The following is a 144,179-nucleotide window of genomic DNA, read 5'->3' as shown; positions in this document are numbered from 1 at the left end:
AGCGATCAACCGCTCCGCTCCATTTTATAGGTCTTCTGGTTCCTTGCCATCAGTGTCCTTCTCATTGCACTCAGCTGCTGTGTGGTCGGTTTGAATTCCCCGCCTATCTATCCCGCTGTCACAGTCCCATGATGTCATTGGCTTGTTTCAGGGGTGTTCTCATTGCCACCGAGGTGTTGGCTGTGCGATGTCTTGTCTGCCCACATTTCGCCTTCCCGAACCCCACTAATTCCATCACTCCCACTGTGCATCATTGTCCTAATCGCATCCTTGACGCTCAACACATACATTACAATCCTTAGGAGGAAATGATATAATTAAAATTCTGCTCCTTGATTTACTTTACACATGGAGGGAAAAGATCATCTTCTAAGTAATGGCTCCACTATTAGAGTTACCACTTACCTAGAATTTTAGGGGTCATCATCCATGACACTGTTTTTCTTCCATTTGCACAGATACAATAGGAATCCTCCTCCTTCTCCATAGAAGATGCCTCAAAGTCAGCAGAAGGAGTCAGAGATATTCTGACCTGTCCATTTGGAAAAAATAATAATTCAATGGGAAAGCTATACATCCCCACCGCAGTGCCGAGAAAAGCTCATAATCATCATTTCCCATGAGGCCCCTGTGAGCCTTTCAAAAGGCCCTGAAATCATTGTGTCTTCAGCAACATTGGAGATCCCATGGGGAGCTTGCACAATGGTCATACTATGAGTAGATGAATGTTCTTCTCCCCCAATTTTGCTTTTATGTATTTGTTAAGTTTTTAACATCTGTGATAGTGTTTGAATATTTGTTTGTTTGTTTATTGGATTTTTATGCCACCATCTCCCCTATACACATACACATACATACATACATATATGAATAAATGAATGAATGAGATAATGTACAGCATGTTCAAAACTCTTATTCTAGTACTTGAGGTAGGAATCCAACAAGCTTCTCTTTGCTATTCTTGGTAAAATGGGCAATTAAAGAACTCAAAAATGGGGATCAACCCCATTCTGGCTAATGGTAAAGTCAACCTTTAAGAGCCTTGATAGTACAGTGGTCTAAAGCACCCTGTTATTAACCAGCTGCCTGCAATTACTGCAGGTTCGAATCTCACCAAGGCTCAAGGTTGACTCAGCCTTCCATCCTTTCTAAGGTAGGTAAATTGAGGACCCAGTTGTGGGGGCAATAAGCTGACTTTGTATAAATATACAAAAGTATGAAGGCTATTGCTTAGCGCATTGTAAACCGCTCTGAGTCTGCGGAGAAGGGCGGCATATAAATCAAATTTAAAAAAACAAACAAACCACAATCTTCTGGGTACAACCTACACTCCCTCTGTAAGTTCTAGTTCATTTCCCCATATACACTCATTACTGTCATGGCTGTAATTTTCCATAGAAAAGTATCTGCTAGAGTAGTGTTTTCAAACTCAGCAACTTTAAATTGAGTGGACTTCAATTTGCTGGCTGGGGAATTCTGGAAGTTGAAGTTCAAACATCATAAAATCATCAAGCTTGAACTAATGTATTAAAGGAAAAGAAGTATTGAAAGCCAGTTCTCTGGCAAAAATCAGAGTGAGAGAAATACACAGCCATTTGTCCAGAATGATCTAGGTTCCTGCTAGAAGAGGGAGGTTGAACTGGAAGACCTCCAAGGTCTCTTCCAACTCTGTTATTCTGAGTTGGAGCAAATAGACTTGGGCAGAGAAAGAGGACCAAGCAATTTCAAGAATACAAAGGGAAGGTCCCACAGCAGCCATTAAAAGTTCCTTACCCGGATGCAGTAAGTCAGGTAGGAGAAGACGGTAGCCTTGAGTGGGAAGGCTTCTCCTCGCACCACGGAGTAAGGCAAGGTGAGTTCAATGAAGAAGGGCTGGAAGGCCTTCAGAAAAGCGGGCTGGGCCAGGCCAAAGCCTGTGTCTGCTGAAAGGCAGAAAGCTCCGGCTTTCCATTTGGTGATAGTGTCCGGGATGGTCACAGGAAGAGCAATCTCTTTGGGTTCTTCAGATACATCACTCTTTCTACTAGAACGATGGACTTGAGAATGGCTGTTTCCTTGAGAACCACTGAAGGACACAAGAGAATAGAAAGTGAAGGAAGCAATCCACCACAGGTAGTCCTCGATTTACAACCATTTGTTTATTGACCATTCCACATTACAACAGCAGTGAAAAAAGTGGCTTATGTCCATTTTTCACGCTTGCGGTCAAAATTTGGACACTTCGCAATTGGCTCATATTTATGACGTGGTGTCCCAGGGTCATGCGATCCCCTTTCATGACCTTCAGACAAGCACTATCAACAGGGACGCCAGATTCACTTAACAACCATGTCACTAACTAACAAGTTGTAAAATGGGGCAAAATTCACTTAACTGCCTTGCTTAGCAACAGAAATGTTGGGCTCACATTTATGACTGTTACAGGGTCCCAGGATCACATAATCACCTTCTGACAAGCAAAGTCAATGGGGAAGCCAGATTCACTTAACAACTGTGTTACTAATTTAACAACTGCAGAGACCCACTTAACAACATATATTTTGGGCTCAATTGTGGTCATACGTTGAGGACTACTTGTATTTTTTTAAAAAAAAATCAGTATTACAATCAAGATATCAGCTGCTTGTCTTCACTGTCTTTGAAGCTTGCTAGCAACTGCCATAACCAAGGAGAAGAGGGCGTCTGGGAAAGGAAGTTGTTATGACTCTGACCCCCGAGCCTGTCCTAACAGAGGGAGAGGACTCAGAAGGTGAAGAAGAGGATTTGGCAAGGCCTCCCTCTTCAGGATCCTCCTCTCTGGCAATGTCTCAGGTTTCCTCCGAAGGCCAAGAGATATGCCAGAAGCGAGGCACTTCGGAGCAGCCACAGATAGAGAGCGAGGGGGATGAGTGTTGGCTGGATCCCAGACAGCGTCAGAAGGATAAGCGCGCGCAGCAGAGAAAGAGGCATGGGCGGGCCAGAGATTGAGCTGAGTCACTGGACCACACCCCACAAGGGATAAAAGGGGGTGTGTCGGCTATTCAGGCCTTGTGACGAACAAATTGAAAAGCTCGGAAGTCATATCGTGTTTCTAGAACCCTGTTAGAATCTCTTTTTGGATTTCTTCGGACTGGACTTTGACAATTCTTTGCTTTGAGGAATTAATTTGATATATCAGACTGAGGAGAAAAAACCTCCCTTAGTGAGTAAAATCTCTTGGCAAGCAGTTCATGGTTCACTGCCAAGACTGTTATCTTAAAGGAATTCCTGACTGTTTGATTCATTAACTCCTGGCTGTCTGTTTGTGTGTGTGCATGCGACGGGGACAGAACAGAAGTGTACTGAAGGTGTGAAAGGATGCTATGGGAAATTGGGGAGTATGGACACTAACAGAGGTGCCATCTGTTAGCCATCTGCTGAGGCATCTGCTGAGCTTCAAGGACGCCAAACCTGGGAAAGGAATTTATACTGGCACCTGAAACACCGAGTTCCCAAAACATCGGAACAGAGCCTGATTGGGAATTGCTTTCAATATACAATTTTCGCACAATTTTTCTGTAGAGCTTGCCTCATCCATTCTGCCCTCAGCATCTCTAATAAAAATACCTTTTCTCTACAACCTATGGAGTCAAGAGTCTTTCTTTCCTAGGGAGTAGCTGGGGCCAGACTGACACAGGATGAATAGCCATGCCTGGAAGCTCCCCTAGGTTGGAGAAATTGGTCTCCAGGGGAATCTCTTAAACTGTCTCATCCACTTACTTTAAAATAACCAGGTCCCATATCCACGTTTCAGGAAAGAAGCGCCGAGGTGTCCTTTTAGGGGCAGCTTCAACCTGAGGAGTGGGAAGCCGTGGAAGAGCACTACCAACACCAAAAGCCACTCCAGGGGCTGCCATACCGCCAACTCCCGGGGGGGGAGCGAAACCCTGACCACCAATACCTGGAGGCCCTCCAGGCATTAATGCACCTCCAGGCCTGAATTCCATCACTGTAACACAGAAAGAAAGCCATTTGATGAGTTGTAGTCAAAGGATACTAGTCCCTCCCCTCTCAGGTCCAGTTTTGGTCTTTGACTGCATAAATTCATGGCGGATGACTGGAGGCTTCCAGACAATTGGACAACGAGGGAACGATGTCCTAATTTCACCCCTGGAAGCCTCAACCTTTCCACTTTCTTTGTTTCATGGAACTCTGCACCAGAGTTCAAACCACCTGGGATGTTTACATCACTTGGGGAATCTCCCTGTAAGCTCCACCCTCCTTGTGATGGTTACTATCAACCCCTCAATTAAAACAGTGTTGTTAGATGTCTAAGTATATTGACTCATGTTGTATGGCTGTGGTGTTATTATTATCCTTTTCATATTTTCTACTGCCCGTTCTTATTGGCATCGTATTGTGATTATTATGTAAATGAAGATTCAATCATCCAGGCCAAAAGTATGTAAAAAAGGTCAAATCATGGAAACTAGACCAAAATATATTAAACGGAGAGATTTCATTACTCATCCAAATAACTCCTGTCAAAATGAAAATTTTTGATTAGGCATAGAGTCAGAGAGTCATTGGATTGTACTAACTCTTGCAGGGGTTTCTCCCAAAAATAAAAGGCAATATGTAAATGAAGACTCAATCATCCGGAGCAAAAGTATGTAAAAAATCATGTCAAATGGACCAAAGTCCTACTCAATTACTCTTTGACTCTATGCCTAAACCAAAAGTTTCCTTGTGACAGAAGGAGTTAAACTTGGATGAGTAATGAAACATCTCAGTTTAGTAAACTTCGGTCCAGTTGCCATGATTTAACCTTTTTACCTATTATGATTATTATTACTCTGTTGCTTTGCATGTTCATTGAGAGCTTTTATACCGGAGACAAATTCCTTGTGTGTCTAGTCATACTTGGTCAAATGAACTATTCTGTTCTGTTCTACTCCATTCCATTCTAATTCCATTCCATTCTAATTAATATCAACCTCTCAATTCCTCCCCTCACTTAACCTCAGCATCTAATGTGATGCGATTCGGGGTGTGGGGGGAGGAACTCAGTTTCTGACAAGATGGTGGCTCCAATTGGGTGATCAAAGTCACACCTCTTGATATTGGCAGACATAAAAAAGGGACAGACTTCACACATGCAGGTCTGCTTGCCATCTTGACTTTAAAAAAAATGTTTCCTCAAATATCTTTTTACTGAGGGGTTTTTTCTTAACACTAACCCTGTGAATTATATTTTGCTTAGCGGTGGGCTTTTTTAGCCTATTGATGCTTCAATGGGAGGAGAATCTATTGCTTTATATTTATTCATGATTTTGGTTTCTGCCGCTGCCCTCTGATACATGTCTCTGTACAAGTCAGGATTTGGGTCCTCAACAAGTCAGGAATAGCAATAGCACTTAGATTTATATACCGCTTCACAGTGCTTTACAGCCATCTCTAAGCGGTTTACAGAGTCAACATATTGCCCCCAACAATCTGGGTCCTCATTTTTACCGACCTCAGAAGGATGGAAGGCTGAGTCAACCTTGAACTGGTCAGAATCGAATTGCTGGAAGTCAGCAGAATTAGCCTGCAATACTGCATTCTAACCATTGCGCCACCATGGCTCTTCTCAATTGCTTAAGAGAGTTCAGGACAAAGGTTTGGGGACATCAAGAGAAAGTAAGTGGCATTGTCCATGTGGTGACATCATTTGTAACAATGACATGGTGCAGATAATGTGGATTCTAGGGTACAGAAAAATGAAACAACAGAGCTGGAAGGGACCTTGGAGGTCTTCTACCTGCTGCTGAAGCAGAAGATCCTACCTATACCATTTCAGACACGTGGTTGGCCAATCTCTTCTTTAAAATCTCCAGTGATGGAGAACCCACAACTTCTGAAGGCAAGCAGTTCCACTGGTTAATTGTGCTAACTGTTGGGAAAGAGCTCCTCATTTCTAGGTTGGTCCTCTCCTTGATTAGTTTTCATCCATTTTTTTTTTTAATTTGATTTATATGCCGTCCTTCTCCGGAGACTCAGGGCGTCTTACAATGCGCTAAGCAATATTGATTCTTGTCCTGCCCTCAAATGCTTTAGAGAATAGGTTGACCTCCCCCTTCTTCTCTATGGCAGCCCCTCAAATATTGGAAGACAGCTATCATGTTAACCCTAGTCCTTCTTTTCATTAGACTAGACATGGCCAATTCCTGCAACAAAGGAACACTCCCTCTCAGCCCTCTCAGTGGAACAGAGGCATTTGGGATCAAATCTCAACTATCGGGGTCTCCATCCATGAAAGAGTTCCAGCATCAATCCTGGAAGTAGCTCAATTGTAAAAGATCCCTTTCCTTATCACTTTCTCCCCATTCCAGGTCTTACCGGGGATGAATCCTCCAGAGCAGAAACGCGGGTTACGTAGCTTGGTGTTGGTAAAAATGCTCAAGCCGAAGTCCTACCAGATAAAGCAAAGAGCCATTGAGGAACAGTCCTTTCTGCTCATGAAAAATGATGATCAATGTTTATTTTCAGTACATTCTAATATACCCAACCATAAGGAATATATTATTGGCCAAACTTTCTACAGTATTTTTTTTTTTTCATAATGCTGCATCCAGTGGTGGGATTCAACTAATTTAATAACCGGTTCTTCCTAATGACTGGGTGGGCATGGCTGAGGGGAGTCATGTGACTGAGTGGGCATGGCCAACTTGATGTCACTCACGGCAAGGTGGGGTGGCATAGGTGGGGCGGCATAGGTGGGCCGAAGCAGCAGTGGCGATAGCCAGATCCTTAGACTTACCTTTGTGCAGCAATAGCAATGGTGATTCTCTGATGCCTCATCTCTTGCTGGGTCTCGCTGCCCGACAATCAGGGTTTTTAAAAGGTTTTTGCAGCAGGAAACGGAGGGCAGCTACTTCTGGCCTTTGTTGGTGCAGCTGCGCACAACTCTGGCCTACTGCCGCCTCCTCTTTGCTGCTCCAAATTGCCTGCAGCTGTTGCCTCTTTGCCAGCACAAACAGTCTGCAGCCGCTGCCTGTTTGCTGACGTGAACAGCCTTCCGCTACTACTGCCTTGGTTCAGCCCGGCAAAGAGGCGGTGGCAACGGTTTGGGCTGGCAAAGCGGTGGCAGCAGAGCATTTGTGCAGGCAAAGAGGCTGTGGCGGTTTGGGTCAGTAAAGAGGTGGGGGCGGCAGGCTGTTCGCACTGGCAAAGTGACGGCAGTGGCAGGCCGTTTGTGTTGGCAAAGAGGTGGCAGCTGGCCAGTCACATCAACAAAGAGGCAAAGGAAGGCTTACCAGACAGGCAGGTAGGTAGCTGGGCCACGTGGGAGGCAGCGGAGAATGGCGAAGGATGGCTTGGCAGGGAACTGGGCCACGTGGGAGGCCGGGGCGAAGGCACGCAAGTGGGCTGGGCTGCAGTGGCCACGTGGTTGAGGCAAGCGAGTTAGCAACTGATGGAGCCAGAGAGCAGCAGTTGCTATGCCGTGGCCAAGGCGGGCAAGGTGAGATAAGTAGTGACTGGGAGGGGAGGGGAAGAGTGGGGCGATTAGCTGGTTCTCCAAACTGCACAAAAATTTAGCAACCAGTTTGCCCGAACCAGTCCGAAGCGGCTGAATCCCACCTGTGGCTGCATCCTCTGTACATATTGCTGCTCATTTGGGTGGCACTTAAAGGAACAGACAAGGAACAGATGGAAATTGGCATCTGTTAGCCATCTATAGCCAGAAAGCCAATACTTTGATGGGTCTGTAGCAGAGAAGCAGTGGGAGAGAAGTCTTCGCATACAGATGTCAAATTCGATTGTGTCACATGATGTCTCGGCAAGTATCACGATGTTTATTTATTTATTTATTCAATTTATATGCTGCCCCTCTCCGAAGACCCAGGTTTTTCCCTTTGTGGAGCTGGGGTATGACGCATCCAATCTGCGGGCCGCCAGTTTGACAGACCTGTTTTAGCTGGTGGCAGCTCTTGGCTGATAGCAATAGCAATAGCACTTAGAGTTATATACCGCTTCACAGTGCTTTACAGCTCTCACTGAGAGGTTTACAGAGTCAGCCTATTTTCCCCAACAATCTGGGTCCTCATTTTACGGCTCTCGGAAGGATGGAATGCTGAGTCAACCTTGAGCTGCTCAGAATCAAACTCCTGGAGTAAACAGTGAGTTAGCCTGCAGTACTGCATTCTAACCACTGTGCCACTACAACTCTTAACTCTTGGTGCAGTGATCCATTTAACAACTGTAGCAAGAAAAGTAATAAAATGGGGCAAAACTCACTTAACAAATGTCTCACTTAGCAATAGAATTTTGGGCCTCAATTATGGACATAAACTGAGGACCACTTATAAGGTCAGATTAAATCCCAGGGCAGCTGATTAGAAATGACAAACCATTGAGAAAATAAGGAAAGTATATCACGAATGAAGGCGAATATACGTGTCCCAGGATAATGTTGCAGGATCCAATCTGATTTTGTCTTCCGAGCTTTCGGACTCATTCTGGAGCCCATCTTCAGGGAACCTCTCTACCAGAATGTATGCTAGTTTCCTGAGGATGGGCTCCAGCACGAGACCGAGAGTTCGGAAGATGAAACCTCTGGTCCTGGTGACCAACCCAGTTTGGATCCTGCAAGGAAACTATCTATATGGATCTGCCCAGGAAGATACCAGAAGTCTACTTCAGCTCAGCAGAGAACCTACTAGGCATTTCTCCTTATCTAATGAGAGCATCTCCCATGTGGGGAATCATAGCTTTGATGCTTACCCTGAATATGTTGTAAGAATCCCCATCTCCAGGGAAAAAATTTGGTGGGATGCCAATGTTTTCAGCCCTGAATGGTTGTTCTGCAGGACAGGGATGAAGATTGGTTTCATCCAAAAAGAGGTCATCGGAGAAGAGGTAAATCTTCTTGGGAAGGAAGTTGTAAACCTAAAACCAGAAAGGCTGCAACTGAGGATGGAGATTTGGGCTAGACTAGAGGAACTTGCTGCCCATTAAGCTATTAGCCAATGAAACAGACTGTGCATAGCAATAGCAGTTAGTAATGGCACTTAGACTTATAGTATGCATCTATGTTTGTGTTCTGTCCCCGTCTCCACACACACACAAACACAGTCAGCCGAGGGTTAAGAAAGCACTTGGCACGCACACAGGTTGTTATCTAAAACTTGGCAGCTATACGAGCATCGACTGCCAAGGGCTTTACTTCATCAGATAAACAGAAAATACATACAAATTGCAAATAGTCCAGTTCCAAACAAGAAACCTTTCGGCAGCTTTAAGCGTTGTTCAAGTGACTAGCCAGAGTTAGTTTTTGTCCGTCACAGAGTCTTAAATGGCCACCACACTCTCTTATATAGTTTCTGGGGTGTGGTCCAGTGACTCAGCCTAATCCCTGGCACGCCTCCTCAACTGCTGCAACCGTTTATCATGCCTTCGTTGGCGTGGATCCAGGAATGACAGATCGCCTCCATCGCTCTCATCGGAGACACCTGGCTCCTCTTCCTCGGCCGGCACTTGAGGCAGAGCCAGAGGGGAGGCGCCTGGAGAGGGAGGCCTGGCCGACTCCTCTTCTTAATGTTCGGAGCCTTCTTCCTCCGATGAGATAGGCTTGGAGGGCGGGACCACAACAGTTTGATGGAGAACCAGAATTTGGCTTCTTGGTCTGTGTCCTTCCCCAGTACTGTACCCTGGCTCTGGGACTCTTTGTCAACTTCAAAGGGAGATTTTGCTGATTGCAGCCATTGCCACTTTTCAGCTCCCATAGAGTCAGTGGGGAGGATGTCAGTTCCACACAGCAACAAGAAATCGTCGCATGGGAACAAAGGTCATCTAACCAGATGTTCTATTAAGACTTGGACAGTTTTCATGATCTGCATTTATTGGGAGGGAGGGAAATTCTATTCTTTAATTATGTGAAAACTGTGGGAACTAGTTAGAGTTGGTTTTGCTTCATTCTGTGCAGACACGATGTACTCAATAAAGTTTAGTGTAAAGAGATTGGATCGTCTCAAGCTTGCTTGCTTGGTTGGGTTTTTCAATCGGAACCTTGACACTCTGAGACGGGGACTGACTCAAAGTTCCTCAGGAATTCTACTCCTAATCCATTACTTTCACCAGTATAACACACTATTCACATTATGGCAAAATCTCTGAGCTGTGATATTGGGCTATCCTCGGTCTACATGCTTTGTCCTTCTATTTTTCCTACATTTTCTTCCCCTAAAATTAATTTATGAACAATTTTCCTTGCTTCTCCTTCCCTGCAGTCCTCTCCTAGCAATTTAGTAGTGACCGCTATCTTCTGGTGTAAATTGTAAATAAACGGCTGCAAGTGATCATATTTGAAATACATCTCTATGGACAGTAAATTTGGGATGAATCCAGCAGGAGCCCAAATGAAATGCAGTTGGAACTCACCTTCTCAGGGGAGAGCTCGGCTTCAGGTTTCAAGAGAAAGACACTCTGGTCAACGGCATGGATGGCACAGAGGGAACCGGGGGAAGCTGAAAGATGGAGTTGGGCTTTCTGGCCAGGCAGACCTTCTTGATCAGAGAACCACAGTTTGGCCTGTAAACATAAACTGGGTCTTTGAAAAAGCCACTTCCTCTTGATGTGGAATGAATGGAAGGAGAAATTAATGGAATGAAATCATCCTTGTTGTTATGCATACTGTAACCTTGAATTGTCCTCTGTGACTAACCTCAAGCCACAGTTGAGGCTCAATGGAACTATTGGCCAACTCCCCAAAAATAGGCTTAAGTTTAGCCGATGTTTAACACAACTTTACCTTGTTGGAGAAGCACTTTTCTACAGTGAAGTCTCTCGAGTCAGCAACGAGTTCTCCACTGGGCAAAATGGTATAGAGGAGCAAGCGGGTCTTGGGAGCAGTGTCAACATCCACCAAGAGATTCAAAAGGAAGTCCCCGTTGGCTTTTAAAGGATGAAATTCCCAGGTGGAAGAAAGAGAAAGAGAGATCAAAAGAGACATATAAATTTCATCAGACAGACAGACAGACAGTCAGTCATATATGATGACAGATATAGACAGAGATGGATGGATGAATAGAGAGAGAGGGATGGATGGATGGATGGATGGATGGAATTAGGTTCAGTTGGAATACATCAAACTTCACCAGGGTGACCACAACAGGCTGGGAAATGTGAGTCAAAAATGGATTGTTGAAGAATCATAAGCTGAAGGACTTCAGCTGCTGTCTTCTTTTCAGTTGTGAGGGCTTGCCTTCTCCACAATAAATTTTAGGTTTGTGGTGGCAATGATTAAGTCGGTGGTCCCACTTGTTTCAGGGATCCATGAAGCAGCAGGTGAATCTCCCTCCAGTAACATCTCCCACTGCACAGGAGAGCAACGGACATAAAACAGGCCCCATGGCACATGCCATGGAGTCCTTCAACCCTTTGCCATCCTAAAAACCTCAAATGCTGCCTCAAACCCATGAGTCAGTGCTGTTAGTAGTGCCTCCCCATGGCTCTCCAGGGTTTCTGGAGACTCTGGGTTAAACTTGGGACCTTTTGTGTACCAGGTGATTGGGAACTGAATCCCATTCTCTATCCTTCATTCTTCCACCTTGCATGTTTTGGTTATCCTTGAAAACAAAGTTACGTCCAGCATGCCAGCCTGCTGACTATAAGAGACTGAGCCCCTAATCCTCTCTGTGGGTCTCCGAGAAGGGTCTGTCCCAGAGGAAATGAAGAATAGGCATCTGGGCAGCCTTCTACCGTAGTTGCAAAGAGACATCCCTGTGATGCCCAGCAAAAAACTCAAGATGAAGGAAGCGGCTGCAGAGATTTGGGAGAAATGGCCTACTGCTTGAGACCATCCCTTTCCTCTGCCCAATGGCAGGGCTGGCTGTGTGTGCCCACCTTCCATGCCCTGCCAGTGTGAAATGGGATACAGTGAACCCAGCTGTGAGTGGGAAAAGGAAGAGAGGTTTTTCAGATGTACAAGGGGCACCCAGCATTCAGCAAGAGAGAACTGGAGCCCCATAGATGGAGTCACCCCAGGAATGTCTGGGAAGCTTTTTGCCAAGCAGGAGGGGGGAGTGTAATTTGGAGGGCGAACATTTACCTTTTCCCTGTTCCACTGGCTGCCGGTGTGTCCCTGTTTGTATGATGTCCCCCTTAGCTTTGATCTGCATGGAAAGAAGAAATTCCTGCTAGATATGCTAGGGCTTGGAGAAATTGATTGATTGATAACTCTAAGCACTGGCTGTCATGCTAGATATATGGACCCCTAGAATTGCAGAGCTGCAATTGCCTAGTTTAACCTTTTGAGAAGTGTGTAAGATTAAAGGTGCCTGATGGCTCAGCAGACTGATAGCATTGTGATTAACACCAGCTGTCTGCAATTAAAGTAAGTTCGAATCTCACCAGGCTCAAGGTTGACTCAGCCTCCCATCCTTTCTAAGGTAGGTAAAATTGAGGACCCAGTTTGTGGGGGCAATAAGCTGACTTTGTATAAATATACAAAAGTATGAAGGCTATTGCTTAACGCATTGTAAGCCGCCCTGAGTCTCCGGAGAAGGGTGGCATATAAATCAAATTTAAAAAAAAAAAATTAAAAAAAACAACAACAACAGAATAATAATTCACCTATGGGGTTGATCAGGAATCTGGTGAATTTGATGATTGCCTGAAGGGAACATATGTTGAGATGGCAAGGCTAAAATTCAGGCCTATGCAGGCCTTCGAGGCCATGGAAAATCCCAAAGGAAATGACTAACCTGTGGATTAGCATGTGACCAAAACTACAGAAGGTGTGCTTGATTATTTTTATAATTTGTATATTTCTATACCTTATCTGTTGTGTGCCAGTTTCCTCTTATGTAACCAAGCAAAAGCAAAGAAATGTATAAATATCTGCCTCACATTGTGTTCGGGATTCTCCACTTTTAGGGAGCACCCATCTTTATTCAGATGAATAAACGTGTTTGGCTTATCAAGACAAATCCGGACTCAGTCTTTTATTTTTTCACCGAGTCACATCTGAAACCCTGCATAACAACGGAATCGCAGTACTTTAGTTAGCAGCTGCAAGATGTGGCTTGAGCAATTGTTCTGAAGTATGCAACTCGAGGCAGCGCCAAAGGAATTGAGGAGCTGAAATGTCACATCTAGTTGTATAATTGAACACAAGTTCTCCACTTCTAGGAAAAGGACTCCGTCTTAGAAAAACCAACGCCCTGAAAATTTCCATTGTTATCCACCAGATGCTGCCACAGCATTACAGATACTTCATTATGTTTCTGCAAGATAAACTATAAGCAGGGAGTTTCCAGATTACATGTAGTCCTCAATTTACGGACAATTTCTGTGTCTAAGTAAAATAGTTGTGAAGTGAGTTTTCCCCATTTTATGACCATTCTTGCCAGAGTTATTAAGTGAATCACCGAGGTTGTTAGTAACATGGTTGTTAAGTGAACATGGCTTCCCCATTGACTTTGCATGTAAGAAGTTCACAACAGTGATTTCCTGCCCCCAGGACACTGCAACCGTCATAAATATGAATTGGTTACAAGGATCTGAATTTTAATCACATGAACGTAGGGCTGCTGCAATGGTCAGAAGAGAAATGGTAATGGCACTTTTTTCAGTGTAAATATAACTTCAAATGGTCACTAAAGAAATGGTTGTAAGTCAAGTTCTGCCTGTACAATATATATAAATTGGTTAGCAAATGAATCCATTTTTTGGAATGAAATAATTCAAAAATTATCCAAACCTTAGGCCAGGGGTCTCCAATCCCAGGGCCCCAGCCCACTACTGGGCTTTGGACTATTCAGAACAGGGCCACAGAAGTGGCAGGCAAGAAATGCTTGTGCGTATCCACACTTCCACGAACAATGTGCAAACATGTACATGTATGTTCCTACTGTGTGAGCAGTGAGAGCCCATGCCTGCCACTGGTGTAAATGGAATTGCATGCACACTTGCCCACCGTTCACACGGAACCAGCTCCCCTACCCCCTCCCACCAGTCCACATAGCTGGAAAGGTTGGGGAACTCTGCCTTAGCATGTTAAGACACACACACACACATATTAATCATGATTAGTATTTTCTGTGAATACAGGTTTTGAATCTCTGGGCCTTTCCTAAGTAGAAATGCATCCATGCCATCCTTGAGTTTTCCAAAAACTAACTTGATATGAATCTGCTCTTCCCAGTAGGGATCCCCCTCCTTTCTCTGTGGCCTCGGTTTCAGCTCATTGCAATCACCTTCCAAAATCATTGAAAACCTAATAGATGTTACACTTCTTGAGCACAAATACAGTACTTTTAAGGAAACCTTGGACAGTGGCAGAAGAATAAGAGAAAACATTACTTGGACATAGTTTAACTGGGATAATCACAAGTTGGAAGAAAACACAAAAGTGTAGCTTTGGATCTCACTGCTGACTTTTGCTATAGTGGTTAAAAATATCAGCCCAGAAACTTGAAGGCCGTGAGTTCTAGTCTGGCATGAAGCCAACCGGGAGAGTGTGGGTCAGTCCCTATTCTAGGAAGAAGATAGGGACAAACCTCTTCTGAAAATGTTACCAAGAAACCTGTAGGGAATTGTCCAAGTAGCCACTAGGAGCCAAGATGAACTTACACCAAAAAAGAAAAAAAAAAGCCCAATTAGGAGGTTTGCTTTCCCAGATACACTCACCCTAACAAGGGTACAACTAAGGATGATTTAAGCGGGACTCACTCAAGGATCATGGGTAAACAAAGGCAGCCCTTGGGGCAGAGTGAAAAAGGGAAATTGCCTCAATATATTTATGTTGTGGTTCAGTGCACATTGGAGAAAGGCTGTTTAACAGAGCCAAGCAAACATGCCTTGTGAATGCAGCCATCACCTGAGGACTCACCATGTAATAGAAGACAATCTCGTCCTGGTTCTCATCACCTCGGTTAAGGATATAACGCACCCGAACCGGCTCACGGTGGCCACAACTTAATGTCTCTGACACAGGCTCGATATGTAGATAACTTTGGCTTGGAGAATAAAGCACGTGTGCCGTGTGAAATGCGTCAATGTGACGGGGTGTAACCCAGTGGATGCTACCACACCAAGATAAAACTTGATACGTAGCCTGAGAGGAAAAACACAGATTTAGAGGAATTAGGTGAGAGACTGGCTGAGAACATTTCATTGGCAAGGGCAAGAGAGATGGGCAGTTCAAAAATGTGACAGATCAATAGATGATAGATGTTAGATATAGATATACAGTAGATATTCAGTAGATATGGATAGATGGATGGATGGATGAGAGAGAGAGGAAAGAGAGAGAGAGATGATATATAGATACCCTGTTTCCCCCAAAATAAGACATCCCTTGATAATAAGCCCAATCGGGCTTCTGAGTGCATGGCAATAAGGCCAAGTGCTTATTTCAGGGTTAAAAAAAAAATAAGACAGGGTCTTATTTTCAGGGAAACATGATATATACTGGGGGTGTCAAACTCAAAGCCCAGGGGCCAGATTCGGCCCGTGGGGTGCTTATATCTGGGAGCCCGTTTTCGCTGGCAGAGTGCTCAGGTTACCACAGGTGCCCCTGACACGAGTGACGTTGAGCTGGCCATGCCCACCCTGGCCACGTTTACCCCGGCTCGCCAAGTTCAAACACAACCCTGATGCAGCCCTCAGTGAAATTGAGTTTGACACCCCTGATATATACAGTGGTGGAATTCACTAGTTTGGGCGAGCCGGTTGTTAAATTACCCACCCCCGTCTATCAAAGTGGATCCTGGGTGCTGCGTTGCAATGAAGAAATGAGAACGGAGCGGCTCGCACGAGGGAAGCAGAAGGCCGCTTTCCCTCCTTCTTCTCCCTGCTCCTCCTTCCCTCGTGCCAGCCGCTCCATTTCCCATTTCTCCATTGCAGTACAGTGCCCAGGATCCGCTTCGATAGCGGGGTGGTGGTGGTAATTTAACAACCTGTTCACCCAGAGTCAGGTTGGCTGTCGTAGGAGGCTCGTCCCGCATGTGCGGCAGAGCTGGAGGACGTGGATGGCAAGTGAGATGAAAAGGGGGCTGTGAAGAATCAACTGCAAAAGTCGTGGCACACAGCAAAATGTTCTGTGGGAAAGGGGGGAGGGTTGGCTTATAAAGCGCCCAGCCCAGGCTTAATGGAAAACTATCAACCATGGACCATACAGGTAGTCCTCGGCTTACAACCACAATTGAACCCAAAATTTCCATTGCAAAGGTAGTTAGTTTCATGCCACAGTTGTTATGTGAATCACTGTCGTTGTTAAGTTAGTAACACCTTCGTTAAGTGAATCTGGCTTCCTCATTGACTTTGCCTGTCAGAAGTTTGCCAAAGAGATCACATGACCCCGGGATACTGCAACCGCCAGAAGTACAAGCCAGTTGCCACGCGTCTGAATTTTGATCACAAAACCTTGGAGATGCTGCAACGGTCTCACTTTTTTCAATGCCGTTGTAACTTTGAACAGTCACTAAATTAATGGTTGTAAGTTGAGGACTACCTGTATATGGGCCATAAGGCTTAAAACTTCTCCTTTGCACAAATCTACAACCAGGTTCCCCTGCATATCCATCTCCTTTTGCCTGTTTTCACTCTTCCTGCCCACATTTTTCTGCTTGGATGGGGGGATTGGATTAGTTGACCTACAACCGTGATGGCGAACCTATGGCACGCGTGCCACAGGTGGCACGCAGAGCCATATTGGTGGGCATGCAAGTGTTGCCCAAACTCAGCTCCAGCATGCACACGTGCTCTGGCCAGCTTATTTTTGGGCCTTCTGGGCTCACTGGAAGTTGGCAAACAGGCTGTTTCCAGCCTCTGGAGGGCCTCCGGTGAGGTGGGAAGGCTGTTTTCGTCCTCCCCAGGCTCCTAGAAAGCCTCTGGAGCCTGGGGAGGGCAAAAAAAAGGCCTACCGTGCCCACCATGCTGTCACATGCCAAAAGTGGGGAGGGAGCATGGGGGGATCGTGCACACATGCATGGGGGGGTAGGGTGCCTAGAATTATGGGTGTGGGCATGTGCGCGCATGACTACCCCGCACTCCCCCAGCTTTTGGCACATGATGGCAAAAAGGTTAGCCATCACTGACCTACAAGGTCCCTTCCAACTCTGTTAATCTGTTAAATTTTCCCAGTTTCCTATCCCAACGCTTGCAAATTTCCCCCCCCCAACCACCTGTGCGTTTACCTCCCTACCCCCACCCTACTTAACCAGTGTAGGACTCAAAATCCAGTTTTTGGGGAGGGAAGATCACATACATCTCTTTTATCCAAAATCTAGAAGTGAGCAGGGTCAGTTGTTCTGTTCTATATATGGACAGAAGATCACAAAGAAATCTTCAGGCCTGTGGGCTAGACTGGGAAGTTAAAAATCCATTTGGGATTAAAGCCACAGGGGACCTTTCCTACCCTGGAAATTACAAGGTCGTGCCTCTGCAGGGATCTCAATGGTTGTGATGACCTGCTGCAAGGCACGGAGGCAACACAGTCAGCTGATAGTTCAAATGGCCCCTTTATTGCTCCAATTTTCCCCCAAACATTTCTGGCAAGTCCCAGAGCACAGTGATCACACACACACACACACATACCTCCAGCAGCCTCTGGCTGCAAGTAGTCCAGCACAACACTGTGAATACAACGGCTGCAAAGCAAGAAATCCAGCAGGGCAAGGAAATAAGTCAATGAGTCCAGGAAGCAAAGGCAATTAATCCAGGAAGCAAGAAATAAAGGAAGGAGTCCAGGAAAAATTCAAACGTCAGCAATGGCACACAACACTTCATGAATTCAGTGTTTGTTCCTGACAAATGCCCCTCCCCACAGCATCTCCTTAAGTCTCAGTCACCAGGTGTGCTTTGTGAAGAGGGGCAGGGCACTCTGCTCCTGAGTCGTTGGGTCAGCCTGCACTGTTCCTGCCTTCTCTCCACTCTCCATGCTCGAGGATCAGGAGAGGGTGGACCTTGCTCATCGCCTGAGCTGTTCACTGCTTAGCCTCTCTTGGTCATCCTGCCCCTTTTCCTCCCTGCCTAAAGCCGTCCCAATCCAGAAACGTCCTGGCCTAACTCAGCCTGCTCCTCCCCATATTCCTCCAAAGCCAATGAAGTTGATCCAGTTCTGGTTCATCTTCCTCCAGATTCAGGCTCCAACGGGGTCATGACATTGGTGACTTTTGAAAGGATAATATACATGATATTTTTGGAGTTAAACAACAGAATGAGCAAGATGGGAACTCACCTTAAAGGAGAAAAAAAAGACAGCGACAATGAGCAAAGAGAGACAGAAAAAAAAGAGGGAAAAAAGTGGGGAAGCCCTAAGTAATTACCACTGCTGATGAGCTTTTGTCTGTGTGTGTGTGTGTGTGTGTGTGAGTATAGAGAATGTGTATGTCATAAAATACAGCCATCACAAATCCAGGAGACTAACCATAAGAGGCAAAATTCCGTGTGTGGAATCAGTGGTTTCTATGGAAAATTGAGCTCTTCCCTCAGCATCCGTCACTTGATTGAGCTCCTGCTGTCTTGACATTATCAAAACCCGCACTGTTTCATTGTGGATCGGCACCTCGTTGCTGTCTACCAGCTTCACCTGCATACGAAAAACCGCCACATTGACCCAACTGGTTGCGGCCAAATATTTCAGGATTTACCAATGCAATTTCTATTCTGCCTGTCTTCCAGGGACGCCAAGCTTCCCCATCAAGCCATCCTAATTTATTCCCCATCGCTACAACTCTTGTGAAAAAGGGGAGACTAGCAAGAGGAACTTGAGCCTGGGAGTAGGTTTTGGGACTGCGGCTGAGAAAGAAAAGGGACAAGCAAGGAGCCACTGGGAGATGGCGTTACAGGTTGGTTTGATAAACGGACTCTTTGTTACGGAAAAAGGGCTTTGGGAGCTTCAAAGCAGAGCGTCCAGAGGGGATGATAGCAATAGCAAAAGCACTTCTATACTGCCCCATAATGCTTTACATACCCTCTGGACAGTTTACAATGTTTGCCCACAACAATCTGGGTCCTCAGCTGCAGGCTAACTCACTGCTCACTACCAGCAGTTCGATGTCCTGAGCAGCTCGACGTTGACTGAGCCTTCCAGCCTTCCGAGGTTGGTAAAATGAGGACCCAGATGGTTGGGGGCAATAGGCCGTCCCTGTGTACCGCTTAGAGAGGGCTGTACAGCACTGTGAAGCGGTATATAAGTCTAAGTGCTATTGCTATTGCACTGAGGCATGATTGGGACTTTATGGTGGCTGCCATCTTGACTTTTTGGGGCTACCACCATCATTCCCATGGATACCCCTGCTTAATAATCCTGCTAATGAATAAAGGCTGAAAGGTTCCTATTGTAGACTCGTTTGCTTGCTTGCTTTCTCCTTCCCTCCTCCCTCTCCCTCTCCCCCACCTCTCTCTATCTATATCCTCCCTCCCTTCTTTCCTCCCGCACTCCCTCCTTTGTCTTAAATGGTATAAGATGATCTGCTTGAGCAAGGGATTGAAGTAGAACAGCGCCACCTCCCCCCCCCCAAATCTTTTGGGCAACAGGGACTGGTTCCAAGGAGAGAGGTTTTTCTGTGGACCAGAAGGGGCATGGTTTCACATGGTTCTGCATCCCATGGATGTGACTTCCCTGTTTCTGGCATGCCATGGCCCGGTACCGGTCCATGAACCAGAGGAAGGGGACCCCTGAACTACAAGACATCCAAGGTCCCTTCCAAGTCTGTTGTTATGTATTCCTTAATGCTTTTACACTGCTTTTGATCGTTCTAGCTCAGAGCAGCTGGCCAGCAGCTGTTAGGGTGAAGAAATGGCATTGGAGCAGACTGGAGGGGCCAGCTGGGCTGATACGGCTTAAATCCAGTTTTGCAAAGAAATCTTACCTTCACGACATAGGGCATGCCGGGTTTATAGTAACGGTCTGGGTTTTCAAAGGTAATTTTGCTCAACGTGGACGTGATCTCAATGGATTCTGTGCTATTCAGCTCCACTCCTGTTGAAGAGAAGTGTCATTTGCAAAAGGCTGTTTCATTCCCTTCCTCTCCAATTTCCCAGAAACTCCTTGTCTCTGGAGTGCCAAGAAGCCTGATTCTTTTGACGGACATGTGGATTTCTGCTTTGGACAAGGGGTTGGAATAGACAATCCCAGGGTCCCCCCATGTGCAGATTTCTCTGACGTGTCTATGAAGATTCTCAGTCATCCAAGTCATGGTTGTCCCAAAGGTGCTTTTTCAAGGGGCAACTGGACTTTCTGGTTTTTCTTGGAAGACGTTTCGCTTCTCAATTCAAGAAACTCCTTCAAAGAACTGAAGAAGCTTCTGGATGAGAAGTGAAACGTCTTCAAAGAAAAACAAGAAAGTCCAGTTGCCTCTTGAAAAAACACCTTTGGGATTTCTCTGACATACTAATTCCCTTTGTTGGTTTGAATTTGGCACTCAGTAGCCCTTTAAAGGTTTCCTCCTGTCCAGTCATGAGTGGCTCAAAGGGGTAATGCGCATCTCCAGTTCTCAGCCTAGGGAATCTGTTGTCTGAGAGACACTTCCATCATCATGTGGTCAGCACAAAAGTATGGAACGCAGTAACCTTTCCCATTGAAAAGATATCTATTTTTCTACCTACATTTGCATGCTTTCAAACTGCTAGGTTGGCAGGAGCTGGGGCAAGGACGGGAGCTCACCCAATCCTGCAATGCTCAGGACTCGAACCTGAGCTGTCAGCTTCTCAGCTGATAAGGCCAGTCTTAACCAGGGGTGGATTCTACTTATCTTTACTACCGGTTCACAACGGGGGCACGCTCTTGCACTTCTGCGCATGCGCAGAAGCATTCTGATGATGCTGGGCGGACCCTCTGGCCAGTTTTACTACTGGTTCTATAGAACTGGTGCGAACTGGGGGCAACCCACCACTGATCTTAACCACTGACCCACCACTCTCTTTATGAAATATCGAATTTGATTAGTATGTTTCAGAGTGCTTGGAACCAGCTGATTTCCCCCCCCTCAAAAAAAATCTCATCACTTCACTGTCTGTGAAATGGGTGTTGTTGGAGAGAATAGTTTTCTCATATATAACTCAGATGCCAGACTTAGACAGGGGGTGTTTTTTTCTATCAAGGTTGACTCAGCCTTCCATCCTTCCGAGGTGGGTACAATGAGGACCCAGATTGTTGGGGGCTGACTCTGTAAACCACTTAGAGAGCACTGTAATAGCAATAGTCCTTAGACCTATATATCGCTTCACAGTGCTTTACAGCCCTCTCTAAGTGGTTTACACAGTCAACCTATTGCCCCCAACAATCCGGGTCCTCATTTTACCCACCTCGGAAGGATGGAAGGCTGAGTCAACTTTGAGCCTGGTGAGATTCGAACTGTCAAATTGCAGGCAGCCAGCACTCAGCAGAAGTAGCCTGCAGTACTGCATTCTAACCACTACACCACCAAGCACTGTGAAATGGTATAAGTGCTGTTACTATTGCTTTTCTCCCAAACCTTCCTTGTAGGAAATGGAAGCTTTAGCTCTGGTTCTGAGCCATCCTGTCAGCCCGTTGGTCCTCTTCTGTTTCATGAAGGTTACCTGTCCCTTCCTCTGTGATTTTGCCTTCTACGGCGATGGCCATTGAAAAACCGAGCCACATCAGGTTGAGCTCTTCCGTGTTCACCACCTTGGAGAAACAGCCGTCTCCATCTGCCTGCATGCCACAACAACCAAGAAACAGCAGCCTGTGATCCCTTTGCAAATAACCTCTTGCGTTCCTTGTTTTTCAACCTGATGCCTTGTATGTGTCTCTTTTTCCAGTGCTGCTGTAACTTCACACCCTCACCAAATGAACTGTTGTAAATTGAGGGCTATCTGTACTGAGCTCAACCTCCTTCTGAATTGATTGATTGGTTTTGATTGATTAATTTTACCAGAATCGGGTCACTAATAAAGGAAAATTAAGTCCTGAATATTAATTGGCTCCAGTTTCCAAGATACAGCTTCAGGTCAAAATTGAATCAAAACAATTCAAAATTGCGAGGGGGATGTGGAATTATGCTCCGTACCGTCTCTGCAAAATATGATATCGCAATGAGAATAGTGCCATCCCAATCGTTACAAATGTATTATTTTTATTGAAACCAGTAACTTTCCATTCATTTATTGGTTTTTCGTGTGACATTTTTTATGCTTTTTGCATGAAAAACTGACAAGCGCTAACATCAGATTAAAGAACAAGGTTCCATCTTTATTCAGTATCTAAACTGGGCTTTTTAGCTTTTCTCTTGTGAACTGCAGTGGGATCATCCCTGGGGAGATTCCAGCAGTAATCGGAAAGCATGGACGGACTCCGTTTCCCTCGGTATCTTTTCTCCATGCCTGCGATATCCTGGTGGAATCTCTCCCCATGCTCCTCACTCACTGCCCCACAGTACAAAGGGAAATAGTCTAAATGCGAGTGTAAGAAGTGAATTTTCAGTGACATGTTTGCACCAGGAGCTTTATAGGACCCAAGCAACGTGGTTTTCATAGCCGTCTGCCTTGCTGTTCTCAAAGTGAAGGTAAATTGATACACTGCCAGGTGGTACCATTTTCATTGTTCTACCATACTTTGTTGAGAAGTTACGAGGTGTCATGAATGATCATGAGACACCTCCATCCCTTGTAGGTAAATATTCTCGGCTGCACATAAATCTTCATTGTGAAACATCTTGAGAACTTTAGCTACCCAGCACCTTTATCACCTATTTTCTCGTTCATCTAATCAAAATATGTAAGAATTAACACATTTTATCTCGGAGGTTGATAATTTCCCAAAATTTGTAGACCGGTGTAAATTGATTATGTGCCTTCAAGCCAATTTTGCTAACTCCAACTTGTTCTTTCAGGTCTCTCAGCGGTGCCCCCATCGCTGTAACTGAGACCCTCCACCTTCCTGCTGGACTTCCACTTCTTCTCTTTCCTTACACCTTTCCCAACATTAGAGCATCTTTATTTCTTTTTCATTAGACCTTCTGAATGCTTTTCTGAATTTTCTCCCATTGCCTCAGTCATTCTCACCTTGATATAGAAGTCCTTGACTTATAACCACAATTGGGACTGAAATTTCCATCTCTAAGCAAGTTGGTTGTTAAATGAGTTGGGAAGGAGCCTTGGGGCTCTCTGAACTTGGTTGTTTTCTTTCAGACGTTTTGTTACCCAACTTGGTAACATCATCAATGCTAGTAAGGGAGTGGGGTTTGCTCTCAGTTTATATTCTAGTGCAGGGGTCCTCAAACTACGGCCAGCGGGCCAGATACAGCCCACCAGCACAATATATCTGTCCCACTCAGTGGTTGGATTAAGCCCCGTTCCGCCCATCGCCTCCCACCCACTCCTTGCATGGCTGGCTTTTCCCGCCACTCTCATCACCCCTCCTACAGCTGTCGGCCTAATATATACCTTGCAGAATGCAGCCGTACTTCTCTGTACTTTTGCTCACCGCTGCCCACGCACTTCTGCTCACCACTGCTTGCAAAAATAAGGCCGAAAGATATAGGTCGGCGGGTGGATGGGGGAGGGCAACCTGGCAGAGGGGTGATACCTGCAGCCAATGGACTGACGCACGCGGGGAGAGAGGGGAGTGCATGGGAGATGGCGGAATTAGAGCCTTCCTGGGTGTTTGCAGAACCTGCCCTGCCTAAGTGGGGAGGGAGGAGAGTGTGTGCTCAGAGCCCTTCCTAGGTGTTTGCAGAAACCACCCTGCCTAAGTAGCGGTGGCTTGCTCTCACCTCCTACTTTACCTGCAGAGCCTGCATGCCGCCTGTGTTGTGATGCCCAGCCTCCCAGCTGGTCTTGGGCTCTCCACCGACCAGGTCATTGTCGGCGCCCAGCTCATCTGTCTCCAGACGTCAGATTGTTGTGGTGCCCCACCTCCCCACCACCAGTTCAGGGGTTCCTCCCCACCCCATCAGAGAGAGAGAGAGAGAGAGAGAGAGAGAGAGAGAGAGTTAGACAGAGAGAAAGAGAGAGAGAGAGTAATAGACAGAGAGAGAGAGAAAGAGACTTGTTGATTGTAAGCTCCTTGGAGCTGAGAAGAATTGGCAAAACTTGAGTTTACGGAGTTTTAAGGAGCCTGAAGCTGCTGTTGTAATGAAGTTAGGCAAGTGGCAAGACTGCTAAATTGGCCACACTCTCCCAGTCACATGACCGCATAGCCACGCCTATCTGCCCATGCCCCCAGTCACGTGACCACCTAAACACACCTACTCAGCTGATCCGGCCCCCCCAACAGTCTGAGGGACCGTGACTTGGCCCCCTGTTTAAAAAGTTTGTGGGCCCCTGTTCTAGTGGCTTGTCTGTCAGTGCTGGTGGGAGTGGTCTTGTTGGTTCTTTGGTTGGGCTCTTTACTATTAGTTTCTTTGTAAGGTCTTTGATCGGGGTATTGTTTATTTCTTCATTGTTCGTCTGATGTTAATTTTGGAGTTAATCTATGCTCATCTGGGTGGTTCAATTAACAGCAAGTTTTGAACTTGTGACTATGGGAATATTGTGACAATCGTAAGTGCAAAGACTGGTCATAAATCACTCTTTTCATCACCGTCATATTTTTGAATGATTGCCAAACAAATGGTTGTAAGTGAAGGACTATCTCTGTTTACCTCTTCGCTCCCAGTTTAGAGCTACACGACCTATCTTCAAACAATATTGGCCCATAGCAACCTTCAGCCAGAAATGGAGATCTCTTCTACTTGAAGAGATGTTCCTTTTAGCCAAATGGTGTTTGTGTTAATATTGTTGAGTGGTTCAAACCAAGTATGAAAAAAAATATTATTTCAGAAGAAATAGTAAACAGGGGTAAGAGAAGAAGAAGCTGCACAAAGAGATAACAAGAGAAGAATTACAGAATGCCGCAGAAGTGCACGGAGTTACTCTAAAGTGGGAGAAGCTGTGGATGAGTAGAAACGCAGATCAGAAAATGCTTGATGTAAACCATGAGGACGAGAGAAAGATACTGTGTGGTATGTATATAGAGCAAAAGGTTTTGCAAAGCATATAATCAAAGAGAACGTGGAATGGTTAAGATGAAAAGAAAAAGGGGAAATGCAGCAATTGGATATGTTGGTGGAATTGGGAATGTTTAAGGAAAAGAAAGACTAGGGCAGTGATGGCTAACCTTTTTGCCGTTGCGTGCCAAAAGCGGGGGGAGAGCGGGGGGATCGTGTGCGTGTGTGCCCACACCCATAATTCAATGCCCTGCCCTCCCACGGATGTGTGCATGCTCCCCCCGTGCTCCCCCTGCTTTTGGCACACGATGGCATAGTGGGCCCATTTTTCACTCTCCCCAGGCTCCAGAGGCTTTCTAGGAGCCTGGGGAGGGCAAAAATGGCTTTCTTCAACACCCCTCCGGAGGCCCTCCGGAGGCCGGAAACAGCCCATTTCCCAAATTCTGGTGGGCCCGGAAGGCCCGAAAATCAGCTGGCCGGTGGGCACATGTGTGCTGGAGCTGAGCTAGGGCAACGCTCGTGTGCCCTCAGATATGGCTCCACGTGCCACCTGTGGCACCCGTGCCATAGGTTCGCCATCATGGGACCAGGGGGTGACATGATAGCAGCCTTCCAATATCTCAGGGGCTACCACAAAGAAGAGGGAGTCAAGCTATTCTCCAAAGCCCCTGAGGGCAGGACAGGAAACAATGGATGGAAATTAATCAAGGAGAGAAGCAACTTAGAACTAAGGAGACATTTCCTGACAGTTAGAACAACTAATCAATGGAACAACTTGCCTCCAGAAGTTGTGGGTGCTCCAACACTGGAAGTTTGTAAGAAGAGATTGGGCAACCATTTGTCTGAAATGGTATAGGTCAGGGGTGACAAACGGGATTTCTTCGTGGGCCGGAACAGCATAGTAGTTCTCCTCCATGGGCCGGAGGTAGGGGGGGACGGGACTGATGCCTCCTGCAGCACCCTACCAGCCAAAACAGGATGCGGGGGGTCTGCGCACGGCCTCCCTGACATTGTTTTCATCTTCCATGCCCTCCTGTGCTGGCCAAAAACGGGCTGTGTTGCCCCTTTTCGGTCCGGTTTCAGCCTGGTTTCGGCCAGCAGAATGCTGCAGGAGGGCATGGAGGGTAAAAACGAGGTGCGGGAGGGTCACACGTGGCCTGTTTTAGCCGCCAGAGGCACCAGAGGCCAGTCCTTTGATATTTCCAGGCCAGCCCCGCGGGCTGGATTTAAGCAGGCCTTGAGTTCGACACCCCTGTTATAGGTTTTCCTGCCTAAGCAGAGGATTGAACTAGAAGACCTCCAAGGTCCCTTCCAACTCTGTCCTGTCCTGTCCTGTCCTGTCCTGTCCTGTCCTGTCCTGTCCTGTCCTGTCCTGTCCTATCCTATCCTATCCTATCCTATCCTATCCTATCCTATCCTATCCTATTCTTTAAATGCAGAGCAATTTAATTGAAAGAAACACATTTGAAAATGAGGGAAGAATGATGTCTCTTTTTGCTAACTTTTCCCATACAGTTTCAATAGAGTGAGCATTATTTTCAATTGTCTGAACCATTTTCAATTGTCTCAACAATCAGTTGTCTGTATGATCACCCTCCCTACTGTTTGTCAGAATGATTCAAGAAAATATAATCCCCATTTAAAAGAAAAAAAAAACAGCAAAAAATTAGGTTTAAAATAGGTCTACAAAGATATCCCAGCTCTGGAAACTTGCTGGCCCTTACCTTGCCTTCAAATTCTTTACACATACTTTTACCACTATTACACTGGAAAGGCAGTCGTTCGGGATGCCGGCAGAAGCTCAGTTTCACCAGGCCAGGCACAGGTTTCCCATAGGTGTACCTGGAATCAGAACCCACCAATGGGAACAAAAACACAAATAGCGAGGTGGTTGCATAGAGAAAGAAGATCAATCTGAGTTAGTCACTTGGGTTAGTCCCTCTCTCCCTCTCCTTCCCCTCTCTCTCTCTCCAGAATGCATAGTATTTATATGGTGCCCAGTTATGTGTGGCTTTTTGTTGCTAATTGGGGTATTGATAGACAGATATTAAGTCATTGGTTGTTGTTTAGAAACAACAATTAATAATAATTATGTTACCCTAACATGGTCGATGGAATTAACAATCTAGTTGAAAGACATTACAGAAGATACTATATGGAATACAAATTTAAAGTCATTTGAGGGTTTTATTTATATATGGAAATATCTTTTAGTGATATGGGCAGAAGAATAAGGATATTAAATATATTATGTATGGTAGACCTGTAGGATAGTGAGTGAAATAAAATTGATATGGTACAAGGTGATAGGTAATGTTACTGATTGCTTAGTTCAGGAAAAGGGATGTTATGTTTCGATATTAATATACTTAAAAGATTTGAGTTAAGAGATATACGTTTGGGGCGTGGATCGGGACTCGTTACGCACGGTCACTCATGCCCTCGTCACCTCCCGCCTGGACTATTGTAATGCTCTCTACATGGGGCTCCCTTTGAGGAGCACCCGGAGGCTCCAACTGGCGCAGAGTGTGGCCGCGCGGGTGGTAATGGGAGCGACATGGCGCTCCCATGTAACACCTCTCCTGCGCGAGCTGCACTGGCTCCCGGTGGTCTTCCGGGTGCGCTTCAAGGTTTTGGTTACCACCTTTAAAGCGCTCCATGGCTTAGGGCCTGGTTATTTACGGGACCGCCTACTACCACCAATAGCCTCCCACCGGACAGTACGCTCTCATAGAGAGGGACTCCTCCGGGTGCCGTCAGCCAAACAGTGTCGACTGGCGGCCCCTAGGGGGAGAGCCTTCTCTGTGGGGGCACCTACCATCTGGAATGAGCTCCCCCCGGAGATACGGAGGATCCCGGATCTGCGCTCCTTCCGCCGTGCTGTGAAGACCTTTTTATTCCATCAAGCGGGCTTGGCCTGATCTCTTCCCTTTTTAAATATGTAAATTTTAATCTGTTTTTAAATTATTGGGGTATTTTAATTTGTCTGGGCCAAAAAGTTTAATTTGATTTTATCGGGTTTTTAAATTTTGTGTATTTATGTATTTTATTGTTGGCTGTTCACCGCCCTGAGTCCTTCGGGAGTAGGGCGGTATACAAATCAAATAAATAAAATAAAATAAAAAATAAAATAAATGAGTAGAATAAATGCCAAATTAGGATTTATTATATAGTTTCATAGCCGAATGTTGTTTGAAACGTATAGTATGCGGGGGACATAATAATAATGTTAGAAAGAAATGTTTAGCACATAGGGGGTGGTGTAAAAGGGTGGTAAAGTATTATATAATGTGATATTAATTTGGATTTCATCTTGCAGAAGCCATGGGGGGAGGGGAGGGGGAGGGGGGGTTAGGGAATGGGGGGGAAAGGGGGAAAAATTTGTATTTGAAAAACTTTTTCAATAAAAAATAATAATAATAATTAATTAATTATAATTAATTAATTAATTAATTAATTAATTAAGGGAAATAATAACCAAAGACTTAATAGCCAGGGAAACAACAACCAAAAACTTAATAGCCAGATGTCAATATCCACAATTAACAACAAAGAGCCACACAGAACTAGGCACTACATAAATACTATGCATAGAACAGCCCGTTGCACACATTCTGCAGAGAAGTAGTTCCCTGAGGATGGAGCAGCACAACTTCGAAACTCGGAAGACTGAACCTCTGGTTCCGATGACCAACTCAGATTGGATCCTGCAACATTATCCTGGGACACATATATTTGGCTATTTTTTAAAAAATATTATTTTAATTTATATGGCTCATATATATCTAAGTTTGGTTTTCTTTCTTTCATAATTAGTTATCATTTTTTTTTAATTAGGTCAGTTTATCATTGATTTTATATTACCGTATTTTTCAGAGTATAAGACGCACTTTTTCCCTCCTAAAAGAGTCTGAAAATTTGGGTGGGTCTTATACTGTGAATGTAACCTCGCCCACCTGCTGGCCCCCACCCAGCGGCCTCTGCACATCCTCTTCCTGGCTGCAGAGATTGCCACCGAGAATGGCTTGTGTTTTGGGCTCCGCACATCACATTTTCAGCCTCTAAACGCTCTGTTTGAGAGCCCTTCAAGGCTGTGGGGATTGCCAAAGCACATCACCGCCCGAAAATGCAACACGTTTAGAGGCTGAAAACGCGCACGGTGCCCAAAATGGCTACCCGGAACAGCTGCTGCCTTCTCTCACCCCTTTCGTGCTTTGCCTGCTTTAGTCACTGGGGCTCCCTCTGACGATCAGCTGTGCTTTTGAAGCTGTTTTTAGCCCCAATCAGCCGCAACCTCAAAACCAGTGAGTGAACTAATGTGCCGAAGCTGACCAGGCTAAGGACATTAACCAGATGAATACCTGGTAGGCAGAATTTTTTTCCCCCTATTTTCCTCCCCAAAAACTAAGGTGCATCTTATATTCCAGGGCGTCTTATACTCCGAAAAATATGGGTATATTGTATATGTTATTTTTGCCATTTATCCATCATCTCAGACCAGTATGACTCTGGGCCATTTCCCGATACTTTTAAAGAGCAAATCTTGCAGCCAGGATTTTTTTTTCTTTCTGCTTGTTTCTGCTCTATTTGTTTAAACAACCCTTGTTCACCCAGCCTTTCATAATAACAGCCTGATGGGACTAGATTGCCTTAAAGGGAACTCTGCTTATTACTGTTATACTTCCTCTCTCACCAGCTTCATTAATATTTATCTATTAGGTTTATTACCTCCAGAGCCTCCAGGTATATTTATTTCTATCTATGGGTTATTGTACCTTGTTATTTCTTATGAAATATGTTTTTATCATGTTGCTCCGATTTCCTTCAGAAGGAAGTAAATTATTACCATCATCATCACTATTATGATGATATTACCAAGAAGTGAGCAAAACCCAAACAGGAGCAGATTTTCCATCCTCCCTTTCTTCTGCTGTTGTGGCCCGTCGGCTGCCAGCAGAGCTAGCAGCAGAGTCAGACGAGGAGGAGGCTGTTGTGGCCCGTCGGCTGCCAGCAGAGCTAGCAGCAGAGTCAGACGAGGAGGAGGCTATTGTGGCCCGTCGGCTGCCAGCAGAGCTAGCAGCAGAGTCAGACGAGGAGGAGGCTCTTGTGGCCCGTCGGCTGCCAGCAGAGCTAGCAGCAGAGTCAGACGAGGAGGAGGCTGTTGTGGCCCGTCGGCTGCCAGCAGAGCTAGCAGCAGAGTCAGACGAGGAGGAGGCTGTTGTGGCCCGTCGGCTGCCAGCAGAGCTAGCAGCAGAGTCAGACGAGGAGGAGGTTGAGGGAGAGACTGGGCTAGCTTCGGAGCCTTTGGAAGCCTCTGATAAGGAAATGGCATCAGAGGCAGAGCCAGGGCCTTCCGTCATCCCCTAGGTGGAGAGGCAGCTGTCTTACACGATGAGTAAGGGAAGAAAGGAGAGGAGAGCAAAGAAAGCAATATGCCGGAAAAAGCTGACAACACTAGCCAGTCCTTCCCTGGCTGGGAAATAAATAGGAAGGCTTTGGGAGTGACCGGTCGTCACAGACAACTGTTCGTTTTCTAGTATACAACAAGCAATTCGGATTCCTTGGCCAGAGCCAGCTTTGTTGGGACTAATTCCGTTTGTTTTTTGTTACTGTTCCTGCCCTGTTTTGGAAAGGGGTTTGTTTTACTCATGAGTAAGCAGCCTATCATTACTTGCGAAGGCTGGGTCAGAACACACCAGGAAACTCCTGCACCTTCTGCTCACAATGGGAAAGGGAGAATAGATGAGCATCACGTACCTGCCACACACACTGACTTCTATTTCCTTAGTCACAACCTGGATGAGCTTCGGGGCCTTCACCAAAACCTCAAATTTGGGCAGAACTAGAAAGAGGAAAGGGAAGAAAAGAAAGTCATGAAAATATTAACTTCCTGACCCAGAGACTCCCTATTCACCTGTGATCTGTATGTAATTAGCTGGTAAATCATTATCTCTAATCTCAGAAAATGGGTTAATTTTGCTGGGTAACCAGATCAGTGTTAAATCTGTTGGAGAAAGTGAGCCTTACAATTAAACCAGGGGTGGGTTCTAAATTTTTTTAATAAGAGGTTCTGTGGGCGTGACTTATTTTGTGGGCGTGGCTTGATGGTCATGTGACAATTCTTTAGGATTTAGCAGAGGTACTGGTCTACCAGGCTTTTAACTGCTTCCAGAGCTGTACCGGTCTACTTATTTGTTTTTGGAGGCACCGGCTTACCCATTTATTGTTGGAGGCACCGGTCTACTCATTTGTTTTTGGAGGCACTGGTCTACCCATTTATTTTTGCAGGCACCAGTCTACTCATTTGCTTTTGGAGGCACCGGTCTACCACCAAACTGCCTTTTACCACTGATCAGCTATAGGGCGGCCCTTTGAAGTCCTGCGGCAAGAGTTTAAACAGTTTTTTTCCTTCTAGCCGATCAGCTGGGACTCAGGAGGCAGCAATAGATTGAGAGTGGGGCCAAATAAAAGGTAAGAATAATGCGGGGGGGGGGGGCAGAACCGGTTCGGTGACATCATATCGTCACCGCTACCGGCTCGGTGGAACCGGGCCGAACTGGGAGGAACCCACCACTGAATTAAACAAAATAAACAGAATTATAAGGTCTGCTAAATCCCTCATTGGCCTGCTAAATCCCTCATTGCCAAATATTTATTCATTTATTCATTCATCCATTCATTCTCTCCCTCCTCCTTTCTTTAATTCCTCCTTCCTTTCTTCCTTCCCTCCATTCTTCCTTTCTTTCTTCTCCCTCCTTCCTTCCTTCCTCCCCGAATTTTTCGGACTATAAGAGGCACCTAGCTTTTGGGGAGGAAAACAAGAAAAAAAAAATCTGCCTCTGCCTCCCAGCATCCATCCGATATTCATCTGGCTCGTTCACCACTGCCTGTTCGCCGCCGCCGGCTGTTCCCCACGGCCCATTTGCTGTCCATTCTGCGGCAGCGCCTCTTCAACGCAGCCTGTTCGCCACCGGCCATTCGCCACCAATTCCTCCATGGCCCGTTGTCCACCACTGCCCATTCTAGAACAGCTGATCGGCACTGCACCACCACCCACCGCTGCAATATTTACTGTATAAAATGCACAGACATTTCCACCCACTTGGCGGGGGGTGGTGGTGGTAATGCATCTTATACTCCGAAAATATGGTACTTACTTCCATTTCCATCCTGCTTTTTTCATCATTAAAAATAATCCTAAATATAAATGTTCTAGGAGGAATGTTTTTTAAACCTACCAGCTCAACATGAAGAGGCATTTAAATCTTCAGTGTGCAGATTAAGCTGCTACAACTTCATTGGGACAAATAAACCTTAATTCAACAAGACAGAATAGGAAAGAAGGAAGGAAGGAAGGTTGGTTGGTTGGTTAAAGGGACAGAAGAGGGAGGGAGGAAGGAAGGAAAGAGGAGGGAGAAAGGAAGCAGGAAGGGAGGGGGAAGAAAGAAAAGAAGGGCAAACTGGATCTCCTTACCATATTCTTCCACATCAAAGCTGTCTTCTGCAACTTTTGTGGAGTCTTTCTCTACCACCACTTTGTAGGTGCCCAAGAGGGGATCGGAAGACAGAGAATAGGAAAGCTGGATTATGCCCAATGGAACCTCCACATCTCTCCACTGGAACACCCGGTTCTTTTGGGGATCCTGGAAAGAACAAGATAGCAAGTTCCGAAGTTTGTCCATAAACCAGAATTGTTCTAGAATGAGTGGTTCATGACCCAGACAAAGTAGCCCTACAATCCCATTCTCTGAGTGCTATTCGCAGTATATTTGGATATGACAGCCTTCCAGAGGCCCACATATATTTTGGGCTTAAACTCTCAGGATCTGCACCCAGCAAGGACAATTGCTGTGCTGGCTGGAAATTCAGAGAGTTGTACTCCCTAATTTTCTGAAGGTTTCAATTTGGAGATGGTGGCTGTAGGTTTTAGAGTCGTGGTGGCGCAGTGGTTAGAATACAGTCCTGCAGGCTACTTCTGCTGACTGCTAGCTGACTGCAATTTGGCAGTTTGAACCTCACCAGGCTCAAGGTTGACTTAGCCTTACATCCTTCTGAGGTCGGTAAAATGAGGACCCAGATCGTTGGGAGCAATATGCTGACTGTAACCCGCTTAGAGAGGCCGGTAAAGCACTGTGAAGCGGTATATAAATCTAAGTGCTATTGCTTTTAGCAAGAAGGCTCTACCATTAGACAAAGGAATGTTCGAGCTCAGATTGTACAAGCTGAAGGAGGCTGGGACATAGTTCCTTGAACACTTAACTTTAGAGCAACTAATTTAAGAAAGAAAGGAGTGAAACAAAACAAGCCTCTCGGCTGGTTGCCAGATAGCACTGCCTTACTCCAGAGAACCACTAGATGGAAGGAATGTGTTCACTGAGTGGCTCACCATTCTGATGCCATCTAGTGGACACCTTGAAGAATTGCAGCCCAGAAATAGCACTAAACTTATGAACTACTTTATGCAGGAAGTTGATTCATGTCTTTAATTGATTTCTTGATCGATGCTACTGTTTCTGTGATCAAATGCAAGGAAAGGGCTCTCATTCAGCCCCATTCCTAGTAAAGAAGATAAGAATGGACCTGTCAAAGACAAAATATCCCTCATATCCCAACAGAATTAAGTTTGCTACTTTAAGGGACTCTGTAAAATAGCCCCATTCTTAACAAAGTGAAACGGGACTTGATATTAGCTACTTTAAAAATCTCTCTCTCTCGCCACCAAGAGATCTCCTTGTGTCATTTTCTGGACAACGATCTGGAAATGGTTGCTCATTCTGATTTCCCAAGAGCCTGTAGCCCTCATATTTCCTGGTGGCCTCCCATCCAGAGAACAATGAGGTCCAATCAGCCATGGAGCTGGCACTGCTATGATCTTTCAGCACGTACCTGGATGTACACAAATGGAAACTGTGGAGACAAAAAAACAAAACAAAACACAGGAATATCAGAGACACCAAGAAGCGAACATGAGGATAGAGAAAAAGAGTAAATAGATAAAAAAAGGGATATGGGAGATTCTTTTATACTGCATTATCATTTTGATATGTATTTATTTGATCTTGCCTTACCTCAAGGAACTACTCTTAGAATTCCGACACACACACCCATAACAACCACCCTGTGAGGTTGGTTGGCTGGCAATGCCTAGCCACAAGATCACCCAGCCCGTTTTCATGATTAAGAGTAGATTTAAGCTTAGCACTAATCCAAAATCTGCAATTACTTCATCAGTCTTCACTAGTTTTCATCCAGGGGTATCTCCACACACACACTGAGTTCAATGTTATATGTGAGGAGGGAGGGCTCCATACAATTCCCCTGGAGGGGAATTGACCCAGAGGAGAGCATGAATTGAATGTTTTCGCACGGAGATGCCACCATCTCTGTCTGTCTTAGTACCCCTCAAAATTTACCTTCTTCTTCGTGGGACGGAAATCTTTATCCATGGAGACAATGCGAAACTGAACTGCAAAAGACAAGAGGGAGAATATGTGGGGAAAGTAGCCACTGAATGTACAAATATTAAAATATAGAAGGGATCTTGGAGATCATTTACTGCAGTCCAGTGTTTTCTCGTACTTGACAATTTGAAGACGTGTGGACTTCAGCTCCCAGAATTCCCTGGCCAGCCATGGGATCTTTCCAGAAGATTCCGTGCTCGCTGTGGAATTCTGGGAATTGAAGTCTACACGTATTCAAGTTGCTACAGTTGAAAAACATTAGTCCGACCCCTGCCCAGGGCAGTAATAAACTGCTGCAGCATTCCTAGTAGGTGGCCATCCAGCTTTTGTTTAAATCCTTCCGCCAATCCTTCCTCCTGAGTAGTCAAGGCCATCCAGCTCCATTAAGACATTTTTTTTCTGATGTCCAATCATAATGCACTTTTCTGACATTTAGACCATTGTTTCATGTCTCCTAGAAATTGCTCAATTCCCCCAAAATTGAGCAGCTAAGACATACATGATGACTGCCGTCAGACCTCCATATAATCGTCTCTGCTCCAAGGTGAAGAGCATACCCACTATCTCCAATCATTTATCATAGATATTTTTATCCTCCTTCCCTTTGGTTGCCCTTCTCTGGAGACACTCTGGTTTGTCTCTTTTCCTTGATGAACTGCAGGGTCCAGCCAACCAGAGAAGAACAAGGAGGATTCCTGACCCTGAAGAAGTCAAGTGGTTATGCCTATCCTGGCTCTATTCCACTCAGTAGATAGTGTTGGAAAATGATTATGGGTTCCTCTCCAGGTTACGTATAAGTAGTCCTCGACTTACGACCACAACAGCCCAAAATTTACATTGTTCAGTGAGACATTTGTTAAATGAGTTTTGCCTCATTTTATGACTTTTCTCTCCTCAGTGAACTGCTGCAGTTGACAAGTTAGTAACTTGGTTCTTAAATGAATCTGGCTTTGAATTTGCTCATCAGAAAGTCCCAAAAAGTGATCACATGACTCTGGGACAGTGCAACTGTCAGAAATATGAGTCAGTTGCCAAGTGTCTAAATTATGATAATAGGATTATGGGAAGGCTGCAAAGGTTGTAATTGTGAAAAATGGTCATAAGTCACTTTTTTCAGTGCTGTTGAAAAAAGTTGCTTACACTGATCCTTCTGACCATCATAGACTCTTTATGATCACACGATCCAAATTTGGACACTTGGGAACTTGCATGAATTTACAATAGTTACAAGCAGTGGTGGGATTCAGCCGGTTCGCACCTGTTCAGGAGAACCAGTTCTTAACTAGAGTTCTGTGAACCTGCTGAATAATCAAGGCTGCCTGTCCACCTACCCAACGATTCCAGTAGCTCACACACACCTCAGACCTTCCTGCTCATTTGTAATTAATCAAAGGAAGGGGGGGCGCGCGGAAAGAAGAAATAACCACATAGCCATTTCCTCAGCAGAAAAATTCTAGGCCCTTTAAAACTCAGGCGGGGAAAATAAAATGCAAGAGAGGTTTTTTTCCCCCTTCTCTCTCCTTTCAGTTAATAGCGCTCGGCAGACAGCCAAGAACCATTTAACAGGCAAATACTTACTTGTGATAAGAAAACTGCAGGAATGCAGCCAGTACAGCCCCAAAAATTAAAATAGATACTTGACAGGATTAGCCCAGGGATGTTAATGTTAATACTGAGCAGGAGTTTCTTGTCAAGAGTTTTTATGTCTTTTTAAATATACATTCTAATTAGCAGAATTGATTTTATTAATGTGAAATAGGGTTGCAATGGTGTTTCTATGTTTCAACTTCTGAAGGCAAGCTATTCCACTGGTTGATGGGTGTCACCCTTAGGAAATCTCTCCTTAGTCCTAGGTTGCTTCTCTCTTTGGTTAGTTTCCATCCATTGTGTCTGTCTGTCTGTCTATCTCTATCTTATATATATGTGTGTGTGGGGTGTGTGTGTGTAAAATTCAGTATCTACATGAACAGTGTGTTGTCTGGGTACAGTTAATTTTGAGAATAATAAGTAATGATAACAATAAGATTCATAGCACTGATAATAATCACATAATATTTGCCTATCCATACTAATTAACTTTCATTGTATAATTAATGATTCTCTTAAACTTTTAAATTTCTAACTTCTGTTTCTGTTAGCTAACCATTGGTAAAACGAATCCCATGTTAAAAAATATTCTGTTTCTTCCTTTTCCTTTTTAAGTGTTAATCTATCCATCTCTGCGCATTCTGATATTTTTTTATTACGCTTTTATCTGTAGGGCTCTCTTCATTTTCCCACTGTTGTGCAAAAACAACTCTCGCTGCTGTTTATACATGTAAAATTAAATATGTATTCCTTTTATTGTACTTTTCTGGTAAGATACCCAACAAGAATATTTTTTTAGATCTATATGTTGCTTTACCATTTTTTTCTAACCATGTATGTATTTTTGCCCAGTATTTTTTTTTTTTTTTTGCCTTTGGACATGTCGACCACATATACAAAATATACAAAAGTATGAAGGCTATTGCTTAACGCATTGTAAGCCACCCTGAGTCTCCGGAGAAGGGCGGCATATAAATCAAATTAAAATATATATATATGATAGTACGAACCCGGTATCTGATTCCATTTCCAACATTTGGCGGACATGTTTTTAAACAACTTTGCCATTCTTGTTGGTGGTAAATGCCATCTATAAAACATTTTATATAAATTTTCCTTATATGCAGTTGACATTGTTAATTTATAGTTTCTATCCCACAGTTTCTGCCATTTATCTACCATTTATCTATAGTAAGTTTGGCCCATACTATCATTGTTTCTTTTACTTGTTCTTCTTCCATTTTGATGCTCAATAAATAGTGTAGTGACCACACACACAAAAGTTGAGGATGTATGTGGTCATTTTATTGTCTTACATAGTGACATTATATAGTTTGTTACTTTCAAGTTACAGTGTACTTGGCAGCATCTCATTGGCTACAGAATCTTCCAGGTAACTAGAGTCTTTGGTTAACCATTACTGCTTAGCTTAAGCACTTATAATGTTATTTAGGGTTAACACACATCCCACTTCCTTTCCTCCTGTTCCTCTTGTTTATAGAGTTAGGGTCTTAATGCCATTTCCTGGCGCCTACATGTGAGTAACCTTCCTTATCTGAGGTTTGCCATCCAAGATAAGGAAACAGTCCTACACATAGCAGACTACAGGCTCCTACAGAATAGCTCAATAAATTACATTTTTTAAATTAATTTTTCATCTGTCCCTGCTAGTATCTGATCTAGTTCTATTGGTTCTTTATAGAAACCATACATTTTTACATCTTTCTCATATCTTGATCGTATTTGCATGTGCGGCCGCTATGCTAAGTCAACCCCTTAATTTTTCAATTCATGTTTAGTTTTAAGTTAGCAAAAAGAGACATCGTTCTTCCCTCATTTTCAAATGTGTTTCTTTCAATTAAATTGCTCTGCATTTAAAGAATAGAATAGAATAGAATAGAATAGAATAGAATAGAATAGAATAGAATAGAATAGAATAGAATAGAATAGAATAGAAGTTGGAAGCGACCTTGGAGGTCTTCTAGCCCAATCCACTGCTTAGGCAGGAAAACCTATACCAGTGATGGCGAATCTTTTAGACACCGAGTGCCCAAACTGCACGTGTGCATGTGCGCACATGCAAGTGAACATGCACACGCATGAGCAATATGCGAACATGCATGCACGGACATACTCGTGCACATGCGCAGCAGAGACCTGAAGGCCAGCTGGCCAGCAGGAGGCGGGGCATTCCAACACTGGCAGTGTGGCAAGAGGTAAGACCTTTTTCTTTTGTGAGTTTCTGTTTCGTCGTTTGCAGGGAAACAGAAGCTCACGAAAGAAACCTGCAGAAAGCTGAACTGGGGCAACGGCAGACGTGTCAACAGAGAGGGTTCTGCATACCACTTCTGGCATGCATGCCATATGTTCGCCAGCATGGACCTATACCGTTTCAGACAAATGGTTGTCCAATCTCTTCTTAAGAACTTCGAGTGTGGGAGCACCCACAACTTCTGGAGGCAAGTTGTTCCACCAATTAATTGTTTTAACTGTCAGGAAATTTCTCTTTAGTTCTAGGTTGCTTCTCTCCTTGATTGGTTCCATCCATTGTTTCTTGTTGTGACGTTTGGTGCTTTGGAAAATAGATCGACCCCCTCATTTTTGCAGGAGCCCTTCAAATGTCCTGACAGTTAGAACAATTAATCAGTGGAACAATTTGCCTCCAGAAGTTGTGGATGCTCCAACACTGGAATTTTTAAAGAAGAGATTGGATAACCATTTTTCTGAAGTGGTGTAGGGTTTCCTGCCTAATCAGGGGGCTGGACTAGAAGACCTCTAAGATCCCTTCCAACTATTGTTATTGTATTGTATTGCGTTGCGTTGCGTTGCGTTGCGTTGCGTTGCATTCTATTCTATTCTATTCTATTCTATTCTATTCTATTCTATTCTATTCTATTCTATTCTATTCTATTCTAAATACTGGAACAGTGCTATTTTATTGTGCTATTTTATTCTGAGTTGGACTAAGGAGAAATTTCAAGTTGGCCATGCCCACCCAGTCACATGACCACTCAGCCACACCTACTCAGCTGGTCATTAGAGTAGAGAACAGGTTGTTAAATTATTTGAATCCCACCATGGTTACAAGCATCCGGGAATCATGTGATCACCATTTGCAATCTTACTAGCCGGCTTCCGAAAACGGGATCAACAGAGGAAGCCAGATTCGCTTCACAACTGCACAAATCACTTCACAAATGCAGTGATTTGCTTAACAACCAAGGGAAGAAAGGTCGTAAAAGCTGGTGCGACTCGCTTAACAATTGTCTGGCTGAGAAATGTAAAATTTAAATTTGTAAAATAAAACCTGTAAAAATTGCAATGATAAGGGCTTGAAAGGGTTAGAAAAGCAAGAATTTCAGGAGCAGGTTTCCCACTGGAGTCGCCCTTTACCTTGCTGTCCCGCTCTGTAGATTGGTTTGTCTGTCTGGATGAAAAGCAGATTCTTTGGTTTCTCAATCAGCACTTTTTTGCGGCTCCAGAAATTCTGAGTCAACCCATTTGCTCTCATCACGAGAACGGCTTCCGATGGGGGCGAAATGTTGCTCCACCTGGGAATCTGCAGGAATGAAAAGAGACAAAATCAAATGGTTTGAGCAATATCGTTATCATTATGTTCTATTGCTTGTGTTAGCATTATGTTGAATTCCAGTATGACATGGTCGCTCTCACCCAGTTCTTGCAATTTCAACTCCCTCTATCCAGAGGTAGGATTCAGCTGGTTCGGATTGGTTTGGGTGAACCGGTTTTTAAATTTTTGTGCAGTTTGGAAAACTGGCTAATCGCACCACTGGCTGGCCCACCCCTCCCCTCCCCTCCCAGTCACTCCTTATCTCACCTTGCCTGCCTAGGCCGCTCACCTAGAGTCATGCCCATGGCATAGCTGCTGCTGCTCTCTGGTTCCCTCACTTGCCTCGGCCTCACGGCCCAGCTGATCTTTGCCTGGTGAGTCTTCCTTTACTTCTTGCCCACTTACCTCCCACATGGCTCCCATGGCCCAGCCTGCTTGCCTGCCTTCCCTGCTGCCTCCCATGTGGCGCCTGCGGCCCTGCCTGCTTTCCCCACCTTCCCTGCGGACCTACCCACTAATAATATTTCATAACTGGAAATAGTTCTTGAAATCCACGCTATTTGTTAATAAATCCTTATTAATTTTGTTAAGCGATGTGTTCATTGGACAATAGGGGGTTATAAAAATTGACTTTACATCCATGGTGCTCCCATATCTACAAAATGTATGAAAAGAAAAATCTGTTTTTTGTTAAACTGTTAAGTAACTATAAACAGGCAGGTGCAAAAGTTATCCTCAGGGGAAGACGAAGAATATTTCACAGGTTTTATATCTATGCCGTAGAAGGTACATGAGTCAGAAAATATGCTTGCAGAATGGCTGGAAATGGGGTAGCACTTTATGTAAATACAGATAGTCCTTAACTTACAACCATTTGCTTAGCAACTGTTCAAAGTTACAATGGTGCTGAAAAAAGTGATTTAAGATTGGTCTTCGCACTTATGACCATTGCAGAATCCCTGCAGTTGTGTGCTCAAAATGCAGGCACTTGGCAACCAGCATGTATTTATGATGGTTGCAATGTCCTGGGATCAAATGATTGCCATTTATGACCTCTTCAACTGGCTTCCAACAAGCAAAGTTAGTGTAGGAAACTGGATTCACTTAGGTCATAAAATTGGGTACAACTCATTTAATGACTGCTTCATTTAGCAACAGAAGTTCTAATCCTAATTGTGGTTGTAAATTGAGGACTACCTGTATAGCTTTAATAAATTATAGTAACAGAATATGGTTGGTACAACTAAAGAAAGATTTGTAGATCTTTGATACCTGACTCATGGAGGTAGATTAGGTTAGTTTAAATCAGATTTAAACCCAAGTGATTGGAATCAGAGTTTCTCAAGCAATTCCATTTTGCATAAAATTTTTGAAGGTGAGGTGAGCGCAGGGGTGAAATGCTCCCAGTTCGGACCGGATCACCTGATCCGGTAGCGATGGAGACGGGTGGTTCGGAGAACCGGTAGCAAAAATCCCTGCCCCCCCCCATTCCCAGCTGAGCCGCACAATCATCAGAGGCTTTTTTTTTACTTTTAAAAGCATTTTTTCTACAACCTCTTCGGCCAAAAAATGCTTTTAAAAGTAAAAAAAAAAGCCTCTGATGATCACGTGGCTCAGCTGGGATCGTCAAAGGCTTTTAAAAGAAAAAAAACCCTTTTTTTTCTTTTAAATGCCTCTGATGATCCCAGCTGAGTTGCCTGATCGGCAGAGGCTTTTTTAAAAGCCTCTGCCGATCAGACAACTCAGCTGGGATCATCAGGGCCTTTTGAAAGCATTTTTTTTACAACCTCTTCATTGAAGACGTAGAAAAAATGGTTTTAAAAGTTAAAAAAAAAAATTGGCCACGCCCACCCAGTCACATTACCCCACCACCACCAAGCCACGCCCGCAGAACTGGTAGTAACAAATTTTAGATTTCACCACTGGGTGAGCGGCTGGACGAGGCGAGGGGCTGCACAAGGCGAGGCCCCTTCGATGTGAGTGATGTTGAGTTGGCCACGCCCACCCACTCACATGACCACTCACCCACGCCTACTCGGCCGGTCATTAGGGCAGAGAAACAGTTTAATTATTTGAATCCCACCACTGCATCTATCACTCATTCTCTGTTTGTGAGAATTAAATCCAGTATGGCTGTCCCTCTAGTTCCCTCCTCTACTTTTTGGATGAAAAAGTCCCCAGCTTAGGTTGGTCAGGAACCTATTTGATTTCTCATTTGATGCAGAATTATTCTTCCGGTTGATGTCAGGATAATTGAAGTCCCCCATTACTATTGCAGTGGGTGTCCTACATATATTCTGGTGATCTGCTGATATTCTGCCTTAGTTATGTGTCCTTCTTTCCATTTTTTGTACTTGTCCTTTTTGTCTTTCAATTTGTCAGAGAGATCTTTGTTCAGCCATGCTGGATTCTTCTTGGGTTTCTTGTTTTTCTTTTTCAATGGTATTGTATTGATCTGGGCTTTTATGACCATATTTTTCAGAGTTTTCTAAGCTTCTTGAGTTGTTTTCCCCTTTAGGATTTTCATCCAAGGAATCTTTCCCAAGTTCTCTCTGAGTTTGTTAAAATCAGCTCTTTTAAAATCTAAGATTCTGGTATCATTATGTTCTATTGCTTGTGTTTGCGTTTTGTTGAATTCTAGTATGACATGGTCACTTTCACCCAAGGTTCTTGCAGTTTCAACTCCCCCTATCACTTCTTGTTTGTTTGTGAGAAATAAATCCAGTATGGCTATCCCTCTAGTTCCCTCTTCTACATTTTGGACGAAAAACTTGTCAGCTTTAGGTTGGTCAGCAACTTATTCAATTTCTCACTTGGTGCAGAGTTAGTCTTCCAGTTGACGTTGGAAGACTGACGTCGGAAGATTAATTGAAACCCCCCATTTCTATTGTAGTGGGTGTCCTACATATACTTGTTAATTGGTTAGCCAAAAAGGCCTCTATCTTTTCTGCTTGATTGGGTGCCCCGTAGGATATATCTAGGGCAATATCATTCTTTTTTTTTTTCTTATATATTGACCCATATGCATTCTGGCAAGTTTCCGTCTTTGGTTTCATGCATTTCTGTAGCAATAAAGTGGTCTTTTATATTGCCTCTAGAAGTTGTGAATGCTCCAACACTGGAAGTTTTTAAGAAGAGATTGGATAACTATTTGTCTGAAATGGTATAGGCCGGGTTTTCTGTCCAAGCAGAGAGCTAAACTAGAAGACCTCCAAGGTCCTTCTCAACTCTCTTATTCTATTCTAAATTTTAAAAAGTGACCCAAATGGAGAGCATAATCAAGCAAGATTGATTCGAGAGTTAGCACTGTACTCTGGCAGCTGCATTTTCTAGAATGACAAATGTTTCTAGAATAGAGGTACAGGTAGTTCTCGATTTACAACAGTTCATTTATTAACCATTCAAAGGTACAACAGCACTGGAAAAGTGATTTACGGTCGTTTTTTCACATTATGACCATTGCAGCATCCCCATGATCATGTGATCAAAATTCAGACGCTTGGCAACCAAATCCTATTTATGACGGTTGCGGTCTCCCAGAATCCTGTGATCCCCTCTTGCGACCCTTGGGCAAGCAAAGTCACTGGGAAGCCAGGTTCATTTAACAACCGTGTTACTAACTTAACAACTGCACTGATTCACTTAAAGACTATGGCAAGAAAGGTTATAACATGGGGCAAAACTCACTTAAGAACTGTCTTGCTTAGCAATGAAAATTTTGGGCACAATTGTAGTCTTAATGTTGAGGATTATCTGTATAAACATATAGGTATAAAGAAAATGTTTTCTCTCTTTAAGAAATATACAAGCAAATTCACATCAAGTTCTGCATTATAGATAGCAAGGCTTGAATCTGTGACCTTGGACTTAAAAAGCCAATGACCTTTTCCTGCTCTGCAGTTGTGTCTTCATTCATCTCTTTCCAGTGACACATTGACCCCCGTAGCAACATCTGGACCGTAACTTAAATTTGCCAAATTCATTTTCCTCGCATCAAGACATTGTGAAGGGGAAAGGAGTATTTCCAGGGCAATACTGAAGGAGAACTGACAACAATTTTCAAGAGCCCACCTCCCCACTTTCCATTGCTGAAGCATCTAGGTTAGCCCAAATGCATTTTTTTAGAATAGGGTTTAGGAAATTTCTTGCACTGAAAGCTGGTACTGGTTAAGCAATCATGTCTTTAAAAGAGAAATAACCAAGCTGTGCTTCTTCCAAGCTGGATTTTTTAAAAAAATAGTTATTGATTCATGCAAATCAGGATTGTGATATTGTGCAATTAAATGGTCCTGAATTTAACTGTCTGACAATGTAGGTTAGAATCAGGAGTGAAATCCAGCAGGTTCTGACAGGTTCTGGAGAACCGGCAGCGGAAATTTTGAGCAGTTCGGAGAACCAGTAGCGGAAATTTTGAGTAGTTCGGAGAACCGGCAAATACCACTTCTGGCTGGCCCCAGAGTGGGGTGGGAATGGAGATTTTGCAATATCCTTCCTCTGGAGTGAGATGGGAATGGAGATTTTGTAGTATCCTTCACCTGGAGTGGGGTGGGAATGGAGATTTTGCAGTATCCTTCCCCTGCCACGCCCACCAAGCCACGCCCACAGAATCAGTAATAATAATAATAATAATAATAATTTTATTTCTATACCGCCCTTCTCCCGAAGGACTCAGGGCGGTGTACAGCCTATTTAAAAACACAAGACAAAACAACAGTTAAAAATTAAAATGATTAAATAGATTTGGCTCAATTAAAAACCCCAGAAATTTAAAATACCCCAATTTAAAATTATTATGTTGATAGGCCAGCCTGGCGGAACAACAGGGTCTTCAGTGCGCAGCGAAACACCCGGAGGTCGGAGATCTTACATATTTCCGGGGGCAGTTCATTTCACAGGGCTGGGGCTCCCACAGAGAAGGCCCTCCCCCTGGGTGTCACCAGCCGACATAACTTGGCCGATGGCACCCTGAGGAGACCCTCTCTGTGGGAGCGAACTGGCCAGTGGGAGGCTATTGGTGGCAGAAGACGGTCTCGAAGGTACCCGGGTCCTATGCCATGAGTAGTAAAAGAAATTGGATTTCACCACTGGTTAGAATTAGAAAGCTTGCAAAAGAGAGGGGGGAGGGGGGAGAGAGGGGGGGAAAGAGGGAGGGAGGGAGAAAAGAGGGGGTGAGAGACTGACTGACTTACCTGGAAAGGAACACATTGAAATCCATCTTTCTCTTTTATCGTCACTTGATTCAGGATCAAATTCTGAGACCCGGATTCCAGAAAGATGGTCAAGGTGAGTGTTTCTTCCAGATGGTTCATCTGGATGCAGAAGTTCTCTGAGGTCTCCATGTGAATCGTGCTGGGCACCAACACCACATATTGCCTTGAAAAGAGAGGCAAGGGCTCTGATTAAGAAATACGCAGAGCAAATACGGGAGGGTTTCCTAAGATTTAAGCCTGTGTTGGTGGAGATATATAACTGTCATCTCTCTAAAGCAGTGTCAAAAGGTTGAATCATGGCAACTGGACCAATCTTTGTTAATCAGAAGCGTTTCGTTGCTCATCCAAGCAACTTCATCAGTCAGAGCAAATTAGTTAGGAAGAGTCAAAGAGTCATTGGAATGTACGAACTTTTGCCACACCAACTTCAGCAGTTTCTCCCCAAAATGAGTTGCAATCTGGGGAGAATCCCCTGACAAGAGGTGTGGCAAGAGTTGGTACGCTCTGACTCTCTGCCTAACTAATTTTGCTCTGACTGATGAAGTTGCTTGGATGAGCAACGAAATATGTTGGATTAACAAAGATTGGTTCAGTTGCCACGATTCAACTTTTTGACATCTTTGGCCAGGGAGAATGAGTCTTCATCGACACATATTTCTAATGCAACCTTAGCATCTTTAAGGTGTGTGGATTTCAGCTCCCAGAATTCCCCAGCCAGCTGATCTGTCCCCGTACCCACACACACACAAACACAGCCAGCCGAGAGTTAAGGAAACACTTTGGAACGCACCCAGGTCTTATCTCCCACTTGGCAGCGATAGACACACCGTCTGCCAAATGCCTTTATTTTCACAAACAGAAAGATAAGGTACTTAACGTGCAAAAAGTCCAAGCAGAAATAATATTTTTCTCCGCAGTTCCGAACGAGGCTTTAGTGACTATCCAAGGTTTACTTTTGTTCGTCACAAGGATCACTGACCACTACCCTCTATTATATAGTCTCTGGGGTGTGGTCCAGTGACTCAGTTCTAATCCCTAGTACGCCTCCTAAACTGCTGCAAACGTTTATCACGCCTTCGGAGGCGTGCGTCCAGGAATGATGTTTCTTCGTCACTCTGATCCGAGCCAGCTGTCTCCCTACTGATCTCCTCTCCCTCGGCCGGCACCTGAGACAATGCCAGAGGGGAGGGGCCTGGAGAGGGAGGCCTGGCTGACTCCTCTTCCTCATGCTCGGAGCTTTCTTCCTCCGATGGGACAGGCTCAGAGGGCGGGGCCACAACACCAGCATGCTAGCTAGGGAACCACAGAATAACAGTTGGAAGGGACCTCGTAGTCCAAGCCCCTGCTCAAGCAGGAGACCATACACCATTTCTGACAGATGGCTGTCCAGTCTCTTCTTCAAAGCTTCCAGGGATGAAGCTCCCACAACTTCTGAAGGCAAAAGCTGTTCCATTGGTTGATGGTTCTCACTGTCAGAAAGTTTCTCCTTATTTCTAGATTGAATCTCTCCTCAGTCAGTTTCCATCCATTATTCCTTGTCTGACCTTTAAGTGCTTTCCAAAATAGATTGACCCCCTCCTCTCTGACAGCCCCTCAAATATTGGAAGACTACAATCATGTCTCCCTTGGTCCAGTGGTGAAATGTAAAATTTGTTACTACCGGTTCTGTGGGCGTGGGGGTGTATGGTATTGTGGGGGGGGGGTAATGTGACTGGGTGGGCATGGCCAACTTTTATTTTTAACTTTTCAAAGCATTTTTTCTACAACCTCTTCAGCTGAAGAGGTTGCAGAAAAAAATGCTTTGAAAAGCCTCATGATCAGGCAACTCAGCTGGGATCTCAGAAGTTTTTAAAAGCATTTTTTTTTTTTGTACAACCTCTTCGGCCAAAATTCATTCTCTACGATGAATTTAATTTTGTTAGGGCCCAGTGTTCAAGTCTGTCGACATCCATCTGGATTCTGAGCCTATCTAGGGCATGGGTCCTCAAACTACGGCCTGCAGGCTGGATACAGCCCGTTGAAGCCATTAATCTGGCCCGTGTGGGGCCACAAGGCTGCCCTGCCCACATCACCCCACCCACTCACTGGCCCCCACCCTTCAGCCGAGCACAGGATTTAGCTTTGCAAGTCCTGCGGGCTGGAACTGGAAGGTAAGGCCAACGTTTTTGGCCGGCAAAGTGCTACTAGAGGCAGGGGAAGCCAAAAATGGGCCATGTGGAGGTCCCGGGAGGCCTCTGTATGCCCTGCTTTTGGCCGGCAGAGTGCTACTGGAGGCAGGGGAGGCCAAAAATGGCCCTGTTTTTGACCAGCAGAGTGCTTCTGGTGGCGGGGGAGGCCAAAAATGGGAATGTGTGGAGTCCCCGGCAGACCTCCACATGCCCCGTTTTTGGCTGGCAGGTACTACTGGAGGTGGGGGAGGCCAAAAATGGGGTGCATGGAGGCCCAAGGAGGTCTCTGCATGCCCCAGTTTTGGCTGGCAGAGTGCTACTATAGGCAGGGGACGTTGCTTCCCTCCCCCCCCCCCCACTGCCACGGCTTGTCTGCCCATACTCCCACTCAGTGCTCAGCAGTTCCAAAGGAGGACAGCCGTCTCCGCCCCTGGAGAGAAAGATAGACAGGGCTGGCTGGCCAGCAGATCAGTGCCGCTAAGCAGCCTTGGGGCTTCCTCGGCAGATCCACTCTGAGCAATGCCTGCCAGATGCGTGGAGCCCTTGCCTGAGCCTGTTGCGCATGTTCGGCATGTGCAGAGGGAGCTCCAGGGCAGCCAGCAAGATTCTGATCTGTCCCCGTCTACACACACACACAAACACAGCCAGCTGAGGGTTAAAGTACTTGGCACGCACACAGGTCGTTATCTCAAACTTGGCAACAATATAAGCACCGTCTGCCAAGAGCTTTACTGCAACAGATAACATAACATTACATACGCATTGCAAATAGTCCAGCAAAACAATATCCCTTCGGCAGCTTCAGACGTTGTTCAAGTGACTAGCCAAAGTTAGTTTTTGTTCGTCACGGAGTTTTACCAGCCACCACCCTCTCTTATATAGTCTCTGGGGTGTGGTCCAGTGACTCAGTTCTAATCCCTGGCACGCCTCCTTAACTGCTGCAACCATTTATCATGCCTTCATTGGCATGCATCCAGGAATGACGGCTCTCCTTCCTCGCTCTCATCGGAGACACCTGGCTCCTGGCTAATCTCCTCTCCCTCGGCCGGCACCTGAGACAGTGCCAGAGGGGAGGGGCCTGGAGAGGGAGGCCTGGCTGACTCCTCTCCCTCATGTTCGGAGCCTTCTTCCTCCGATGAGATAGGCTCAGAGGGCGGGGCCACAACAGATTCCAAAAGCGGATTGAGATTGCCACGATGCGAATAGAATGGAATGGAAATAGGAGAGAATGGGATGGGAATAGGAATAGGAATAGGATGGGATGGAATAGCAATAGCAATAGCAATAGCAATAGGATGGAGTGGGAATGGGAATAGGATGGAATGGAAATAGAAAGGAATGGAATGGAATGGAATTCAAAGTGGTATCCCACGGCACTGCCAGGATTGAAGAAGATGCCCCAGGATCCAGTCTCATCTCTGTACCCATCAAGCATTCTGTTATGTCCTTATAAGGACATCCGCCCTGATTGGCTGCCAGCCATCGGGCGGGAGATTTGAATCCCTGTCAAGGGGCGGTGCGTCTGCCAGGAGCGAATATAAGGAGAGCTCCGGCAGCGCGCCAGCAGTCTTGACTCGTTACTTTGTAATGAATAAAAGTTGCTTTATGTATCGAGCTGGTCCAGTCTTCCTTTCCCTGCGCCGGATCTAACACTGGCGACGAAGGACTAGAGAGAAGAACCTTCACAAGACTCTTGGCACGATCGCCCACCGAACAAAATCACCACACCACAGCGATCTTCCAGAATGGCCACCCCGCAAGCCCCGATGACCGCGCTGAACCCGTTCGACCCATCCCGGGAGAAGTGGAGGTCATACATGGTCCGATTCCGGCAGTTCCTGCGAGGCAATGGATACCAGAACCTCGATGAGGAGAGAAAAAGAGCCCTCTTCCTGGCTCATTGCGGATCGGACGTTCTGGAGATGGCGATTGACCTCGTGGCACCCAGGGACATCGAGGAGATGTCCTGGAACGACCTGCAGGAAGTCCTACAGGAGCACTATGCACCTACAGGCACCCCCATCGCAAACAGGTTCACCTTCCAGCAAAGAAACCAGCGGGAAGGTGAATCCATCAAGGAATTCGTGGCAGCGCTTCGCCAAATCGCTGCCAACTGCGAGTTCGACAATGTGGACAATGCCATCCGGGACCGCATTGTGTTTGGAATGCGAGATGTGGGGCTGCAGAAGAAGTTCCTCAGCCGGAAGAAGATTCCGCTCAAAGATGTCCTCGACGAGGCAACGGCGGCTGAAACGTCTGAGCAAGCAGCCGCCGCGATGGTAAAAGCAAGGGGGATCCATAAGATCCACAAGTCGGGCCCGACCTCATCAGACGAGGCAACTACTCAATCCGAGTCTGATGAGGAAATGGCCGTCCACAAGGTGTCCCGCCCTCCCAGGCGGGAAAACCCACAGCATGGCGACCGGGGAGAGCGATGCGGCAGCTGCAGAGGCGACCACCCCAGGGCAAACTGCAGATGGAGGGACGCGACCTGCCGCCGATGCCTGAAGAGGGGCCACATCGCAGAGGCCTGCAGAGCCACAGATCCAGCCCCGGAACCACCCAGACCACGATTCAGGGAAAATCGCAAAGATAACCAGAGGACATCCAAACGGTCCTCAAACCAGTCCCGGCGCGGGGAGGAGGAATATCCCCGCAACAGGACGGTGCACCAGACCACCACCATTGCTCACACAAGCGACGAGGGAACCACCAAGTTCCACGTGACGCTGCTAGCAGAGGGGTCTCCGTGCAAGATGGAGGTAGACTCCGGATCCGCCTACTCCATCATGGACTGGCAGCACCTACAGCAGCTGAACCCGGCATACAAAAGGACCCAGCTGAAAACCCCGAAGGCGAGACTTGTGGACTTCAACGGGAACCCCATTGAAATCCTAGGCAGAGCCACAATCCGGGTGAAGTACAACGACTTCAACGGAAAACTACCCATCACCATCGTGCAGCACAGCCGACCGAACCTGTTGGGTGTGGAGTGGTTCAAGCCGCTGGGACTTTCACTTCAGGGCATCCACGAGATCCGCAGGGACGAACTCGACTCCATCATCGAAGAGTTCAAAGAAGTCTTCGATGGTAAGCTGGGGAAATTTGTGGGGAGGCCAATCTCCTTTAATCTGGACAAGGGAATCACCCCAATCAGGCTCAAGCCCCGCCGAGTTCCATTTGCCCTGCGGCCTAAAGTAGATGAGCAGCTGGATAAGCTGATCGCCCAGGGCGTCCTGGAACCGATCGATCATGCCTCATGGGAGACCCCCATTGTGACCCCACTGAAGCATGATGGGTCTGTGCGCATCTGTGCTGACTACCGTTGTACCATCAACAAGGCGTTGGCACAGAGCGCATACCCAGTCCCAGTGGTGCAACATCTGCTGCATTCCCTGGGATCTGGATCAATTTTCGCGAAACTGGACCTGGCCCAGGCTTACCAGCAACTGCCAGTGGATGACAAAACGGCGGAGGCTCAAACAATTGTCACGCACAGAGGGGCATTTAAATGCAACCGCCTCCAGTTTGGAGTCAGCGCTGCCCCTGGCATCTTCCAATCCATGATGGAACGCCTTCTCCAAGGCGTTCCAGGGGTGGTGCCTTACTTCGATGATGTGCTCATCTCCGGTGACTCAAGAACCCAACTCCTTGAAAGGCTCAGGCTTGTCCTGCAGCGGTTCAAGGCCAAGGGTTTGAGGGTCAGGCGGGACAAGTGCATCATAGGAGTACAGGAAGTCGAGTTCCTGGGCTTCCTCATTGATAGCACAGGCATCCACCCCACCAAATCAAAAGTGGAAGCAATCCATGAAGCTCCAAGCCCAAAAAACAAAACGGAGCTTCAGGCTTTCCTTGGGTTGCTCAACTTTTACGCCATTTTTTTAAAACAGAAAGCCACAGTTGCTGAGCCACTCCACCGCCTGCTGGGAAAATCGGCTTCCTGGAAGTGGGGCCAGGAAGAGGAAGCGGCATTCCGGGCCATCAAAGGACTATTGACGTCCAAAAGCGTACTCATTCAGTACAGCGAGACGCTTCCCATCAGACTGACCTGCGACGCGTCGCCTTACGGGGTGGGGGCAGTCCTCAGCCACGAACTGCCCAATGGCTCGGAAGCCCCAATCGCGTACTTCTCAAAGACTATGTCCGGCGCAGAACGGAACTATAGCCAGCTGGACAAAGAAGCCCTGGCCATCGTGGCTGGAGTGAAGCGCTTCCACGAATACCTCTACGGAAGAAGCTTCACCATAGTCACAGACCACAAGCCTCTCCTGGGACTCCTCGCAGGCGACCAACCAACCCCGACCTTCATGTCCCCGAGAATGACGAGATGGGCAATCTTCCTAGCGGGCTACTCCTATAGGCTCGTGCACCAGCCAGGCACAGCCATAGGAAACGCCGACGCCCTCAGCAGATGCCCGTCGAAGAAGCCGGTCGAAGACCCAGCCCCCACACTCCACCTACTGCACATTGATGACGACGCCAGCTGCCCGGTGTCATCCGCAGATGTGGCCGTCCACACCCAAAAGGACCCCACACTCCGCACAGTGAAATCCTGGATCCTCAGAGGGTGGCCGTCGGGAAAGCCAGAGGAAAGATTCAGCCCGTTCGCCAGGAAACAGGAGGAGCTGTCCACCATGAAGGGCTGTCTGCTATGGGGAGACAGGGTGCTGATTCCAAGCACTCTGCAACGGCGAACGTTGGAGACCTTGCACAAGGGGCACCCGGGCATCGTCCGCATGAAGGCACTGGCACGGAGTTATGTCTGGTGGCCCTCCATGGACAAAGACATTGAACAATGGGTCTCCAGATGTGACCCGTGCCAAGAAGTTCGCCCAGCGCCGCCGCAATCCGAGGTCGCGAAGTGGGAGACCCCCGGCAACCCCTGGTCGAGGGTCCACATTGACTTCGCGGGTCCGATGCAGGGGCGACACCTCCTCATCGTGGTAGATGCCTTCTCCAAATGGCTCGAGGTGGTGCCCATGGCATCTACCACAACGGACGCGACGATCCGAGCCCTGCGCCGTCTCTTCGCCACTCATGGTCTACCGGATGTGCTGGTCTCAGACAACGGCCCCCAGCTCACATCCTTGGCCATGGAATCCTTCCTGGCGGGACTGGGCATCCGCCACGCCCTGTCCGCCCCTTACAGGCCGGCCGGAAACGGACAAGCGGAACGCATGGTCCGACTGACCAAAGAGGCCCTCACCAAGATGGGCCCGGGGGACTGGCAAGAGCGCATAGACAATTTCCTCCTCACCCAGCACATCACGCCACACGCCACCACCCACAAGAGCCCGGCCGAACTGTTGATGGGCAGAAGGTTGAGGTCACCCTTGGACCGGCTGCACCCCCAATACAGCCCGGAAGTGACCGCAACCGCCAGCCGCCCGCTTCGCGCCTTCAGCAACGGAGATTCAATTTTCGCGCTGAACTTCAGCGGCTCTCCTAAGTGGCTGAAGGGGAAGATTGCCAGCACAACCGGCCCCAAATCATACATCGTCGAGTTGGAAGATGGACAGTTCGCGAGACGTCACATCGACCAACTCCGAAAAAGGTGGGGGGGAGCGCATGAAAACCAGCCTGACGAGGGAGGCCTACAACACCCCGATGAGGTAGACCTCCAACACCCCAGCGAGGTAGGCCTACCACACCCAGACCCGGTAGGCCTACAACAACCCGGCGAGGTAGGCCTACGACACCCCGACGAGGTAGGCCTACCACACCCCTGCGAGGCAGAGCAGCACCACCCCGTCAAGGTCGGCCCAGCCCACTACCAGATGCTGTCACGCCGGCAGCCCAGCGAGGTAGACCGGGGCCAACCGCACGGAGGATGGCAACAACAACCCAGCCAGGTGGGCACCGGGCACAGCAAGGCCAGGGACCACCAACCCAGCCCGCAGGTAGACCGGGACCTGCCCAGAGGAGGAGCAACGCACCCCACCAGTGACAGCAGCCCATGCCAGCCCAGCCAGGGAGACTGCAGTTCAAGGCGAGTAGACCGGGACCCAGCCAAGACGGGCAACCCACGACCCACGGGCGAGGGTGGCACACTACTCACCGACGTGGGGGACCCCCGCCCATCACAAGAGACAGCCAAGAAACGACACCCCGACCAGGATGGCCCCAGGCACCAACCAACGGTAGACCAGGGACTAGGGGGAAGGGGAAGTCGACAACAACCCGGCCAGGGAGACCTGCACCACCCCGGCAGGGGAGACCTCCGCCGCCCCGCGGAGGTAGCACCGCAACAACACCCCGACCAGGTCGACCACCGCCAGCCAGACAAGGTAGACCGACGCCAGCCCAACCGAGGGGACCAACGCCACCCCTGCGAGGTCGGACGGCACAACAACAACAACGAGAGCCAGCACCACCCGAACCGAGCGGAACCGCCACCCGAGCGGCAGCAAGCCGGACCGAGACCGAACCACAGCGCCCGGGAGACCAGGGAAGAGCAAGAAATGGACTTACCGAGACTCAGACGCTCTTCCCGGGTCGGAACCAAGCAGCCGAGGCGAGGCGAGAGATCCACAGGACAGGAGGAAGACCACCAGGACCAGCGATCCAAGGTCTGCGGTCCGGCCGGAGGCGCTGGGGGTGGCCCCGCTCACTCGACAGCCGAACCGAGCCCGGTTCCGGAGAGGGAACCAGGAGACGAAAGAGCCCCGTCCTTCCAGGCCGGAGACGGAGGAGAAGTGAGACTGCGCAGGTCAGCTAGGGTGCCGAGGCGTCCGGCGTACCTGCGCGACTACGTAACGTTTGTGAATGAGATTGACATTTCGGACTAAGGGGGGAGGAGTGTTATGTCCTTATAAGGACATCCGCCCTGATTGGCTGCCAGCCATCGGGCGGGAGATTTGAATCCCTGTCAAGGGGCGGTGCGTCTGCCAGGAGCGAATATAAGGAGAGCTCCGGCAGCGCGCCAGCAGTCTTGACTCGTTACTTTGTAATGAATAAAAGTTGCTTTATGTATCGAGCTGGTCCAGTCTTCCTTTCCCTGCGCCGGATCTAACACATTCCATGTCCTGGTTTCTCTTCCCCACCCCCATTTGCTTTTCAACTTTAGTTGTACTTGAATTTTTAATTTCTCCAGAGGGGCTCAAATAGTGGAAAGGAGAGAGAGAGAGAGAGAGAGAGAGAGAGAGAGAGACTCCTCCTAGGGGCTGAGAAGAATTTCTGCAAAACTGAGTTTTCTGAAGCGGACCACTAGACTCCTAAACAACTTTAAAACGATCTAGTAAAATGAAATCAACCAAAAGAGCAACATGCAAACAAAAGCAAATAAAACATCCCCAGGAGCAAAACAAAGTAAAGCTTAATTTGTGTGTACTATTTAATGGAGTGTTTAATTGGCCACGCCCACCCAGTCACATGATCACCTAGCCACACCCACCCAGCCGGTTCGGCCCTTCAATAGTCTGAGGGACTGAATTGCCGCCTGTTTAAAAAGTTTGAGGACCCCTGATCTAGGATGTTAGTTATTTCGGCCAGCTTAGTATTATCTGCAAATTTGATAACTTCTATTCTTCTATTCTCTCATCTAAGTCATTTATGAAGATATTGAAGAGTACTGGCCCCAAGATGGAACCTTGTGTTACCCCACTGCTTACGTCCCTCCATGTAGACATAGTACCAGTAAGGGCTACATATAGCATGCTGTATACAGAGAGAGTAATGTGTACATGTGTGTTATGTATGTATATGAGAAAATATATATTTTCTTTTGAGAGCAGGCAACAGAATTTCATTTTTAATGTGGGCCAGTGTGCTCACAAACATGAGTGTGTGTGGGTGTGGGTGTGTGTGTGTGTGTGTGTGTGTGTACCTGTGTTTCCCTGAAAATAAGACTGGGTCATATATTAATTTTTGCTCCGAAAGAGACATGAGGGCTTATTTTCTGATTAGGGCATTTTATTTATTTATTTATTTATTATATTTCTATACCGCCTTTCTCCCGTAGGACTCAAGGCGGTGTACAACCAAGAAAAATATAGACATACAAACATCATAAAACTGCTAATTAAAATTATTACTTAGTTTGGCCAATTAAATAAAACCCAGAATTAGATAACATTTTAAAAATCATTCCATTCCAACACATTCCAACCACACTAAGAAGATCACAAGACAATCCAAGAACCTGGGAGAAGTCACACATTGAAAAAAATTAAACAACTACAAGCCAATGACTTTCAAATGGACAAGTGATATAATTCAATCTCATCTCATCACAAGATCAAAGCATAAACATTCTCTTCCCCAAAAGATATACAAATTAAATATTAGCCAGCATTGTAATGAAGCCAAGGGCCAGATTTGGTATGTGCCAATTGGAGCTAAGTATTGTTAGCCTTGAAAAATGATCAGGATAGATGACAGCACCTTTAAATTCCTGACCGGGATCTTTTCTGTCATTAGGAACGAATGGATTTAGTTTTCAGGAAGGGATATTCCAACTGGAAACTGTATCTTAAAATTTGAATTCTTGCCCTGAGCCAAGGAATAGACTGGATGTTCTCAAGGGTTTCTTTCTTCTCAGTACTTGTAAAATGGAAAGATGCACCTGTTTGTCTGCCAATGAGCAATTTGTGTGGTCTTTACACAAGTCCAGACTATATTCATATTAATTAATTTGTGCTCCTAGGAAACTCTTCAAAGGGAGGGAGGGAGAGAAGGAAGGAAGGATCAATAGATGGGGTACACAAATGAAACTACTATCTTTAAAATAAGCACTAAATATATGTTGCAGAAATGATCTTTCCATTTTCAGGAAAGGACTGTGGTCTTGTCTAGCATTATTTTATGTTATTTTTACTTATTTATTTTTCACACTTCTGAACCACCCATCTCCCTCAAAGAGTATATCCTGTACATTATGCTCCAAAGTCGCATTGCATTCTATGGGGTCCTTTCTCAGTTAAATAAATAAGGTGACTATCCCTCCACCTCCTAATGTCACCTCAGTGTCCAAAGGCAAAATGAAAACTAATCAAGATGCAATTGGACTTTCTGGTTTTTCTTTGAAAAAAAAGTTCTGCCTCCCCTCACCCCTCGGCACCATCCCACCAACTAGGAGCCTTGGTAGTACAGTGGTCTAAAGCACCTTGTTATTAACACCAGCTGCCTGCAATTACTGCAGGTTCGAATCTCACCAGGCTCAAGGTTGACTCAGCCTTCCATCCTTTCTAAGGTAGGTAAATTGAGGACCCAGTTTGTGGGGGCAATAAGCTGACTTTGTATAAATATACAAAAGTATGAAGGCTATTGCTTAACGCATTGTAAGCCGCCCTGAGTCTCCAGAGAAGGGCGGTATATAAATCAAATTTTAAAAAAAAACTATCTCTGGGAAACTTAAGGAGGTTTCCTTTTGAAAATCCTGGACTGAGAGATGCTTACTTTAAAGATAAAACAGAGGAGTTTAAAGGCTAAATCTTTCCCAGCCAAAGAAGACAGGAAGGGAAGTAGCCTGAAGAAATCAACTTACAGTTTGGGGGCAGGAGCAGCTCCACTGGTCCTGAGAAGAACAGAGAGGAGAAGGAGAAGGAAGAGGTTTTTTCCATGTTGCCAGCTTTCCCCCATAATATTGAAGAGAGAGGCTGGCTGCGAAGCTGAGCTGAAAAGTATGAGCTGTTCCCTCCTCAGCTCTGGTTGTGGACTGCCTCTCTGCAAACAGTCCGCGCAGAAGAGGTAAAACCTCCTGGGGACAGTTCTGATTTCCGAGCCCAACAGTGGGTCCTTGCCAATGTTCAAGGCCAAAAGAGGACACTGAGGTGGAGACTGAAACAACACAACTTTATTCTGCACAGAACAAGGATCTGGGGAGATTTCCTTTGAAGCCTGTGTAACCTAGTGGTTTACAGCTGGATTTTTTTTATACCTTCAAACCCCAAAACTCAAAAACCAGAATGTCACAGTGACATGTGTCGCTATGTTTTACTCTTACATACAGTTACAAAAGATGACATACAAGCTTTCCACCAGCTTTCCTAATACAGTATAACTATCATTTCAGCCAATGCTTTTGTGAGCTTTATTAAACTTTGTCTCAAGATAAGAGACACAGAAATAAAGACCGTAGAAAACCGGGAGAGGTAAAAGTAGGAAAGTGAGAAAAAAAGTGGGAGATAAAGAGACAAAGAAGAAAAAAAGCAGACTTCCAACTTTTTTGGTGCAGTAAGATTCAGGTAGTCCTTGACTTACAACAGTTCATTTAGTAGAATAGAATAACAGATTTGGAAGGGACCTTGGAGGTCTTCTAGTCCAACTCCCTGCTCAGGCAGGAAACCTGATACCATTTCAGATAAATGGTCATGCAATCTCGTGGGGGTGGGGGCATCATGTGTATGTATGTGTTATGTATGTGTATGAGAAAATATATAGTACTTTCTTTTGAGAGCAGGCACCAGAATTTCATTTTTAATGTGGGCCAGTGTGCTCACAAACATGATTGGTATATGTGTGTGTGTGAGAGAGAGAGGGGGGGGGGAGAGAGAGGGAGGGAGGGAGAGAGAGAGAGAGAGAGAGAGAGAGAGAGACTGACTTTGTTCCTTGTGTAATGGCTAAGTGGAAAGAGGCTGTGAAGCAGGGGATATGAAAGTTTCCCAAATTCTTTGCCTATTTTGACTTGCATTCCTGTATTGTCTCCCACAGTGCTGCTTTTGTTAGACTGGATTATTTTTCCTCCCTTTCACGTGAAAACAATGAAGGAATTAAGCAGTTTATCTTTTGCCCATCATCATCTTGCCATCTTCTCCCATTAGTGAATCTATCATTTTCTTGATTTTCTTTTTATGTTTTAAAAGACTACATGAAACTTGTTATCCTTCCTAAGATCTTTCTTAGTTTGTTGAAGTAGCTGTTTTAAAAGTCTAAAAGATTAGTTTGACTTTGTTCAGTTACCTACATCATTATGATGAATTCCAGTACGACTTGGGTCACTCTCTCCCAAAGTTCCTGCCTCTTCAACCCCCTCTATCATTTCATCTCTGTTAATAAGAATTATAGAGCTGATCCACTAATTCCCTCCTCTACCTTTTGGATGATAAAAGTTGTCAGCCAGGCACGTCAGGAACCGATTCAATCTCCCACTCATGGCAGAGTTTGTTTCCCAGTTGAAGTCAGGATAGCTAAAGTCCCCCATTACTGCCCTGGTGTTTCCTGCACACCTCAACTAACTGATTAGCAAAAAGTTCATCTATTGCCTCTGCTTGGTTGAGTGGTCTGTAGTTTGCACCTATAGCCATGACATTTCTTTTTCCCTCAATATTCACCCAAATACTTCGAAGGCTTTCATCCCTGACATCATGTATTTCTATGTAGCTGTAGTAATTCTTTACATACATACATACATGCATACATACATACATACATAATTTCTGTGCAGCTATACAGGTAGTCCTCAACTTACCACAACTGAGCCCCAAATTTCTGTTGTTATGAGACATTTGTTGAGTGACATTTGCCCCATTTTACAACATTTCTTACCATTGTTGTTAAATGAATCGTTGCAGTGGATAATTTAGTAACAAGGTTGTTAAGTGAATCTTACTTCCCTATTGATTTTGCTTGTCAGAAGGTTGCAAAAGATGATCACATGACCTTGGGACACAGCAACGGTCATAAATATGAACCGGTTTCCAAGCATCTAAATTTTTTTTTTGTTTTTTATTAATTAGATTTATATGCCGCCCTTCTCCGAAGACTCAGGGCGGCTTACAATGTGCTCAGCAATAGCCTTCATCCTTTTGTATATTTATACAAAGTCAGCTTATTGCCCCCACAACTGGGTCCTCAATTTACCTACCTTAGAAAGGATGGAAGGCTGAGTCAACCTTGAGCCTTGGCGAGATTCGAACCCTGCAGTAATTGCAGGCAGCTGGTCTTAATAACCAGCTTAATAACAGGGTGCCTTAAACCCCTGTACTACCAAGGCTCTAAATTTTGATCACATGATCTTGGGGATGCTACAAAGGTCATAGCTGTGGAAAATGTTCATAAGTCACTTTTTTCAGTGCGGCTGTAACTTTGAAGAGTCACTAAATGAACTATTGTAAGTCAAGAACTACCTGTAGTAATTTTTTACAAACATATTGTGTTTCCCCGAAAATAAGAAACTGTCTTATATTTTTTTTTGAACCCCGAAATAAGCGCTTGGCCTCATTTTCGGGGAGGTCTTATTATCTTAGGGCGCGTGGAGGAAACCAGAGGAAATGGCAGGGACCGGCTGAGCATGCATTTAAATATTTTCGTGGAGGGCTTATTTTCGGGGGGGGCTTATTTTAGTGCATGCATTCAAAAGCCAGATTCAGCTTATTATCAGGGGATGTCTTATTTTAGGGGAAACAGGGTACATCTTTACATACTATGTATACATATAACTATTGTTACTCTTGTTGGATCCGTTTCTATTAAATAAATTATATCCTTTTAGTAATATAACCGTGGGCTCCATCTCACCAAGTTTCAGTGATAATAGCAATGTTCATCCTCAGGTCTATTAAGTTTGTGGAGGGGGAAGGATTAAAATTGACTTGCAGTTCCAGTAAAATAGGTGATCATCCTGTCAACACAACCAGGGAAGCCTGCCAGTTAGGGGGGAAAACCAACAGATTTTGGTTGGCTTTGCACTCTAGCCAAGGAAACTGTGGCTCTTGTGAAAGACAGGAAGGCTTTGGGGTGTAATTGTTTGGTTGATTAGATGAACACAGTTGGAAGGGACTTTGTAGGTCATCTAGTACAACCCCACCCCACCCAAGCAGGAGACCTTACACCATTTCTGACAAATGGCAGTCTAAACTCTTCTTGAAAGCCTCCAGTGATGAAGCTCCCACAACTTCTGAAGGCAAGCTGTTCCACTGGTTGATTGTTCTCAGTATCCGAAAATTTCTCCTTATTTCTAGGTTTATTGGTTCGATTTATTTATTGGTTTGATTTATATGCCGCCCTTCTCCGGAGACTCAGGGCGGCTTACAATGCGTTAAGCAATAGCCTTCATACTTTTGTATATACCTGCTTAATAGGCTTTCGGCCCCCCCTAAGACATGTTCTTTTTTATACAAAGTCAGCTTATTGCCCCCACAATCCAGGTCCTCATTTTACCTACCTCGAAAGGATGGAAGGCTGAGTCAACCTTGAGCCTGGTAAGATTCGAACTTGCAGTAATTGCAGGCAGCTGGTGCTAGTTAACAGCACTTTAGTCTGCTGCGCCACCAAGGCTCTTCTTAAATCTCTCCTTATTTAGTTTCCATCCATTATTCCTTGTCTGGCCTACAGGTGCTTTGGAAAATAGCTTGACCCCCTTCCTCTCTTTGGCAGCCCCTCAAATATTGGAACACTGCTATCATGTCTTTCCTGGACCTTCTCTTCACTAGCAATGCCCAGTTCCTGTAATCATTCTTTGTATGTTTTAGTCTCCAGTCCCCTAATCATCCTGGTTGCTCTTCTCTGTACTTTTTCTAGACATCTCAACATCTTTTTTATAGTATGGAAAACTGGATGCAGTACTCTAGGTGTGGTCTTACTAAGGCTTTATACAATGGTATTGATACCTCACTTGATCTTGATTGTATCCTTCTGCTAATGCAAATTGGGATTGCATTGGCTTTTTTGGCTGTTGCTGTACACTGCTGGCTCATATTTAGCTGGTTGTCCACTAAGACTCCAAGATCCCTCTCACAGTCACTGCTATTAAACCTAGTTTCACTCAATCTATATGTGTACTTTTGGTTTTCTTGCCTAAATGTAGGACTTTACTTTTCTCTACATTGAATTTCATTTTGTTAGATAGGGCCGTGTTCAAGTCTAGATCCTGGAAAATTAAAGGAGCTGGCCAACGTTACTTTAGCCTGGCCCAGCCCACCACATCCCAGTGGACATGCGCACTTGCAAAAACAAAGTATCAGGCCTAAGTAGTTTGGCCCGGTCTACCTCATCCCAGCAGGTGCACATGCAAAAATGAAGCATCGGGTGAGGCTGAGCACTGTGGCGAGAGGCCCGGTGAAGAGGCTATGCGTCCGCAGGCTAGGCAAAGAGTTAGGCGGCCTGAGGCCAACAAGCTGAAGCTGTTGCCGGGCAGACTTGTTCAGCCCTGCCCAGCCACTATGCCTAGCCTGCACACACACAATCTCTTCACTGGGTCTCTCACCTCAGTGCTCAGCCTCGTGTCTTTGCTGTCCGGCCTGGTCTCTGTGCTGTCCAGCATCACCTCTTCACCTGGCCTCGTCAGGTGGCACCAGCAGCAGTCTTGAGGTAAGTGGATGCCCCCTTGGGGAAGCAGGCCTGGGCTGGGCTGAGGGATCCCGATGCTCGACGGCTGGACTGGATGCTTGGCCACTGCTGCCCAGGGCTCTGGAGTGAAAGTACAAAGTGGGAGACCTTGAGCCTTCCTTCCAGTTTGTACTTTTACGCCAGAGCCCTGGGCAGCGAAGGCAATGGTGGGATTCAGCTAGCTTGCATCCGCTCGGGAGAACCAGTAACTAACTTTTTGTGCAGTTTGGTGAGCCAGCTGAAACTCACCATGCCCAGCCCCTCCTTGTCTCGTGTGCGCACGAGTGGCTAATTTGTGGCTCGGACAGTCCTCCCCAAGGTAAAACTCCACCTTGTCCCCTCCACAATTCCTCTCCCTCCTTGCTCGCCCCCGTCTTCCCAATATTGTAAGGCGCCTGAGGGGTCAGCTCTGAGATGAAGATTCAACTGAGCAACTCCAGATTGAATTCTTGGCAAGTCGTGAGGTCAGGGAGGAGGGATGTTGGTGGTAGTCGCGGTGTCGTGGTTTTAGGGAAGCAATACAAGCAGCCAGGTAGGCACCACCTCCTCCGACAGCAGTGTTACCTCCCCCCCAAATACACACACACACACACCCTGTATCTGAGAGTCTGAATGATCCATTCCAGTTTAGGAGGGAAAGCGAACGTGACCTCAGAGAAGTAGCCCTGTGCTCCTCGACGTCGTCCCTAAACTCCAGCCGCAGAGCTTGTGATGCAGGGCTGGGAGGAATTGCTGACGCGGGAAAAGAACACGGGCGCGTGGGCTTCCCGCCTTTTCCTCCCTGCTTCCTCCGAGGGACAGGGTTCTCCCCGGTTTCTCTCCCCTCAGCCAGCGCTCACCCGACCCCGCCGTCGCCCTTGGGGGCACCCACACCGCAGTAATGCCAGAGCGTGCCTCTGCAGGGAGCCCTCCTGAATCCCAAGTGGCTGCCTGCTTCAGGTTGCCGCATGGTTGTTAATCAAAGCTCCTCCGGGCTTTTGGGCGCCTTCGTTTTCCCCACCCTCCACCCCAATGGCTTCAGCCTGAGGAGGAAGCGCTCGTTCCTCCCTCCCCCCACTCCGCCTCCCAACGGCTTCTGCCTGAGGAGAAAGCACTCCAGTGTTTCGGGCGCGCTAGTTTCTCAACGCCCCCCCTCCCCCCAACGGCTTCTGCCTGAGAAGAAACGCTCGTTCCCCCCCCCCAACGGCTTCTGCCTGAGAAGGAAGCGCTCGCTTCTCCCCCCCCCCCAACGGCTTCTGCCTGAGGAGGAAGCTCTCGTTTCTTTCCCCCCCCACCCCAACGGCTTCTGCCTGAGGAAGCGCATGTTTCTCCCCCCCCCCCCCCGCTTCTGCCTGAGGAGGAAGCACTCCAGTGTTTCGGGCGCGCTCGTTTCTTAACGCCCCCCCACCCCCCAACGGCTTCTGCCTGAGAAGAAACGCTCGTTCTCCCCCGTCCCCAACGGCTTCTGCCTGTGGAGGAAGCGCTCGTTCTCCCCCGTCCCCAACGACTTCTCCCTGAGGAGGAAGCGCTCGTTTCTTTCCCCCCACCCCCAACGGCTTCTGCCTGAGGAAGCGCATGTTTCTCCCCCCCCCTCCCCACGCTTCTGCCTGAGGAGGAAGCGCTCCAGTGTTTCGGGCGCGCTCGTTTCTCAACGCCCCCCCCAACGGCTTCTGCCTGAGAAGAAACGCTCGTTTCTCTGCCTGAGGAGGAAACGCTCGTTCTCCCCCATCCCCAACGGCTTCTGCCTGAGGAGGAAGCTCTCGTTTCTTCCCCCCCCCCAACGGCTTCTGCCTGAGAAGAAACGCTCGTTTCTCTGCCTGAGGAGGAAGCGCTCGTTTCTTCCCCCCCCAACGGCTTCTGCCTGAGGAGGAAGCGCTCGTTTCTTTCCCCCCCCCAACGGCTTCTGCCTGAGGAAGCGCTCGTTTCTTCCCCCCCAACGGCTTCTGCCTGTGGAGGAAGCGCTTGTTCTCCCCCGTCCCCAACGGCTTCTGCCTGAGGAGGAAGCGCTCGTTTCTTTCCCCCCCACCCCCAACGGCTTCTGCCTGAGGAAGCGCATGTTTCTCCCCCCCCCCCACGCTTCTGCCTGAGGAGGAAGCGCTCCAGTGTTTCGGGCACGCTCGTTTCTCAACGCCCCCCCCCAACGGCTTCTGCCTGAGAAGAAACGCTCGTTTCTCTGCCTGAGGAGGAAGCGCTCGTTCCCCCCCCCCCCCAACGGCTTCTGCCTGAGGAGGAAGCGCTCGTTTCTTTCCCCCCACCCCCAACGGCTTCTGGCTGAGGAAGCGCATGTTTCTCCCCCCCCCCCTCCCCACGCTTCTGCCTGAGGAGGAAGCGCTCCAGTGTTTCGGGCACGCTCGTTTCTCAACGCCCCCCCCCCAACGGCTTCTGCCTGAGAAGAAACGCTCGTTTCTCTGCCTGAGGAGGAAGCGCTCGTTCCCCCCCCCCAACGGCTTCTGCCTGAGGAGGAAGCGCTCGTTTCTTTCCCCCCACCCCCAACGGCTTCTGGCTGAGGAAGCGCATGTTTCTCCCCCCCCCCTCCCCACGCTTCTGCCTGAGGAGGAAGCGCTCCAGTGTTTCGGGCGCGCTCGTTTCTCAACGCCCCCCCCAACGGCTTCTGCCTGAGGAGGAAGCGCTCGTTTCTTCCCCCCCCCCACGCTTCTGCCTAAGGAGGAAGCGCTCGTTTCTCCCCCCCCCCCAACGGCTTCTGCCTGAGGAAGCGCTCGTTTCTTTCCCACCCCCCCAACGGCTTCTGCCTGAGGAAGCGCTCGTTTCTTTCCCACCCCCCCAACGGCTTCTCCCTGAGGAGGAAGCGCTCGTTTCTTTCCCCCCACCCCCAACGGCTTCTGCCTGAGGAAGCGCATGTTTCTCCCCCCCCCTCCCCACGCTTCTGCCTGAGGAGGAAGCGCTCCAGTGTTTCGGGCGCGCTCGTTTCTCAACGCCCCCCCCCAACGGCTTCTGCCTGAGAAGAAACGCTCGTTTCTCTGCCTGAGGAGGAAACGCTCGTTCTCCCCCATCCCCAACGGCTTCTGCCTGAGGAGGAAGCTCTCGTTTCTTCCCCCCCCCCCAACGGCTTCTGCCTGAGGAAGCGCATGTTTCTCCCCCCCCCCCACGCTTCTGCCTGAGGAGGAAGCACTCCAGTGTTTCGGGCGCGCTCGTTTCTCAACGCCCCCCCACCCCCCAACGGCGTCTGCCTGAGAAGAAACGCTCGTTCTCCCCCGTCCCCAACGGCTTCTGCCTGTGGAGGAAGCGCTTGTTCTCCCCCGTCCCCAACGGCTTCTGCCTGAGGAGGAAGCGCTCGTTTCTTTCCCCCCCACCCCCAACGGCTTCTGCCTGAGGAAGCGCATGTTTCCCCCCCCCCCCCCACGCTTCTGCCTGAGGAGGAAGCGCTCCAGTGTTTCGGGCACGCTCGTTTCTCAACGCCCCCCCCCCCCAACGGCTTCTGCCTGAGAAGAAACGCTCGTTTCTCTGCCTGAGGAGGAAGCGCTCGTTCCCCCCCCCCAACGGCTTCTGCCTGAGGAGGAAGCGCTCGTTTCTTTCCCCCCACCCCCAACGGCTTCTGGCTGAGGAAGCGCATGTTTCTCCCCCCCCCTCCCCACGCTTCTGCCTGAGGAGGAAGCGCTCCAGTGTTTCGGGCGCGCTCGTTTCTCAACGCCCCCCCCAACGGCTTCTGCCTGAGAAGAAACGCTCGTTTCTCTGCCTGAGGAGGAAGCGCTCGTTTCTTCCCCCCCCAACGGCTTCTGCCTGAGGAGGAAGCGCTCGTTTCTTTCCCCCCCCCAACGGCTTCTGCCTGAGGAAGCGCTCGTTTCTTCCCCCCCAACAGCTTCTGCCTGTGGAGGAAGCGCTTGTTCTCCCCCGTCCCCAACGGCTTCTGCCTGAGGAGGAAGCGCTCGTTTCTTTCCCCCCCACCCCCAACGGCTTCTGCCTGAGGAAGCGCATGTTTCTCCCCCCCCCCCACGCTTCTGCCTGAGGAGGAAGCGCTCCAGTGTTTCGGGCACGCTCGTTTCTCAACGCCCCCCCCCAACGGCTTCTGCCTGAGAAGAAACGCTCGTTTCTCTGCCTGAGGAGGAAGCGCTCGTTCCCCCCCCCCCAACGGCTTCTGCCTGAGGAGGAAGCGCTCGTTTCTTTCCCCCCACCCCCAACGGCTTCTGGCTGAGGAAGCGCATGTTTCTCCCCCCCCCTTCCCCACGCTTCTGCCTGAGGAGGAAGCGCTCCAGTGTTTCGGGCGCGCTCGTTTCTCAACGCCCCCCCCAACGGCTTCTGCCTGAGAAGAAACGCTCGTTTCTCTGCCTGAGGAGGAAGCGCTCGTTTCTTCCCCCCCCAACGGCTTCTGCCTGAGGAGGAAGCGCTCGTTTCTTTCCCCCCCCCCAACGGCTTCTGCCTGAGGAAGCGCTCGTTTCTTCCCCCCCAACGGCTTCTGCCTGAGGAGGAAGCGCTCGTTTCTTCCCCCCCCCCCAACGGCTTCTGCCTGAGGAAGCGCTCGTTTCTTTCCCACCCCCCCAACGGCTTCTGCCTGAGGAGGAAGCGCTCGTTTCTTCCCCCCCCCACGCTTCTGCCTAAGGAGGAAGCGCTCGTTTCTCCCCCCCCCCCAACGGCTTCTGCCTGAGGAAGCGCTCGTTTCTTTCCCACCCCCCCAACGGCTTCTGCCTGAGGAAGCGCTCGTTTCTTTCCCACCCCCCCAACGGCTTCTGCCTAAGGAGGAAGCGCTCGTTTCTCCCCCCCCCCCCAACGGCTTCTGCCTGAGGAGGAAGCGCTCGTTTCTCCCCCCCCCCAACGGCTTCTGCCTGAGGAGGAAGCGCTCGTTTCTCCCTCACCCACCCACCCCAATGGCGTCAGCCTGAGGATTGTAGCGTGGCGAGAGCGGCGCAAACTGGTCCCATTCCCGTCTCTGCCGTGTGGGTGATAATTTGCTGCTTCCTATGCCTCCGAGTCGCTCACCCCTTAGGCTTTGCTGTACTTGCGAAGAAGAGGAAGACTTGTGTCATGTAACGGCGGCCACGGGAAGAGGCTCTCCTGCAGTGCCAGCCGTCAAAATACCGTTCCCTCCTTCCCTCGGGAGGTTAGGTGACCGAGCGGCCGGGAAGCGAGGTTAAAATGCCAGGTATCTCCAGATATTTTGCTGATAACTTTTTTTATTATAAATATTTTATTGTACATTTTCTTTATAATACATCACATTTCCAATTTTGCAAGGACAGTGTGGTAGCTGTATCTGGTCTTGACTATAACCAATATTCTCTTAATCATAAATTTATAGTCTCTTTTAAATGCATAGTGTTGTACGTCATAGTTATAAGCATTATTTTCATAATTGTATCATATATCTCTATATATATCTCTCTTTTCCCCTACTTCCTTCCCCTTCCTTCTCCCTTTTCCTCTTCTCGCCCCTCTCCTCTCTCCTCCACGTCCTTTTCCTTCCCTCTCTCCTACTCATCTCCTCTCATCCATTTCCCTCTCTCCTTTCCCCTCTCTACTTCCCTCTTCCATCTCCTTTCTTCTCTTCCCTCGACTTTTCTCCTCTCCTCTGCCCCACTCCACTTCCCTCTCTCCCTTCATCTCTCCACTTCCCTTCCCTTTCAACTTTTTCTTTTCCTTATTATATATGAATTTACATTTCCCTACAAGGTACAACGTATTTTCCAGGTACCGTCTCTTTTAAGTATAACTACATTTGCTTGAAATTTCATTAGAAGACACAGCCACGGGAAGGGGCTCTCCTCCTGCAGGGCCAGCGATCCCTGTCCCCCTCAGGAGGCTAAGCGAGCTGGGAGGTGAGGTTAAAATGCCAGGTATCTGCAGATATTTTGCTGATAAATTGATTCACATACAGAGACCCTCCCTGTTCATTTTGTAACTTTAGCGTTTCCCAACCTTGGCAAATTTAAGCTGTGTTGATTTCAACTCCCAGAATCTCCCAGCCAGCATCGTAGGGAGAATTCTGGGGGTTGAAGTCCACATAATTTAAAAGTAGTCAAGCTTGAGAAAAACTGCTTAAGAAATGATCAGCTCTAGCTGTCTCTCTGGATTGGGGCTAACAAGCCATCTCAGTTTACTCACATGACCACTCATGGTTCAGCAATTCAATTCTGACTGGCTCAAGGTTGGCTCAGCCTTCTATCCTTCCAAGGTCGGTAAAATGAGGACCCAGATTGTTGGGGGTAATATATTGACTCTCTAAAACCGCTTAGAGAGGGCTGTAAAGCACTGTGAAGTGGTGTATAAGTGGTATTGCTATCCCTTGTACGTTGCCTCCAAAGGCTTCTCTGAGTTTAGTTGTGAATCATCCATGTATTCCTTGGAAATGGGAGTGGAAAGTGATGCGTGACATAAATCCTATGCCAGCTTCTATTATGTTGGTTATGAAAAATCTCCAAATCTTTTACAGAGAGGTGTCTGTCCCCCAAATCTCCAGTTTTTATTGTTTTTTAATCAAAGAAGGCAGGTTTATGTGTAACAGGTCTGCAGGTGCAAGCCCTGAAAAAATAAATTTTCCCCAAGTTCTTTGGCTGACACACAAGTGCTGTTGGGAAACTGCCAGCTGGGGTTAGTCTTATTGATTTCAGCTGGCTTTAAAAAAAAAAAACCCAAAGTCCATCCTGCTCAATTGCTCCATCAGTGCATATGCAGAAAAAAACCCCATCACGAAGCAGAGGGAATGGAGCACAGGAGCCAAATAGGTTAAGGATCTTTGCTTGCCATGACATGAAATACAGCAGGTAACCTGGACAAACACCTTGATCTAGATAAAAAGGTGATCACTGATTAGGGCAAAACCAGATCTAACTAATTCCCACACAAACCCACATAAAGTATAGGATTCTCCCTCCCCACCATTAGTGCAGATCATATGGTCCAATTGAGTCTCATTGTATTGTTATGAGAAAAAGTCTTTGGCTTTGGCAAACACCTGCTGAAGTGCTCTTGGCTCTCACGCTCCTCTTCTTGATATCTGGAGCCTACATTCCATCTCCCCCTTCCTTCCCCCCTGGTTCATTGGCAAGCCAAGAAGCAATAATGGTTGCAACAGCAAAAGCGTGCTTCGAATCTTGACACCAACCCTTACAGTGGTATCTATTACTGGGGGGAACGGGGGAAGCCAGTAACAAAGTGCACTGCACTGTCCTAATGCCTATCCTGTAAATTAGAGTCATGTGTCAGAGAAAGAAACTTAGGAAGGACCCACCTTGATGGATCAAATGGTTAAAAAGTGACGACAGGAGATTTATACCTTAAGAATTGCCAGGTTTCATTTATTTATTTTTTTAATTTGATTTTATATGCCGCCCTTCTCCGGAGACTCAGGGCGTCTTACAATGCGTTAAGCAATAGCCTTCATACTTTTGTATATTTATACAAAATCAGCTTATTGCCCCCACAATCTGGGTCCTCAATTTACCTACCTTAGAAAGGATGGAAGGCTGAGTCAACCTTGAGCCTGGCAAGATTCGAACTTACAGTAATTGCAGGCAGCTGATGTTAATAACAGTGCTTTAGTCTGCTGCGCCACCAGGGCTATATTATTAATATAGCCTTACAATAAAGTCAAATAACAGACTCATAGCAGATGCTATCATCTTTCTCCTCAGACCTGCTCTTCTTTGGGTTAAGCATGTCAGAATAACAAAAGAACAGAGTTGGAAGGGACCTTGTAGGTCATCTAGACCAACTCCCTGCTCAAGGAGACCCTATACCATTTCTGACAAGTGGCTGGTCAGTCTCTTTTTGAAAGCCTCCAGTGATGAAGCACCCACAACTTCTGAAGGCAAGCTGTTCCACTGGTTGATTGTTCTCACTGTCAGATAATTTCTGTACTTTGGAAAATGGGTTTACCCCCTCCTCTCTGTGACAACACCTCAAATACTGGAACACTGCTATCATGTCAACCCGGTCCTTCTCTTCACTAGACTAGCCATCCCCAATTCCTGCAACCATTCTTTGTATGTTTTAGCCTCCAGACCCCTAATCACCTTGGCTGCTCTTCTCTGCACTCTTTCTAGAGTCTCAACATCCTTTTTATAGAGTTGTGACCAAAACTGAATGCAGTATTCTAGGTGAGATGTAGCTCATCTAGTTGTATTGCCTGTCCAGTTTAATTGGATGGGTTGACACTTCTTGTTCCTTAAATTATGGACAACATTTTTTTACTATCATATACACAGCAAAAAATTGCAGCATACTAAGTGGAAAAAAAGCTGCCCAGCATTTGTAAGATATAGAAGTATTTGAGATACCCAGTTGAACATAAAACTACATTTTTATTTATACCTAAGAAAATATCTCCCTGTGCCCCACCCTACCCCACCCCAAAATTAAAAAGACAAAGTGTTCAGCACTAGAGCATGCCATTTGGATTGCTGCCAGGACTGGTGGAAACACACACTTGATTCTCATTTGGGAAATAATGAATAGATTCATTATTTCTCATAGCTCAGCTATGAGAAAAAAAATAAAGGCACTACCTTGATCCTGAAAACAATTGTTTATTTATTTATTCCATTCATTCAGTTTCTATAGCCATCCATTTCAGTCAATGATTCTGGGTGGCTTACAGTTCAAAAAAATGTGTTAAAATCAAAATATTAAAACATTTTAGTATTGCGCATTTAATGTTTGCATATAAAATCCTGTTCTTCCCTAGTTTCCAGGAGATTCATTCTTTCTGATCATGTCCTATTCCAGAAAACATGGCCTGTATCCTTATGCTTTATAGACTTCCTTGATATCATCTGTCATGGAAGAAAAGTTAGAAAGAAAGTAAGAAAGGTTGGTAAAAAACGAAGTTTGGGCATGAGGCAGAACGTCCAAATGAAATAACTCCCTCCTCATTTTGTCCACACACAAACCAAATGGACAAATTGTTATCCTGAAAGAAGCCAGAGAAGTAACTATAGGTGGTCCGCGACATACGACCACAATTGAGCCCAAAGTTTCTGTTGTTAAGTGAGTTTTACGACCTTTCTTGCCAACAGTTGTTACGTAAATCACTGCAGTTTTTAAGCTACTAAAGTGTACCTGTGTATCTGCAGTTGTTAAGCTTGTAAAGTGAATCTGGCTTCCCCAGTGATTTTGCTCATCAGAAATCGCAAAAGGTGATCAGGTGACCCCAGGACACTGCAACCGTCATAAATATGAGCCAGTTGCCAAGTGTCCATGGTCATAAGGGTGAAAACGATTGTAAGTCTCTGTTTTCCATGCAGTTGTAACTTTGAACAGTCACCAAACGAATGGTTTTGGACTCAATTATGGTCATAAATTGAGGAGTACATGTACCTAAAACACATTTGAGCCAATGGCAACTCATGCTTTACCTGAACTGCAGGGGGCAGTGTACTCAGCTGTTGCAAATTCATCTGGAACACAAAAAAAGAAAGTTTGTTAGGGCTGAGGTCTCTCCTAGACTTTGATCTCCATCATATGGTTCATGATACGGACTTTGCTCCAGGAGTACAAAGGGGTTGTCCTCTAATTTTACATGCAGTTTCAAATGTTGTGTAAGAGGTAATTTTATCTGTCTTGTTAAAAATCCTGAACTCCCCCCAAAAATCTGATGGATTTTTCCCACCAAGCACTGCTTTAAGTCAACAGTTCCCAACCTTTGCAGTGGGGGAGAGGGGAACTGGGCCACGTAAGCAGTGGTGTGGCATGCACATGCACACACGTAGCTCAACTGTGCCAGTCCGCCAGTCATGCAGGTTGAGTGCACGCATGTCAACCTGCTGCTCACACAACCACAGTTCTGAATAGGCCATGGCCTGGTACTGGGCCACGGCCAGGTGGGTGGGGAACCCTGCTGTAAGGGCCAAACATATGTCTACTTTCGGCAAAGCTGAAAGCCGTTAATTTTGCTCCTTTTGAGCCCTAAATCTCCCAATGCAAAAGGAAGAAAAAATGCCAAGCAACCGCACGTTGAAAAATAATTAATTAAACAAGCTGATTGGAACTACCTTCTTACCAGTTTCATAGTAATCATAGATTTTCACCAAGGCAGGCTGCAGGCCCTGGACGGGTGTCTCCTGCTCCACTGTAAAGGAGAAAGTCTGGATTGTGTTGCGTACCTGCAGAGAAAAGTTGACTATGAGATTACAAACAAGACGGAGAGCTTCTGCAGGCAACACATTGTAGAGCCCTTTTTGTTCTCTGAGCTTGGTTGTTTCCGTTATACCCAGGGGTGGGTTCTACTTACCTTTACTACCGGTTCACAATGGGAGTGCGCATGTGGCGCGCGCACTTCTGCGCGTGCACAGATCATCCATGATGATGTCTGGGTCAGTGGAGCCTCCCACCGGTTTTACTATCGGTTCACAAGAAAGGGCTGAACTGGGGGCAACCCACCACTGGTTATACCTGACTCAGTATCATCTTCAGTGCTAGTGATATGGAATTTGTTTATACCCAGTAGCTTGCCCTGCCTGTGTTGGAGGGGAGGGTTCTCCTTGATAGTTTTTTACTTGATTGCTTTCTGCTTGATTGTTTGTCTGGAATTAGTCTCTGCTTATCTAGGTGTAGGCTACTGGAGAGTATGTCTTCTGATCATTTTGTTTCCTTCTTAGCTTTTTATTGTCTTTTCTGAATGGTGTGTAAATGTGTTTGATTTCTGTGTCTGTTGAAGGCTGATTTGTCTGAATGCTAAACTTCCAGGAATCCCGTAGTGCTTTTGGATTTAGCTTGGTCTGAGCTACATATGGTAGCTTGTCATGAGCTACATACATCTTTAGAACCTTGAACTACATATATTCCCTTTTATTGGAGAGAGATGAGAGAGATGCCGTTTGTTCACATAAAACAAGGTTTGTCAAGCTTACTGGCTGAGAAATTCTGGGGTTTGAAGTCCATATATCTTGAAGTCACCAAAGTTGACAAACACTGACAGGAAAATATACCTGCCCCAGAGTGTACGTCTTTGTGTAGAGAGAAGCTGTCATTGACCAGAAGTAGAGGAGTGGCACATTGTGTCAACCACTTGGGGAAAAAAAACAGCCCATAATAAGCTTGTGACTCCTTGCTTCCAAGAAAGATAAGGACAAGGAGAAAGGAAGGGGTCCTGCCCTGGATTTTTTTAATTTTTTTAATTTTTTTTCTATAATGTTTTAACCTACAATTGTTGCAATGGATTTTATCCCCTTGAGTGAATGATCTTGTCCCCTATTTGGGCTCCGCTCCTTACTCACCTCATCCAAATATAGCAGGACATGATTGATGTTCACTTCAGTCCTCTTGATCTGACCTTTCTTTTCCAGCTTCAGGGGTGAAAACATTTGAAAAATGGAAAGAGCTTTAGTAACATTCATAGTCATACTGTTGAACTAGGTGGCCATAGAAACAGAGTTAGAAGTGATCTTGTAAGTCACCAAGTTAACCTCCCACTCAGTAAAGAATCCACCACGAAGTTATGGCTAACTTTGGATTGTATGGAAAGCTGCAATATTTCATGTCATGAGAAAGAAAGGCAACTGCTATTTTCATTGGAAAAAATATCAATAGTCAACAAATCTGTTTTAGCATTCTTAATTCCCATTTCCTATTACAGGTAGTTCTCAATTTACAACCAGTTACTTAGCAACCATTCAAGGTTATGACAGACTTCCCCATGGTCACTCCACCTGGTTGCCTTCCTCCTATTGTCATGTGATCACATTTTAGGTGCTTGTCAACCACCTGCCTTTCTGCCTCTTTGAAGCATCCCACAGTCATGTGACCACGATTTATAATGGTTTTTACCAGAAACCAGCATTTACTTCCAATTTCCACCAAAAAAAACCCAAATTGCAGACAATAATGCACTGAATGCTCATCAGAAAAAAGGTTGTTAAAAGATACATATTCATACATATATACCCACATATATGTAAAAGGGGAGAATTTACTGCTTTTTCTTTCCTTTTTTTTCAGTGCCCAAGTAGGGTAGATCCTACATGTTAAATGTTAAATTTATTTGATCACTTTTTTCTCCTTTTTTTATACACTATTCTGTTATTAGTGTTTAATGTGTGCTTTTGTTTTGTTTGCTTTTCTGTTTTGTATTTTATCTTTTTATGATAAAACAATAAATAATATATATATATAAAAGAAAGAAAAATGGTTGTAAAATTAGGCACAGTCAAATGTTGACCCGTTTAGTGATCAGCACAACTTGCGACCATAATTCCAAGGTTGATCACAGTCATAAGTCGAGAATTACCTGCATCAAGAACTACAGCACTGAAAGTTTAGTGGAAAAGGGAACCTGGAAAAAATACCTTTTTTACACTGGATCTCACTGGGATGTATCCGGACAGCATCTTAATGTGGACAATTGCCATATTGGAAACCAGACGTTGGCCAGTGTAACTGAGAAACCAAGAAAGGAGAGAAAACATGTGACTCTTTTTAGAGCAAGAAATAGACAGGTTGAGGCGAAATGCTGCATGCGGGTTCATAAAAGCTTGGTTGTGCCCTCAGGGTCTCCATCCAGTGTTGCCATTAAATGGAACTTCTGGAATGTGGAACTATGGCCTTTCGGAAAGCTGGGGAGGTGAGTAGCAGCCTTTGGACCCTCGGACATGGTCCTGGAGGAGAAGGGTCTGTATCTGTTCAAGGAAACAAGGCTCAGCACCGATCCAAGAAAGAGATTACCTGACATTCATGGCAATGTCAAAAGTGACGTGAGTTTTATTTCCTATGCAAGTCTCCGGAACGGTGTGCACATCCAGCCTAAATGGTGCCTCTTCTTGCCTCAGAGGGACATTGTATTTCAAGGTGGTCTGGAATGGAAAGGCCATCATTTGGGGATGTTCAACACTTCAGTGACAGAAGAATTTAGAGGTTTAAAACAAGTGGGATACATAAAAGAGCAACAAACAGTTGGGGGAAAAGTCATGGAACTTTGTTGTGGTACATGGTAACTGCAGCAAGATTATTGTATGCGCAAAGATGGAAAGATTCAGCATCCCCCATAATAGAGAAATGGTTGGTGAAGAGGATGGAATTCACTGAGATGGCCAAATTGACTTATCTGATCAGAGAAAAGACAAATACCTATGTTTATTGCTGACTGGAAACCCCTTATGGACTTTTTATTTATTTTATTATTTATTTGTAAAGGTAAAGATAAAGGTTTCCCCTTTCCAGTTGTGTTCAACTCTAGGGTGTGGTGCTCATCTCAGTTTCTTAGCCAAGGGTATCAGCATTGTCCAAAGACATTTCCATGGTCATGTGGCCAGCATGATTATACCCCAAAACACATAGAACACTTCCCACTGAAATGGTACCTATTTATCTACTTGCATTTGCATACTTTCGAACTGCTAGGTGGGCAGGAACTGAGGCAAGAACGGGAAATCATCCCGTCATGCAACACTCAGTTCTTGAACCTGGGCTGTCAGCTTTTGAGCTGACAAGCTCAACATCTTTAACCACTGAGCCATCGTGTCCCTTTAATTGTATCCCACACTTTATTATTTTACAAATGAAATAGAAAATTGAACATAATCTATGGTTTTGATGATTAGACATGATAGATTATAAAAAGAAGAGAGTTTTGTTGTAACCCTGGAGTAAGAGGTGTATTTATGGTTTTACTTATAACTGCTGTAAAGTTCAAAAGCTACTTCTATTTTTCTTTTACTTCCGTATTTCTTACAGTTTTAGCTTTCTCTTTGATTTCTTTTCTTATTTTTCTTACTTTGTATTAGATTGTATAAATTATGTATTTTAAAAAATATTTCTGTAGCTCCCCATTTTACACTCTACCCAGCCCCCAACCAACAATTAAAACATCAATAATAAAACAATAAAATACATATACCATTAAAACCATAAACATTACAAATCTAGCACCAAAGCTAAATTTCCAGTCAATCATTAATCCTTTTGTCCACATCATCCTATCCCAATATCCGGGGGGGGGGGGGAAGCCAGGTCTTCAGTACTTTTCAGAAGGCTAGTAGTGCTCCTGGTTCCTGTAGTCTGCAATTTTTCTCTGGAAATCCATTTCCACACCATGATTAGAATAGAATAGAATAACAGAGTTGGAAGGAGGAGCCTGGATAGCTCAGCAGACTAATGCATTGTAATTAACATCCAGCTGTCTGCAATTACTGTAAGTTCGAATCTCACCAGGCTCAAGGATGACTCAGCCTTCCATCCTTACCTTCTAAGGTAGGTAAATTGAGGACCCAGTTTGTGGGGGCAATAAGCTGACTTTGTATAAATATACAAAAGTATGAAGGCTATTGCTTAACGCATTGTAAGCCGCCCTGAGTCTCCAGAGAAGGGCAGCATATAAATCAAATTAAAAATAAAAATAAAAAAATTAAAAAGGGACCTTGGAGGTCTTCTAGTCCAACCTCCTGCCCAAGCAGGAAACCCTACACCATTTCAGACAAATGGTTATCCAACATCTTCTTAAAAATGTCCAGTGTTGGCGCATTTACAACTTCTGCAGGCAAGTTGTTTCACTTATTAATTGTTCTAACCGTCAGGAAATTTCTCCTTAGTTCTAAATTGCTTCTCTCCTTGATTAGTTTCCACCCATTGCTTCTTGTTCTACCCTCAGGTGTTTTGAAGAATAGTTTGACTCCCTCTTCTTTGTGGCAGCCCCTGAGATATTGGAACACTGCTAACATGTCTCCCTTAGTTCTTCTCTTCATTAAACTAGACATACCCAGTTCCTGCAACCGTTCTTCATGTTTTAGCCTCCAGTCCCCTCATCATCTTTGTTGCTCTTCTCTGCACTCTTTCTAGAGTCTCAACATGTTTTTTTACATCGTGGTGACCAAAACTGAATTCAATATTCCAAGTGCGGCCTTACCAAGGCATTATAAAGTGGTATTAACACTTCCTGTGATCTTGATTCTATCCCTCTGTTTATGCAGCCCAGAACTGTGTTGGCTTTTTTGGCAGCTGCAGCACACTGCTGGCTCATATCTAAATGGTTGTCCACTAGGACTCCAAGATCCCTCTCACTGTGACTACTATTGAGCGAGGTATCACATATACGGTACCTGTGCATTTTGTTTTTCTTCCCTAAATGTAGAACCTCGCTTTTTTCACTGTTGAATTTCATTTTGTTAGATAGCGCCCGATGTTCAAGTCTGTCAAGATCCTTCTGTATCTATTCTGGAGTGTTGGCTATTCCTGCCAGCTTGGTGTCATCTGCAAATTTGATGAGTTCCCCATCTATTCCCTCGTCCAAGTCATTGATGAAGATGTTGAAGAGCACTGGGCCTAAAACAGAGCCCTGGTGTACTCCACTGCATACTTCCTTCCATGTAGATGCAGTTCCATTGAGGACTACACGTTGAGTGCGGTTGGTCAGCCAGTTACGAATCCATCTGGTGGTGATGCTGTCTAACCCACATTTTTCTATTTTATCTAGTAGTAGGTTATGGTCTACTTTATCAAATGCTTTACTGAAGTATATTATATCGACAGCGTTCCTCTGGTCCACTAATTTTGTCACTTTATCAAAGAATGCAATAAGATTAGTCTGGCATGATCTATTTTTGACAAACCCATGTTGGCGTTTGGTTATTACTTGGTTTGCTTCTAGGTGTTTGGTGATTCGTTGTTTGATTATCTTTTCCAGAATCTTCCCTGGTATTGAGGTCAGGCTAGGGGTGAAATGCTCCCGGTTTGGACCAGATCGCCCAATCCGGTAGCGATGGAGGCGGGTGGTTTGGAGAACCAGTAGCAAAAATCCCTGCCCCCCCCAATGCCCAGTTGAGACGCGGGATCATCAGAGGCATTTTTTTTATTTTTAAAAGCATTTTTTCGCCAACCTCTTCGGCCAAAAAAATGTTTTTAAAAGTTTTTTTTTAAAAAAAGCCTCTGATGATCGCGCATCTCAGCTGGGATCGTCAGAGGCTTTTAAAAGGAAAAAAGCCTCTGCCGATCAGGCAACTCAGCCGGGATTGTCAGAGGCTTTTAAAAGCATTTTTTTACAACATCTTCGCTGAAGAGGTTGTAGAAAAAATGGTTTTAAAAGTTAAAAAAAAAAGTTGGCCACACCCACCCAGTCACATTACACCCTCCCACCAAGCCACACCCACAGAACCGGTGGTAACAAATTTTAGATTTCACCACTGGGTCAGGTTGATAGGTCTGTAGTTTCCTGGATCTATTTTTTTTTCCTTTTTTGAAGATGGGAATTATATCAGCTCTTTTCCAATCCTCTGGCAGTTCCCCTGTGCTCCAGGATCTTTGAAAGATATAGTTCAGTGGTTCTGAGATCTCGTCTGCCAGTTCCTTCAGAACCTTGGGGGGGTAATCCATCTGGTCCTGGTGATTTGAACTTGTCTAGGGTAGACAGGTGTTCACTTACCATTTTCTTCCCTATTTTAACTTGTGTTCCTAATCTGTTTTTTGTGGTGCTGCTTTTGATAGGTTGGATTGTTTTCCTTTTGTGTAAAGACAGATGCAAAAAATGAGTTAAGTAGTTCTGCTTGTCACCTTCTTGCCACTTTCTCCCAGCAATGGGCCAATTGTTTCCTTGACTTTTTTCTTGTTTTTAATATGTTGGAAGAAGCTTTTTTTGTTAAAGCCTTTGTTCAGGCTCGGGCTATTTGCTGATATTCTGCCTTAGTTATTTGCCCCTCTTTCCACTTTTTATGATTGTTTTTATGATTGACCATGATTGTTGGTCTGATGTTAATCTATGCTTTGGGTGCTCGTTGCTTTTTGTTCCCTTTCTGGGAACAAAATTAAATTGCACATGACAAACCATTCCCTCAAGACCAGGTGATGGTCATTAACCTGCATGGCTTCTAAAGCAGGATTGGATGCATTCACAGAAGACAGCTCTCTCACGGCTCCATGTTATATCTGAAATGGGAACAGCAGGCCCCCAAGTGCCAAGTTGTGGGAGAATTATAATTTCTGTCTCTTGCTTGTCGTGGCTGGCCACCGTGAGAAGCAAAATGCTGGCTTAAATGGCCTAATCTGGCCTGGCTGTTCTTCTGTTCTCAAAGATGTTCCCCATCCCTTACTTAACTTGCTCAGTTTTTTCATGCTTTTTTTCTCAACTTGCATTCCCATAAGTGCATTGGAAACCCAAAATAGATCATTGCTAGGCATCAACACTGGTCTCTTCTCTCACCAAGCACTCACCTGCATAAAGATGCAACCAGTCACCTCAGCCTTGTAGTTCCCGGGAACTTGGGGCAGATCCTGGCACTGCAGCAGCAGAGAGTTGCCGCTGTCCACTTGGAATTCTGCCAGGACAGCATTTCCTGAACTCAAGGCCACTCTGGCATCGATGCCATCCTTGGAATAAGTAACTGTCTTGTATTGGGAGAGGGCCTGGAGAGCCACCACAGTATCCTGCAAGAGAAAGCAATGGAATGGGATGGGAATGGGAATCGAATCTAATCTAATCTAATCTGGAAGGGACCTTGGAAGTCTTCTAGTCCAGCCCCTGCTCAAGCAGGAGAACCGATATCATTTCAGACAAGTGACTGTTCAGCCTCTTCTTAAAAACCTCCAGTGATGGAGTGCCCACGATTTCTGAAGGCAAGCTGTTCCACTGGTTAATTGCCCTCACTGTTAGGAAGTTATCTCTCTTGAATGACACACCTCAGCTGGAAATCCTGGAAACTGAGATTCAGCACATCTGGAGGCCATACCAAGGCATATCAAATCACATCAATACAGTGGGTGGGAGGGGTAGATATGGCAGGAGCAGGGGGCCATATCGTGTTAGGGGAGTGCGCACTCGCTGTGTACGAGCAGTGGCGTGCTCCAGCCCCCAAGGCTCTACTCATTCCCCAGGTTGCACAGACCCTCAGGACCCAGGCCTTCAGCTGATGTTGTGCAATGCCAGGCCCGTAGTAAATAAAGCCCCCCTCATTTGTTCAGGAGGGGGGAGCGGACCTGGCAGGTATTATGGAGACCTGGTTGGGCAAGGAGGGGGGGGTTCCCCTCGTTGAAATGTGCCCACCAGGTTTCCACGCATTCCATCAGCTGAGATCACAGGGGAAGGGCAGGGGGTAGCGGTTATCATTAAAGAAGGTCTGAGACCGAGGGAGGCCACTGTTCCTCAGACGGCTGGTTGTGAATCCCTCCTTGTGAAATGGGGTCATGGGGTTCAGATAGATCTGCTGATCACATACCTGGCTCCCTGCCATGTGGCAGTAGCCCTGCCTGAGCTACTCAACGTCATCGCCGCAGTGGCAGTTGATACCTCTAGACTTATGGTCATGGGGGATTTCAACCTGCCGTCCATGGGTGAGGCGTCTGAGGTGGCTCGGGAGTTCATTTATTTATTTATTTATTATTCGAATTTCTATACCGCCCTTCTCCTTTCGGACTCAGGGCGGTGAACAGCCAAAATAAAAACATTTATACACAAATACGATTAAAAATAGATTTAAAATAATTAAATTTGGCCCATAGTTTAAAATTTATCAATTTAAAATCCATATCAAAATTTAAAACCAACCATAAAATCATAAAATCAAGAGAGACCGGCTAACTGAAAGAGATGAGTTTTTAGGGCCCGACGAAAGGTCCGGAGGTCGGAGATCACTCGTATCTCTGGGGGTAGATTGTTCCAAAGGGTAGGTGCCACCACAGAGAAGGCTCTCCTCCTGGGGGTCGCCAGCCGGCATTGTCTAGCCGACGGCACCCTGAGGAGGCCCTCTCTGTGGGAGCGAACTGGCCGGTGGGAGGCTATTGGTGGTAGTAGGCGGTCCCGTAGATAACCAGGTCCTAAGCCATGGCTTCCATGACAGCTATGGACCTGACCCAGCTAATTCATGGCCCTACCCACACGGGGGGAAACACGCTGGACCTGGTTTTTGTCTCTGGACAGTGGTTGAGTGATCTTGAGATAGGGGATATAGTTAATGAGCCCTTGTCATCGTCAGATCACTCTCTCCTTCTCCTCGATCTTCGAACCACTGCACCCTGCCACAGGGAGGCGGAGCCGGTAAGATGGTTCCGCCCCAGGCGCCTGATGGAGCCTGATAGGTTCCAGTTGGAGCTTGGGCCATTTCCTGAGGCTCTGGCACACACCTCAACTGGAGACCTAGTGGCCGCCTGGGATAGGGCAGCCGCTGGACCTCTGAATCAGGTCGTGCCTTTGCGGCCTCTGACCCGGCGCTGATCTCACTTGGCTCCTTAGTTTACTGAGGAGCTGAGGGAGTTGAAGCGCCGAAAAAGACTCCTAGAGAGTAGTTGGAGGGCCAGTCTTTCTGAATCCGACCGGACACTGGTAAGATCTCATATTAGGAATTACCTAGTGGCGATAAAAGCAGCAAAATGTACTTATTTTGCTGCTCTTATTGCATCATCAGATAACCGCCCGGCCTCCCTGTTTAGGGTGACCTGCTCCACTAGGAAGCGCGGGAGGACCCCTTGGAGGGTAGAGCCGAGGATTTTGTTCAGTATCTGTATGACAAAATCACTCAGATTTGGGAAGATCTGGACTCCAACTGGGTAGTTTCAGGGGGAGGGACTGAGTCTTGTCTTGAGAATGTTATCTGGGATGAGTTTGATCCTGTGACTCCTGAGGATGTGGACAGGATTCTGGGCAGACTGAATGTGACCACATGTTTGTTGGACCTGTGTCCCTCCTGGTTAGTGCTGGCTTCCCGGGAGGTGACGCGAGGCTGGCTCCAGGGGAATATAAATGCTTCGTTGGGTGAGGGTGACTTCCCCGCCGCCTTGAAAGAGGCGGTGGTGAGGCCTCTCCTCAAGAAGCCTTCCCTGGACCCGGCACTGTTGGCTAATTGTCCAGTCTCCAACCTTCACTTTGCGGCGAAGGTTGTCGAGAGTGTGGTTGCACAACAGCTCCCCGAGCACCTGGATGAAACGATGTATCTGGATCCGTTCCAGTCGGGCTTCAGGCTTGGGTACAGCACGGAAACGGCATTGGTCGCATTGGTAGATGATCTCTGGAGGGCTCGGGACAGGGGTTGCTCCTCTGTCCTGGTCTTATTAGATCTCTCAGCGGCTTTTGATACCATCGACCATGGTATCATGCTGCACCGGTTGAAAGAGTTAGGGGTGGGGGGCACTGTGTTGCAGTGGTTCTCCTCCTTTCTCTCTGACCGGTTGCAGTCTGTGTTGGCAGGGGGGCAGAGGTCAACCCTGAGGCCCCTCATATGTGGGGTGCCACAAGGGTCGGTCCTCTCGCCCCTCTTGTTCAACATTTATGTAAAGCCACTGGGCGAGATCATCCGTGGTTTCGGGGTGAAGTACCACCAGTACGCTGATGACACTCAGCTTACATCTCCACCCCAGGCCACCCAGCGATGCCCTTGAAATGATGGCCCAGTGCCTGGAGACCGTGCGCATCTGGATGGGGAGGAATAGGCTCAGGCTCAACCCATCCAAGACTGAGTGGCTGTGGTTTCTGACGTCCCGATATAGTCAGTTGGCATCATCACTGACTATTGGGGGCGAATCGCTGGCCCCCACGGAGAGGGCTCGCAACTTGGGTGTCCTCCTGGATTCACGGCTGTCTTTAGAAGAGCATTTGACAGCCATGACCAGGAGGATTTTTCATCAGGTTCGCCTGATTCGCCAGTTGCGTACCTTTCTGGATCAGGACTCCTTATGCACGGTCACTCATGCCCTCGTCACCTCCCGCCTGGACTATTGCAATGCTGTCTACATGGGGCTCCCCTTGAGGAGCACCCAGAGGCTCCAACTGGCGCAGAGTGCGGCCGCGCGGGTGGTTATGGGAGCGACATGGCGCTCCCATGTAACACCTCTCCTGCGCCTGCTGCACTGGCTCCCGGTGGTCTTCCGGGTGCGCTTCAAGGTTTTGGTTACCACCTTTAGAGCGCTCCATGGCTTAGGACCTGGTTATCTACGGGACCGCCTACTACCACCAATAGCCTCCCACCGGCCGGTACGCTCTCACATAGAGGGGCTCCTCCGGGTGCTGTCGGCCAAACAATGTCGACTGGCGGCCCCTAGGGGGAGAGCCTTCTCTGTGGGGGCACCTACTATCTGGAACGAGCTCCCCCCGGAGATACGGAGGATCCCGAATCTGCACACCTTCCGCTGCGCTCTCAAGACCTTTTTATTCCACCAGGCTGGCCTGACCTAATCTTTTCCCCTTTTCCCTTTTAAATATGTAAATTTTAATTTGTTTTTAAATTATTGGGGTGTTTTAAATTTGTCTTGGGCCAAATTGTTTAATTCGGCTTTATTCTGTTTTTAAATTTTGTATTTATGTATTTTATCTTGTGGCTGTTCACTGCCCTGAGTCCATCGGGAGTAGGGCGATATATAAATCAAATAAACAAACAAATAAACAAACATCAGATTCATTTCCAGTTGCTCCTTTCTACATCCTCTGAGTATTTGTGAGGAGCGAACATACCTGTGTAGAGGAGTATCCTCCATTGGAATTCTGTTGTTTGATCAACCATCTGACAATGGCAGTTGTTGTCGTTAATTCTTCCTTGGACAGAGATGGTTTTTTGGTCAGGAAAGCAAGGAGCACGTAGGAGGTTATCTCTATTTCAGCAGAGGGAGCACGCACAGAGAGTGGAAAATCAGACCTCTGCTCTGGCTTCCAGGACCTCTCCCAGTGGATGGAGCCATCCTCTTCAAAGAGAGAAATTAACTTTGGGTTATACACACAGTCTAAGCACCATCAGAGATATATCAAGTTTCGACTGGTATCTGTACAAAAACATTTGGTCTCCCTGGTATCAAGCCCTATGCAACTGGGCAACAGGAGAAGCACATTCCAGGTGGACTTCAGTGTACAACCAGTTACTTAACAATTGTTCAAAGTTGTGACGGATATCCACAGAGCTACTTATGACCTGTTTTTAGAGTTACAATAGTCAACTTACGACCACAATTGAGCCCAAAATTTATGTCGCTGTGAGAAATTCAGTTTTGCCCCATTTTACGAATTTCCTTGCCACAGTTGTTAAGTGTATCACTGCAGCTGTTACATTAGTAACACGGTTGTTAAGTGAATCTGGTTTCCCTATTGACTTTGCTGGTCAGAAAGTCGCAAAAGGGGATCCCATGACCCCGGGACACTGCAACCATCATAAATGTGAGTCAGCTGACAGGCATCCAAATGTAAATCACGTGCCCACAGGGATGCTGCAATGGTCATAAGTGTGAAAAATGGCCATAAGTCACTCTTTCCAGTGCTGTTGTAACTTCCAATGGTTACTGGAGGCTAAAACATATGAGGAATAGTTGCTGGAATTGGGTATGTTCAGTTTAATGAAAAGAAGGACTAGAGGAGACATGATAGCAGTGTTCCAATATCTCAGGGACTGCCCCAAAGAAGAGGGAGTCAAGCTATTCTCCAAAGCACCCGAGGGCAGGACAAGAAGCAATGGGTGGAAACTAATCAAGGAGAGAAGCAACCTAGAACTAAGGAGAAATTTCCTAACCTTGAGAACAATTAATCAGTGGAACAACTTGCCTCCAGAAGTTGTGGCTGCCCCAACATTGGAGGTTTTTAAGAAGAGATTGGACAACCATTTGTCTGAAATGGGGTAGGGTTTCCTGCTTCAGCAGGAGGTTGGACTAGAAGACCCTTCCAACTCTGTAATTCTATTCTAGATTTCATTCTAGATACTAAGCAAACTATTGTAAGGCGAAGGCTACCTGTACCTACTCACACCTCCGTGGTCACGTGATCACGTTTTTGGTGCTTGGCAACCGACTCACCGTTATGACTGTTTGCAGCATCCTGCAGTCATGTGAGAGCATGATTCATGATGGCTTTTGCCAGTTACTAGCATTTTTACTTCCAGTTGCTAGCAAAAAATTAGAAAATGGATTCCCTTACTAACCGCCATGTTTACTTAACGACTGTCATAACAAAATGATCATAACTTTGAATCCAGTCACCTGATGCCTCAACGCATGACTGCAATGACTTATAATCATGACTCTGGGTTCAATTACACTCATATGATGGCTACCTATAGACAGATTTCAATGATCCTCAAGGCAATAAGCCACCCCATAACCATGATGATAGAGGGTTATAAGATGCTGAGTGTTAATACAACGCTAATGTGAGAGAGAGATTCATTCCATGATAGCCAGAAGGCATATCTTCTCCGGCTCATCTGCCCACTTATTTCCTTCCAGTGGTCATTAATAAATTATTCATGGAATCAGTGTATGCTTCCATCCTCATATAATGAGATGGGCAGCAATTATATTTAATAAATAAATAAAATATAATTATACAATGAATTATATAATTCATAAAATATGAAAAAAAAACTTGAGGTTATAGGCTTGACTGGGGGGAGGGGTTCCAATGAACATTATTCTTCGCACGCCAATAAAGTTTGCTGCACATTTCCAATTTCTTTGGTGGGTACCTAATTTTCATAACAAAGAGCTCGTTTCTCACCATCCTTCACAGCTACTTTTAGAAGAGAGTCCAACATTTCTTGCCTCTTCTCCTCTTTCCCCGCCAAAGCAAAAGCGTACGCCAACAGAGCCCGGAGATAAATGCGGATCTCTTTTGCTTCAGTTGCCTTCTCCAAGCAAACTAAAGCATTTTGCACCACAGAATCCTGCAGAGAAAAAGACGTTTAATAAAAGTCAATATAACATTATACAAAGCATATTCATCTCCACCCTATATTACCAGTGTCGTGGTCATTTGTAATAAAGCATAAGCAAAAATTAATCATTAATCACGGAAATGAGATGTTTGAGGAAAGCTACTGGAGTGATCAGAAGGGATAAAATAAAAAGACGAGATCGTAAGAGAAAGAAATGTAATAGATCCAATGTTAAACTATATGCAAAAATAGCAAGTTAAGTGGTAATTTAGAGAGAATGTCTTGAGATTCTGTCTATACCATAGAAGCATATACAAAAAGAGAAGGCCAAAGAACACAAGGCAGACCCAGAAGAAGATGAGAGACAACATCAAAGCCACACAACAACAGCATCAAATAACAGTGATTGAGGCCACCAAAGATGCAAGAAACAGAACTTTGTATCTCCTTCGACACTTGAAATAGAGGGGGAGGAGATGGAGATGGAGGAAGGTTCCTGAAGAGGAGATTGTGAAGAAACTCAGGATCTCAGCAAAGCCCTGTGATGAAATTGGCTTTATTATTCATTTAAGTTGTTAAATTAAACAGTCTTCACAACAATACACCAACAGCAAGCTGATGGTCTAACTGATGCAAGCCAATTTTCTTCCTCCAAGGAAAAGAAAGAATTCTAGAAGCTCAGGATGAATGAAGAGCACAGAAATGTCAGCCCTTGAGCTGCTCATCTTGATATTTCTGCCGCCTGAGCCACTACCAGCTACTTGCTCTTCCTACATGCTCCTGTGTTTTTGGAACAAGGCTTAGCAATTCCTCACTAGCTGAGGTACAAGATGGGAAAACTGGTGGGTCAAGCATGAGAGGAGGAGGAGCAGGGCAAATCAAGATTGAAAATGGCGCCTCTGTTATTTGTAAAAAGAAACCCCTTCTTTCCAGTTCGCACAAAAGCCCTTAGAAAGTCAAAAAGGCTTCACTCTAATGTGCTGAAAGACAACATGGTCCTAAAGTGAAAGCTGTTGATGTTTTCATAATCCTTTCTCTCTCCTTTCAATAAATCTTGCTAAAGAACACTGAACATCTTGCTTGGAGGAATTACTTTGGTGCAGTCAATTGCCAAGAGTCAGAGCTGGCCATTAGAAGCCGAATCTGAAGAAACAAGTTAGGGCAGAATTGATTTTTTTTATTATTTGATTTATATGCCGCCCTTCTCCGGAGACTCAGGGCGGCTTACAATGTGCTCAGCAATAGCCTTCATCCTTTTGTATATTTATACAAAGTCAGCTTATTGCCCCCACAACTGGGTCCTCAATTTACCTACCTTAGAAAGGATGGAAGGCTGAGTCAACCTTGAGCCTTGGCGAGATTCGAACCTGCAGTAATTGCAGGCAGCTGGTCTTAATAACCAGCTTAATAACAGGGTGCCTTAGACCACTGTACTACCAAGGCTCTTATTGATTGAATTATTATTAGCGCATGGCATTGTTACAGTAGCCAGGAGACCACAATATTATTGCAGAGTAGTAGTTTGGCTTGCCAAGGTACCAGCCCTGTTATAGGACACATTTCTGTGCTTCCCAAGGTGCGCCACAGGAGGGTAAGCTGGCTTCACACCAAAGAAAAAGATGAGCGTTCTTCCTGCAGCGTCACCCAAGGCCCCCTCCCTTCCCAGAGCTGCCTCATAAATAGGCACCACAACCGAAAAGGTTCAAAGCCAAATCTGATTGCCTGCACAGAGCACCAGTTCATCTCCTCACCAAGTAGTACCTATCAATTTAGTTGCATAAACATGCTTTTGAATTGTTAGGTGGACAGAAGCTAAGGCAAGTGACAGGAACTCATCCTGCCACATAGGCTTCAGCTCAAATCACCGGAACTGAGACCCTCTCTGACATTGAGCCACCATGCCTCGTAATTGATTGGAGAGAGAAAAGGACAGAATTGATTGGAGAAGGGGAGGAATAAGGAAGAAGTAATTTGGCTTATTCAGCTTATATAATTACATTTTGGTTTCACCAGACTATGACATGGCTTTGCATGTGCCATGAAGCTGGTCAGGTGTGGTCTATTTCATTAGCCTAAATGATTGTGAACTCCATGACCAAGTGGGAACTTGAACATGGTTTTCCTCACTGCTAGTTTACTGCAATCATGGTTGCACTTGGCACACTTACAGTGGGAGGTAGCGGCACTTCCAGCAAAGCAATGGTGATGTAAGTTGAAAGAGTGATCTGGTCATCAACTCCCCCCTGCAGGAGAGAGACAGATATCAGCTGCACCTATTATACAAAGAACTTCCACCAACTTCTATCATCCCTCCAATTTTTCCAAATCTATGTTATATTGCCCTCCCAAGAAATCATGGAATCTTGGGAACTGAGCAATACAATGGTGCTTCTTCAGGAGGCAACTGAACTTTCTTGTCTTTTCTTTTGAAGACGTTTTGCTTCTCATCCAAGAAGCTTCTTCGGCTCTGATTGGATGGTGGGGAATGGAAGGATTTATATTCCTTGCAGACAGCTGGACATTTGAATTCCTTTAGTGAGTTATCAAGGCCACTAGGAGATTCATCTGTGTCCTCAGGGTCACCTGAGTAGTGTAAAGGAGTGTGGAGTTTTCTTGGCTGCAGGATGTTTTCTGCCCTGTGTCCCTTCCCTGGTGAAGATAGTGCAGGCTGTTGAGGATGAGTCTGCTGTCTGCATCTCAAACTGAAGCACAAATGGGTCCTGTGGTCTGCAATTTTTCTGGAAATCCATTCATACTCCCACACTATTCAAAGGGTGTTCATCCCAAAGTGCATAGCTAAATGTCTGTGTCTTCAAAGAAAAAGGAAAAAGTCCACTTGCCTCCTAAAAAAGCACCCTTGGGCACCACTGAAGATATTCTGTCAGTTTTCCTGTAAAACGTTAAATCCTGATTGCTGAATATTCCTGAGTCTTTCTGTTTTGTCAATGCTGTCCTTGTTCATAAACAGAAAGACAGCGCATATTTTCTTCCAGATTAGAAATCCAGAGTAATTCCCAGTCATTCTCTATGTGGCCAAACCAACTCAATCTACCTGTATCATCAATTCACATTCCTTCTTGAGCTCATTCGTTTAATGATGGTCCAAAGTTACAACAGCCTTGGAGAAAACAGCTTTCAATGCATCCTCAAAAGTACGACTCTCACACCACCCTAAGAATCCCGTGAACATAATTTGGGCATTTGGCAACTAGCTTGCATTTCCGACAGTTGCAGAGTCTTGTGTGATCACAATATGCAACCTTCCTGGCCAGTTTTGGACCAAAAAAGTGAATTGGGAAAGCCAGATTCACTTAACAACCATGGTGATTTGTTTAACCAGTGCCGTAAAAATGGTCATAAAATCAGGTTGGTCATGTGATGACTTGCTTAGTGACTATATCATTTAAGATCCAAAATTCTGGTCCCAATTGTGGTTGTAAATCAAGGACTACCTGTAATCCCAATATAACCTACTCCAGTGGTGAAATTCAAATTTTTTTACTACCGGTTCTGTGGGCATGGCTTGGTGGGCGTGGCAAGGGAGGATACTGCAAAATCTCCATTGCCACCCCACTCCAGGGGAAGAATACTGCAAAATCTCCATTCCCATCCCACTCCGGGGGAAGGATATTGCAAAATCTCCATTCCCACCCCACCCTGGGACCAGCCAGAGGTCAGGGGTGAAATCCAGCAGGTTCTAACAGGTTCTGGAGAACTGGTAGCCAAAATTTTGAGTAGTTCAGAGAACCAGGAAATACCGCCTCTGGCTGACCCCAGAGTGGGGTGGGAATGGAGATTTTCCAGTATCCTTCCCCTGCCATGCCCACCAAGCCACGCCCACAAAACCAGCAGGGAAAAATTTTGGATTTCACCCCTGCCAGAGGTGGTATTTGCTGGTTCTCCGAACTACTCAAAATCTCCACTATCAGATCTCCGAAGTACTCATAATTTCCGCTACCGGTTCTCCAGAACCTGCTGGATTTCACCCCTGCCCTACTCTCATTTCCAAAGATACGTCTCTGTTTTCTTCGATCTGCCTCTTGTACCTTGAGTTCACTGTGATAAAGAAATCCAGTGCTCCGAAAACATCCATTATTTTCCTGCTGCTGTGTCAGGAAGTTCTGAGCGTCGTTGATGACCTTGTCTTCTACAAAGATTATGGATCTTGCCTGAGCAAAAGATTTCAGCACGAAAGCCGTCAGCCTATAAGAGAGTCCAGAGAATAGGAGAACCTCATTTTTCTTTTTCTAGTTCTCAGGCTCCTACAATCTTCGGCCGTTTTGGGATTGAAGAACCCATTGAAAGAAGGTATCAAGAAAGTTAGGAGGGCAGCTATAACTGGGCAGTCAAAGCCCCCTTTTTCACCAGCAATGTGGTGGTTGCACAGTTGCACAGTTATAGGTAATTATCTTCACTTTTTTTAAACCATTCCCAAGTATGCCCCTGCTTGGTATGCTTACCATGTTTCTCTTCAATCCTGCACATGTGCAGGACCCTTGGTAGGGAGGAATGGACCATTTCCCTGCTGTATGAATTGCATCCTCTCCTTTTTAAAAATGTCCCTCACGAAATTGGTGAAGTGTCTCTTGGGAACCACATGAATATGCCTGTGTGATGTTCTTGGCGGCAATATGGCACTGTCTTCCCATTGCCTTCTTCTGAGATGCTGTTTCAACTTCCAAGTTTAGCCTAAAGCCATGGGATTTCCTAGTAGCCTCCCATCCAAACACTAAACAGAACCAACCTTACTTAGTTTTTTAGGACAGGTGCATAGCCAAGGCCAGTTAGATGGTGGCCCCTGCTGCCTTTCTCTCTAATACAGTGTTTCTCAACCTTGGCAACTTTAGAATAGGTGGACTTCAATTTCCAGAATTTTAAACAGGTTAAGGAATAGGAGAAATAAAACTCTTCTGCCTTCAATTTTCCTAACCAACATATGTTCACTTGCTAATAAGATGGATGAAATACTCCTTTTAAACAGATACAATTCTGATTTTTACAATTCAGCAGCCCTATGGTTCTCTGAAACCTGGTTAAATGAATCAATTGAAGATAGCAGCCTGCGTATCCCAGGGTTTCAGATTCAACGATCAGACAGAATTGCAGAAACATATGGTAAAAAGAAGGGAGGAGGCTTATGCTTATATATCAACAACAGCTGGTCTCAGGATATAACTATAATATATAAATTTTGTGACGAAAACTTAGAGACATTAATTATCAACTGCAAATCATACTATTCACCTCGTGAATTTTCCTCATTTCTTCTAATTGCTGTTTATGTCCCACCACAAAGCTGTGTAAACAAGACATTACGAACTCTAGCTGACCAAATTATGGAGGCTGAAGCCAAATACTCTGATTCACTGGCCATTATTTTGGGAGATCTAAACAAGGCAAACTTAAGGAAAGAGCTACCAAAATACTTTCAGCATGTCAATTGTCCCACTAGAGGCAAGAATACTTTAGACCAGTGGTCCCCAACCCCCGGTCCGCGGACCGGTGCCGGGCCGTGGAGTACCTGGCACCGGGCCGCGCAGCGGCCGGGGGACATGAACGCTGCAGCGCAAAGGCTCCTGGGCCGTGCGCAATGGGCCGTGCGCAAAAGCTCCTGGGCCGTGCCCCCACCCCTGTGCGCGCTCAGCGGGCCGCGGCGATAAAAAGGTTGGTGACCACTGCTTTAGACCATTGCTACACAACACTAAAAAATGCTTATCGGTCTTTACCACAAGCAGCTGTGGGACACTCTGATCATTGCATGATTCACCTTGTACCTGCTTACAGGCAAAGACTTAAAAGCACAAAACCAACAATTAAATCAGTGAAGACCTGGACGGAGGAGGGAAAGTTAAAGCTTCAAGCTTGCCTTGACTGCACTGATTGGAATATTTTTGAAGATACCTCTGCAGATACTGCAGAACTCACAGATGCTGTAACATCATATGTCAGCTTCTGTGAAGACCTATGTGTACCAACCAGGAACACAAATATACTGTATTGCGAATATACAGTAACAACAAACCTTGGTTCACAGCTAAACTTAAGCAGCTACGTTGTTCCAAAGAGGAAGTTTACAGAAAAGGTGATAAAATGCTGTACAATCAGGCCAGAAATTTATTAACAAGGGAGATCAGAGCAGCAAAAAGAAGCTATTCTGAAAAGCTAAAGAATCAGTTCTCAACAAATGAACCAGCAAACATGTGGAAAACTCTTAAAAATATCACCAGCTATGGCAAGCCTCCTTCCCAGGCTGAAGGAAATCAACAACTGGCAGATGACCTGGATATGTTTTACTGCAGGTTTGAAAGGAAACTACAGCCACCTATCTCCACAACCCCCATCTCAGACACACCAACAACAGCCAAGCTTCCTACAACTGACCCAATCCCATTGGATTCACAACCCCTAGTGATCACAGAAAAGGAAGTGCAAGACCTATTTCACAGACAAAAGCCAGGAAAAGCTCCAGGCCCAGACAAGATAACTTCTTCTTGCTTAAAAGTCTGAGCTGACCAATTGGCCCCCATCTTCACCCGTATCTTCAATAAATCACTAGAGATGTCCTATGTTCCTTCTTGCTTCAAACACTCTACTGTCATCCCAGTGCCAAAGAAGCCCACCATCAAGGAACTGAACGACTCTGTTGCTCTAACATTTGTAGTCATGAAAACCTTTGAAAGGCTAGTGCTGTCCCACTTGAAAACCATCACAGATCCGCTGTTACACCCCTTGCAATTTGCATACCGACCAAATAGACGAACAGATGATGCTATTAATATGGCTCTGCACTATATCCTACAACATCTTGAATCTCCAAAGTCCTATGCAAGGGTCCTCTTTGTAGACTTTACTTCAGCATTCAATACCATCATTCCTGACACACTTCTAACTAAGCTAAACCAGCTACAGGTACTTGAACACACTTACAAATGGATCATAAGCTTCTTAACAATCTGGAACTGAACACACTCAAAACCGTAGAAATGGTAGTAGACTTTAGGAGAAATCCTTCCATACTTCCACCTCTCACAATACTAGACAACACAATATCAATAGTAGAGACCTTCAAATTTCTAGGTTCTACCATATCGCAAGATCTAAAATGGACAGCTAACATCAAAAATGTCATCAAAAAAGCACAACATCTCCACCCCGGACCACCCCAACGATGCCCTTGAAGTGATGTCCCGGTGTCTGGAGGCCGTGCGGATCTGGATGGGGAAGAACAGGCTCAGGCTCAACCCATCCAAGACCGAGTGGCTGTGGTTTCTGACGTCCTGATATAGTCAGTTGATGCTATCGCTGACTATTGGGGGCGAATCGCTGGTCCCCACGGAGAGGGCTCGCAACTTGGGCGTCCTCCTGGATTCACGGCTGTCTTTAGAAGAGCACTTGACGGCCGTGACCGGGAGGATTTTTCATCAGGTTCACCTGATTCGCCAGTTGCGTACCTTTCTGGATTGGGACTCCCTACACACAGTCACTCATGCCCTCGTCACCTCCCGCCTGAACTATTGTAACGCTGTCTACATGGGGCTCCCCTTGAGGAGCACCCGGAGGCTCCAACTGGCGAAGAATGCAGCCGCGCGGGTGGTTATGGGAGCAACGTGGCGCTCCCGTGTGACACCTCTCCTGCGCGAGCTGCACTGGTTCCCGGTGGTCTTCCGGGTGCACTTCAAGGTTTTGGTCACCACCTTTAGAGCACTCCATGGCTTAGGACCTGGTTATTTACGGAACCGCCTACTACCACAAACAGTCTCCTACCGGCCGGTACGCTCTCATAGAGAGGGGCTCCTCCAGGTGCCGTCAACCAAACAGTGTCGACCCCCAGGGGGAGGGCCTTCTCTGTGGGGGCACCCACTATCTGGAACGAGCTACCCCCGGAGATACGGAGGATCCCGGATCGGCACACTTTCCGCTGTGCTCTTAAGACCCTCCTATTCCAGCAAGCCGGCCTGGCCTAATTTTCTCCCCTTTCTTTTAAATTTTTAAATTGAAATTTTAATTTGTTTTAAATTATTGGGATTTTTAATTGTCTTGGGCTAAATTATTTAATTTGGTTTTAATTACGTTTCTAACTTTTGTATTTATGTATTTTATTTTGTGCCTGTTCACCGCCCTGAGTCCTTCGGGAGTAGGGCAGTATATAAATTTAATAAAACAAACAAACAATAAAACAAACAACAAAGAATGTTCTTTCTGTGCCAACTCAGAAAGCTTAAACAGTCCAAGGATCTGCTGATACAGTTCTACAGAGGAATTATTGAGTCTGTCATCTGCACCTCTATAACTGTCTGGTTTGGTTCTGCAACCCTACAAAACAGACACAGACTTCAGAGGATAATTAGAACTGCAGAAAAAACAATTGCTAGCAACCTGCCTTCCATTAAGGACCTGTATACTGCACGAGTCAAAAAGAGGGCTGTGAAAATATTTACAGACCCCTCACATCCTGGATATAAACTGTTTCAACTCCTGCCCTCAAGACGACGCTATAGAGCACTGCACACCAGAACAACTAGGCACAAGAACAGTTTTTTCCCGAATGCCATCACTCTGCTAAACAAATAATTCCCTCAACGCTGTCAAACTATTTACTAAGTCTGCACTACTATTAATCTTCTCATCGTTCCCACCACCCATCTCCTTCCACTTATGACTGTATGACTGTAATTTTGTTGCTTGTATCCTTACGATTTATATTGATATTGTTTCCTGATTGCTTATTTGTACCCTATGACTATCATTAAGTGTTGTACCTTATGATTCTTGATGAACGTATCTTTTATTTTTATGTATACTGAGAGCATATGCACCAAGACAAATTCCTTGTGTGTCCAATCATACTTGGCCAATAAAAAATTCTATTCTATTCTATTAAAGTTGCCCATGTTGAGAAACTCTGCTTTAAAAGGTGAGCTACAGTCTATTCACCATCATTCAGGTGCTCAAAGTCCATTGCTGCCTCTAGCCTTCTTTCACCATCGGTGAGTTGGTTCAGGAAAATGGAGCAATGGCTGGAAACTCATTTCTTGAAGTTGCCAAATAATACAAGGATTAGCATTCAGAGAACCGACAACAGTAAACAGGGCACCTCTGAATTGTAACTCTGCATATGTTTCACTAGGAGGAACTGTAATTTTACACCAGAAATCCAAAACACAAAAGCATCAACTGGAAATACAATGACGAATATCTAAAAAAATTAGACTGGGGATATTCCTGCTCTTAGCCCTTTGGTGATGTCCTTCCAGGTCCTTCTAGGTAGACCAGAATTGGAAAGCCAAATTATGAATATTAAAATAACTTTTAGTATTCATAATTTACAGTTTTAGTGCTACTGGTGTTACAGTAACAGAATCTTGCAAGTCTGAATGTTCCTGTCGCCTCCCTGCCTTAATCTACAAGAGAAGGAAGGGCAAGTCTGAGACATTTTTCTAAAATTACACTTCTGCTTTGGACTAAGATTTCCTTATCTGACTGTTGTCTTGATTGCAACTCTTCCTCCTGTCCCTCAAGGTTATTCTCATAGCCCATTATGGGTAGTCCTTGACTTACAACCATTCGATTAGTGAGCATTCCAAATTACAATGGCACTGAAAACAGTGACTTGTGACCATTGCAGCATTCCCATGGGTCACATGATCAAAATTCAACACTTGGCAATTGGCTCGTATTTATGACATTTGCGGTATCCCAGGGATCATGTGATCCCCTTTTGCGACCTTCTGACAAGCAAAGTCACTGAGGAAGCCAGATTCACTTAACAGCCATGTTTCTAATTTAACAACTGTGACAAGAAAGGTTGTAAAAGGGGGCAAAACTCACTTAACAACTGTAACAGAAGTTTTGGGCTCAATTATAGTTGTAGTTCGAGGACTACCTGTAGAGGTTTCTACTGTATAACATTCTCCACCAGTACATCTATGCTAAAAGATATTGTCATGATATGACCCATGGTACATAAACTAACATCTAATTTTTGATTAAAATTACAGAACTCAGAAAGATAGAATCATCACTCATAATTTATGGAATCACAGAATCATGGAATCATAGAATTAGATGATTGTTGGTCTGAGATTGACTTTGGAGTCGACCTATGCTGATCGGAGTGTTGATTACTGGTGGAGAGGTGCCACCAGGCTTTTGGGGTGGTTGATTCTCTTTTGTAGAATCTATAGATGTTGTTAATGTCTATGTGTCTATTGATGGCTCATTTGTCAGAGTGCCAGGCTTCTAGAAACTCCCTGGCATTTTTAGATTTGGCCAAGTAAACAGCCAACCAGAGAATCTCTAAGACCTCCCACCCACCCACCCAGACAGACAGGCAAGACACCAGAATATAAACAGACAGCAAACTGCACTCCTTACTAGCACTGATGATGTTACCTAGTTAGGGTAATGAAACGTCTGCAAGAAAACAACCAAGCTCAGAGACCACCAAGGACCCCTTATTTCAACCTGGAGCTACAAATGTTCTCCTTTATGGCTCCTGAATTGTTTGAATGTTGATTTGGTTAGTCCATCATTGTAGAAAGTTTGAAAAATGCAACCTTAGGAACAAGGAAATCTTACCAAGTGTTCCCTGCCTTTGCCGGATAATGTATATAAGCGCTGTAAGAACCATCATGATGCTTGTAGTTCATTTGCCTTTGATAGCCTGAAGTGGAAAAGGAAATTTAGAGGTGAGCTGAGCAGCATGTGCATTTCCAAACCTAACTGAAATATTTCCTTCAAGTTTGTGATGCAAGATACAGAAGGATCCTGACAAAATGAAATTCAGTGGTAAAAAAAGTACATTTAGGCAAGAAAAACGAAATGCACAGGTGCAGTATGTGTGGTACCTCGCTCAATAATGATAACTGTGAGAGGATTCTTGGAACTCTAGTGAACAATCATGTAGATATGAGCCAGCTGTCAGCATTCTGATGCTGCCATAAAAAGACGAGGCTTGACTTTTCACCTACTTATTTCTTTGTAGATAATATCCCCTAGGAGATGAGATGGTGGGGGGGAACATTCCTATGGGGTGAAGTCAGAAGCTGAGGAGACTGACTTGGAAGATGGCCAATGAGAAGATGAGAATTGGGGAATGGAAAGGGAAGGGTTTTAGGGTCAGAGGGTTAGGTGGCAACACATTGATCTGGACTGTAATAGACTTATTCTCCAAACAGGCACACTTTATACCCTGCAGCGGGCTACCCTCAGCCCACCAATTATCCAAACTGTTCCTGAAACACATCTACTGCCTGCATGGAGTACCCAGAAGAATCATCTCCGACCGAGGGGTCCAGTTCACAGCAAAATTTTGGAGGGAGTTCCTACGATCCATAGGTTCATCCCAAGGCCTCAGCTCAGCGTTTCACCCGAGCACCAATGGGGGGGCGGAGAGACTGAATGCCATGATAGAGCAGTATTTAAGATGCTACATCAACTACCAACAGTCCAATTGGGCAGACCTCCTATCGTTTGCGGAGGTCGCGTATAATAACGCTGTCCACAGTAGCACGGGATTAACCCCGTTTAAAATAGTGAGTGGTATAGATTTCGTCCCCATGCCAGAGCACTCAAGGGAGCCCCCTTCCTCAGTCAGCTTGACTGATTGGATGGATATGTTGAGGGAAACCTGGGAGAACGTTAAGAGGGCATTGGCCAAGGCGGCACAATCCTATAAGAAACAAGCAGACAAGCACCGAACTCCCCAAAGACCATTCAGAGTGGGGGAGAAGGTTTATCTCTCCACCAAGTATTTGAGACTTAGACTCCCAAGCAAGAAATTGGGCCCGAAATTTATAGGACCTTTCCCTATAGAAAAAATAATCAACCCGGTTACAGTACAACTGTGGTTGCCCCAGCTACTAGGAAGATACACCCCGTTTTCCACAGCAACCTCCTGAAGCCTGTGGTGGGGTCAACTTTAAGGCCGGTGCCACGTGACACCCCACCTCCCGAGCCCTGGTTGTTGGGGGCCATACTCACTACGAGGTACAGCGAATTCTCGATTCGAGGTGGCATGGGGGCGCCTCCAATACTTAATTAAGTGGAAGGGTTACCCCTTGTCAGAGGCTTCCTGGGTGAAGAGCACAAATATCCAAGCTGATCGCCTTATAGCCAAATTCCATGCAGATCACCCGGGCAAGGCGGGAGGGGGTGGGACACACCCTCGGACGGGGTAACGGTACTTAATTTGTTTTGTTTTTCCCCTGAAACAGGCCTCCCTGGAAAAATGAAGGGAGGGGGGCCGGATGTCAGCATTCTGATGCTGCCATAAAAAGACGAGGCTTGACTTTTCACCTACTTATTTCTTTGTAGATAATATCCCCTAGGAAATTAGATAGTGGGGGGGAACATTCCTATGGGGTGAAGTCAGAAGCTGAGGAGACTGACTTGGAAGATGGCCAATGAGAAGATGAGAATTGGGGAACGGAAAGGGAAGGGTTTGGGGGTCAGAGGGTTAGTATCGGCTACGACTAAGTCGGGGCCAGATCTGTCGTACTCAATAAATGGAATACTTCAGCAAAGATTAATTGTTTGGGAGTGCAATTTATTTGAGATGACATCGAAACCTGACACCAGCAGTGTGCTGCAGCTGCCAAAAAAGCCAACACAGTTCTGGGCTGCATAAACAGAGGGATAGACTCAAGATCACGTGAAGTGTTAATATCACTTTATAATGCCTTGGTAAGGCCACACTTGGAATACTGCATCCAGTTTTGGTCGCCACGATGTACAAAAGATTTTGAGACTCTAGAAAGAGTGCACAGAAGAGCAACGAAGACTAGAAAGAGTACACAGAAGAGCAACAAAGGTATCTTTGTTGCTCTTTTGTGGACTCTTTCTAGAGTCTCAAAATCTTTTTTATATTGTGGTGACCAAAACTGGATGCAGTATTCCAAGTGTGGCCTTACCAAGGCATCATAGAATGGTATTAACACTTCATGTGAACTTGACTAACTGGAGGGGACTGGAGACTAAAACATAAAGAATGATTGCTGAAACGTGGAAAAAGAGGACTAGGGGTGACATGATAGCAGTATTTCGATATCTCAGGGGTTGCCCCAAAGAAGAGGGAGTCAAGCTATTCTCCAAAGCACCAGAAGGCAGGACAAGAAGCAATGGGTGGAAACTAATCAAGGAAAGAAGCAACATAGAACTAAGGAGAAATTTCCTGACAGTTAGAACAATCAGTGGAACAACTTGCCTCCAGAAGTTGTGAATTCTCCAACACTGGAAGTTTTTTAGAAGAGATTGGATAACCATTAGTCTGAAATGGTATAGGGTTTCCTACCTAAGCAGGGGGTTGGACTAGAAGACCTCCAAGGTCCCTTCCAACTGTGTTTTCTATTCTATTCTATTCTATTCTATTCTATTCTATTCTATTCTATTCTATTCTATTCTATTGCAGGTTAACTGGATTGTCCAGAACAGCAAGCCATTGAGCAATATTTTATTTATGTATTTATTAGATTGTAATCCCTCATTTACTACTTTTTTATAAGAAATTCAAAAGGGAGAATATGTATGATATTCCTTTTTGTTTTATCTTCCCCACAACACTTTGATTTTCCCCAGTCAGATGAGGTGAGTTGAGCCAAGAGAGAGTGACTAACCCAAAATCACTCAGTCATACTTTCATGCTTAGGTAGGAGTAGAACTCACAGTCTCCTGGTTTCTAGGTCAGCGTACACCAAACTGGTTCTCTATATTACTAATGTCTCTTGTTCCCAACATCTGGAAAGGTTCCAAGTGTCTCAGTCAGTCTAATCTGTTCAATTTACAACCTCCTCTATCAATACCAGTGACTGATCTGTCGAGTGAGCCTTTGAAACTTCCCAACTGCAGTAGAGAAAAAGAGAGGGAAATTCCTGTGGGATGCTTCTCACCAGCCTCTAAGTATCCGACGGCCCTGGATTTGATCTCCTCTGGCAGTTGTCCAGTCTTATTGAGATAGTTCAGGATGTAGATATTGGGGGCAAAGAAGGCCATGTTCTGCTCCCCCTCCCCCCAGCTGTAGGGGAACTTGAGAAGCTGATGGAGGTTCTTTATCGCTCCTCCTAAAATGTCTCCTGAGAAAGGGAAAGAAGAGGACATATGATAGAGAGGATCTTGCCAACTTTGATTTCCCCCCCTCAAAAGATGCCACTGTTTGAATATCCAGAGAAATCTACCCAATTTTCTCCCAGCCTTAGTGTTAAGTTGGGGTCGAATCGAAGAGGCAGGACTCAATATTGTGACTACAGCTCTTTATTCAGTAGACCGGTACAGCAAAATGTGCCTGGCTGTCCAACAGCTCCCTCTTTTAAAGGGAGCTGTCAGGTAGTCCAGTCACTGAGGTTTCTCTGTTTTCCCACCTTTCGTGTGAACCAATGATTTTAAACTGACATTGCTTCCCGCGTGGAAGGTGAACCTGAGTGAAACCTTTATCCAAGGCACCCAACCCAGACTTAATGGAAAACCGTGAACCATGGACTATACAGATAATCCTCATCTTATGACCACAACTGAACCCAAAATTTCCATTGCTACGTGAGATGGTTTCTTGCCACAGTTGTTAAGTTCATCACAGCACTTGTTAAATTAGTAAGCAAGTTGTTAAGTGAATCTGGCTTTCCCCATCGACTTTGCTTGTCAGAAGGTTGCAAAAGGTGATCACATGACCCCGGAACACTGCAACCGTCATAAATATGAGTCAGTTGCCAAGCATTTGAATTTTGATCATGTGACCACAGGGATGCTGTAACGGTAGAACAGTAAGTGTGAAAAGGGGTGATAATTCACATTTTCCAGTGCCGTTGTAACTTCAAATGTCACTAAACAAACTGTGGTAAGTTAAGGAGTACTTGTACATGGAATTGGAGCAGCTTCCAGACTGACCCAGGACCTTATGTGGGAGTGCCCAAGGACAGAATTAATTTCCAAAATCAATAACACGGTATCTCACTTACCCAGCACACAAAAGGAGGCCCTGGCTGAGCCTTCTACAACATTCTCCGGTAACGTCAGAGGAAAAGATTTGGACTCGGGTTCTATAAAAGAGAAAGGGAGCTTCAATCATGGTGCACCTGTCACTGCTGTTCTAACTGGGCTCTTGGTGCATGTTCTGCTTAGAAGGCTGAGCCGCAGTAGTGATTTCAGCAGGAATCAAATTGTTCAAGGGACCACGTCCAATGTTTACATACTTTCCTCCCCACTCCTTCCTCTCATCTAGGCTTTCATGAGTGCCTGAGTTGGGGAGGTGGTGATCTTCATTTGAAGAAGGTTCATTAAAAAACAGCATTTACAATAAGTTAAAATCTGTGTCTACAGGGGCAACCTGTCGATCCTGACATATGTGCAGCCATATTCTATTGTAGCCATTTCCTATACTTTTCTAAGCTTTCTATAGAACAGGGATGGCTAACCTTTTCCAGAGTAAGTGCCCAAAGCGAGTGAGCGTGCACGTCCGAACTCCCAAAATGCAATGTGTGCGAGGCGCCGCGCATGCCCCACTCCCAGCGCATGTGCGTGTGCCCCCTCTACAGGCTTCACGCTCCCTGCGCATGCATGGCAGACCAGCTGGCTGGCAGGAGGCACATGTGCATGCGCAGTGAAGCTGAACTGGGGCAACAGCTCGTGTGCCATCAGAGAGGGCGCTGCGTGCCACCTCTGGCACGCATGCCATAAATTCGCCATCACAGCTATAGATATTCTGCAAAGGGATTTAACGGTGCTTCAGGCTCGCCACATTTCAGTAGTAGGAAGGGGGGTTGTCGAGGTAAGGATGGTTGTTATGGCTAGGTGACATTCTTTCCCAGGGAAACTAATAATGTACCTGCAGAGGGCTGAAGGTGGAGTTGGAATCACTAGACAGATCGACTGTGAGCAGATTGCAGAATGTGACTATGGGGGGAAGTTTCAGACATTTGCTTTCTACTGGGTATTATTCCGGGGTTTGGTCAGAGCCGGAATTACACCAAGACCTTGCCAATTTAATAGGTTCCTAATAAAGAGACTTTGAAGAGAAAGATGGATGCCTTGCATTTTTTAGATTGAGAATGTATTACTTGGAATCTTGACACAACGTACCTGGTGCACAGAAAAGAGAGTTGAACACCACTTCTTTCTCGATCCCTTCAGGCTTCACCAGAACAGAAAGGGAAGGAAAAAGGGAGAGGTAAACAGGAGTGTTAGAATCATTTAGAAAAATCGTTATGGACATAACATCTGAGTAACATCTACTGCTCAAGTAGACGAGCACCAAGAGAAAATGCAGTTGAAACAAGTAACAAGAGGTGTGAACCATCAAGAGGAGCACTTAGAATTCGTATCACTGGATAGGTCAGCACAGAATTGCTTTGTGTTGTTTCCTAAGAAGGTAATTTCTGAGGGTGAAGGTTCATTCTCCGAGCTTGTGGGTTGGTTTCTGAACTTTTTGTTACCAGGCTTGGTAATGTCTTCAGCAGAGTCTAGGGGATGTCAGTGTCATAAAAACCCTTTTTATGTTAAGTCTTGACTAATCCCTTTTTCTGTCATTTGCTGGCTTTCTAAAAAGATCCGCTTTTTGTTATAGTAATTTCTGTCGCTTTGGTTGCTTTTCTTATAGTAGCCAGGTTTTCTATTGCAAAATTTGTAATCCAAAGGAGAAGAAAGCGAAAAAGGGGGAGGGGATAAATGGCTGACTGACAAGATCCCTTCCGATCTTGTTAGACTTCTCCCTAGGAGCAGCATTTGGTATTTTCCTCAGCATTATCTCTGACATGTAGTACAGATATCCACCATCGCTTTACCCAGACATCTGTGTCCCCTCATTACCCAGCCTGGGTTTAAAGCATCCCACATACCTCAACTAATAATGACTTGATCACGACGTCTTTGTTTTTAGTGGTGGGCACCTCCACTACTTGATTCCCGCAGAGCTGATTTGAGGGCACAGCCTCTGCGCTTGCTGTGAGGTTTATCTCCCCTGGAACAAAAATGGTTCGCCTCATTATAATATGCTACCTTTATGTAGTAATGGTATGTGAGTGGTGTGGTAGTCTAGAGGTGGAGCTCTTGCCTCACTATCAGGAGGCTGTGAGTTTGATCCTAGATAGAGGCAGATATTTCTCTCTTTGGGCACAATGAGAATATATCTGCTGAAAAAAAAATCCACATTGGCGACAGGAATGGCATCCGTCCATTAAACACTCAGCACCATTAAGTTGCCCTGACTCCACCCTGCAAGGGATTATGGGGTCATTAAAAGATTAAGATCAAGGTTGATTCAGCCTTCCATCTTTCCAAGGTGGGTAAAATGAGGACCCAAAATTGTTGGGGGCAATATGCTGACTCTGTAGACCGCTTAGAGATACACTGCTTACATAAAGCACTGTAAAGCAGTATATAAATCTAAGTGCTATTGCTATGATGATGATGATGTAGTAATGGTATGTAGAAAGGACCAAGAAAAGATTGGGCAAAGAGAACCTGCCAAGGGAATGGTCGGATAAGGAACAAGAGAGCCTGCAGCTGGATAGTTGAGAGATGCAAGAGGATCAGAAGAGACCCACCCTAGTTTCTCAGGCTGTAAAGGAGACAGTGGGAGAATTGAACTTACAGACTTGTAAGACTGATGTCAGCCTTACTAGACATCAGTCTTACAATAGATCAGACAGGAAACACAATCTGATTCGCTAATTCCACAGGTGAAATCCATTTACCTTCGCTACCGATTCAGGAATGGGAGCATACAGGAACACCTCTTCTGCACATGCGCAAACGGTAAAAAAAGGGACGTAATGATGTCCTGATGGGTGGGTGGAGCCTCCCACCGCCATCGCTACCGGTTCAGCGAACCGGATAGAACAGGGGGGATTTCACCACTGGCTAATTCTATTTGACTGTAAATCTACATTTGTAGAATCTTACAAGTTTGAAAGTACAGATCTCCCACTGTCTCCTTTACAGCCCAGGAAACTAGAGAGGGTCTCTTCTGAGCCTCTTGCCCTGCCTTCTGTACACCTGTGGGTGATGCAGTCTCCTAGCTGACCGTTCCTGTGTCTCTTTGCCCAGTCTCCCAAGGTTTTTCTCACATACATTACAATCCTTAGGAGGAAATGATATAATTAAAACTCTGCTCCTTGATTTACTTTACACATGGAGGGAAAAGATCATCTTCTAAGTAATGGCTCCACTATTAGAGTTACCACTTACCTAGAATTTTAGGGGTCATCATCCATGACACTGTTTTTCTTCCATTTGCACAGATACAATAGGAATCCTCCTCCTTCTCCATAGAAGATGCCTCAAAGTCAGCAGAAGGAGTCAGAGATATTCTGACCTGTCCATTTGGAAAAAATAATAATTCAGTGGGAAAGCTATACATCCCCACCGCAGTGCCGAGAAAAGCTCATAATCATCATTTCCCATGAGGCCCCTGTGAGCCTTTCAAAAGGCCCTGAAATCATTGTGTCTTCAGCAACATTGGGGATCCCATGGGGAGCCTGCACAATGGTCATACTATGAGTAGGTGAATGTTCTTCTCCCTCAATTTTGCTTTTATTTACTTGTTAAGGTTTTATTTGTTTGTTTATTGGATTTTTATGCCACCATCTCCCCTACACACATACATACACACACACATATACATATATGAATAAATGAAAAGGATAATGTACAGCATGTTCAAAACTCTTTTATTCTCCTAGAAGCTAGGCAATATGCTTTGAAAGGTTTTATAGATATAGGACTTTACCTATATCTATATTTTTGTCAGGCTAAGCTCAAGATCAATTCAGCCAGAGTTCAGGTCTTTATCTGCTTATACACGTTACACAGAAACTTGCCAGACTAAACCTTACCATTCCCAGTCTGAGAGGTATATCCTAGGAAATTCTAGGGAGTGGCTATCCAAAATCTCTGTCTCCTATCCAGCTCCAAGCTGTTGTGCCTCATCTCCCCCACTTTCTAGAATGTGCTCCTCCTTCCTGGGAAACTGCTACTTCACTATAACCCACCTCCCCAACTCTCCCTCCATATGTACCATCTCGCATAGTCTTTTGGAATAAATTAACCTTTGGAACTGGTTGAATTAAAAATTAATCATACTTCCATATTGTAGGCATGAATGTATGAGGAAGGAAACAGCCAGGCTAGTCCAAGTATTTTGTTGCAAAAGATAAAGAATGTCCCAAGTCTTGACATCATAGTACATACATACAGAGAGCACAGTTATTCTAGTACTTGAGGTAGGAATCCAACAAGCTTCTCTTTGCTATTCTTGGTAAAATGGGCAATTAAAGAACTCAAAAGGGGGGATCAACCCCATTCTGGCTAATGGTAAAGCCAACCACAATCTTCTGGGTACAACTTACACTCCCTCTGCAAGTTCTAGTTTATTTCCCCCTATACACACATTACTTTCATGGCTGTATTATTCCGTAGTGGAGCATCTGCTAGAGTAGTGTTTTCAGACTCAGCAACTTTAAATTGAGTGGACTTCAGTTTGCTGGCTGGGGAATTCTGGAACTTGAAGTCCAGACATCTTAAAATTATCAAGCTTGAAATAATGTACTAAAGGGAAAAAAAGTATTAAAAACCAGTTCTCTGGCAAAAATGGGAGCGAGAGAAATACACAGTGTCTTAAAGAAATATGAAAGCTTGAGATGTGTATAATCCAGTGGGTAGTGGGGGTTTTTTTGTTTGCAAATTGGGGTAGGATAATTTCAGGTGGTTTTGAGACCTTGAATGCAAACAATGGACATACCCCAGCATATAACTTTTATATACTATTGTTGCTCTCTAGCAACATCTAGTGGCCGGAGAGACAATTACCAATTATATTGTATGAAGCTGATCCAACTTCTTTATCCATCAGCCCGCACTCTCAAAACAAGTGCACGCTGGGAAGCCAGACTCCATTTTCTTTAGCATTTGGAGAAGGCAGAAACACAAAGAAGAATCCATCTTAATCTGTGGCACATGGTCATCCAAGGACAAACCCACATCTCACACACAGAGCATTGTTGATGAGATTTTAATTCCTTGTATTTATTGTTATGTTCAGCAGTAACTCAATACTGCCTATCTTGTATTTGGTTCTCATTGTATGTATTCCTATTTTCCCGTGTTTCACTATATCCTGTTCTTTCAATAAAGCATTTAGACCTACGCCCACGGTCTGTTTTGTTGGAGGATAGGTGGGTTTAGCTGCATATCTAGCTGCACACAGACTAACATGTAGTAAGGACAGAACAGTGGGGTTGGCCTAGAAGACCTCCAAGGTCTCTTCCAACTCTTATTCTGTTATTCTGAGTTGGAGCAAATAGACTTGGGCAGAGAAAGAGGACCAAGCAATTTCAAGAATACAAAGGGAAGGTCCCACAGCAGCCATTAAAAGTTCCTTACCCGGATGCAGTAAGTCAGGTAGGAGAAGACGGTAGCCTTGAGTGGGAAGGCTTCTCCTCGCACTACGGAGTAAGGCAAGGTGAGTTTAATGAAGAATGGCTGGAAGGCCTTCAGAAAAGCGGGCTGGGCCAGGCCAAAGCCTGTGTCTGCTGAAAGGCAGAAAGCTCCAGCTTTCCATTTGGTGATAGTGTCCGGGATGGTCACAGGAAGAGCAATCTCTTTGGGTTCTTCAGATACATCACTCTTTCTATTAGACTGATGGACTTGAGAATGGCTGTTTCCTTGAGAACCACTGAGGGACACAAGAGAATAGAAAGTGAGGGAAGCATTTCATTTTTACTGTTACTCCCAGCAAAGTCCTCTTCATTTTGCTGTCCTCCCCAACATAATCATTTTTGTTTTTGGGCTGTTAAACACAGCCTAGTCATTTTTGTTTTTTGGCTGTTAAACACAGCATAATCATAGTTAGTTTTACTATTAATCCCAGCATAATCCTCTTCTTTGTTGTTTCCATCCATCTATACATTTCTTATTTCAGTTAATCATATTTATCATTATCCTTTTTTATGACAATTTGACATTGAGACATGGTTCTTGCTTAAAACATACCTTTGTATTTATTTATAATCTCTTTTAACATGCTTAATTTCTCTTATATTCTAATTTCCATCAGTATTTCAATTTTATATATCTATATCATATTCTTCTCATATTCTTATTCATCCATCATTATCTTATAAAAACCTCCTTTTTATTATTACTATCCACCTATACATTATTTCATTTTTAATCACATTGTTTTAATCTTTTTTTCTTTTTCCAGCCGTGTATACCTCATTTCATCACTTTCTCGCCTGCTAGCATATATTTCCTTCCATTTTCAAAGTCTTCAAATTTTGTCCACCATATGTCATATTAAATCTTTTTTTTTTGTTGTTTTTATTCCGGATAAAATGCATCAAGTTCCCTTCTCTTGAGCCTGTGCTAGATCCTTCTTTTATTCCTGCACCAGTTTTTTAAATTATTATTATTCCAATTATAGGAGTTCCATTGTAATTTCCTTTTGTTTTCATCAAAGTCAAACTGCCTGCAGTCAAGAAAAAAAACCCTCCTCCACAAAATCCTATGGCTGTTATCTGTAAAGTTCAAAATTTTCCATAACAAAGACGAGTTACAATGTTCCTTTTTGAACCAGAAGGTGTCCCTCTACAATCCACATTTTCCATTAGTCATACAAGTATCCATTTTGTTTCAATTATATAATAGTCCAATTTAATTACTGTTCTTCCTTTGATTTTAAAAATATCAAGTCTTCTTTTTTTAAGATCCAGTTCAGATTTTAAAATATCCAGTCTTTTCACCATGTCTCAATATTTAATTCCATTAGTTCTGTTCAAAAGTTAGTTGTTTGTCGGGTCTTTGTCTCTTTAAAGTTACATTTTAAACTTTCCATAGCCCCTTTGTTGTTCAGCCGCTGTTTTAAGGCTAGAGGTCTTATAGTTAATAATATTGCTCTAAGCGTTGTTACAAGCCTGGGTTGGTTGTCACTCAGCCGGCTTCAAAGAGCTCCGTTTCAATCCACTTTCCTCCTGCACATCTCTTAATCCGGTTGTCCCAGCTTCGTGGCAGTCGCCATGGCTACCGCCCCCCGCCGCCAACTCACAGAGGGTTCCCTCTGACCTCCGAGGAACTTACCTGTTCCTCTTGGTCATCCGAGGTGCCCCTCTTTCTTCCCCGTCCCTGCAGGACGGTTCCGGTCCGAAGACCGATTGGCGGCGCTCATCGGAGCCCGCTATTTCCCCGACTATCTCGCCGCAACGCCAAACCGGAAGATAATGATGTTAGGTTTAACAATAAAAATAAAATGACTATGCTGGGATTAACAGCCAAAAAATAAAAATTATTATGCTGGGTAGGACAGCCAAAATAAGGAGGAGTATGTTGAGATTAACAGTAAAAATGAAATGAATAAATTGGGTTTAACAACTGAAATAAAGATGATAATGCTGTGTTCAACAGTAAAATAAAATGATTATGTTGGAATTAACAGCCAAAAAATAAAAATGATTATGTTGGGAACAGTAAAAATGAAATGAGGATTAATTGATAATAGATTAAAGTAATGAAGATGATTATATTGGGAGCAATAGTTAAATATTTTTTTAAATGTTTACAATAACTGTAATGATTTATATTGTTAAAATATATCCATCTAAGCAAAAAGAAAGAAAAAAATGGAATGATATTTGGTTAGGATTTAAGATTTAAGTAACGGGTTTTTGGGATAATGGCATAGTTAAATTGATAGAATTTAGGGAAATAACTGAGTAAAATATTAAGTTGTGTTAATTGAAAATTAAGATTTGTTATTGATTTGTACTAATTTGTGACCAGATCAATGCTTTGTTTTGGAAAAGATGTGTTTTATGTTTATGATTTTAAAAAATTTAAAAAAACTTCTTTAAAAAAGAAAAGAGCGAGGGAAGCAATCCACTACAGGTAGTCTCGACTTACAACTGTTTGTTTACTGACTATTCCACGTAACAACAGCATTGAAAAAAGTGGCTTATGACCCTTTTTCACACTTACGACCATTGCCACCTCCTCGTGGTCACATGATCATTTGGGGAATCTCTTAGGCCCGTGATGCCGTGATGGCGAACCTATGGCACGCAAGCCAGAGGTGGCACGCAGAGTCCTCTCTGCGGGCACACGAGCTGTCGCCACAGCTCAGCTCTGCCGCGCATGCACATGCCCTTCCCAGCGGCCATCTGGTCTTCGGGTCTCTGCCGTGGATGCACGGAGGGCAGGGTGCATGTGCGAGGGACGTGTACGGGATGCACGCGCATTGCATTTTGGAGATGCGCACCTGCATGCACACTTTGGTGCCAAAATGGTTAGCTATCACTGTTTTAAGCTGTGCCATCCACTTACTTTATAATAACCAGGTCCCATATCCACGTTTCAGGAAAGAAGAACCGAGGTGTCCTTTCAGGGGCAGCCTCAACCTGAGGAGTGGGAGGCCCACGAAGACTACCACCATCAAAAGCAACTTCAGGGGCTGCCATGAAGTCAACTCTCTGGGGAGGGAAATGCCCACGAAGAACAGGCTCTCTAGGTGGTGATAAAACATCAGCCTTCATTTCCATCACTGTAACACAGAGAGAAAGCCATTTGATGAGTTGCACTCGAAGGATAATAGTCCCTCCCCTCCCAGGTCCAGTTTTGTCTTTGTCCACATAAATTCATAGCGGATGACTGGAGGCTTCCAGACAGTTGGACAACAGGAGAACAATGTCCTAATTTCACCACTGGAAGCCTCAACCTTTCCACTTTAGCACTAGCAATAGCACTTAGACTTATATACCACTTCATATTGCTTTTACAGCCCTCTATCAGAGGTTTACCGAGTTAGCATATTGCCCCCAATAATCTGGGTCCTCATTTTACCCACCTAGGAAGAATGGAAGACTGAGTCAACCTTGAGCCGGTGAGATTTGAACTGCTGAACTGCAGCTAACAGTTAGCTGAAGTAGCCTGCAGTATTGCACCCTAACCACTGCGCCACCTCAGCTCAAGGAGGTTGCTTCATGGAACTCTGTATCAGAGTTCAAACGTCGCCTGTTAGATTCCCCCGTAAACTCCATCCTCTTTGTGATGGTTAACCATCAACCCCTCAATTAAAATAGTGTTTGATGTCTAACTATATTCACTCATGTTACAGTATATGGCTATGGTATTATTACTATCCTTTTCATCTTTTTTACTGCCCGCTCTTATTGGCATTGTATTGAGATTATTATGTAAATGAAGACTCAATCATCCAGGCCAGAAGTATGTAAAAAGGTTAAATCATGGCAACTGGACCAAAGTCCTACTCAATTACTCTTTGACTCTATGCCTAACCCAAAAGTTTCCTTGTGACAGAAGGAGTTAAACTTGGATGAGTAATGAAACATCTCAGTTTAGTAAACTTTGGTCCAGTTGCATGATTTCACCTTTTTACCTATTATGATTATTATTACTCTGTTGTTTTGCATGTACATTGAGAGCTGTTATATCGGAGTCAAATTCCTTGTGTGTCTAATCATACTTGGTCAAATGAAGTATTCTGTTCTGTTCTACTCCATTCCATTCTAATTCCATTCCATTCTAATTAATATCAACCTCTCAATTCCTCCCCTCACTTAACCTCAGCATCTAATGTGATGCGATTGGGGGTGTGGGGGGAGGAACTCAGTTTCTGACAAGATGGTGGCTCCAATTGGGTGATCAAAGTCACACCTCTTGATATTGACAGACATAAAAATTGGACAGACTTCACACATGCAGGTCTGGCTGTCATCTTGACATTTTTTTAAAAACCCTTTTCCTCAAATATCTTTTTACTGGGGGGGGGGGGTCTTAACGCTAGCCCTGTGAATTATGTTTTGCTTAGCGGTGGGCTTTTTTAGCTTATTGATGCTTCAATGGGAGGAGAATCTATTGCTTTATATTTATTCATGGTTTTGGTTTCTGCCGCTGCCCTCTGATACACGGCTCTGTACAAGTCAGGATTTGGGTCCTCAACAAGTCAGGAATAGCAATAGCACTTAGATTTATATACCGCTTCACAATGCTTTGCAGCCATCTCTAAGCGGTTTACAAAGTCAGCCTCTTGCCCTCAACAATCTGGGTCCTCATTTTTCCCGACCTCAGAAGGATGGAAGGCTGAGTCAAACTTGAGCTGGTCAGAATCGAATTGTTGGCAGTCAGCAGAATTAGCCTGCAATACTGCATTTTAACCACTCCACCATCACAGCTCTTCTCAGTTGCTTAAGAGAGTTCAGGACAAGGATTTGGGAGCATCAAGAGAAAGTAAGTGGCATTGCCCACGTGATGACATTATTTGTAACAATGACACGGTGCGGATCATGTGGATTCTAGGATACAGAAAAACGAAACAACAGAGCTGGACGGGACCTTGGAGCTCAAGCAGATCATACTATACCATTTCAGACAAGTGGTTGGCCAGTCTCTTCTTAAAAATCTCCAGTGATGGAGAACCCACAACTTCTGAAGGCAAGCAGTTCCACTGGTTAATTGTGCTAACTGTTGGGAAAGAGCTCCTCATTTCTAGGTTGGTCCTCTCCTTGATTAGTTTTCAACCATTGATTCTTGTCCTGCCCTCAGATGCTTTAGAGAATAGGTTGACACCTCTCCCCCCTTCTCTATGGCAGCCCCTCAAATATTGGAAGACCCTATCATGTCAACCCTAGTCTTTCTTTTCATTAGACTAGACATGGCCAATTCCTGCAACAAAGGAACACTCCCTCTCAGCCCTCTCAGTGGAACAGAGGAATTCGGGATCAAATCTCAACTATCGGGGTCTCCATCCATGAAAGAGTTCCAGCACTCAATCCTGGAAGTAGCTCGATTGTAAAAGATCCCTTTCCTTATCACTTTCTCCCCATTCCAGTTCTTACCTTCGTCGGAGCAGTATCCCGGGATGGTTAACCTGGTGTTGGTAAAAATGCTCAAGCCAAAGTCCTACCAGATGAAGCAAAGAGCCACTGAGAAACAGTCCTTTCTGCTCATGAAAACTACTTATCAATGTTTATTTTTCAGTATGTTCTAATATACATTCTAATATACAGTATAAGGAATATATTATTGTTCAAACTCTCTCCAGTAATTTTTTTTTTCATAATGCTGCATCCTCTGTAAATATCGCTGCCCATTTGGGTGGCACTTAAAGGAACAGACAAGCAACAGGTGGAAATTGGCCTCTTCAATAGCCGTCTATAGCCAGGAAGCCAATCCTTTGATAGGTCTGTAGCAGAGAAGCAGTGGGAGAGAAGTCTTTGCTCACGGGAGTCAAACTTGATCGCGTCACGTGGCATCTTGGGATGTATTGTGATGTTTTTTGCCTTTGCAGAGCTGGGGTGTGACGCATCCAGCCTGCGGGCCACCAGGTCTTCCTTAGCTGGTGGCAGCTCTTGGCAGATAGCAATAGCACTTAGAGTTATATACCGCTTCGTAGTGCTTTACAGCCCTCTCTGAGAGGTTTACAGAGTCAGCCTATTGCCCCCAACAATCTGGGTCCTCATTTTACCGATCCCAGAAGGATGGAAGCTGAGTCAACCTTGAGCCAGTCAGGTTCAAACTCCTGGAGTGAGCAGTGAGTTAGCCTGCAGTACTGCATTCTAACCACTGTGCCACCATGGCTCTGATCCTATATCAGCTTGGAAATTAAATTAATACAGGTAGTCCTCTACTTACAACAGTTTATTTAGTGACCATTCCAAGTTACAACATCACTGAAAGAAATGACTTATGACTGTTTGTCACAGCCAATTGCAGCATCCCGATGGTCATATGATCAAAATTCAGATGTTTGGCAACTGACTCTTTATTTATTTATTTATTTATTCATTCATTCATTCATTCACTCATTCATTAGACTTATATGCCGCCCTGTCTTCGAAAGGACTCAGGGCGGCTCACAACAATAAAACACACAAAGTCCAATTTTTAAAAATACCCAATAAACTATAAAAACCATTAAAACCCCCTCTAAACCCCCTTCAGTCCAAACCGGCCAGGCCGAATAGCCATGTTTTAAGGCCACGGCCTAAAGAGCGAAGGTCAGGGGCCCAGGGGGAGCCGATTCCACAGGGTAGGTGCGCCCACAGAGAAGGCCCGCTCCCTAGGGGTCACCAGCCGACATTGTCTGGCCGATGGCACCCCAAGGAGGCCCTCCCTGTGGGAACGCACCGGGCAATGGGGAGCAGTTGCTGGCCGCAGATGGTCCGCCAAATACTCCGGGCCTAAGCCATGTAGGGCTTTATAGCTGATTACCAGCACCTTGAATCTCACCCGGAGGGCAACTGGTAGCCAGTGCAGGTCCCGCAGGAGGGGTGTAACATGAGAGTGTTGGTACACTCCCATCACTACCCGCGCGGCCGCATTCTGCACCAGCTGAAGCCTCCGAGTGCAATTTATGACAATTGCAGTGGCTTGAGGTCATGTGATCATTTTTTGCAACCTTCTGAAAGTCAATGGGGAAGCCAGATTGACTTAAGAACCATGTTATTAATAGCAATAGCACTTAGACTTATATACCGCTTCAAAGTGCTTTAGTCTCTCTAAGTAGTTTACATACTGCTCCCAACAATCTGGGTCTTCATTTTACCGACCTCAGAAGCATGGAAGGCTGAGTCAACCTTGAGCTGCTCAGAATCGAACTCCTGGAATAAACAGTGAGTTAGCCTGCAGTACTGCATTCTAACCACTGTGCCACTATGACTCTTAACTCTTGGTGCAGTGATCCATTAAATAACTGTAGGAGGAAAAGTCATAAAACAGGGCAAAACTCACTTAACAAATGTCTCACTTAGCAATAGAATTTTGGGCCTCAATTATGGTCATAAATTGAGGACCACCTGTAAGGTCAGATTAAATCCCAGCAGATGGTTAGGAAGGACAATCCATTAAGAAAATAAGAAAAGTATATCATGAATGAAGGCGAATATACGTCTCCCAGGATAATGTTGCAGGATCCAATCTCGGTCAGTCACCGGGATGAGAGATTTTGTCTTCCGAGTTTTCGGACTCATTCTGGAGCCCATCTTCAGGGAACTTCTCTCTACCAGAATGTGTGCTAGTTTCCTGAGGATGGGCTCCAGCACGAGACCAAAAGCTCAGAAGACAAAATCTCTCATCCCATATTAGGTCCTGCAAGAAAACTATATGTCTATGGATCTGCCCAGGAAGGTACCATAAGTCTACTTCAGCTCAGCAGAGAACCTACTACGCACTTCTCCTTGCCTAATGAGAGCATCTCCCAAGAGGGAAACATAGCTTTGATGCTTACCCTGAATATCTTGTAAGTATCCCAATCTTCAGGGAGAAAATACACTGGGTCATCGATATTACCCCTGGATGGTTCTTCTGTAGGACAGGGATAAATATTGAACGGAGCTACAAAGAGGTCATAAGAGAAGATGGGATCCTTCTTGGGAAGGAAGCTGTAAACCTGAAACGAGAAAGGCTGCAATTGAGGATGGAGATTTGGATTAGAGGAACTTCCTGCCCATCAAGTTATCAGCCAATGAAACAAACTGTGCAATAGCACTTGGCAATAGCACTTAGACTTATATACCACTTCATACTGTTTTACAGCCCTCTCTAAGTGGTTTACAGAGTCAGCCTATTGCCCCCAATTATCTGGGCCCTCATTTTTACCGACCTCAGAAGGATGGAAGCCTGAGTCAACCTTGAGCCGGTCAGAATTGAATACCTGGTGTGAGCAGTGAGTTAGCCTGCAGTACCTGCATTCTAACCACTGTGCCACCATGGCTCTTAATGCAATGGGAGAAAGACCTTGGGAGATGAGGGAAGGAAGAGAGATCAGATGAAAGAGGGATGAACCTGAAGCTGAGCAATGGACAGAGAAAGAAATGTAGAGAGGATCCACCCTAACCAATCAGGTGATAAGAAGAGACAGCAGGCGAGTTGTACTTTCAAACCTGCAAGATTGGTATCAGCCTCTCAAGTACAGCAGACCAAACAATAAAACACAATAAGGTTAGTTAATTGTAAGGCCACATTAATAGACTCTTGCAAGTCTGAAAGGATAGTTATCCTGCCACATCTTTTTAGCAGTGGATCAATTAGGGCAGATCCCTTCCACATTTCTTTCTTTGCTCATTACTTCATTTCGAGCTCTTTAGGCAGCATCGCTTCTGTCTGTCTTCCAAGGTCATTCTCACATTCCATTACGGGCCACCACATGAAATGATGAGTTCTCTTTTACTGGAAATCTCAAAGCAGAGGCCACCTTGGTCTTCTGGCCAAGATGATCCAAATGTTTTTACACTGAGACATCTCTGAGACAGACTGGGTTAAGAATTCAGGAGTGATCCAAGCAAGCATCTATGTTTGATGGAGAACCAGAATTTGTCTTCTTGGTCTGTGTCCTTCCCCAGTACTCCACACTGGCCCTGGGACTCTTTGTCAACTTCAAAGGGAGATTTTGCTAATTGCAGCCATTGCCACTTTTCACCTTCCACAGAGTCAGGGAGGGGGGATGTCATTACCAGACAGCAAGAAGAAATCATCCCATGGGAACCAAAGTCGTCTAACCAGATGTTCTACTAAGACTTGGACAGTTTTCCATAAGAATACTGGACATTTAATTGGACAATATGACCTGCACTTATGGGGAGGGAAGGAAATTCTATTCTTTAATTATGTGGAAACTGTGGGAACTAGTTAGAGTTGGTTTTGCTTCAATCTGTGCAGATACGATGTACTCAATAAAGTTTAGCATAAAGAGATTGGATCATCTCAGGCTTGCTTGCTTGGTTGGGTTTTTCAATCGGAAACTTGACACTCTGAGATGGGGACTGACTCAAAGTTTCTCAAGAATTCTACTCCCAATCCATTACTTTCACCACGATAACACACTACTTCACATTATGGCAAAATCTCTGGACTGTGATATTGGGTTACCCTCGGTCTATATGCTTTGCCTTTCTATTTTTCCTACACCTCTAAAATTAATTTATGGACAATTTTCTTTGCTTCGTCTTCCCTGCAGTCCTCCCCTAGCTTCTTAAATTTAGTTGCCACCCAATATCTTCTAGTGTAAATTGTACATAAATGGCTGCAAGAGATCCTCTTTGAAGTACATCTTTATGGACAAAATGAAACCAGCAGGAGCCAGGACATATCTGGACCCGAAATGAAATGCAGTTGGAACTCACCTTCTCAGGGGAGAGCTCGGCTTCAGGTTTCAAGAGAAAGACACTCTGGTCAACGGCATGGACGGCACAGAGGGAACCAGGGGAAGCTGAAAGATGGAGTTGGGTTTTCTGGCCAGGCAGACCTTCTTGATCAGGGAACCACAGTTTAGCCTGTAAACATAAAACAGGTCTTTGAAAAAAATCTCTTCCTCTTGGTGTGGAATGAATGGAAGGAGAAATGAATGGGATGAAGTCATCCTTGTTATCATGCATATTGTAACCTTGAGTTGCCCTCTGTGACTAACCTCAAGCCACAGTTTGATAGGCTCAGTGGAACTACTGGCTGACCCCCCCCCCCCAAAAAAATAGGCTTAGGTTTAGCCGATGTTTGGGGTTTTCTTTCCATTGCAACTTGGTTATGACCCACTGAGATACTGGCATTCAAGGGAACAGGTCTGGCCAGGACATAACGGATTACATCAGCCTGCACAAGCAGATAGCAAAAGGGTAACTCAAGAACTATTTCTCAAAGGATCAGGAGCAAAGAAGGCTTTGTGGATTTTAGCGCCAGTAGAGTTGAATAGCACCAGCTTAAAACCTGTTCTGGAACATTAAGATTCTGCCTTTCTTTAACACCAGAACACAAAATGCACAACTTTACCTTGTTGGAAAAGCACTTTTCTACGATTAAGTTTCTCGAGTCAGCAACGAGTTCTCCATTGGGCAAAATGGTGTAGAGGAGCAAGTGGACCTTGGGAGCAGTGTCGAAATCCACCAAGAGATTCAAAAGGAAGTCCCCTTTAGTTTCTAAAGGATGAAATTCCCGGGTGGAGGAAAGAGAGATCAAAAGAGACATATAAATTTCATCAGATAGATACATACATACATACTTACATACATACATAGATAGACAGATAGATGCATATATAGATACATAAATAGAGAAAGAGGGAGAGATGCATAGATAGATATAGATAGATGGAATTAGTTCCAGTTGGAATACATCAGATTCACCAGGGTGACCACAACAGGCTGGGAAATGTGAGTCAAAAATGGATCATTTAAGAATCAGAAGCTGAAGGACTTCAGCTGCTGTCTTCTTTTCAGTTGTGAGGGCTTGCCTTCTCCACAATAAATTTTAGGTTTGTGGTGGCAATGATTAAGTCGGTGGTCCCACTTGTTTCAGGGATCCATGAAGCAGCAGGTGAATCTCCCTCCAGTAACATCTCCCGCTACATAGGAGAGCAATGGACATAAAACAGATCCCTGGCACATGCCATGGAGTCCTTCAACCCTTTGCCATCCTAAAAACCCCAAATGCTGCTTCAGACCAAGAGTCAGTGCTGTTAGTAGTGCCTCCCCATGGCTCTCCAGGGTTTCTGGAGGCTCTGGGTTGGACTTGGGGCCTTCTGTGTACCAGGTGATTGGGAACTGCATCCCATTCTCTATCCTTCCTTCTTCCACCTTGCATGTTTTGGTTATCCTTGAAAAGCAAGTCACATCCAGCATGCCAGCCTGCTGACTACAAGAGACTGAGCCCCTAAACTCCTCTGTGGGTCTCCGAGAAGGGTCTGTCCCAGAGGAAATGAAGAATAGGCATCTGGGCAGCCTTCTACCGTTGTTGCAAAGAGACATCCCTGTGATGCCCAGCAAAAAACTCAGGATGAAGGAAGCGGCTGCAGAGATTTGGGAGAAATGGCCTGTTCCTACTGCTTGAGACCATCCCTTTCCTCTGCCCAATGGCAGGGCTGGCTGTGTGTGCCCACCTTCCATGCCCTGCCAGTGTGAAATGGGATACAGTGAACCCAGCTGTGAGTGGGAAAAGGAAGAGAGGTTTTTCAGATGTACAAGGGGCACCCAGCATTCAGCAAGAGAGAACTGGAACTCCATAGATGGAGAGACCCTGAGAACATCTGGGAAGCTTTTTGCCAAGCAGGAAGGGGGAGTGTAATTTGGAGGGCGAACATTTACCTTCTCCCTGTTTTACTGGCTGCCGGTATGTCCCTGTTCGTATGATGTTCTCCCTAGCCTTGACCTGCATGGAAAGAAGAAATTCCTGCTAGATATGCTAGGGCTTGGACAAATCGATTGATTGATTGATTGATTGATTGATTGATTGATTGATTGATTGATTTGCAACTCTAAGTTGCAATTGTCTAGTTTAACCTTTTGATTAAAACAATAGAATAATAATTCATCCATGGGTTTGATCAGGAATCTGGTGAATTTGATGATTGCCTGAAGGGAACATATGTTGAGATGGCAAGGCTAAAATTCAGACCTATGCAGGCCTTTGTGCAGTGGTGAAATTCAAATATTTTTACTACTGAATCTGTGGGCGTGGCTTGGTAGCCATGGTGTGGCTTGGTGGCCGTGGCAGAGGAAGGATACTGCAAAATCTCTATTCCCACCCGACTCCAGGGGAAGGATACTGCAAAATCCCCAATCCCCCCCCCCCACTCATGGGGGAAGGATATTGCAAAATCTTCATTCCCACTCCACTCTGGGGCCAGCCAGAGGTGGTATTTGCTGGTTCTCCAAACTACTTAAAATTTCCACTACCGGTTCGCCAGAACCTGCTGGATTTCACCCCTGCCTTCGTGGTCATGGAAAATCCCAAAGAAAAAGACTAGCCTGTGGATTAGGCATGTGAGCAAAACCACAGAAGGCGTGCTTGACTATTTTTATAATTTCTATATTTCTAGATCTTATCTGGTATATGCAAGCTTCCTCTTATGTAACCAAGCAAAAGCAAAGAAATTTATAAATATCTGCCTCACACTGTGTTTGGGATTCCTCCACCTTTAGGGAGCCCCCGTCGTTAGCTGGGGCTCATCTGAATAAACGTGTTTGGCTTATCAAGACAAATCCGGACTCAGTCTTATTTTTTCACCGAGTCACACCTGAAATCCTGCATAACAATGGAATCGCAGTATTTTAGTTAGCAGGTGTGAGATGTGGGTAAAGCAATTGTTCTGAAGTATGCAACTTGAGGCAGCACCAAAGGAATTGAGGAGCTGAAATGTCACACATCTAGTTGTATAAGGGGCTTGTTAACACAAGTTCCCCACTTCTAGGAAAAGGACTCCGTCTTAGAAAAACCAACGCCCTGAAAATTTCCATTGTTATCCATCAGATGCTGCCATAGCATTACAGGTACTTCATTATGTTTTTGCAAGACAAACTATAAGCAGGGAGCTTCCAGATTACAGGTAGTCCTCAACCTACGACCACAATTGAGCCCAAAATTTATGTAGCTAAGTAAGACAGTTGTGAAGTGAGTTTTCCCCATTTTACAACTTTTCTTGCTACAATTGTTAAGTGAATCACTACAGTTGTTACGTTAGGGACACGATTGTTAAGTACATATGGCTCCCCCATTGACTTTGCATGTCAGAAGTTCACAAAGACCCCTAGGACACTGCAACCGTCAAAAATATGAATCGGAAGCCAGAAAAGTTGGAGAACTCTGTCTTAGCATGATAACACACACACACACACACACACACACACAAACGCATTAATCCTGATTAGTATTTTCTGTGAATACAGCTTTTGGATCTCTGAGCCTTTCCTGAGTAGAAATGCACACATGCCATTCTTGAGTTTTCCAAAAACTTAACTTGGTGTGAATCTGCTCTTCGCTGTGGGGATTCCCCCTCCTGTCTCTGTGGCCTCAGTTTCAGCTCATTGCAATCGCCTTCCAAAATCATAGAAAACCTAATAGATGTCATGCATCTTGAGCACAAATACAGTACTTTTAAGGAAACCTTGGACAGTGGTGGAAGAATAAGAGGAAACACTACTTGGACATAGTTTAAACTGGGATAACCACAAGGTGGAAGAAAATACGAAAGTGTAGCTTTGATTCTCACTGCTGACTTTTGCTATAATGGTTAAAAATATCAGCCCAGAAACTTGAAGGCCGTGAGTTCTAGTCTGGCATGAAGCCAACTGGGAGAGTGTGGGTCAGTCCCTATTCTAGGAAGAAGATAGGGACAAACCTCTTCTGAAAATGTTACCAAGAAAACTGTAGGGAATTGTCCAAGTAGCCGCTAGGAGCCAAGATGGACTTACACCAAAAAAGACCAAAAAAAAAGCCCAGTCAGGAGATTTGCTTGCCCAGATACACTCACCCTAACAAGGGTACAACTAAGGATGACTTAAGCGGGACTCACTCAAGGATCATGGGTAAACAAAGGCAGCCCTTGGGGCAGAGTGCGAAAGGGAGATTGCCTTGGTATATTTATGTTGTGGTTCAGTGCACATTGGAGTAAGGCCACACCTGGAATACGGCATCCAATTTTGGTCACCACATTACAAAAAAGATGTTGAGACCTTGGAAAAAGTGCAAAGAAGCGCAACTAAAAGCCTGGAGAGTAGAACGTCTGAAGAACAATTGCAGGATTTGGGTTTGGCTAGTCTAGAGAAAACAAAGACTAGGGGGGACATGATAGCAGCCTTCCAGGATTTGAGAGGCTGCCACAAAGAAGAGGGGGTCAATAAGGGGCGTGCATAAGTGCACCAACGTGCCTACCGTCCCTGTCCTAATGTCCCCTTTTACTCGTATCCCTTTCATGTATTAATAATCATGTTTATACTTACATCTGTTATCTAATATATGCTTGACAAATAAATAAATTAAAATAAATAATAAATACATTTATTTTCCAAAGCATCAGAAGGCAGGACAAGAAACAATGGACTGAAATTAATTAAGGAGAGAAGCAACCTGGAATTAAGGAGAAACTTCCTAACACTGAGGACAATTGACCAGTGGAACAGCTTGCCACCAGAAGTTCTGGGTGCTTCATCACTGGAGGTTTTAAGAAGAGACTGTACAGCCACCTGTCTGAGATGGTATAGGGTCTGCTAATTGATCAGGGGGTTGGACTAGAAGACCTCCAAGATCCCTTCCGGCTCTATTCTGATTGATCGATTGATTGATAGCTGTTTAACAAAGCGAAGCAAACATGCCTTGTGAATGCAGCCTTCGCCTGAAGACTCACCATGTAATAGAAGACAATCTCATCCTCCTTCTCATCACCTCGGTTAAGGATGTAATGCACCTGAAGTGGCTCATGGTGGCCGCAGCTTAACGTCTCTGACACAGGATCGATACGTAGGTAACTTTTGCTTGGAGAATAAAACAGGTACGCCCTGTAACTTGCTTTACCATGATGGGGTGTAACCCAGTGCTTGCTATTGCGCTCAGTTTTGTCTTGATACGAAGCCTGAGAGGAAAAGCACAGATTTAGAGAAATTAGGTGGGAGGCTGGCTGAGAACATTTCGTTGGCAAGGGCGAGAGAGATGGGTGGGTTGCTCCCAGTTCGGACCGGTTCGCAAGAACCGGTAGTAAAACCGGCAAGAAGTTTTACTATCGCTCTGGATGTCGTCATCAGCACTCTGCGCATGCGATCCCGTTGCGAACCGGTGATAAAGGTAAGTAGAACCCACCCCTGACCCCCACCCTCCTTAAGCAGTAAAGGACTCAAAGTCCAGCTTTGGGGGAGGGAAGATCACTTTCACCGCTTTAATCTAGAACTGAGCAGGGTCAGTCGTTCTGTTCCATACACGGACAGGAGACCACAAAGAAATCTTCTAGCCTGTGGACTAGACTTGTCAATTGAAAACACATCTGGGAATAAAGCCACAGGGGACCTTTCTTGCCATGGAAATGACAGGGTCCAGCCTGGGCCGGGATCTCAATGGTGACTTTTCAAAGGATAATATACAGGGTATTTTCGGAATGAGCAAGATGGAAAATCACCTTAAAAGTGGGGTGGGGGAAGACCGTGACAATGAGAAAAGAAAGACAGAGGGGGGGAAAGGGAGGAGCCCTAAGTACTTTTAACCAACTAACTAGAATAACTTTAACTTTATTGTCACTTTAAATCTATACTAATCAGCATACATTAAAATGAAATTTTGTTGCATAGAGCTCTCGAAGGGTCACCATCTCCAAAATACACTACACATAAACATGACAAAAATATAAGTAAGTAAATAAATAAAAAATATGCATATACCCACATATATTATATGACACAGAGAAACAGCACAATCTACTTCGGATGTATAAATGTACATGGCGAGAAAAACAAACCTTGCGAGTTTCCCAGACGGATGGCCTAGGGAACAAAGCTGTTACAGAATCTGATAGTCCTGGTAAAAATACTTTGAAACCTCTGCCCAGAGGGGAGCAACAGAAACAAACCATCGAGTGGGAATATCATAAAATACAGCCGTCGCAAATCGCGAAGACTAACCGTAAAAAACAAAGAGTCGCTTGTGATATTAGTGGTTTCTATGGAGAATTCAGCTCTCCCCTCAGCGTCCGTCACTTGATTGAGCCGCTGGTGAGTTGCCATTATCAAAATCTCCACTGTTCCATTGTTGATTGGCACCTCGTTGCTGTCTACCAGCTTCACCTGCGCACGAAAAACCGATTGACACATTGACCCAACTGGTTGCGGCCAAATATTTCAGGATTTACCAATGCAATTTCTACTCTGCCTTTCCTTCAGGGACGCCAAGCTTTCCCATCAAGCCATCCTAATTTTTTCCCCATCGCTACAACTCTGTGAAAAAGGGGAGACTAGCAGGAGGGACTTGAGCCTGGGAGTAGGTTCTGGGGCTGAGGCTGAGAAAGAAAGGGGACAAGCAAGGAGCCACTGGGAGATGGCGTTACAGGTTGGTTTGATAAACGGACTCTTTGTTAGGGAAAAAGGGCTTTGGGAGCTTCAAAGCAGAGCATCCGCAGGGGATGATAATAGCAGTAGCACTTCTATACTGCCCCATAATGCTTTACATACTCTCTGGACAGTTTACAATGTCAGCACGTTGCCCCCAACCATCTGAATCCTCAGCTGCAGGCTAAGTCACTGCTTACCACCAGCAGTTCGATGTCCTGAGCAGCTCGACGTTGACTCAGCCTTCCGTCCTTCCAAGGTCGGTAAAATGAGGACCCAGATGGTTGGGGGCAATAGGCCGTCCCTGTATACCGCTTAGAGAGGGCTGTAAAGCACTTTGAAGCAGTATATAAGACTAAGTGCTATTGCTATTGCTCTGAGGCATGATTGGGGCTTTGTGGTGGTTGCCATCTTGACTTTTTGGGGCTACCACCATCATTCCCATGGATACCCCTGCTTAATAATCCTGCTAATGAATAAAGGCTGAAAGGTTCCTATTGTAGAAACCAGCTTGTTTGCTTGCTTGCTCCTTCCTTCCTTCCTTCCTTCCTTCCTTCCTTCCTTCCTTCCTTCCTTCCCATCCATCCATCCATCCATCCATCCAACCAACTAACTAACTAACTAACTAACATCTGTTGGAAGAAATGTCCATCTGGATTCAGTTCCAAGTGGAGAGAAAGACCCTGGAAACATGCAAGCTGCTTGGAAAGGTGGTTTAATGGTGGACAGGACCACATGCGTTTTTTGGGTCCTGAGCAAATGAGCATATGGGGGGAGAGAGAGAGATTTATAGCCTCTCTTGAGCTTTGAATTTGAGTTTCCTGTTCCTGTGGCAAGGGCATGTATTCTGATTGGTTGTAGACTCCCATGTGGCCATGTGGGGTCATGGGTTATGATTCAAGTTTGGTTGACACTTTACGTTGATACAATGATGGGGCTTCGTTTGTGGCTGAATGGCTTTGCTCTGAAGGATAATCCCACCATCCTGGAGCAGAGGTCTTTTGTCCCTCCTTCCTTCCCTCCCACACTCCCTCCCTACTTCGACTGAAATGGTATAAGATCTCCTGATTGAGCAGGGGATTGAACTAGAACAGCGGCCCCCGACCTTTGGGGCACCAGAGACCCATTCGAAGGAGAGAAGCTTTTCCACGGACCAGAGAGGGTGTGGTTTCACATGGTGCCTGCATCCTACGGATGGGGCTTCGCTTGTTTGTGCAGCTCTGTTTCTGTCAGGCCACAGGCCGGTACTGAGCCATGGACCAGGGGAAGGAGACCCCTGAACTACAAGACATCCAAAGTCCCTTCCAAGTCTGTTATTCTGTATTCCTCAATGCTTTTACACTGCTTTTGATCATTCTAGCTCAACTGGAGCAGCTGTTAGGGTGAAGAAAGGGCATTGGAGCAGACTGGAGGGCTGATACGGCTTAAATCCAGCTATGCAGAGAACCCATAGCTCTCATCTTACCTTCACGACATAGGGCATGCCGGGTTTATAGTAACGGTCTGGGTTTTCAAAGGTAATTTTGCTCAACGTGGACGTGATCTCAATGGATTCTGTGCTATTCAGCTCCACTCCTGTTGAAGAGAAGTGTCATCTGCAAAAGGCTGTTTCATTCCCTTCCTCTCCAATTTCCCAGAAACTCCTTGTCTCTGGAGTGCCAAGAAGCCTGATTCTTTTGACGGACATGTGGATTTCTGCTTTGGACAAGGGGTTGGAATAGATGATCTCCAGGGCTCCCCATGTGCAGATTTCTCTGACGTGTCTATGAAGATTCTCAGTCATCCAAGTCATGGTTGTTCCAAAGGTGTTTTTTCAAGAGACAACTGGACTTTCTCGTTTTTCTTTGAAGACGTTTCGCTTCTCAATCCAAGAAACTCCTTCAAGGAACTGGAGAAGCTTCTTGGATGAGAAGTGAAAGATCTTCAAAGAAAAACAAGAAAGTCCAGTTGCCTCTTGAAAAAGCACCTTTGGGATTTCTCTGACATACTAATTCCTTCTGAATTTGGCACTCAGTAGCCCTTTAAAGGTTTCTCCCTGTCCAGTCATGAGTGGCTCAAAGGGGTAACGCGCATCTCCAGTTCTCAGCCTAGGGAATCTGTTGTCTGAGAGACACTTCCGTCATCATGTGGCCAGCAGAAAAGTATGTAACGCGGTAACCTTTTCCGCTGAAGAGATATCTATTTTTCTACCTACATTTGCATGCTTTCAGACTGCTAGGTTGGCAGGAGCTGGGGCGAGGATGGGAGCTCACCCAATCCTGAAATGCTCAGGACTCGAACCTGAGCTGTCAACTTTCCAGCTGATAAGCCCAGAGTCTTAACCACTGAGCCATCACACTCTTCATGGGATATCAAATTTGATTGGTATGCCTCAGAGTGCTTTCAACCAGCTGATTTCTTTCCCCCCACAAAATTTCATCACTTCACTGTCTGTGAAATGGGTATTGGAGCAGAGAATAATTTTCTCATTTATAACTGAGACGCCACTACTCTCTTAGACTTAGACAGGGGGTGTTTTTTTTCTATCAAGGTTGACTCAGCCTTCCAGCCTTCCGAGGTGGGTAAAATGAGGACCCAGATGGTTGGGGGCAATAGGCTGACTCTGTAAACCACTTAGAGAGCACTGTAATAGCAATAGCCCTTAGACCTATATACCACTTCACAGTGCTTTACAGCCCTCTCAAGCGGGTTACAGAGTCAGCCTATTGCCCCCAACCATCTGGGTCCTCATTTTACCCACCTCGGAAGGATGAAAGGCTGAGGCAACCTTGAGCCTGGTGAGATTCGAATTGTCAAATTGCAGGCAGCCGGCATTCAGCAGAAGCATCCTGCGGTACTGCATTCTATCCACTGTGCCACCAAGCACTGCAAAAACTGTAAGTCTAAGTGCTATTGCTATTGCTATCTCTTGTAAGAAATGGAAGCTTTAGGTCTGGCTCTGACAGCCCATTGGCGGTCTTCTGTTTCATGAAGATTACCTGTCCCTTCCTCTGTGATTTTGCCTTCTACGGCGATGGCCATCGAAAAGCCGAGCCACCTCAGTTGGAACTCCTCCATGTTCACCACCTTGGAGAAACAGCCGTCTCCATCTGCCTGCATGCCACAACAACCAAGAAAGAGCAGCCTGTGATCCCTTTGTAAATAACAACCTGCCTCCAGAAGTTGTGAATGCTCCAACACTGGAGGTTTTTAAGAAGTGATTGGACAACCATTTGTCTGAAATGGTATAGGGCAGGGATGGCTAACTTTTTTGCCATCGCGTGCCAGGAAGGGGGAGCAGGGGGTTGCGCACATATGCCCACACCCGTAATTCTATGCGCCCTGCCCCTGTGCACCCCCCCTCCCGCTGTCCCCCGCTTCTGGCACGCGATGGCCCAGTAGGCCCCTTTTTCTTTCTCACCTGGCTCCAGGGCCTCTCTAGGAGTCTGGGGAGGGCAAAAACAGCCTCCCACCCCACCCCAGAGATCCTCCTGAGACTGAAAATGGCCCATTTGACAACTTCTGGTGGGCCCAGAAGAGCTGAGCTCTCATGCCCACTGATATGGCCATCCGTGCCACCTGTGGCACGCATGCCATAGGTTCACCATCATGGGTATAGGATTTCCTTCCTGAGCAGGGGATTGGGCTAGAAGACCTCCAAGATCCCTCCCAAGTCTATTATTCTATTCTATTCTATTCTATTCTATTCTATTCTATTCTATTCTATTCTATTCTATTCTATTCCCTTCCCTTCCCTTCCCTTCCCCTCCCTTCCACTCCACTCCACTCTACTCTGTTTCAATGCAGAGCAATTTAATTGAAAGAAACATGGTTGAAAATGGGGGAAGAATGATATCTCTTTTTGCTATTTTTTTCCATACAGTTTCCATAGAGCGAGCATTGAATATTTTCAATTGTCTCAACAATTGTCTGAATATGACCCTCCCTACTATTTGCCGGAGTGAATCAAGAAAACATAATCCCCATTTTTAAATAACGACAGCAAAGAAATAGGTTTAAAATAGGTCTACAAAGCTATCCCAGCTGTGGAAACCCGACGTCCCTTACCATGCCTTCATATTCTTTACACAGACTCTCATCAGTTTTACACTGATGAGGCACGCTTTTGGGATGCCGGCAGAGCCTCAGGTTCATCAGGCCAGGCACTGGTTTTGCATAAGTGTACCTAGAGTCAGAACCCACCAAGATGGGCAAAAACACAGAGAGGGAGATGGTTTGCATAAAGAAAGAAGATCAAAGGAAAGGAACCTGCAGGATCCAAAGGAAGCCATGTGGGTATTTGTTGTTGTTTTTTACAAGATCCAATCTGAGTTAGTCCAGAGATTTAGTCTTCCAAACTTTCGGTGCCAGGCTGGAGATCATCCATAAAAAAACTCTCTCACCCTCTCTCTTTCTCCCTCTCCCTATTTCTCTCCCTCTCTTTCTCTCTGCTTCTCTTTCTCCCTCTCTCTCTTTCTCCCTCTCTTTCTCTCTGCCTCCCTCACTCCCTCTCTCTCTTTCTCCCTCTCTCTTTCTCTCTTTCCCTCTCCTTTCTCCCTCTCCCTCTCCCTCTCTCTCCCTCTCTTTCTCTCTCCCTCTCTCTCTTTCTCTCCCTCCCCCTCTCTCCCCTCCAGAATGTGGCCACTGGGCTCTTTTCTATGTGTACTATTTATATGGTGCCCAGTTATGTATGACTTTAATTAATTGGGGTATTGATGGCCAGATATTAAACCATTTTTGTTTCCAAACAACAACCAACCAGGGAAATAATAACCAATGTCTTAATAGCCAGAGAAACAACAACCAGCAACTTAACAGCCAGATGTCAATACCAATACCAGACGCAAACAAAAACAATTGTTGTTTGCGATTAACAACAAAGAGCCACACAGAACTAGGCACTACATAAATACTAGGCATAGAACAGCTTATTGCACACATTCTGGAGAGAGAGAGAGAGAGTACTTCCCTGAGGATGGACTCCAGCATGACTCCAAAACTTGGAAGACTGAACCTCTGGTCCCAGTGACTGACTCAGATTGGATCCCACAACATTATCCTGGGACACAGATACTTGCCTGCATTCATTTTTTTTTTTTATTTTAAAATAGTTTTTATTGAATATAAATATTAAAAAAGACATACGTAACATATACACAACAAACATTTATACAACATATACACAAAAAGAGTGTAATTTCTTCTTAAGCATTTTTTCAGAGTGACGTTCTACAATTTTACTTATAATATATTCCTTCACCTCTCTTTAATCTAATAATATTTTTTATTACATATATATGTATCAATCGGTAATATATCCCCTATATTTTTTGTATATTTCTAATTTTTAACCAATTATACCAATTATTCCATATTTTATAATAGTCTGATTCTTCTTTTTCTTGTAATTCTTTGGTTAACCTATCCATTTCAGCGCATTCTAAAATTTTCCCTATTACTTCTGTTTCACTTGGTATTTTTTCTTGTTTCCAATTTCTTGCGTAGGTTAGTTTCTTGCATTCATTTTTTTTTAAATTTATTATTTTAATAGCACATATATATCTAAGTCTGGCTTTGCTTTAGATTGCTTTAACCTTCTGTGTTGTCATGTATTGTATTTCTTATTTTTCTTTCTTTCATAATTAGTTATCTTTTTATTATGTCAGGTTATCATTGATTTTACATTATATTGTATTATGTTATTTTTGCCGTTTACCCATCATCTCAGACCAGAATGACTCTGGGCAATTTCCCGATACTATTAAAGAGCAAATCTTGCAGCCAGAATTTTTTCATTCTTTTTTTTTTTTTGTTCTTTCTGCTTGTTTATACTCTCTTTGTTTAAACAAGCCTTGTTCACCCAGCCTTTCATAATAACAACCTCACTAGGACTAGACTGCCTTAAAGGGAACTCTGCTTAATACTGTTATACATGTTCTCTCACCAGCTTCATCAGTATTTATCTATTAGGTTTATTACCTCCAGAGCCTCCAGGTATATTTATTTATACCTATGGGTTATTTTATCTTGTTATTTTTTTTATAAAAGATTTTTTTTTACTGCGCTCCGGTTTCCTTCAGAAGGAAGTAAATTATTACTATCATCATCATCACCTTCATCACTATTGTGCCTTTCTATCTATGCTCCACAAGGGGGCAATGCAAAGCCAACCTTGGCTGATCTCTGAGCCTGAGCAGGATATGGCCTGTTCAGTATTTGGATAGGAGGCCACCAGGAGATCCTAGGCTGGGATACTGAATATGACATTCTCAGAAGAAAACAACATCAAACCACTCCCGTGTCTCTGTCAAGAAACCTATATGGGCATGAAAACACCAAGAAGCGAGCAAAACATCTTGAAAAAGCTTTCCACTGCCATAGCCGAACCTCTACCCTTTTCCCCCAAAAATAAGACATCCCCTGATAATAAGCCCAATTGGGCTTTTGATCGCATGCACTGAAATAAGCCTCCCCCCGAAAATAAGCCCTCCTCGAAAATATTTAAACACAGAGCTGGAAATCAGATAAGATGGCAAGAGGAGCTCCATCTTGTTCCACGCGCCCAAAAATAATAAGACATCTCCGAAAATAAGGCCAAGCACTTATTTCGGGGTTCAAAAAAATATAAGACAGGGTCTTATTTTTGGGGAAACATGGTAAGCACAATCTATAAGGTATCTTTCAGAACCAGTTCCTTGCCCAACTTATGGTCATTAACCACTGTCATTCCAATCTTGGAAAAAGGAGACCCCAGTCTAGTAAAAAATTACAGACCAATCTCACTGTGTTGTGTCACCTGCAAAGTCATGGAATCAGTTATAAACTAATCCATCACCCTCCACTTAGAGACAAACAATCTACTCTCTAGCAAGCAGTTTGGTTTCAGGAAAAATTTGTCCTGTAATCTGCAACTCCTACACTGCAGAAACATTTGGACCACACAACTTGACCAGGGTAAAGCAATAGACACAATTTATATAAACTTCTGCAAAGCCTTTGATTCAGTGGTACACGACAAATTACTGTTAAAACTAAGCTCTTATGGCATTTTCGGACCCCTACACAAGTGGATAGCCACATTCCCGTCAAATAGACAACAAGTAGTCAAAATAGGGAGCGCCCTATCAGACCCTGCAACAGTTAATAGTGGTGTCCCCTAAGGCAGTGTTTTAGGACCCACACTCTTTCTGCTTTACATAAATGACCTTTGCGATCATATTATAAGAAGCTGCATCTTCTTTGCTGATGACGTAAAACTATTCAACACAGGGGTGAAATCTATTTACCTTCCCTACCGGTTTGGAAGTGTGCGCGCACCATCATCACATCCAATTTTTGACCCTCTGTGCATGTGCAGAAGGCTTTGTGCATGCACAGAGGATTAAAAACCAGGAAGTAACTGCATGTGGGTGGAGCCTCATGCTGCTGCCGCTACTGGTTCACCAAACCATGCACCACCACTGCTATCGGCTTGTGCGAGCTGGACAGAACCGGCAGGATTTCACCACTGATTCAACACCACTAACAATACTGTTGCCCTACAAAGCGACCTTGACTATGTATCTGAATGGTCAAACAATTGACAACTCCAAATCTCAACCAACAAATGTTTTACACATTGGCAACAAAAATCAGAACACCAAATACAAGCTGGGCGGATATGACCTCGTAGCAACCCTCACTCTGTCAAGGACCTAGGAGTACGCCTCTCAAACAATCTAAGCCCCAGATGCTGTAACAGTATTGCCAAAAAGGCATTAAGAGTTATTAACCTAATTTTGTGAAGCTTCTTCTCCAGTAACATTGTACTGCAAACTAGGGCATATAAAACCTTTTCCAGACCAATTCTCAAATACAGCTCATCTGCCTGGAATCCACACTATATCAGACATTAACACAATTGAGTAAGTCCAGAGGTACTTCATGAGAAGAGTACTCCACTCCTCTGCTCACAACAGAATACCTTATGCCATCAGGCTCAAATTTTTGGGATTGGAAAACCTAGAACTACGCTGCCCACGGTCTGACCTAAGTGTAGTACACAAAATTGTCTGCGACAATGTCCTACCTGTCAATACTACTTCAGCTTCAACTGCAATAATACACAGGGAAACAATAGATACAAACTCAAAGTAAACCACTCAAAACTCGGTTCCAGAAAATGCAACTTCAGCAACAGAGTGGTCAATGCCTGGAATGCACTACCTGACTCCATTGTTACATCCTCTAACCCCCACAGCTTCAACCTTAAGCTGTCTACCGTGGACCTTACCACATTCCTAAGAGGTCCGTAAAAGGGGCGTGCATCGTGCCTACCATCCCTGTCCTACTGTCCCCATTTACTTGTACTCATTCCTGGTTCATGTCCATGTTAATACTTATACCAGTTATCTAGTACATGTTTGACAAATTAAATAAAAATAAAACCTGAACAGGAGCAGATTTTCCATCCTCCCTTTCTTCTGCTGTTGTGGCCTGTCAGCTGCCAGCAGAGCTAGCAGCAGAGTCAGATGAGGAGGAGGTTGAGGGAGAGACTGGGCCAGTTTCGGAGCCTTTGGAAGGCTCTGATAAGGAAACAGCGGCAGAGGCAGAGCCAAGGCCTTCCATCATCCCCCAGGTGGAGAGGCAGCTGTGTTCAGGGCCTGAGCTGAGTGAAGAGGAGGAACAGATGGGGCCCATTCCAGATGCTCATATGAGTAGAGAGAAAAGGAGAGGAGAGCAAAGGAAAGCAATAAGCCAGCTCTCAGGGAAAAGGAGACGTAGATGCTAGCCAGCCTCTCCCTGTCTGGGAAATAAATAAGAGGTGTTGGGGAGTGGCCTGTTGTCACAGACAACTATTTGTTGTTCATATACAGCAAGCAATTCAGATTCCTTGGCCAGAACCAGGTTTCTTGGGACTAATTAACATTTGTTTTTTGTTCCTGCCCTGTTTTGAAAAGGGGTTTGTTTTACTCGCGAGCAAGCAGCCTATCATTCCTTGTGAAGGCTGGATCAGAACACACACCAGGAAAATCTTGAGCCTTCTGCTCACAATGGGAAAAGGAGAGTAGATGAGCATCACGTACCTGCCACACACACTGACTTCTATTTCCTTAGTCACAACTGTGATGAGCTTCGGGGCCTTCAACAAAAGCTCAAATTTGGGCAGAACTGGAAAGAGGGAAGGGAAGAAAAGAAAGTCATGAGGTGAACCTTGTGGAAGCACAAACTGTCCAGTTCTCTCCTGTGACCTCCCTTGCGGGGAGATGGGAGAAATTGGCCAGACAATTGAGGTCTGAAAGGAAAAGTAAACTGTAAATCTAAGTAAGACAAATTAAACCTTGCATTAAGAAAGCAGTAAACATGATGCCAGAATGAATTTAACAATTGCATTTGGACAATCTTCTAATATGTTTGGCTTCAATCTTAGGTAATTAGTCCTTGTTTTGGTGGTTCATGTTTTGTAGAAGTTCAACCCATTGAATTAGTTTCACGGTGTGTGTGTGTGTGTGTGTGTGTGTGTGTGTGTGTTTGAGTGAAGCGTCAATCCCACTGTCCCAACCACTATCTTAAATTCCTGGCCCAGAGACTCCATATTCATCTGTGATCTGTATGTGATTAGCTGGTAAAACATTATCTCTAATCTCAGAAAATGGGTTAATTTAGCTGAGTAACCAGATCAATGTGAAATTTGTTGGAGAAAGTGAGTCTTAGAATTAAACTGAAGAAACAGAATTGTAAGGTCTCTGGCCTGCTAAATCCCTCATTGCCAAATATTTATTTGTTTGTTTGTTTACTTACTTATCCATCCATTCATTCCCTCCTTCTTCTTTCCTTTCTTCCCCCTCTCTCCCTCCTTCCTTCCTTCCTTCCTTCCTTCCATTTCCACCCTGCTTTTTCCATCCTTAAAAATAATCCTAAATATAAATGTTCTAGGAGTATTGATTTTTTAAATCTACCAGCTCAACATAAAGAGGCATTTTTTCAAACTTCAGTGTGCAGATTAAGTTGCTACAAATTTATTGGGACAAATATACCTTAATTCAACAAGATAGTATAAACCAGACTGTCAGGAAGGAAGGAAGGAAGGAAGGAAGGAAGGAAGGAAGGAAGGAAGGAAGGAAGGAAGGAAGGAAGGAAGGAAGGTTGGTTAGAGGGACAGAAGAGGGAGGGAGGAAGGAAGGAAAGAGGAGGGAGAAAGGAAGCAGGAAGGGAGGGGGAAGAAAGAAAAGAAGGGCAAACTGGATCTCCTTACCATAATCGTCCACATCAAAGCTGTATTCTGCAACTTCCATGGAGTCTTTCTCTACGACCACTTTGTAGGTGCCCAAGAGGGGATCGGAAGACAGAGAATAGGAAAGCTGGATTATGCCCAACGGAACCTCCACATCTCTCCACTGGAACACCCGGTTCTTTTGGGGATCCTGGAAAGAACAAGATAACAAGTTCCAAAGTTTGTCCATAACCCAGAATTGTTCTAGAATGAGTGGTTCATGACCCGGAAAATGTAGTCCTACAATCCCATTCTCCAAGCACTATTACTGTGTTTCCCCAAAAATAAGACCCTGTCTTATATTTTTTTGAACCTTGAAATAAGTGCTTGGCCTTACTTTTGGGGAGGTGTTATTATTTTGGGGCGCGTGGAGCAAAAAGAGGCTCCTCTTGCTGTCTTACCTGATTTCGAGCTCTGTCTCCTTAACCCTAACCAGAGGAAATGGCGAGGACCAACTGTGCATGCATTTAAATATTTTTGGGGAGGGGTTATTTTTGGGAAAACATGGTAGCAGTGTATTTAGATATGACAGCCTACCAGAAGCCCACATATGTATTGGGATTAAACTCTCAGGATCTGCACCCAGCAAGGACAATTGCTGTGCTGGCTGGAAATTCAGGGAGTTGTACTCCCTAATTTTCTGAAGGCCTCAAGTTGGAAATGGTGGCTGTAGGTCGTAGAGCCGTGGTGGCGCAGTGGTTAGAATGCAGTACTGCAGGCTACTTCGGCTGACTGCCAGCCGCCTGCAATTTGACAGTTCAAATCTCACCAAGCTCAACGTTGACTCAGCCTTCCATCCTTCCGAGGTCCCAGATTGTTGGGGGCAATATGCTGACTCTGTAAACCGCTTAGAGAGGGGGGGTAAAGCACTGTGAAGCGGTATATAAGTCTAAGTGCTATTGCTTTTAGCAAGAAGGCTCTACCATTAGACAAAGGGATGTTCGAGCTCAGATTGTACAAGCTGAGGGAGGCTGGGACATAGTTCTCTAAACACTTTAACAACTTTAGAGCCACTAATTTAAGAAAGAAAGGAGTGAAACAAAACAATCCTCTCAGCTGTTTGCCAGATCAGCACTGCATTACTCCAGAGGACCACTAGATGGAAGGAATGTGTTCACTGAGTAGCTCACCATTCTGCTGCCATCTAGTGGACACCTTGAAGAATTGCAGCCCAGAAATAGCACTAAACCTATGAACTACTTTATGCAGGAAGTTGATTCATGTCTTTAGTTGATTTCTTGATCGATGCTACTGTTTCTGTGATCAAATGCAAGGAAAGGATTCTCATTCATCCCAATTCCTTGTAAAGAAGATAGGAATGGACCTGTCAAAGACAAAATTTCCCTCATTTCCCAACAGAATTAATTTTGCTACTTTATGGGACTGTGTGAAATAGCCCCATTCTTAATGAAGTGAAACAGGACTTGATATTAGCTACTTTAAAAATATCTCTCCCTCGTCACCAAGAGATCTCCTTGTATCATCTTCTGGACAACGATCTGGAAATGGTTGCTCATTTTGATTTCCCAAGAGCCTGTAGCCCTCATATTTCCTAGTGGCCTCCCATCCAGAGATCAATGAGGTCCAATCAGCCATGGAGCTGACACTGTTATGGCCTTCCAGCACATACCTGGATGTACACAACTGGAAACTGTGGAGACAAAAAAAAACCCACAGGAAAATCAGAGACACTAAGGAATGAAAATGAGGATAGAGAAAAAGAATAGGTAGAAAAAAGGGGCATGGGAGTTTCTTTTATGTTGCATTATGGTTTTGATATGTATTTATTTGTATCTTGCCTCACCTCAAGGAATTACTCTTAGAATTCCCGCACACGCACCCATAACAACCACCCTGTGAAGTTGGTTGGTTGACAGTGCATAGCCACAAGGTCACCCAGCCAGTTTTCATGACTAAGAGTAAATTTAAGGTCAGCACTAATCCAAAACCTTCAATTACTCCATTAGTCTTCACTAGTTTCCACCCAGGGGTATCTTCACACTCACACTGGCTTCAATGTTTTAGGTGAGGAGGGAGGGCTCCATACAATTCCCCTGGAGGGGAATTGACCCAGGGGAGAGCATGAATTGAATGTTTTCGCACAGAGATGCCACCGTCTCTATTTGTCTTAGTACCCCTCAAAATTTACCTTCTTCTTCGTAGGACGGAAATCTTTATCCATGGAGACGATGCGAAACCGAACTGCAAAAGACAAGAGAGAGAATATGTGGGGAAAGTAGCCACTGAATGTACAAATATTAAAATATAGAAGGGATCTTGGAGATCATTTACTCCAGTGTTTTCTCATACTTGAGAATTTGAAGACGTGTGGACTTCTGCTCCCAGAATTCCCCGGCCAGGCATAGGGTCTTTCCAGAAGATTCTGTGCTGGCTGTTGAATTCTGGGAACTGAAGTCTAAACATCTTCAAGTTGCTACAGTTGAAAAACACTAATCTGACTCCTGCCCAGGGCAGTAATACACTGTTGCAGCATTCCTGGTAGGTGGCCATCCAGCTTTTCTTTAAATCCTTTCTCCAATCCTTCCTCCTGAGTAGTCAAGGCCATCCAGTTCCATTAAGACATTTTTTCCCCTGATGCGCAATCATAATGTACCTTTCTGACATTTAGACCATTGTTTCATGCCTCCTAGAAATTGCTCAATTCCCCCCAAATTGAGCAGCTAAGAGATGCATGATGACCGCCGTCAGACCTCCACATAGTCTTCTCTACTCCAAGGTGAAGAGCATACCCAGTATCTCCAATCATTTATCATAGATATTTTTATCCTCCTTCCCTTTGGTTGCCCTTCTCTGGAGACACTCTGGTTTGTCTCTTTTCCTTGATGAAGTGCAGAGTCCAGCCAACCAGAGAAGAACAAGGAGAATTCCTGACATCAAAGAAGTCAGGTGGTTATGCCTATCCTGGCTCTATTCCCCTCAGTAGATAGTGTTGGGAAAGGATTATGGGTCATCTCCAGGTGGCATACAGGTAGTCCTCAACTTACGACCACAATTGAGCCTAACATTTTCATTGTTCAGTGAGACATTTGTTAAGTGACATTTGCCCCATTTTGCAACCTTTCTTGCCTTGGCTGTTAAGTGAACCCCTGCAGTTGATCAGTTGGTAACCTGGTTGTTCAGTGAATCTGACTCTTCCCCGTTGACTTCGTCCAAAAGTCCCAAAAAGTGATCACATCACTTTGAGACACTGCAGCCGTCATAAATATGAGTCAGTTATCAAGCATCTAAATTTTGACCATAGGATTATGGGGAGGCGACAAACGTTGTAACTGTGAAAAATGGTCATACGTCACTTTTTTCACTGCTGTTGTAACTTTAAACGGTGACTAAATGAACTGTTGTAAGTCAAGAGCTACCTGTAGTTTGCACACACCAAGTTCAGAGCAAGCAAACAAATTCTTCCACCGCTCAATTCACCAAGCAAAAATGTCCTTTGATGTTTATTTATTACACATCAGCAAAGCTGAAAAACAGTTGACTGGCCAAATTGAAAGATGCCACAGGCAAAATTGGGGACACCGTGAACAGTGTATAAGAATGAATCTTATTTCCATTTCTCTTGCTATTCATCAAAAGGCATAGCGCCTTCCAAAGCCACTCAAAGCAATATGAGACATTCCCAAAGACCCAGAGTATGTTTGATGATGTTAAAGTTTATTGTTATTGTTTTTATTATTAATGTTTTAAATCAGGGGTGTCCAACTCGATTTCATTGAAGACTGCATCAGGGTTGTGTTGACCTGGGTGGGGGGGGGAGCAGCTCGACATCACTCGTATCGGCGCCTGTGGTGGCTAGAGTGCTTTGCCAGCAAAAATCGGCTCCCGAGCTCTGTTTTCGCTGGCAGAGCACTGCAGGTTAGTCCTTCTTTGTTTCCAGGGTGGCCCCTGGGGCCAGATGCGAGGCTGTTATTTGTGGATTATAGCTCTGCCTTTAATACCATTTTACCCAACAGGTTGTTTCTTAAAATGTCCAATTTGGGTATAAATCAGAGGAGAGGATTGGTAGTTTTAAATTTCTGGGCATTTATATCTCGAAGGACCTCTCATGGACTCTGAATGCTAACATGCTTGTGAAGAAGGCACAGAAGAGGCTGTAATTCCTGAGAATGCTCAGGAAGATAAATCTATCTCAGCATCTACTTCTGTCCTATTATTGCAGCACCATTGAGAGTGTCCTGACATATTGCATTCTTGCATGGTATGGGAGCAGCTCTGTGGCGGACAAAAAACCTCTACAGAGAATCATTAAAACTGCCCAGAATATCATCGGACTCCAGCTACCAGCCCTGGATGACATCTTCGAATCTTGCTGTTTGAGAAAGTTGCATAACATTTTCAGAGACTCTTCCCATCCTGCTTACAATCTTTTTGGACTGTTGCCTTCTGGCAGAAGATACAGAACAATTAAAACTCGGACCATACATTTTCTGAATAGTTTTTATCCCAGAGCTATAATTGCACTCAACAATGAACTAAAGGGCCACCATCAGTGAGCTGTTGGACAGCATTACTTGGTCTGTTGTGTGAATGTTTGGGTGGTTTAGGGGTGGGGAATTGTGATGGGTGGGAGTGTGTTTGGGGATTGTTATGTGTGTTGGACCTGGTCTTTGGGTGTTAAGCGAATTTCTTTGTATGGGTATACTGTGTATACATGTACAATAACAATAAAGTTATTATTATTATTATTATTATTATTATTATTATTATTATTATTATTATCTAAACACCCTGTGGGCCAGATTCGGCCTGCAGGCTTTAAGTTTGATACCCCTGTTTTAAATGATACTGCGCCCTTCAAAACCAACTTTCCCAAGGAGATGGCATTAATTTTATTAGATATTCATCATTTACATTTGTTATCCCCATATTGTGGGTATTTGAGCAGGGTGTACATGCTTGCTCTGATCTGGGCATAGGGTCTGACATAGAGGAGATGGGGTGGGTGTGAACGAAAATGAAAATGCCCACAGTCATTTTCCAACATTTTCTGCCACATTGGCGAATACCTGTAGCTCGAGTATAGATTCGTTCTCCGAGCTTGTGGGTTGGTTTCCAAACGTTTCGTTACGAGGCTAGGTAACATCTTCAGCCATGTTCAGGGGATGTCAGTGTCAATGTTCTTCTGTTTCTAAGGGCTTCCGGTGTGTGGGTGTCAAGTGAGGGTCTTGTGATGTAAACACAAGAATACTGACATCCCCTAAATTCGGCTGAAGATGTTACCTAGCCCGGTAATGAAACGTTCAGAAACCAACCAACAAGCTCGGAGAATGAACCTTCAGCCTCAGTTTCTGCTACTTTTTGTGGCAATAAGTAGGCTGCATTGAATATTGTAAAGCTCTTCTGTACTCAATGCATTGATACATAATTATTCTTCCCCACCAGCTTTGGAGGCTCCCATGGAGGGAGTTCACACTGGGGACACATCCCATTCCCTCCCCTTCTCATCTTTTTAGCTAGGTTGAATTTTATCATATTATATTTATATCATTAAGTTTTATACCATTTTAACTTTTAATATTGTAAGCCGACCAGAGTTATGATGTGGTAAGATAGGCAGCTAATAAAGTTTACAATAATTATTTTTTTTAAAAAAAACACCCAGCTTCAGGTTATGCTCACACAGAGGCAAGAGGAGAAACAGGGAATGAATACAGGAATACGGGAACTTATCCTCACAGTTCTGACCATCACAGACTCTTCACGATCCCATGATCAAAAATTGTACATTTGGCAACCAGCATGCATTTATAATAGTTACAAGCATCTGGGAATCATGTGATCCCTATTTGCAGCCTTGCCAACCAGCTTCCGACAAAGGGATCAAGAGAAGTCAGGAGGGGGGGGCGATGCAGTGTGGATTCCAGACCTCCGGGAGAACACCAATATCTCAACCAATTTTGGGGATCCCCAGGGATCATGGATGTCCTGTAGGGACAGTGAAGAATGGAGGCACAGGCTGGCACAGATAGGGAAAGCACAAGTTCCCTGAAGTGCCGGCATCAGTCTCCAACCCAGCGGCAAGGGAAGGCAGCCATCGGAGCTGTCAAAAGCTGGGGCAGCCATAAACAAGAAGAGGAAGAAGAACGAGGTTATCATCTGGGTGAGAGAGTGAAGTCTTGGAAACAAGGTTCCTTTAATTTTTTTTCTCCTGAACTTTTAAAAGTATCTAAATTAAAGAGAATTGGCAAAGAGGAGAGGGGAGGGAGAGGAATAAAGCTATCTCCCCACTTCCAGAATATTTAATAGAAAATGAAGACCTGGCAAGGAAAATAAAATCATCAAAGCAAAACTTTTTTGAAAATGCAAATAAACCAGGAAGATGGTTAGCATATAAAATGAAGAAGGAAAAAGAAGGGAAATTGATAAGCCAATTATTAGATCAAGAGGGAAAGATATGCCATTGAAATGAGGAAAAGAAATAAATAATTGAGGAATACTGTAAGAAACTATATCAACAAAAGCAGGCACCAGAAGGAAAAATAGAACAATATTTGGAAAAAGTAAAGACTCCCAAAATACCAGAACAATTTTAAAAAGCATTAGAAGAAAGAATATCAATTATGGTATTGATTGAGGGAATTAAAAAGCAGAAGAATGGAAAAACCCGCGGACTTATATAAAAATCCGCAGAATTATATAAAAAGTTGCAGGATGTACTAAGCAATACACTGCTACAAATATTTAATGATTTACTAACAGAAGCCAAGGTACCGAACTCATGGATGGAGTCATATATAACTCTTATACCAAATGAAGAAAAAGATTTACAACAAATGAAGAATTATCGACCAATTTCACTATTAAATGCAGATTATAAAATATTTGCACCAATTATGGCAGAAAGATTGAAGAGGTTGTTAAATGAATTTATACATTTAGATCAAAATGGTTTTCTTCCTAAAAGACAAATTAGAGGCAATATAAGAATTATATCGGATACATTGGAATACTACGAGGCACATTCAGAGCAACAAATGGCACTGTTATTCTTAGATGCACAGAAACCATTTGATAATGTGAATTGGCAATTCATGATTTTACAACTACAAAAGATGGATTTTGGGGATAGATTTATAAATATGATTAAGACTATATATAAAGACCAATCAGCAAAAGTAATAATAAATGGTGAAAAAACAGAGAAAATAGAAATAAGAAAAGGAACTAGACAAGGATGTCCACTATCTCCACTATTATTTATTTTGACTCTAGAAATTTTAAATAGAAAAACAAGATAAGATAAAGAAATAAAAGGGTTTAGAATTTAAAAAGAAGAAAATAAGCTACAAGCATTTGCGGATGATTTAGTATTCATTATGGAAGAACCAATAGAAACCAGCCCAAAGCCAACTGAGCAAATAGAGGAATATGGAGAAGTAGCCGAATTGAAAATAAATAAAGATAAGACAAAAATTATAGTTAAAAATATGAGAGAAAAACAAAAGAAGCAACTAACGGAGAAACTAGATATTCAAATAGTGAAGAAAGTGAAATATCTGGGCATCCAATTAACTTCAAGATGCATTACAGTGAAGGAAGATAATTATTATAAACTGAGAAATCAAATTGAAACAGACTTGGAAAAATGGAAAAAATTCCAATTATCTTTAATGGGAAGAATCAAAATGAATGTATTGCCAAGACTGTTGTTTGTCTTTCAAACAATTCCGATAAAGTTGGAGAAGAAATATTTTGAGAATTTGAATAAAATGATGTGGAAATATATACGGCAAGGGAAAAAAGCAAGAATTAATCTTAAATTGCTCCAAGATTCTAGAACTAGAGGAGGGTTTGGTCTACCAAATTGGGAAGTGTATCACAAAGCGGCGATGCTAACTTGGATTAAAGAATGGATTTTATTGAGAAATACAAGACTATTGACTTTGGAAGGACATGATTTACAACTAGGTTGGCATGCTTTCTTATTTCATTTCATTTTCATTTCATTTTATTAGATTTCTATACCGCCCTACTCCCGAAGGACTCAGGGTGGTGCACAGCCAAACAATAAAAACACATACATACAAAATTTAAAAATAGAATAAAATCAAATTAAATAATTTTGGCCCCGACAAATTTAAAATTTCCATACCATAAATTTAAAAAAATTTATGGTATGGAAAAAATAGGATACATGGATACTTTCAGAGACATTGCGTAAGGAATGGTTGGTTAGTGATATGGGAGAGAGTAAAAGAAAAACAATCTATGGAAATACCAATGTGGCTTTCAACAATAGAAGTGTTGACACATTCAAATATGATTAATATGGACAAGATTGTAAAATATAAAGACATTTTAACAGAGAAGGGAGAATTAAAACAGAAGCAAGATTTAGAAAAACAAGGGATTGAGACTGATTGGTATACATGGCTGAAGATACAATCAAGATATGATAAAGATTTGAAACAATATGGTTTTAATTTGGGGGAATCAGAGTTGGATCAGATAATGACTGGTAAAGATGAAAAAATGATTAAAAGACTGTACAATTATTTGTTGCAAATTAGACTAGAAGATGAAGAAGTTAAAGAGACAATGATAACATGGGCAAAAAACTTTGGTTATGCAATAGAATTAGAGAAATGGCAACACCTTTAAAGCGCTCCATGGCTCAGGGCCGGGGTATTTACGAGACCGCCTTCTGCCACCAATAGCCTCCCACCGGCTAGTACGCTCACACAGAGTGGGCCTCCTCAGGGTGCCGTCCGCCAGACAATGTCGGCTGGCGACCCCCAGGGGGAGAGCCTTCTCTGTGGCGGCGCCCACCCTCTGGAACAACCTCCCCCCAGAGATACGTACAATAACAGACCTCCGGATTTTTCGTCGGGCCCTGAAAACCCATTTATTTCAGCTAGCTGGGCTGGCTTGAGTTAAATTTTAAACTGATTTTAAATTGGAATTTTTTAATTACGGCCAGAATATTTAATTATTTTAAACAGTTTTTAGATTTTGTATGTTTTGTTTTTACTTTGGCTGTTCACCGCCCTGAGTCCTATATTGGAGAAGGGCGGTATAGAAATTTAAACAGATAAATAAATAAATAAACTATGGGAAAGGAATTATAAATTGACAATGGCAACTGAGTATAAAGAAAATTTATATAAAATGTTTTACAGATGGCATATGCCACCGGAAAGATTAGCAAAAATGTTTAAGGATAAATCAGCCAAGTGTTGGAAATGTTCACATTTGCTGCAATCGTATTATCATATGTGGTGGTCATGTACAGAAGCAAAAAATTATTGGTCTAGAATACAGACATGGTTGGAGGAAATGTTACATAAACCTATAGAATTAAAACCAGAGGTTTTTTTATTGGGTATTCTGCCAGAGATATATAGTAAAGAAGATGTGTATTTAATTATACATAGAATAACAGCCGCAAGAATTGTATTTGTGCAAAACTGGAAGACAGAAAAAATCCCGTCAGAAGGTGAAGTAATAAAAAAGATTTTAGACTGTGCGGAAATGAATAATTAACTAAGAATAAAAGATAGAGAGGAATCGGTGTATTTCAAGACATGGGGAAGATTTTATGAATGGTTAGAAAAGAAATATGAATAAAAAATGATAGATGAATAATGGAGATAATAGAAAGATAAATGATGGAGAGATCAAAAAAGAAATAAAAATCTAGAGGACACCAGAGAAAATGAAAAAGGGGGAGGGGGGAAACAAAAGAAGAGTATAAGTATAAATGTACAATTACAATGATAAAAGTGACAAGTTGGTTAAAAATGAAAAGAAATTGAAAAGAAAGTATATATTATTAGAATATTGGAGTTGCTCAGTTACCAAAGAGGAAATATATTCCACAAAGGAGAGAGGAATAGAGGGTATGAAGAGGAGAGGGAGTGAGAGGAAGGGAAGAAAGGGGAAAGGAGGGAAAGAAAGGACAGGGGAGAGAAGTAGGAGAGAAAGGGGGAAAGAGGGGAGGAGTGGGGGAAAGGAACGGGAAGTAGGAAAGAGGAAGGAGAGGAGGAGGAAGAAAGGAGGAGAGGAGAGGAGGGAGGGAAGGGAAAGGAAGAAGGAGAAGAAGGTTTGTTGTGAAATGAGGGAAAGGAAAGGGTAGAAGAGCAACACCGAATGCAATAAAAATGTCTTATTGGTATGCTCTCTTTAAGAAAATATGTTTATGTAGGATTAATTATGTATAAGAGAATGTACATTTACATTATTTGTATAAGAAATAAAAATTTAAAAATCAGAAGTCAGATTCGCTTCACAATGGTACCATTCACTTCACAAATGCAGTGATTCGATTAACAACCAGGGGGAAGAAAGGTCGTAAAAGTCAGGCGTGACTCGCTTAACAATCGCCTGGCTTAGCAATGGAAATTCTAAAATTTGTAAAATAAAACCTGTAAAAATTGTAACGATAAAGTTTTGAAAGGGTTAGAAAAGCAAGAATTTTGGGAGCTGGAGTCGCCCTTTACCTTGTTGTCCCGCTCTGTAGATTGGTTTGTCCGTCTGGATGAAAATCAGAGGCTTTGGTTTCTCAATTTGCACGTATTTGTTGACTGGGAAACTGTGGGACACGAAGTTTACAAATAACTTGAGAATGACTGTTGATGGGGCAGAAATTGTGCGGTCCCTGGGAATCTGCAGGGTGAAAAGAGACAAAATCAAATGATTTGAGAGGTATCGTTATCATGATGTTCTATTGCTTTGAGCTTGCATTATGTTGAATACAACAACTTAAGGGGGAGAGGGAGAGAGAAAAAGAGCAACTTACCTGGAAAGGAATACATTGAAATACATCTTCCCCTTTTACCGTCATTTGATTGAGGCTCAAATCCTCGATTTCATTGTGCACCGAGAGAGTCAAGTTGACTGCTTCCTTCAGATTGCTCATCTGGATGCAGAAGTTCTCAGTGGTCCCCAGGTAGATTGTGCTGGGTACCACCGCCACATATCGCCTTGAAAAGAGGGGCAGGGGCTCTGATTAGGAAATACGCAGAGCAAATACAAGAGGATTTCCTGAGATTTGGGCCTGTGTTGGTAGTGATAGATCTGTGTCAAAAGGTTGAATCTGAACAACTGGACAACTGGACAATCACGACAACTGGACAATTCAGCTCTGAGCTGAAGAAGCTTCTTGGATGAGAAGCGAAATGTCTTCAAAGAAAAACCAGAAAGTCCAGTTGCCTCTTTAAAAAATACCTTTGGGACAACCATGACCTGGATGACTGAGAAGCTCCATAAGTCTTACAGATACATATTTTTTAAAAAATGTTCTGCCTCCCCCTGCCGCCCCCCCCCCCAGCTATCTCTGGGGCATCGCCCCTCCTTAAGTTTCCTTTTGAAAATCCTGGACTGAGAGATGCTTACTTTAAAAATAAAACAGCAGAGTTTAAAGCCTAAATCTTTCCCAGACAAAGAAGACAGAAAGGGAAGAAGCCTGAAGAAATCAACTTACCATTTGGAGGCAGCTACAGGGGTCCTGAGAAGGACGGACAGCAGAAGGAGAAGGAAGAGGTTTTTTCCACATTGCCAGCTTTCCCCCATAATATTGAAGAGAGAGGCTGGCTGCGAAGCTGAGGAGAAAAGTATCAGCTGTTCCCTCTTCAGCTCTGGTTGCTGACTGCCTCTCTGCAAACAGTCCGCGCGGAAGAAAAAGTAAAACCCAGGAACCCAGGGGACAGTTCTGATTTGCCAACAGTGGGTCCTTGCCAATGTTCAAGGCCAAAAGAGCACACCGGGGCGGAGATTCAAATAACACAACTTTATTCTGCACAGAACGAGGATCCGGGGAGGTTTCCTTCGAAGCCTCTGTAACCTAGTGGTTTACAGCTGGATTTTTTTATACCTTCAAACCAGGGGTGGCTTCTACTTATCTTTACTACCGGTTCGCATCGCACCCGCGCTCTTCTGCTCATGCGCAGATCACCTATGATGACGTCCAGATCAGTGGGCGGAGCCTCCCACCAGTTTTACTACCGGTTCTTGCGAACCGGTCCAAACCAGGGGCAACCCACCACTGCTTCAAAACCCAAGACTCAAAAACCTGAATGTCGGAGTACAGTGATGGCGAACCTTTTAGAGACCGAGTGCCCAAACTACAAGTCTCTCTCTCTGCGCATGCGCAGCAGCAACCCAAAGACCAGCTGGCCAGCGTGAGGCAGGGCATCACAACTATCATTTCAGCCAATGCTTTTGTGAGCTTTATTAAACTTTGTCTCAAGATAAGAGACACAGAAATAAAGACCGTAGAAAACCGGGAGAGGTAAAAGTAGGAAAGTGAGAAAAAAAGGGGGAGATAAAGGGACAAAAAAGAAAAAAAGCAGACTTCCAACTTTTTTGGTGCAGTAAGATTCAGGTAGTCCTCGGCTTACAACAGTTCATTTAGTAGAATAGAATAACAGATTTGGAAGGGACCTTGGAGGTCTTCTAGTCCAACTCCCTACTCAGGCAGGAAACCCGATACCATTTCAGATAAATGGTCATGCAATCTCGTGGGGGTGGGGGTGTCATGTGTATGTATGTGTATGAAAGAAATATATACTTTCT

General features: G+C 44.8%; 2 protein-coding genes across 2 annotated transcripts in view; both read right to left on the bottom strand.

Moving 5' to 3' along the window:
- LOC117670021 (pregnancy zone protein-like) overlaps window positions 1-56,560 on the bottom strand; it is an 82,290-nt gene extending 25,730 nt beyond the window's left edge. The window contains exons 1-20 of the mRNA XM_034424876.3: window positions 56,381-56,560; window positions 44,708-44,891; window positions 39,341-39,506; window positions 34,313-34,365; window positions 33,786-33,806; window positions 32,374-32,542; window positions 30,657-30,741; window positions 26,624-26,741; window positions 21,511-21,625; window positions 19,821-19,930; window positions 18,374-18,535; window positions 14,834-15,058; window positions 12,050-12,113; window positions 10,751-10,893; window positions 10,381-10,530; window positions 8,725-8,889; window positions 6,340-6,412; window positions 3,739-3,967; window positions 1,774-2,065; window positions 406-532 (exon numbers count right to left, since the gene is read on the bottom strand). Coding sequence (XP_034280767.2) covers window positions 406-532; window positions 1,774-2,065; window positions 3,739-3,967; window positions 6,340-6,412; window positions 8,725-8,889; window positions 10,381-10,530; window positions 10,751-10,893; window positions 12,050-12,113; window positions 14,834-15,058; window positions 18,374-18,535; window positions 19,821-19,930; window positions 21,511-21,625; window positions 26,624-26,741; window positions 30,657-30,741; window positions 32,374-32,542; window positions 33,786-33,806; window positions 34,313-34,365; window positions 39,341-39,506; window positions 44,708-44,891; window positions 56,381-56,475 — 2,746 coding nt within the window. The 5' untranslated portion in view covers window positions 56,476-56,560. The remainder of the gene's footprint in view (window positions 1-405; window positions 533-1,773; window positions 2,066-3,738; window positions 3,968-6,339; window positions 6,413-8,724; window positions 8,890-10,380; window positions 10,531-10,750; window positions 10,894-12,049; window positions 12,114-14,833; window positions 15,059-18,373; window positions 18,536-19,820; window positions 19,931-21,510; window positions 21,626-26,623; window positions 26,742-30,656; window positions 30,742-32,373; window positions 32,543-33,785; window positions 33,807-34,312; window positions 34,366-39,340; window positions 39,507-44,707; window positions 44,892-56,380) is intronic.
- Window positions 56,561-69,601: 13,041 nt separating this feature from the next.
- On the bottom strand, window positions 69,602-143,258 carry LOC132712346 (alpha-2-macroglobulin-like). The gene is made up of 36 exons (XM_060693456.2): window positions 143,089-143,258; window positions 142,405-142,588; window positions 142,106-142,271; window positions 133,795-133,847; window positions 133,276-133,296; window positions 131,628-131,796; window positions 130,459-130,543; window positions 125,462-125,579; window positions 124,393-124,507; window positions 122,880-122,989; window positions 120,992-121,153; window positions 119,731-119,955; window positions 116,693-116,756; window positions 115,383-115,528; window positions 114,743-114,892; window positions 112,849-113,010; window positions 110,459-110,522; window positions 107,928-108,144; window positions 104,994-105,285; window positions 102,801-102,927; window positions 101,450-101,571; window positions 100,695-100,746; window positions 99,575-99,655; window positions 98,513-98,695; window positions 95,205-95,289; window positions 88,673-88,829; window positions 86,795-86,869; window positions 84,470-84,635; window positions 82,448-82,674; window positions 78,223-78,435; window positions 73,750-73,877; window positions 73,374-73,464; window positions 72,306-72,374; window positions 71,090-71,192; window positions 70,446-70,487; window positions 69,602-69,863 (listed from the first exon to the last, which is right to left on the bottom strand). Exons 1-36 carry the CDS (start codon window positions 143,175-143,177, stop codon window positions 69,835-69,837), a joined length of 4,542 nt encoding a protein of 1,513 aa, XP_060549439.2. The 5' UTR covers window positions 143,178-143,258; the 3' UTR covers window positions 69,602-69,834.
- Between the last annotated feature and the right edge of the window lie 921 nt (window positions 143,259-144,179).

The sequence above is a fragment of the Pantherophis guttatus genome, chromosome 2 (assembly GCF_059756535.1).
Source record: "Pantherophis guttatus breed Tessera chromosome 2, ASM5975653v1, whole genome shotgun sequence".
Classification (NCBI taxonomy): Eukaryota; Metazoa; Chordata; class Lepidosauria; order Squamata; family Colubridae; genus Pantherophis; species Pantherophis guttatus.
The sequence above is the reverse complement of the archived record's forward strand: the minus strand, read 5'-3'. Positions and strand labels throughout refer to the sequence as shown.

Bases quoted from the DNA above. Each gene is read 5' to 3' on its own strand.
- LOC132712346 (XM_060693456.2), bottom strand. From the start codon at position 143,177: ATGGGGGAAAGCTGGCAATGTGGAAAAAACCTCTTCCTTCTCCTTCTG. The intron at 124,508-125,461 runs GTAAGGGACGTC...TGTGGCATGCAG, and splicing joins GTAAAGAATATGAAGGCATG to GCAGATGGAGACGGCTGTTT. The intron at 86,870-88,672 runs GTACAAGAGGCA...TCTCTCCTGCAG, and splicing joins TTTATCACAGTGAACTCAAG to GGGGGAGTTGATGACCAGAT.